This window comes from Euprymna scolopes, chromosome 6 (assembly GCF_053919585.1).
Source record: "Euprymna scolopes isolate OS-2025 chromosome 6, ASM5391958v1, whole genome shotgun sequence".
NCBI lineage: Eukaryota > Metazoa > Mollusca > Cephalopoda > Sepiida > Sepiolidae > Euprymna > Euprymna scolopes.
The window spans coordinates 151,899,841-152,044,019 of NC_136487.1; the positions used below are offsets into that span (position 1 = coordinate 151,899,841).

At 33.8% G+C, this 144,179-nt stretch overlaps 2 protein-coding genes and 1 pseudogene across 2 annotated transcripts; 2 read left to right on the forward strand and 1 right to left on the reverse strand.

The window, feature by feature from the left end:
- Positions 1–6,230: 6,230 nt before the first annotated feature.
- LOC145278053 (caspase-2-like) lies at positions 6,231–8,400 on the reverse strand. The gene has a single exon (XM_080130280.1). It carries the CDS (start codon positions 8,093–8,095, stop codon positions 6,854–6,856), a length of 1,242 nt encoding a protein of 413 aa, XP_079986406.1. The 5' UTR covers positions 8,096–8,400; the 3' UTR covers positions 6,231–6,853.
- A 7,135-nt stretch (positions 8,401–15,535) lies between these two features.
- On the forward strand, positions 15,536–103,658 carry LOC145278057 (serine/threonine-protein kinase Chk1-like). Its single transcript, XM_080130304.1, has 14 exons — positions 15,536–16,020; positions 18,530–18,598; positions 40,623–40,722; positions 51,131–51,254; positions 55,546–55,610; positions 64,216–64,285; positions 64,852–65,040; positions 71,752–71,856; positions 74,050–74,145; positions 85,806–85,905; positions 87,333–87,492; positions 92,011–92,142; positions 92,992–93,093; positions 101,902–103,658. The coding sequence occupies exons 2-14, from the start codon at positions 18,534–18,536 to the stop codon at positions 102,070–102,072; spliced, it is 1,479 nt and encodes a 492-aa protein (XP_079986430.1). The 5' UTR covers positions 15,536–16,020; positions 18,530–18,533; the 3' UTR covers positions 102,073–103,658.
- On the forward strand, positions 73,578–73,707 carry LOC145278573 (U2 spliceosomal RNA; annotated as a pseudogene).
- Positions 103,659–144,179: the final 40,521 nt, after the last annotated feature.

Below are 144,179 nucleotides of genomic sequence, written 5' to 3' on the forward strand. Positions count from 1 at the left end.
GGAGTTATATATAAGTAGAGATAAATTAATTTATTTCAACTTGACGAAGGAGTATTCTTTAAACTCGATAGTTGAACTGGCATGTGGCTGTTTGCAGCAAATTGCACTTCTAAACTTTTGGCAACTAAATTCTTCTTAAGTAAGAAGAACAAAGGTTGTCCTCTATAATCGTACATCTAAACAAATGATATAAATGCGGGATTCCCTCAGGGGTCTATCCTTGGACTTTTATGCCTAATATTCATAAATGACCTCCCTGATAAAATTGTCTCTGAGATGGGTATATTTGCTGATGAAACCATGCTCTATAGCAAGCACGAGGGGAAAACAAATGAACACTTATCTAAGGAAATGGCAGAAACACTAGAGGATGACCTCCAATCTGTAATGGAATGGGGACAAAAATGGATGGTCACATTCAATGCTGCCAAGACTAAGTTTGTTTTGTTCAATAATTACAAGAAACCTTCTCTTCCATCAATCGCAATGGCCAAGAACACAATACCCAAAAGTACTTCTTTTAAACTCCTTGGCATACCGTTCACAGAGAACATGAATTGGAACAGATACATGAGAGCATTGCCAAGACTGCTGTGAAGAAGGTGGGCTATCTCTACCATGCCAGAAAGCTACTTACCCCTGAACGTCCTCTACCTCTACAAGGCCACTATTCGCCCATGTATGGAGTACTGTTGTCACATTTGGGCTGGTGCATCTGTTACTTGTCTCTCACTCCCGGACAGGGTTCAAAAGAGAGTCGCCAACCTGATAGGTCCTGAACTGTCATCTAGGCTTCAGCCTCTGTCCCATCGATGAGATGTTGCATCCCTCTGCCTGTTCTACAAGTATTTTAATGGAGAATGCTCTGACGAACTACAAGCACTTGTACCCCCTCGATGTAAATACCCCCGACAAACAGCTAAATCCCACCCCTACACAGATCCCTGGGTGTAAGAAAGCCTTCTACTCCAATAGTTTCTTCCCCTGAACTGCTAGACTTTGGAACTCTCTTCCGGGATTCTGCTTTCCCAAGTGTACTGACATGCAGAAGTTCAAGTGTAATGTGAACAGACATCTTGCTGCTCATCTCCCTTCATAATATCCCTTCAATTTATGTCCCTGATTGTAGCCCCCTACTTCTAAGTGACGATGTGCCTTGTTTGGGGTGAAAATTAAAAAAACAAAAAAACTGACTTGTATAACCTATAGCATTCAAAGCTGGTGACGTTACCACTGTATCAATGATCCAGAGTAAAGGTCAGACCTAGAAGCTTGTTAAAACATGGACCCTCCCCAAGACGCGTCATTCATTTAAACGATGCCAAACTGGGATCAGAGCATTGCTGATGTAAAGATAGAAGCTTGGTTTTAGATGCATTAAAATTAACCAGCCACCTCTTTCCCCATTGCACCACATAATCAAGATCAGAGGAGAGAGAATCAGAGAGAACTTGGTCGCTTACGGTCTTTGAAGTGTTGCCATAGATTGTAGTGTTGTCAGCATAAATGTCTACGAGGGATGTTAGGATTTGATTTGGGGGATCATTGATGTAAATCAGGAAGAGAGTTGGGCCCAGGATGGACCCCTGAAGGACTCCAGCATTAATACTATGAGTTTCTAATTTCTGCCCATCAGTCATCTTATGAAGCTATCAGAGAGAAATGATTTAATAATTGAAAAGACATTTCCAGCTATACTGTAGTTGGAGATTTTGAACAGTACATCTTTATGCCATACTCTATCAAAGGCCTTTGACATGTCATGGGCAATTGCCTTAGAAAAGAAACCTCTGTTTAGAGATTTGATAATCCTATGAGATATAACCGTTAGCGAGCCTATCCTTGTTTTATCATTATTTCCATGGCAGGTGCTCGTCTGAACTCCAATCTCTGGTCCCCCCTCGCCAATCTTTCACAAAAAACATCCGTCTAGCTGAATCCACTGTGAAAACTTTCCCCCACTCTATATCTGTGCCTAAATCAAAACGAGGATTCCATGAACACAGCTTCTTTCTTAGAACTGCACGCCTGTGGAACTCTGTTCCGTCTGCCTGCTTCCCACCGGACTACAACTTGGATATCTTCAAGTCCAACGTTAACAAATTCCTAATGAAACCCCCCCCCTTAAGTAAACACTTCATCAAATCTCTACACTGACGTAATGTACTTGCAATAACCCTTATCCCTGAGTGGCTTCCGGGCCTTGATAAGTGGTGATCACTGTGTAAAAAAAAAAAAAAAGCACATTTGCTGTAGATCTAGCAGAATGGAAACCATATTGCATGTCACTAAGGAGGTTCATTTTACTGAGGGAGTACAGAAATCCGTCTGATAAGTATCAAAAATCGAAAAAATCCGATCTTAAAAATTTCATTTTCTCTCTTAAAGATAAAAAAAAGAAGAATTTTTACAGGGGAATATTTTACATTGCACTAGCAAGGGAGATAATAAAATTTCAGCAAACTATTTCTTCTTAAAAAAAACAGCTTTATTATAATCTGAAGATATAGCTAGAGCATTCGACTGCAGATGGAATGATACCTCACTGTTTAATTTCATTTTTTTCTCATCAATTTACAATAAAGAACAGTTACCATTTAAAATCACTGCAAATCATTTCCTCATTTGCATATTTTAAAACAAAACGTTAGTCAGAGGTGACTTTTCCAGGGCATTCATCGTCAAGCCCAAATATCAGCTGACGTGATATTGTAAATAACGACAGACGGAATTAAATGAACTACATAATTATTATTATTTATTTATTTATTTTGCGAATTAGTCCATTATTTCCTCGTAATATATAATATTCAATAGAGGATTGATTCTATATAAATAATTTAAATGTATGTATATATATATGTATATATGTATGTATATATATATATATATATATATATATATATATATATATGTATATATATATGTATGTATATATATGTATATATATATGTATGTATATATATATATATATATGTATGTATATATATATATAGATTGGTTCTATATAAATAATTTAAATGTATGTATATATATATGTATATATATATGTATGTATATATATATATATATATATGTATGTATATATATATATATGTATATACTACCAATGATAAAATTTTGGGTTCTTCTGTAGCAGATGTCTCTTTGATTTTTACTTTCGCTTTTCTCGGTTACATGTCCCTATTCCTATTTCGTAGCAGCGAGTGGACTTTTTTTTCTACCAAAGCGGTCATTACGTCCAACTGATAGAAATTATTGCACAATAAAAATAATTCAATTAAAACCCAAATCATTTATTTCGAATTATTTAATCAAATAAAGATGTCATTTTTTACTTGATTATTAAATTTAAAAAGTTATTTTAGCAAATTACCCAATAATAATTTAATAAACAACTGACGTTGGCTCGATGTTATGAATTCGGCATAGCAGCCACAGCACGGCACGTCACGTGAGGGAGAAAAGCGAAAGTAGAACTTAGGGAAACATCGGCTTCAGGTCAAGATCAAAGTGTAGTATGTGTTCTTCAGATGCATTGCTGCAATGCTGCACTTCAATTTCTTGTTCTCTGTCAGTGGAGGAGAAATCCTTCACGACTGAGACAATTTTAATTTTTGTTCCTTTTCTTCACATTAAAAAACAACCCTGGTGTCTAACTCTGCCCCGTGGGGAGACATTGTAAATAGGAACATCTGCTAATAATAGCATTTTGTTTAGTTTATTATTTATAACACCTTTTCCCAAACTTACCATGTTAAAGAGAGTGTCGGGCGCCATTTTGAATTTTCCAATACATCGGTAAACACTGCATGTTTCTCGAGCTGAATAAACATGTTACATTGAATAAAAACACAAAAAATGTATCCAGTTAGGTAGAAAAGTAACTTATCTTGCCTTTGATAACATTTATTTGTTATATATTTGTTTTTTTGACAACTTTTTCGAATCTATGTGTGTACAGTAATACAAATCCACATAAATATGTATATAAAATAATCGGAAAAGGACAAATTTCAAGCGAAATTTCCAAAAAAAAATGGGCAAACTGCTTAAAAAAGGCTAAATTCGCAAAATTTAGCCTAAAAATGTTGTGTGGTTCTAAAATGGGTGATTGATTTACTAGAATGTTGCATTAGAAACGGAACAAAATTAAAAAAAAAAAAAAAAAAAAAGATGAAAATGAAAAAAATATAGAACGGAATACCGCTCGTACACGTGAACCCTAACCCATGTTTTAAGTAAAAATAAGGGCAAATGTGTATTTCAGCGGCGTAAATTATTTGACAGACAAAAATTTATAAAACTTATTTATTTTTATACAAAACACATTATTAGACCCTAATGCTGAAATAAAACCCGAAAAAATTTAATTTTTATTATTTTTTCAATATTTTTTATTAGACAAAATGTACAACAATCGAGACCGCCATTTTGTTTTGAAATTTTGGCCTTTCTAAGGCTTACCAGATTGGCCTTTATGAGGTCAAATTTGGCCTTTTTGTGCTTTTCTTGCATGGACCATGGTTGAAAAAAAAATAATAAAAATTAAATTTTTTCGGGTTTTATTTCGACCTTCCCTTAGTAATGTGTTGGGTTTGTATTAGTATACACATAGATTCAAAAAAGTTGTCAAAAAAAAAAAACAAAAAAAATATATAGCAAATAAATGTTATCAAAGGCAAGATAAGTTACTTTTCTACCAAACTGGATAATATTTTAATGTTTTTATTTAATGTAACATGTTTATTCAGCTTGAAAAACATACAGTGTTTAACGATGCATTGGAAAATTTAAAATGGCGACTGACTCTCTCTTGAACACGGTAAGTTTGGGAAAATGAGTTAACAATAAAAAAACTATACAAAATACTGCTAGAAACTCGTTCAATCTGTTATGACATAGGCTGGCATATATTCGGTGGGGTTCTAACAGTATTTTGGATAGTTTCTTATTTTTAACTTATTTTCCCAAACTTACCGTGTTGAAGAGAGAGTCGGACGGCATTTTAAATTTTCCAATACATCGGTAAACACTGTAACATGTTACATTAAATAAAAACATTAAAATATTATCCAGTTAGGTAGAAAAGTAACTTATCTTGCCTTTGATAACATTTATTTGTTATATATGTTTTTCTTTTGACAACTTTTTCGAATATATGTGTATAGTAAATATAAACCCAATGTGTCTTATATAAAAATAAATAATTTTTATAAATTTTTGTCTGTCAAATAAATTACGCCGCTGAAATACACATTTGCCAAAATAAGAATAAAATTGAAATCCAAGTTAAGCTCCATGCTCTCCTCATTACTCACTACCAATGATAAATTTTGGGATCTTCTGTAGCAGATATCTCTTTGATTTTTACATTCGCTTTTCTCGGTTACATGTCCCTATTCCTATTTCGTAGCAGCGAGTGGACTTTTTTTTTCTACCAAAACGGTCATTATGTTTAACATATTTCCAACTGATAGAAATTATTGCACAATAAAAATAATTCAATTAAAACCCAAATCATTTATTTCGAATTATTTAATCAAATAAAGATGTCATTTTTTACTTGATTACTAAATTTAAAAAGTTATTTTAGCAAATTACCTAATAATAATTTAATAAACAACTGACGTTGGCTCGATGTTATGAATTCGGCATACGAGCACACACAGGTGTATCAGAATTTTTGTAGGAATTTTTGACACCCCTAACACGAAACTGCAAATAAAATATAAAAAAACTCGTAGTTTCTCTTTTAAAGGTGGGTTGTTTATTTTCTTTATGGATTATACTTCCAAAATAAACTATTAAAGTTGTATAAAAAGTAATAGAAATATTTTTTTAAAAATAGTAATGAAATTAATTGAATGTTACGAGTTCAGTATTTTTCAATTTTTAAACTTTAAAAATCTATCAAAATTTTTCTATTGATTCTATTTTTACGATATTTTCAGGGTCAATGTGAAATTTTATGCTCTTTCCAATAAATCGAATATAATATTTTAAACAAACGGTTTTTTTTTAATTCACGCCCCCCCCCATTTTCAAATGTTTATTAAAAAGTAAATAATTAATTTATGTACCAAAGTTTTATATATCACAAATTGAAGATAAAAGATCAATAAATAATATATTCAAATTTAAAACAAAAAAAAGTAGTGTTTTTTAGAAATTTACCTGTAAAGTCCCAAGTTTAAAACCTTTTTAAAAAAAAAAAAAAAAACACGTGGTTTGTTTTTTGTTTTGTTTTTTAATGAAACCTTGGTCCTTGCTCCTTTAATTGAAAAAAAATTTAGGGCTTGAATTACATTTTTCGAGGAGTTATAAGCTCCGAAAGATAGCGGGTGGAATTATTCAATAGTTTTCACGAAATTTCTGACTCGTGAGGGAGAAAAGCGAAAGTAGAACTTAGGGAAACATCTGCTTCCTTCAGGTCAAGATCAAAGTGTAGTATGTGTTCTTCAGATGCTGCACTTCAATTTCTTGTTCTCTGGAGGAGAAATCCTTCACGACTGAGACAATTTTTATTTTCGTTCCTTTTCTCCACATTAAAAAACGACCCTGGTGTCTAACTCTGTCCCGTGGGGAGACATTGTAAATAGGAACATCTGCTATAGGAGATCGAAATTGTGGTGTAAAAATGCTAAGGTTAAACGTTGTCGTTCTATAAAACTATTGGCATTTCTTGATCCTACTACTAACCCTAAGTCCGGGCAGAAATACAAAAAAAAAAAAAAAAAAAAAATGGAACAGGTGCGTGCGACGTGGGTGTAAAACGGGCCGTTAAAAACCAGTTTCGTCCCATTTTACTCGAAATAATTAAAGTCACTGAAATAGGAATTTACCAAATTCTTTAAGTCATTCTGTTTTGTACCGGGTTGAGGTACCATTTTTTGGTCAAAACAACCTCAGGTGCGCTGAGCTGCTGGAGATCACCGTATCTTTCCCGGAGTCTCCCATTCACCTCGATCAACATGTCCGTAACTGATGTAGTATGAGCTTTTTCTCGAAAGACTTCGATTATGTTTTGAATAAACAAACTTCCCGACGTTGTAGATCGGAAAGATTTATTCCCAATGGCCGTTGAATAAGCAAGCAACATATCGGCGTGAGGATGCGGGTTCATCGTGTTAGCCACAACAGCATCGAAGGATGAAAGATCAAATGACTCCAATCTCATCAAAGGTGGTTTTAGAGTGGAGCTGGAGCTATTATTCGTCGGAGACTCTCGTCCATCTTTCGGGAGAGTTTTGTAACTACGGCAAGCCTGTATAATAAAAAGTTTCGGTTTGTTTTTGAGGTTCGGGCAGTTATGATCACTAAAATAGACTATGAGTTCCTTTATGGGGACGCTTTGGCACCCAGACCCGTAAATGTGATCTTCCTCGCCGTGGCTCATCAATATCACAACGCAACAACTTTGACGTTTGTGCTCGTCAAGATTCGAGAAAGCTAACAGGTGTTGTTTCATTTCGTCGACTGTCAGATTGTGTTTGACATCACAGTAGAACCCGAAGTTACAAAATAGTACCCGTAGATCGTTCACATCTTTCGTGGAACCAAATCGATCTTCTAAAGTTTGGGTGAAGGTTTCGTTATTAATAATTAAAACAAAACCGCGTGGGTTAGAATTCATTTCGTAGCAGACGGGAGAAGAAGCGCTTTCCCCGGGTAGAAGCGGGCAATATTGATCCTCCTCCATGGCAACTTGTTCACACGGTTCCGAACACGCAACCGCAACGCTGACACAAGCTCCAGTTTCATTCGATGAGGTAGCGCATCCTTGTATTTCCGGGGGTCGAATCATCCCCATTTCGTTCAATTTATCCGTAATTGTTTTAGCGACGTGTCCCTGTTTGCTCTCCGTTAAACATTTTACGAATGTGGCAAAAGTTTCGTTGCTTCTTTTGGAGAGAAAGTCTATTAATTTCCGGACTTTTGCACGTCGATTATTACCAAGCGAATCAATGTCTTCGGCAATCATCTCAGGTATCACCTCGTATTGTATCAATAAGTCGCAAATGTCATCATATTCAATGTTCGCAACGAGAAAAGAATAACACTTTCGGAAAACTTCGCGGTAGATTTGGTCCATTTGTTGACGCGAACGAAATCGGTTCGTATTGCTTTAGTTGCATTAACTTGCGTTGTTGTTGGGTAGTTTACCGTAAAACAAAAACAAAACAAATAAAAGTCACTTTTGGTTATAGATTAATTAAATTTAGAATAGCTTTCTTTCACAATATATATGAGCTAACCACTAACCAGTATAAATAGGAAATAAAAGAAAACATGAAACGCTTCACGTAATGTGTATTCGTCACGTGTTCCGAAAGGTTGTCCAATCCTAGAAGTTCTTATAAAAACGAAAAATAAAAGTTTGTATTTCCCCAGTTTTTCTCCCAACCCACGCGTCCAGACAAACAGGTTTTCGTTAAAAAAAAAAAGCCGCTTACACAGAATACGGACCGTGCTATAAATTCAAATGTTTACGGTATTTTTTTTAGGTTGTTCTTCGTTATTGTAGCGAAATTCAAAAATTGAACTATTGAATTTCAAGTGAAACCGATAGCATCTTACTGAATTGTCATGTCATGTCACAGTAATGAATGAACATATCCAAAAATTACGAAAAACGATAAGGTAGAAAATTAATAATGAAAATTGTTTTCGAAGACAATTAGCGAAAATTGTGTTTTGCAAATAAATAAAAGAAACCAGACAGTTCGAATCGTAACAAAAGAGGTAAATATTTTCTGAAAACTGAAAATCTTTGGCCAATATAGCAAAACTTAACTTTGTCTAATTTGCCCCCCCCCCTTTTTTGTCTCATTTATAATTTAAATATTTGGAGTAGTGGGGATCCACTGATCCCCCCCCCCCATGGCCGTGCACTACCCAATTAAATTATAAATAAGAGCAAAAAAAAAAAAAAAAAAAAAAAAAAACGACCCCCACCTCTAATTTCCGCAAGTTACAACCCCCTTTTTTCACGTTAATCTAGTCGATTACAAACTTAACTTTCAGATGGGGGAAAAAATTAATCGTCGGGACTCAATTCTCAATTATAACGTTCGACCAAATTGAACACGTACTTTGTGACCATCAACGAGAAAAATATTGCAACTCGCTTACGCGACCCGACCGGTGATTATTTCCATTTTTTTTAAGGGGGGGGGTTAGGAAGCGAACTGACGGACTTGTACAACCTGTGCAAAAATGTAGCGAAATATAATTTTAGTTTGCACCCACTTTTAGAAAAGGAAGAGTTATCGACCCCTGTTCATTGGCTGACAAGTGACATTTGTCGGCGGTACTTGAAATATACATATTCGCCTCATGTCACTGACATGCAGAAGTGCCGCACTGGTTATCCAATCTCCAAAGGGTGTTCCAAAAGCTGTTCTTAACATGGGGGTGGGTGTTTATTCCGAAAGGCATTTTCTTATTTTCAACCTCTCCTTAATCGACTTCTTAAAGGTAAGTCTTTGGGTGGTCATCATATTAAAATTCGGAACTCTTTACTCTTTTGACTCCCAATGTTTCGTCTGCTAAAATTTTAATCACGTGATTACGGTGTAGCATCAATAAAATAAACCATTAATTCAAGTGCCGCTTATTATGAATTTAGCTGAATACGATATTAAAAATCACTTTTTTTGGTACTTATGCACTTATGTTACCGGGAAAGCGGGTGTATTGTAACTATTCTGTACTTTTACCTAACAATTTAATAAACAAAAATATATCGTAAAACTTGAAGGACTGTTTGAATACATTGATTTAAATTTAAAGAGTTGTGTAATTATTAAAAAAAAACCAGTTGCGCTTTATTTCTTCAATTGTGAATAATTTCACAATTATGAATGAATTCGCTAGCAGTGTCAGAAATTTCGTGAAAACTATTAAATAATTCCACCCGCCATCTTTCGAAGCTTATAACTCCTTGAAAAATGTCATTCAAGCCCTAATTTTTTTTCAATTAAAGGAGCAAGGACTAAGGTTTCATTAAAATAAAAAAAAAAACACAAAAACAACGTGTTTTTTTTTTTTTTTAAGGTTTTAAACTTGGGACTTTACAGGTAAATTTCTAAAACCACTACATTTTTGTTTTTAAATTTGAATATATTATTTATTGATCTTTTATCTTCAATTTGTGATATATAAAACTTTGGTATATAAATTAATTATTTACTTTTTAATAGACATTTGAAAATGGGGGGGGGCGGGGTGAATTTAAAAAAAATGTTTGTCTAAAATATTATATTCGATTTATTGGAAAGAGCATAAAAATTCACATTGACCCTGAAAATATCGTAAAAATAGAATCAATAGAAAAATTTTGATAGATTTTTAAAGTTTAAAAATACTGAACTCGTAACATTCAATTAATTTCATTACTATTTTTTAAAAAAATATTTCTATTACTTTTTATACAACTTTAATAGTTTATTTTGGAAGTATAATCCATAAAGAAAATAAACAACTCACCTTTAAAAGAGAAACTACGAGTTTTTTTTTTATATTTTATTTGCAGTTTCGTGTTAGGGGTGTCAAAAATTCCTACAAAAATTCTGATGCACCTATGAATTCGCGTGGGTGCCCGGAAAACTCGTCCCGGGAAAACTCGTCTCGGGAAAACTCGTCTCCGGAAAACTCGTCCCCTTTCGCTAGGTTGGAAAACTGGTCCCTTATTGAATAAATATCGATTGAAAACACATTTTATGATCATTCTTGAAGGAGATATTATTTTTTAAAATAGACTATAGCCCCCCCCCTAATATTTTTAAAAAATATTTTTACTTGTTTAATGTTTTTTTTTGTTTTTTTTTGTTTTTAAAATAAAATCGATTTTCTAAGTGTCCGTTTTCTACCTAACTGGCTAAGTTCTTAGTGATTTCACTTATATTAAAGCGTTTATTATGTTTATACAAAGTTAATTACAAATTTTTTTCGTTTTTATTTTAACGATGTTTTTTGGAGTCATAAAAACAATAATTAAAAACAAAACAAAAAAATTAAAAAACAGGGAGCGATTCGATTTTTCGTTACTTTTTTTTTTTTTTTTAATTATGATAGTTTTTTTGTTGCTATGTTTTTGTTTTCTCTCATACCAAATGCACTCATGCGTTATTTAAAATTATAGTTTTATCAATTATCAACATTTATTGTCGTCCTGTCAAATTTTGCAAAAATTAACTAATAAATTAAAAACGAAATATTTTTTTGGCGCGAGAGATGCCATGTGCTAACAATCTCTCGTTAACTAATTTTTAATTTTTTTTAATTTTTACTTCAAAATTCTAAAATCGGATAACCTTTACGGAGATGGTCCCAACCCCCGTCTCGTTCTGAGCTCAGGGAGAGGCCGTCTGGCGTAGGCGGTGTCGAGGCAGAAGATTACCCCTTCAATTAAGTGCCCAGTTGTTAACTTAAGGAGAAAAAAACCCGTTCCAATAATTAGAATTTTTATTTTTTATTTTTATTTTAAACAGTTCAAATAATTAGAATTAAAAAAAATAAACAGTTCAAATAATTAGAATTTTACAAAATAAAAATTTCAAATAATTAGAATTTTACAAAATAAACAGTTCAAATTTTTGATAATTCAACAGTTCAAATAATTGGAATTTTACAAAATAAACAGTTCAAATAATTAGAATTTAAAAATAAAAAAAGCAGCCCACATGATTAGAATAGTTCCACGTGGTTAGTTAACCCTGTAAAATTCTGTGATTTGTTTCACAATATTTGTAAAAGCATCTGTCTGTGACATATCGCATATTTTAGGGTTAGGGTAATTTTCTGCCTCGACACCGCCTACGTCAGACGGCCTCTCTCCAAACTCAGAACGAGGCGGACGTCGGGACCATCTCCGTAAAGGATAACCCTAAAATCAATCATTAAGAGAAAAAGTAATCACTAAATAAATTTATTAATCAATTTTCTTGAAAACCCCGCTATCGTTTATCAAGAATCTTTTTAATTTCATTTTTTGTTGGTTGCTTTTTCGGAGGGAGATATAGTTTTTACCCCCCCCCCTCTCTCTCTCTCTCTAAATTATATTTTAAAAAATATTAAAATTTATTATTTTCTTTTTAAAACCAAATCTCCCTCAGTAATTTCTTTAATTTTCTATTGTTTAGCGATTATCAAGACCCCTAAGATGTGATATACCGGACATTATTTCTCGTTCTCACGTAACACTCGACATGTTTTTGTTTGTTTTCTGCGTTTTTTTTTTCTTTACCGAATAAACGATTCTGAAAAAGTTGTCAAAAAACAAATATATAACAAATAAATGTTATCAAAGGCAAGATAAGTTACTTTTCCACGTAACTGGATATGTTTTTATTCAATGTAACATATTTATTTAGCTCGAAAAACATAGGGTTTACCGATGTATTGGAAAATTCAAAATGGCGGCCGACTCTCTCTTTAACACGGTAAGTTCGGGAAAAGGTGTTATAAATAATAAACTAGACAAAATACTATTAAAAAACCACCGAATATATGTCAAGTTATGTCACGGTAACATATATTGAGCAAATTTCTAACAGTATTTTGTCTAGTTTATTATTTATTATACCTTTTTCCGAACTTACCGTGTTAAAGAGAGAGTCGGCCGCCATTTTAAATTTTCCAATACATTGGTAAACACTGTATGCTTTTCGAGCTGAATAAACATGTTAAATTGAATAAAAACACGAAAATTATATCCAGTTTGGTAGAAAAGTAACTTATCTTGCCTTTGATAACATTTATTTGTTATATATTTGTTTTTTGACAACTTTTTCGAATCTATGTGTACAGTAATACAAACCCGTAAATTCTTTTTATATTAATATAAAAAAGCGGTCTCGTTTATGAACATAATAACCGCTTTAAAATAAGTGAAACCACTAAGAACTTAACCAGTTAGGTAGAAAACGGACACTTAGAAAATCGATTTTATTTAAAAAAACAAAAAAAACATTAAACAAGTAAAAATATTTTTTTTAAAATATTATAGGGGTTATAGTCTATTTTAAAAAACAATATCTCCTTCAAGAACGATCATAAAATGTGTTTTCAATCGACATTTATTCAATAAGGGACCAGTTTTCCTACCTAGCGAAAGGGGACGAGTTTTCCGGAGACGAGTTTTCCCGGGACGAGTTTTCCTAAATTCTTTGTATTCATTCGCGTGTACTTAAAAAAAGGTAGTCAGATTAGACACTAAGCTGAAGCGGGAAAACAAGGATCGGAAAGAGGGGGGGGGGCAAGCAAAGAATTGGTAATTCAGAATTTTGTACTTATGCACTTATGTTACCGGGCTTGCGGGTGTATTGTAACTATTCTGTACTGTCACCTAACAATTTAATAAACAAAAAGATATCGTACCGCGTACCGACGTACCATTTGGGTAAATATTCAGATACGCTACAACAAGACACCGACCGACCACTCTAATTTTTTATATAGGTAATTGAGGTCGCTGACAACGAATCTGATAGTCAAACTTGGAACAAATTTACCGTTTGCATGGTATTAACCCCTGAACCTACGAATTACTTTTCACCATTTTGCAGCTTCTGTTTACGCTACGCGCGTGCGCTGTAGCATAAACGACGGCTTCAACAAGCAAACTGCCTTCTCACATGGCGTACAAATCTTCCGCGGAAAATTTGAAATTAGATGAAAAAGAAATAAAGCAAGAAAAGAAAAGCACACCAAGTTGGCGGGGGGGGGGTAAGTTAATTTTTTTTTCAGAACATAGAATTTTCTAATTTTCAAAAATACATTATAGCACTTTTTGGGTGGAAAATTTAAAATTAGCTGAAAAAGAAATAAAACAAGAAAAGGAAAGCACTTCAAGTTGGGGAGAGGGGGGGTAATTTAATTGTTTTTTTTTTTCCTGGAACATAGAATTATCAAAAAGTAACGGACCGACATCCCCAATGTAAAAACAATGTAACCCCAATGTAAACAGTAAAATCTTCGAAAAATGTTAAATGGTGTTCTAATTGGTAAATGTCGGTGCGTTCGTTACTTACGGAAAAACGGTTAACTAAACTGCAGACGCAGACGCACCTATTAAGCCACATAAGTTCTATAATTGAATCCTCCTCCCGCAAAAAAAAAAAAAAAGAATGAAAAACATAAAAATGTTTGGCGCATTAAAAACTACGTGAGACAAAAAAAAAAAAAAGAAGCTCCCCCAATTTATTGCACTTTTCTTCAATTGCAAGTCATTAAAAAATGTCAGTCCGTAATTTTTTGATTGATACGTCATGTGAGAAGGCAGTTTGCTTGGTGAAGACAGCTGTCGTTTATGCTGCAACGCATGCACGTAGCGTAAACGGAAGCTGCAAAAGTAGTTCGTGGGTTCAGGGGTTAATACCATGCAAACGGTAAATTTGCCCAAGTTTGACTATCAGATTCGTTGTCAGCGACCTCAATTACCTTTATAAAAACAAATTAGAGTGGTCGGTGTTCTGTTTTAGCGTATCTGGATATTTACCAAAACTTGAATTTAACTTGAAAATACGGGCAAAAAAAAAAAAAAAAAAAAGGTAAATTTTTAGTTTACCGACCCCTCGGCATTTACCTTTAATTTGTCGATTTTTAAAGGTTTTCGGGTACCCTGAGAACGATACCGCACTTATTTTTTGCGCAATTATCATATTTGAAGACATTCAGTATCCAACGTAATCCTTATTTTTAATAGCGGCCATCTTATTTTCCAATAACGAAAAAACGCCAAAAAAAAAAGATAAATATGCCATATGGAACTGGAATCCCCCTCCCCACCACCGGCATTGGGGTAAAAAATAAATAAATAAATAAATAAATAAAATGTAAGGTTTATTGGAGGGGGAAGGGGTAAATTCCAAGAAATCTTGAGCGAAAGGAAAAAACGTAAAGACAAGACCACAAATAAAAAACAGTATTTAAAATAGTATTTATTAAAATAAATTAAAAAGGTAACTATTACCTTTCGCTACAACAGAAAAACGACCACTAATTTGTTGTTTAGTAATATTCGATGTTGCTGGCCACAAATCTGATGATCAAATCCGTCGCAAAATTATGGTTTGCATGGCATTAACCCCTTTTTAATTGATCTAAGAAGAAAAAAAAGTAAGTTTTCACGAGCGGTTTAAAGCACATTTTATGTTTTTCGTTTTTTTTTTGGGGGGGGGTATTCAATTATAGAACTTGTGTCGTTTAACAGGTGCTTCTGTAGCTTAAGTAACCGTTTTTCCATGGAGGGGCGGTGTGTTATAATTTTTTCAACAATTTTTATTAGACTAAATGTACAACAATCGGTGTCGCCAACTTGTTTTGAAAATTTGGCCTTTGTAACGCTTGCCAGATTGGCCTTTTTTGAGGCCAAATTTGTCCTTTTTTTTTGGACCATGATTCCATGCAAAAGCGTAAAAAAAAAAAGAAAAAAAGCCAAATTTGGCCTAAAAAAAAAAGAAAAAAAGCCAATCTGGTAAGCCTTAGAAAGGCCAAAATTTCAAAACCAGATAGCGGCCTCGATTGTTGTACATTTAGTCTAATAAAAAGATTCTTTCTGGAGAGTGGAGCGGAGCGGGAGCGGTAGAACGATCCTACCATATTCCCAGTGATTTTCTGTTCTCAGTTGGTTATAGAAAAATCCTTCTAGAATGAGGTAATATTTACCCACCCACTAAAAAAAAAAAAAAAAAATGCTCCTTTCTGGGGAGCTGGATTTCCTCCACGTTAAATATCCACCTCTTGTACTCATCGGGATGTGGACTGGATTAGTAGTGGCAACGCCTTCGCCCTTCAATACATTTTTTTCTCCTTGAGTTATTTCCCTTTATTTAGTTAGTGGCCACGTGTTTTTTCGTCCTTTTTACCCGGCGAAAACTTTCCTAATAGTTCATGATTTTTTTTTTCTTTTATAAAATAAAATAAATCCGATGCAAATCCATATCGTTTATATATATTGTCTTCACTAAATCCAGTGAGACATAAACAAGTCCAATCCAGAGATCAAGCAAAAAGGTAAGTTAATTTTTACTGAAATGTTTATATGACGATTGGCGCCAATTCGTTCTTTTATATAAACAAACACTAATTTCTAAAAAAAATGTTATTTAAGTACCGTTTTTATTTTTATTTTGGAGTTTTCGACAACTTTATGATATAATTTAAACTAAACTCCCATAATTATTTAGCTAGGAAACCTTAAAAGTTTTTGTTTATGTTAAAAAAAAAAACTTCGGTTTGTTTTGTTTTACTATACACAAAGATTTGAAAAAGTTGTCAAAAAACAAATATATAACAAATAAATGTTATCAAAGGCAAGATAAGTTACTTTTCTATGTAACTGGATAAGTTTTTAGTGTTTTTATTTGATGTAAAATGCAAAAAAAAAAAATCAATATTTAAATATTTGTAGGAGTGCTCAGTTTCTAATCCAACGTTCTAGTAAATAGATCACTCAATTTCGAACCACTGGACGTTTTTTTTTTTTATTAAATAAAAATAAAAACAAAATATGGTACATTAAACCTGTTTTTTTTTTGTTTTTTTTGTTTTTTAAATACTTTAAAGTCATTATTGACACTCCGAAGATTGCATGTTTTTGTCGCCCATATTCATTGTCGGTTTAACTTACCAACTCGACACTACTTGTTTTTTGAACAGAATGAAAGCTTTGAAATACGTTAAAACACAAAACTTATGCAGGTAGAAAAATAACTTCTCTCTCTTTTGGTAACATTTATTGGGTTTGTATTACTACACATAGATTCGAAAAAGTTGTCAAAAAACAAATATATAACAAATAAATGTTATCAAAGGCAAGATAAGTTACTTTTCCACGTAACTGGATATGTTTTTAGTGTTTTTATTCAATGTAACATATTTATTCAGCTCGAAAAACATAGTGTTTACTGATGTATTGGAAAATTTAAAATGGCGCCCGACTCTTTCTTTGACACGGTAAGTTTGGGAAAAGGAGTTATAAATAAAAAAAAAAACTAGACAAAATACTGTTAGAAACTCGCTCAATATATGTTACCGTGACATAGGCTGACATATGTTCGGTGGGTATTTTACATATTTTTTTATTTTTAACTCCTTTTCCCAAACTTACCGTGTCAAAGAGAGAGACGGATGCCATTTTAAAATTTTCAATAGATCGGTAAACACTATGTTTTTCGAGTTGAATAAACATGTTACATTAAATAAAAACACTATAAATTTATTCAGTTTGGTAGAAAAGTAACTTTCATGCCCTTGATAACATTTATTTGTTATATATTTGTTTTTTGACAACTTTTTTGGATCTGTGTACAGTAATACAAACCCGTTTTGCTGTCTTATAATGACCCCGTCTAACTTTTGATGCTTTTTTTTTTTTTTTTTTTTTTTTTTTTTTTTTAAATATTTTTTGGGGTTTGTATTACTATTCACAAAGATTCGAAAAAGTTGTGAAAAAACAAATATATAGCTATGGCAAGATAAGTTACTTTTCTACCAAACTGAATAAATTTTTAGATTTACTTGTACAGTTTAATCAAGACATTAAAAAAAAAAAAAAAAAATGAAAATATCGAAAAAAGTTTATATTGTACATAACCGTTATGGAACGAAGTTCTCCGAAAAAAAAAATTTCACTTAATTTCATCAAGTATTTTTTTTTATTTTTTTTATTTTTTTTTTTTTACAGCGAAAAAAAATTTATGATACCGAGCAAAAGGTTTGATTTTTTAGGAAGAAAAGCTAGTAAAGATGGCGAGGGAGTGTCGGCGCTTTACATTGAGTTATCTCCCCGTGGCGTGTTCAACAAGTTCCAAAATGGCTGACTTCAACGTGCTCTCATAAAAACGTGTTTTTCCTCTGTAAACAAAAAAAAAACAAAAAAAAACTACTCGATCAAATTAAGTGAAATTTTCGGAGAGCACTCAGTCCAAAACGGATACATACAATGTAACCTTTTTTCGATATTTTCATTTTTTAAGTACCAAATGACACCCGACTTTGTGTTGAACACAGTCAGTTTGGGAAAACGAGTTAAAAATAAAAAACTGTACGTTTGGTTAGCCAAATACAAGCGGATCAATAAATGTCAATATGATTGTCAACAGGCATAATTAGTGTGCATGTCAAAATGCATTTGTTTGGAGCAAAATGAGTGAAAGTGTCTTGAAATCTCACATGACTAGTACTAAGCACAAAACGAGTGAAAGATGTAAGTTTTGTTACATGTAAGAGAATCTCATGTAAATAACTGACCTTTAAAACTACTTCATGAAAGAGAAAAATGAAAATGACTTTTCCTGTTGTTATAAGTTTTTTGTTTTATTATATCATTGTTTATACATCAAATTTTGTTTTGAAAATTTGGCTTACCTCTCTAAGAAGGCTTTGGAGCTTTCCCTGTCACATGACATCACCTGGATAATGTGGAAATATATCAAATACAGAGAAGGTTTCATCTCTAGTGAGCAATCTGAGAACAATGCGTACAACTGCATTTTTAATATTGATTGACTTTCTTTTTCAGGAAGATGGCCATACCTTTTATTGAAGGCTGGGAATTGGTTCAGACACTTGGAGAAGGGGCCTATGGGGAGTAAGTAGAGCTTTCATTTACTGTTTAGAGAACTTTTTTCATGCATTTTTTCTTTTTTTTGCAGACATGATTTGATATTCATAAACTATATATATATGAAGTAAGAATTACAGTTAAGTTTACCAAAATGATCTAAGATGGCAAAACTAAAGTATATTATAAATATTGAAGAGTTAATATTTATAAAGTAATCTCAACCAGATGTAAAAGCTTGATAAAACCAAATAGGAAATAGGCCTTATAATAAGAACAAGTAGTTAATAAAACATGTTAAAAACACTTTGAAAAATAGTTAAAAACATATTTAATTTTAAAAAGGAAGCACTTAATAAGAGGGTAGTCCTTAATCCACAGAGTTTCGAAGAAATACTTTCCTTCTCATCAGAGAGTAGGATTTAGCAAAATGCAGGATCGGATTTTGCTTGCAAAAGTATTAAATGAAACTACAAGTAAGTCATACTTACTTGGTAACAAAAAATGAAGCAGAGGGAATATGGTGAAAAAAAAAAATGATTTCACATCAATTGATAGTCTGGTGAAGGGTAAAATTTCCAATAACGGTAAAATCCAAAAATTCAGAATTAAAAAAAAGTGGGTTAAATTTCCATTTTCACAAGTAAAATCCAAGGGAACCGCGTAATTGGAAGATGGTCCAAAATAATCCAAAAGGCAGAAATCCGTGGAATAATTCACAAATAGGTACAAGGAAAAGGGAATGAGTTCAAATAATATTATTAAAAGAAAGATGAGATGTGCACAGAAAAAATAAATGGAAGAAATTTAAAACTCGATTGTCAAGGCTGCGCTAATTTAAGAAAAATGAGTGAAGAAGAAAAAAAATTGAATAGTGATTGAGTTAATTTTAGAATAGAAAAGCCAATGTTAAAATGACCCAGACAAGATGACGTTGAAAAGGCGCCAAATTTAAAGAAAAAAGGGATCAACTGAAATGTACAGGTTATTATTTAAGAATTAAATTATCAGCAGGAGTTATTATGGGACACAAATGAAATGAGAATATATCACAACAAATACACCCACATGTACAAACACACACACACATATATATATATATATATATATACAGTGATGATCATATTTATTGGCACGGTAAAATAAAAGTTAAATTTTGTCTAATAAATTCTAAAAAGGGATTAAATTAAAGAAAATAACAAAGTATATTATGTATTTTTAACTGGCCTTTCCGATGCAGCAATCGGATTTTAGAAAAAATAAATAACAAAGGAACAACAAACATAATTGCAAAAAACCCTTGTTCAAAATTATTGGCACGGCTTTGTTTTTCTTTTAGTATCAGTATAATATCAATCAATTTCCGGTTTACGTGCTTTCTGAACTTTTTTATAGCCATATTATGCTTGTTTAACGCTAATTCAGTGAATAATTTTTTTCAGATAATTTTTAGATAGCGATTTATTTAAACTATTATAAGTGACTAAATTATAATTTTCAATCGCCATGGTTAAAACTAAGGAACACAGCGAAGACGTCAGGAAGCTTGTTGTAGCATGCCATACCAATGGGGAGGGCTATGATAAGATTTCAAAGAAGCTAAACCTTCCCAAATCCACTGTTAGAGCCATAATAAACAAGTTCAAATCGCAAGGCCACGTTATGAGTTTAGAGGGTAGAGGGAGAAAAAGGATTCTTTCCCCAAGAGATGAACGGAAAATTGTTTGACAAGTAAAACAAAACCCAAGGATCTCTGTTGGGGAGATTGTTGATGAACAGAGCACCTCTGGAGTGAATGTATCTCGACATACAGTTGGTAGAGTTTTGAAGAGAGCTGGTTTAAAAGCATGTCGTCCGAGAAAGACTCCCTTATTGAAGCCTATGCACCTGAAAGCAAGGCTAGCCTTTGCAAAACGTCATATTGATAAAGATGTTGCATTCTGGAAACGTGTTCTATGGACTGACGAAACGAAAATAGAGTTATTTGGCCATAATAAAGTGTCTTATATTTACAGAAAATCTGGCGAAGCTTTCCTGCCTAAGAACACCATACCCACAGTGAAGCACGGTGGAGGCAGTTTGATGGTTTGGGGATCCTTTGCTGCCTCTGGACCAGGGCGACTTGTTAAGTTCACAGGTAGCATAAAAAAGGAAGATTATGTTAAAATATTGGATGAAAACCTGAAAGACTCTGCTAAAGAGCTCTCACTTGGTCGTCGTTGGTGGTTCATGCAAGATAATGACCCAAAGCATTCGGCTAAACTGACTAAGAAATGGCTTGAGGACAATCATATTAATGTTTTGGAGTGGCCATCACAAAGCCCAGACCTTAATCCAATTGAAAATTTATGGAGAACATTAAAATTGAGGGTAATGCAAAGGAAGCCTAAGAATCTTATTCAATTGGAGGATTATTGTCAGGAAGAGTGGGCTAAAATTACTACTGAAGAGTGCAACAACTTGGTTGTAAACTATGAAAAGCGACTGAGGAAGGTAATCAAGGCCAAAGGCTATACAATTGATTATTAAATAAATCGTGCCAATAATTTTGAACAAGGGTTTTTTGCAATTATGTTTGTTGTTCCTTTGTTATTTATTTTTTCTAAAATCCGATTGCTGCATCGGAAAGGCCAGTTAAAAATACATAATATACTTTGTTATTTTCTTTAATTTAATCCCTTTTTTAGAATTTATTAGACAAAATTTAACTTTTATTTTACCGTGCCTATAAATATGATCATCACTGTACATACGTATAAGTAAATAGATGAGTAAATAAATAAAGTTAAAAAAAAATTAAGGGGAGAGGATGGCCGGTATCTACAAATTCCGAAATAGGGGAAGTAAGGAAGTATATATATATATATATATATATATATATTACTAGCAGGACCTGTGGAAATTCTACAAGGGACTTATGTGATATATTGATGTTGGTATTCTGTAGATGTTCAGCATAAATGGAGATGCTCTGATATTATTGTAGCTCTTTTGTTAAAACTGCAAAAGTATTTATCTAAGCTAGCAGGGATGCCTGGCATATGCGATCGTAAAGTACGCTTAAATATGATATTTTAATTCTTGCAGATTTCGTATATGTTGTTATAGAGTTAATGTTCTATTGATTTTTTTTTATATTATAATATATAAGTTGTGATTTAAAAAATAAAAACATATATCCATACGACTTGGGTGCATCAGCTTAACCGAAACCATATATATATATATATATATATAACTTGGATTTCTTCAGCTGCGGAAACCAGAACTTCTGAAGAATTCTTGATAAAATTATTTATAAAAAAAATAGATAACTTAAGCGCCATCAGGTATAACCGAAACCAAAACTTGTGAAGAATTCTTGGTATAATTATTTATTACAAGAATTGGAAGTCCATAACAATTAGACCACAGTCACTTGGATGTAAGTGTAATACACAAAATAAATAACACATGCTATCCTATTAATCTGTCTATATATATATAAAAGCGAAAATGTATGTATGTGTGTTTGTATGTCTCGCAAAAACTTTTGACAGAGGCAACAGATTTTCACGAGATTGGTATCATTTTGAAGCCCGACATCTTGGACGAAAACTATCGAAAAATTAGCCAAAAACATTAATTCCTTCACTCTAAACAGGGCCCTTTTCTACAAGGAGGCTGCCGAAAAAATTGTTACTTCATTTTCTCTCCTCCTGCTGCTACGACAATGACGTCATGTTTGACCTAGAAAACGTTGACGTTAGTTTCAACCACCTGCAAGTGTTTTTAAAGGTTTAATTTTATCCGTTATCAATTATATGTCTCTTTGGCGTAGTGGTAACGTGTCAGGCTTTTTTTTCCGCCTCAGCCTCGTTGCTTCGGGTTCGATCCTGTCTTCCTACCTAAACTTTATTTCCTCTTTTACACCTTTTTTTTTTTCCGTTAATGTTTGTTCGCTGTTTTGCTTTGTTTTGGTTTTTCTAATTTTTTTTTAACATCGTGTTTTTTTATAATATTAAAACAGGGTCACCCTCGCCTACATACACACCTCCAAACACCCAGGCAACGCCGGGTACCCCTGCTAGTATATGAAAGGCAAAATGTGTGTTAATGTGAGCATTTTTTGTGTATGTCTGGCAAAGACTTTTATATGTTCCCTAGATTATAATATTTACAAAACAAGCATGTATCTTTCATTTTGGTGACTTTTACACGTTATTTTCGTGTTTGTTTGGCTTATAAGTATAAAAGCGAAACTGAATCCAGAACAGGCTAAAGCTCTCTGGCCCTCGTGGCACGGACGTCCAGGAAAGCAATAAGGTTTGATCAATGAGGGGGAAACCCCTTATATCAGACAACTGCTATCCATTTGGAGACTCCTCTTTTTATGGGGAGCTGGTTCTCCCCCCAACCCAACATCTTGGGGAAACAAAACCCAAAAAAGTGCCTCGCAGCCAAACTTGACTGCGGGATTGATGTTTGACCTCATTAAATGTCCGCACATGTCAATTCACTTTTTAATCATTAAATTTCATCCATTCTTCGTTCCCCTACCTTCATAGTGTCGAGGTAAGTCATCATGCTTTTCTTTTTTTTTTCAATTTTGCCTCAAGGTTTTGGGTTCGAGCCTACCTCCTCCAAAAATTTTTTTTTTTTTTTTTTTTTCAAACACCCGGTCACCCCCCACTAAGAAGTTTTAACATCGTTCATTTTACATCACGTTTTTTTTTTTTTTTTTTTTTTTTTTCCCCATCATGTTCGCTGTTTTTTTTTTCCGATTTTTTTTAAAGAAGTTTAATCATTGTTTTTTTTGTTTTTTTTTATAATATTTAAACAGGGTTATTACTTCACTTTGTTTTGATTTACCCTCCCCCTCCACCTCTAAACACCCGGGCAACGTCGGGCACCCCCACTAGTCTATAATATAAAAGCAAAAATTTGTGTGTGTGTGTGTGAGCATTTTTTGTATATGTCCGGCAAAGGCATTTTCCGAGGGGGGGGGTCGGGCCGGTTACTGTTCCTTAGACCTTTTTATATACTGTCTAGATTATAATATCGAAGATTTACGAAACGAGCTCAAGCGTATCTTTAATTTGGGCAAGGTTTATACGCTATTTTCGCAATATTTCTTGGTCTATGCGTGTTTGTTTGGCTTTTCAGTATAAAAAAACAAAACTGAATCCGTAGCATAAAACAGTTCCCTGGCACTCGTGAGAAGGACGTTGAGAAAAGCAATGAGGTTTGATCAATGCGGGGGGGGAAAACTCCTTATATCAGACAATTGCTATTCATTTGGACACTCCCCTTTTATATGAGGAGCTAGTTTTCCCCAACATCTTGGAGGGAAATGCAGAAACTGGCTTGCAGCCAAAGTTAATTTCATTCCTTCTATGGCGTGATGTTGGACTTCATTAAATTCACGAACCTGTCATTTAACTTTTTAATCGTGAAATTAAAACGCTTTTCATTCCTCTCCCATCGTGGCCGAGCAGGTAAGATGCCAGTTTTTTTTTTTCTCGTTCTTTTCCACTTTCGCGTCAAGGCTTCGGGTTCGAGCCTACCTTCCTACCAAAACTTTTTTTCTTCTCTTACACCGACAAACACACGAGCAACGCTAGGTACCCCTGCTAGTCTATATATATATATATATATAAAAGGCAAAAGGGGCGCGCACATTTTTGTACATCCAAGAAAGGCTTTATTTGCCGGGCTTCTCGAGAGGGTTACATTTTTTTTAAATTTAAAAAAAAATTTTTTTTTAGAACTTTTTATATACTCCCTAGATTATAATAGCTATGATTTGCGAATGCACGTCGTATGTACATTTATTTACATCGACTTTAAAAAATTCCCTCTATTCCATCCTTTCGTGTGTTTGTTTGTCTTTTTCGTAGAAATAAAGCAAAATTCATCGAAGCAAAGCCGTCAGCGGCCTTTGTGTGGGACGTCTCGAAAGCAATTAGCTTTGATCAATGTGGGGAAAACCCTTCATATCACACAATTGCTATTCATTTGAGTGTATGTGTATGTATGTGTATATTTACTTTTATTAATATCGCTATATGATTGACATAATCATTTGTGTCACTATCCCTGTTGCTGCTATTATAAACATTATTATTAACATCTTTATTAGTTTTTTTTTGTTTTTATACTTATTACTAAATTTGTTACTATAATTACTAAATTAATATTATCATCACCCATGATCATTGACTATACTATTATTAGAATTATTTTGCATTTATTATTATTATTTTGTCATCTTTTTCATCATGATGACATTTTGACAGCCTTAATAAACTATGATTCTGCAACACTTAAAAAATTATAATCATCACTCCTACACTTTTGTTTTTAATAATGGCATCGAATTTCTTTATTGAAAGATCTGTTTCATTCTATCTAGACAATTTCCGGTCACAGTAATACACGCTTTCACGCCCCCCCCCCATCCCTGAAACTACTTTTTCTTTTTAAGCCGAGGATGAAGGTTCTCATTTTGGATTTCTCTCTTACTATTATGTCCCATTTGACTAGGGATAGACTTCTCTTTGGACTACTGCACTGCCCGGAAAAAAATAATTTTCATTATTTCAGCTGTTTTGTAAACTTTCCAATCGGATTATATGCATTGTCATGCTGGACTTATTTTGGAATACATTCTATCTAAAGAACTATTTTGCATTTTGGATCAACTCTAGAGGAGTTGCATTCAAGCTGAAATATTATGCGTGGTTTGTTTTTATATTAGTTTTTTTTATATATTCAGTATTTTTTCATTTTTTTATTTGGCAATTTACAGCTACAATAAATTGCTACAAATATAATTTGCTGATTCCTTTATGTCCTCTGATGAGAAGAATAAGAATAGCATTCTTTGAAACTCCACGGAATAAGGACTTTGTAAATTGTTTTTTGGAGTATTCAGTCGAACAATAAATTTTGATTGTAAAGTTCAACTTTCTCTTATATATAAACTGTAATTCAGTTTTCTATATGATGTGTATGTGTTTATACGTGTCTGTCTAATCTGCGTGTGTCCTTTATAGCGCCCTGTCAGCAGGGGGGGGGGGTTGTAGAATATGCTGCAATGGGGCATCTGCTGCTTGTAGGTGGAAACCCATGATGTCTTAAAACAGAATTCTGGTGGTTGAAAGACTTAAAGCTCAAGGTTAAGCACCTCTACTTCCCTAACATATCACTTTGGTCCTTCCAATATTTTCCCCAAAAATATTTTACTCCTTTGCTGCGCATTGATCGGCGTCTTATGTCAGATTACAGTCAAACCCGAGCGCATGACATCATGTTCCGAGCAAAGGTGAGCGAACGGTTAGTTACGTCTGGTTCAAATTCTGCACAAGTACTAAAAGGAGTTATAAGGAATCGAGAGCGATCACAAAGGAAAAAAAAGAACTGAAATATCAAGGTGTAACTAACGTAAAACGAATTCCAATAAAAGAAATACTAAGAAACAGTCTACACAAACACATATATTCTAACATTCAACTCTCTTCTCCTACCAAGAACTATTAGCATAGGATATGAAAAAACCAAAGGTAGAGCAATGTATACCAAACCCATTACAATGTTACAAATGTCAACAGTTTGGTCACCATAAAAACCAATGCCAAAAAGAACAAATATATATTAATTATAGACAAAAAAACAGATCATCAAGATGGAAACTGCTCATATAATAGCAAATGCTTAAACTGTCAGAAAAGTCCTCACTCGTGCTCCAAAATTTGTCCAACATACAAACAAGGAAAAGAAATCATAATCGTGAAATACCAAAAAAATATAACCTTTTGAAGAAGCCTGAAAACAGGTGACAAATTATAAAAAAGATACATATGCAACAGTTACTCAAAAAAAATTAATAAAATAGATATCAATAATTCCACAGACCATCTTCCATAAATATCAAACGTGATTAGGGAATTAAAAGATATACTTGAATTAAAATCTCTCATTTCTGATCTCAGATCAAATCTAAATACTCAAAATAGAAATGATCAACTGAACACAAATGGATTTAAAAAAAAAACAAACAAAGAAATGAAAATCTACAAAAAAATAAACTGATTTAACCACAAATCAAACACCAAAAACTACAAGATCCAATTCCTACCAAGACTAAAAGCAAACAAGGATGAAAGCAAAACCATATCAAACAAAAACTAAAAAACTCCAAATCAAAATATAAAGACTAACCGAAAAGTACAAGAATCAAATAATAAACTCAAGAACCTAAAGATCAATATAAAATCAAAAGACAAAGAAAGACCGGAAAACATGAACTTTGAAAATTCCAATACAGAACATAAATGCAGAGGAAAATAAAGATTCAAAATTCCAATACAGAACAGGACATCGCAGAGGAAAATCAACATCACAATTCAACTTAAGACCAAACCGACAAACCCGAATGAAACATTACAAAGATAATTTAAGGGAGATATTTGACAAAGTCAACCTAAGAAAAATTTTAGAATTTCTGAAGGAAATAAAAGTATATAGCAAATTATAACCAAAAGATTAAACAGAAACAACAATAACCAATTAACACCTAGCACATTACACTTAATGTTTTGGCATTAAATGACCCAAAAGTGATTGATATGCCGCAAAACAAATCCAATCGAATCTTTTTGTTTTATTTTACTTCAGTCAAAGTTTTCAGAAATCAAGGAGCCCACAACCTGAGGCTAACACTTGAAGTCTATATGAGATATATAGATATTCAAATGTTCCATTAAAGTTCCTTATCTCTCAAACATTGAATTGGTAAAGAAATTGAGAACATAATTTTCCTCTCCCCAATTAACCATTTTCATACGTTGTAGTATATCTTTCGTTTTGATCTCTTGGTCTTACTGGATTCCAGGACAAGAATTTATCTAGTCTGGTGGAGTATCTAGCTTCATGCTATTACTTGAGGTAATATCACTTGGAGAAGGTGCTCCATTCCTCGTAAAAGCTAATGTAAGTTAGCCATAGTGAGGAGATCTTATTTGGGCAGCGAATACGATGTGATTTTGAATATTTGGTCAGGGTTTACTTCTATGGAAAAAGTATCCTCATGCCAGGTTGTTCTGATAAACCCCTGTACAGAGAGACCTTAGACACTCGAGGATAGTGTCTAGTAGGCATTCAAGTTCTATGATAATTCCAACGATTAATTAAAAAATAAATAAAAATTAAAATTAGTTATGATTAAATAGGGTGGGCCATTGATTGGATGTGATACAATCCATTTGTAGGTGAACAAAAAAAAATTAAAAAAATAGGATAAGATAAAATAATTGAAAAAACATGACCCTTGAAATCTAAAAAAAATGAAAAACTTTAATTCAACAATTACCTCCCCTTAACTGGTTTTACACAATTTAAGGTCCCATAGATAAACAATTGAAAATGAAAGATACATTATAAATGTAATTAATATAAGAATTCACCCATAATAATCATAATAACTCGTTTTGAAATAATTTTTGAGTAATAACCAAATATCAAGAAACTATAATTTTTAGATAAATACTGACGTAACACTGTAAGTTAATTAAATATGAATATGTAGACACCGCCGAATTATTCAAAATCAATCGAAATATAAAAACATTTGCGCTAATTAATTATTTAAAGTCGAGTTAAATTTGAATTTTTTTTTTTAATCTCATATTCTTCATCATTCAACTGACAATACATTGATCTCATTAACCCTTATCCTTGAGTGCTTTAGGTCTTGATAAGTGGTTACTCCTTAGTAAATAAAATAAAAACTGAAGAATGTTAAGAATTTTCTTAATATTCCTAAACTCATGTAAATTGATCATGTAATTTTATTTTTGAAAAGAAAATCATTTTTAAGCAATTAATGGAAGTTCGTAGGCATTGCATCATAAATCTAGTAAGTATGAAAATTAAAGTTATCGCGCTTGTTTCTTAACTTTTTCAAAATGTCGTCTAAGATGGTCACTCCTTGAATACTCATAAAATTTGATTTTCTTATTTACAAACACACAATCCTTTATATTATCTATATAAATAAAACAGATACAAGTGTATGTATGTTTGTATGAAAATATTTAACCAATAAACTCTTATACAAGAAATAGTAAATATACACCAAGGATGGTTTATAACAAGTAAAATCTTTGTCTGTATGGATGAATAATCCGTACAGAAGTATGTTGGCAAGTTGAAATGTGAATTGTTCATTTCAACTTGTCGACATTTTTATTACTTTTGTCATGTGCAAATTCAGTCATTAGCTTGAAGTAGTTTAATTTAAAATTTTTCTTATCTGTCAATAGCTCAAATGGTAGGGAATGTAGCTGGAGTGCTAAACATTTTAATTTCAATTCTTGCTTAGGGTTTTACGTTACGAGTGAAACAGTTGCATTTGTGAGTGATTTTTTTTTTTTTTTTTTTTTTTTTTTTTTGTCACTGACAATGTTCCAAAGTTCATTACTGAGTGAAAACCTTTATTTAAAAAAAAAACCCCAGCAAAGTCAAATTATTTAAACAATAAAAGGTTTTATAGAACAGTATACTCTTCTTTTTTTTAATAAAGGCGGTTTAAAAAAAAATCTGAAGAAATCTCAGCATAAAATTTGGTGTAGATTTAGAATTACATTTAATAAAAAAGAAAAGTGCAAAAAACCTTTGATTTTGTACTCATCACAGAACGAAGTACCATATTCCAAAAACCAAGTGGGTTTCGCTAGTAAATGAAAATATTTATTTGTCAAAGGTCAACTAAAAGGACATTCCATGTCACGTGTGTTACAGTTTGGAAGCTTGTTTAGTCTTTCGTAATGGTCTTATTTCTAGCGTTACATGCATTACATTCAGACGGGAAGGATATTTTAAACATTGTTAAACTCTGTGAATTGTGCCTTGATTTTTTTTTTTTTTTTTTTTTTTTTTTTTATAAAAATTTGTTTTTCTAAATTTTTATGGAGTCTTCTAATTACTACAATAGTCTTTCAGTAAATTTTTATTCCTTGAACCCCTGAGAATTAGGGTATTTGTTGTCATGTCTGTTACCCTTGTGAAATCTCGTTGATTTCCAAAGTTCTGTGACGTGGGAAAATACTCAAATTTGGCAACCAATCAGAATAAAGTATTTTCTTAATCTTAGTTTTTGTCCTAAGCGAATTGGTCATTTTGTTTGAACCGTACCATCCCTTACAGTTCAGGCTTTATAGCATAAACAATTTTCATTTTATTTTTTTCATGTATGTATCATAAAAATATATCAAGTAGCTTTTTGAAAACTGTTTGAACGACCACATATATATAAGAATTTTGGAGTAGAAATCTTTCGGAAAGCGTTATTTCAATCACCAATAATCCATGTTGGTGACTTAGTGTAAAAAATCGACAAGGCCAGCTTAGTTCTCCATACGGTTGATAAAGAAATTTATTTTCTCAACATTTGAATATTTTAACTTGTGATGAAAAGAAAAATTAAGTATTTTAATTATTATTTGCTACCATCATGTAAATTCATAACAAAATGTCTGTTTACAGCAATGAATTACATTTTTTAATTATTTAGAAAACATTACAAATGTGTGATTATAAAAAGAAAATGTATATTGGCTATTGTATACCTTTTGAACGAAGTTTCTGTCTGGATTTTATTCAACTTTATGATGTTCTCACATTTGAATGAAAAGTCATGTGCTTTGTTCAAATTTCATGGTTTTCTATATATATATATATATATATATATATATATATATATATATATATATATACACAGGGTGACCCAAAAAAACGGGCCCCCAACTCTAATTAGGTCCCGTTTCTTAGTGTTTTGTCCGAATGAAATGAAACTTTGGTCATAACTAGTTTATTATATTCAAAACATCATATCAAAACACTAGGGTCTTTGGCCTTTTTTTCTCCGTTCTATAGCATATGTTTTAGATGGCCTCCATTTAGCTTTAGTTTTTTTTTTGGGTCACCCTGTATTAGTAAATTTAGAAAATATATATGGCAATTATATATATATATATATATGTGTGTGTGTGTTCAGTAATATCCTATTTTAGCGTGGAATTTTTTTTTTTTTTTTTTAAATGTTCAATTAGAACAAAAAAAATTGAATAGAAAGTTTATTTCCTAGTGAAGTTTAATAAATTATAGTTTCTGATCTAGAAGTATCAGTAATGAAGTATAACAAAAAAGGCCAATGGTACTAGGCAAAAAAAGCTGATATAATTGCATACTGGCCCGAGAATGTGATCGGAAAACCAAGTCCGCCAACGGTAGATATTGGAGGAAATCAGGATGTTCTTATTTTCAACCTAAAATTTTTCAATAAATAAATCTCTTATAGCATTGTATGAGTATGTTGTTTATTATGCTTGAATCCATTGATTATTGAAGATTTTGAAGTGATATTTTGGCATGTAACCCATGTGACGTCACGTGTGTTACACAAATTCAAAGTGTTCTTTCAAGAATAAAAAATAGCTAGATTTTTTTTTTTTTATTATTTAGTTTGCAGCAATATATACTAGCTTATAACCAGAAAGGATTTTTTTCCTTGGGGTTTTTATTGAAGAATGAGGAAAAAAAAAAAGTTGATTAAGCGTCATGTGTGTTACATGGGCATAGGGCTAAATTTAATGTAAAAATGATGAACAACAGAAACTCAGGGCCTCAATTATTTTGAAATCTATATATGCCTCAATCATGAAAAATATAATTCAACATAATTCTATGTTATTAGTAAAAATGAATGCCTGAAAAATAGGCAATTCTTTCATTTTCTGACTTCAATAAATAGCCGATGTTTATAGCCTCAGCACAGACAACACAAAAGACCAGAATTGAATTTTTTTATTTTTTTGTAGTTTAGGGTGTTGTCTTTCAGAAAAAAAACATAACAATGCTAGAAAATATTGGATTTAAAATTCTCTGATTTTGGACCACTTTCCATGGAATGAGCCTAAAGTTAACTTTGTCCATGTTGCTGATGGCATCCAAGTCCCTTTTTTTTTTTTTTTTTTTTTAAATCTTGAAATCGGTACTATATATTAGGTACAACATAATATTTAATAGAGAATTGGCTCTGTATTAATAAATACAAAATCTGTATGAATTAAAATATATTTAAGCATATTTTACAATTGGACAAGGCCGGGTACACCCTGCTAGTAGATGAATATTAGTGCAAACCAAAGAGAAGCATAATGTTTTTTGGATCATTTGTCACAGTGGTTAAGTTAATACTCCTTTGAAATGTTTCATCTGAAAGTACCCAATAAATTAAATAAAATGATATATAAACAAAAAGCTAATAGGTGAATTGTCAAAATAATATGAATGATACAAGCATTTATTTAATTTTTACACAAGAGTAACAATTTATCAAGGTCCAAAGGCCACTCAAGGATGGAGGTTAATGGGTGTACAATGGTCACCAAGACAACAACATGGTAATTATTAATGGTGGAAATTGAATACAATTTGATTATTTAAGCTAAACAAGAACTTGATTACATTGGACTTGAAGATGACAATGTTGTAGTTAGCTGGAAAGCAAGTCAGCAGTACAGAGTTCTACTGATGGGCAGTTCTAGGAAAGAAACTTTGTTAATGGAATTTGCGTGTAGATTTAGGCACAGATAGAAAGTGGGGCAAACTGTTGATAATGGTTGTAACCAGACGAGTGCTTTTTGTGAAATTTGGCGGAGGGGGAAACATGGAGAAAAACATAGCACATGGAGAAAATCATAGCTTCACAAACGCAGACATCACATAAATTCAATATCCATTATCTTTTGTTGGTTTTGCACATGTTCACTTTTAGCTTTTATCAAACAATCTTATATTAATGATTTCCAACCATTTGAGAGAGTGGAAAGACAAAAAAAAATTGATAAATGGGGGGTCTCACGAATTGAACGACAACCAAAAGAAACGTTAAGAAGTATCATCTTCCCTTCTTTTATACAAGAAAAACCCGTTTCTTGACCAGGTTGTGACTTGCGATGAAAAGTGGGTTAGACTAGCTCAGTGGGTAGACACCAACGAAGCTCCATGACACTTCCCGAAGCCAGAGTTGCACCAAAAGAAGTTCATGCTGACTGCTTAGTGGTCTGTGACCAGTCTCATCCATTAGTTTTTTTTTTTTAATGCCAGTGAAACTATTACGGCAGTGAAGTATTATCAACAAACGGATGAAATGTATCAGAAACTTCGACAACACCCAGCATTAGTCAACAGAAAAGGCCCAATTCTCCTCCATGACAATGCTTCATCACTAAACCAACCCTGCAGAAGCTGAGTGAATTGGGCTACAAAACTCTGCTTCATCCGCCATACTCTCCAAACTTCTCACCTCACTTTTTCAAGCATTTTAAAAGCTTTCTAAGTGAGAAATGCTTCAAATACCTCAGTGATATCAAAAACGCTTTCAGAGACTTCATTGCCATCAGAACGCAAAGTTTTTACGTTACTAACATAAATACACTTGTTTTACGTTGGCAAAAGTGTGTTGATTCTGATGGTGCTTATTTTGATCAATAAATTTTTTTGTTTGACCCAAGATATGTTCATCTGAATTAAAGTAAAAAAACTGCAAGAACTTGTCAACCTGATAGCACATTTTCACTCGCTAATTGTTTTCTTTTCTTCCTTCTCCAATCATAACCGGGAACTCCTCAACATTAGGAACATCTTCTAACAAGAACACTGTTCGTGTTTATTTTTCATTATCATACATTCCACATTCCTTTTCCCAACAACGCTTCAATTAAAGATCCCTCCCTGAGATGGTTTCTTACTGGCTGCCAGCATACGCTTTCTCAGAATTAGCAAATAATGGAATCAACTTCTGTTTCTGAATTTTTGAGTTGAGAATTGGTTATTCGTATTATTTGGATTCTTCAGACTACAGTTTTTCAGGTGTATCTTGTCAAACTTTAGAATCTGGACAGAATTGTGACCTTTTCCTGAAGGTTAAAGGTTCAATTCTCAGTATGGGTGACCAAAAAATACAATTGCAAATTACTCAGGACCTCTATCCAGTTATGGCTGACGAAACCAGAGCATGCTACTCCCATGAAGTAAATAAAGAATTCCGTTCGAAATTCCATCCTGATTCATGAGTTTGACACCTGAAGGTCAGAGGTTACCGAAATTTTGTGAAAATGACACTCAAGATGAGAACAGTAGTCCGAAGAATATAAATAATACGAATAATGGAATAAACAATTTCCGAACTTGCAACAACAATCTTAAATTAGTGTGTACCTAACAGTGCTGTAGTTCTCTGGAAAATCTACATTTCGTGTAGGTTTTGCTTCTTTCATAGACAGTCATCCGACAATTCTATCTTCTAACCGTTAGCAATCCCAAAATACACTATAGACCATGACAGAAATACAAAAGCCTCGTTGTTTCTTCAGACTCTGCTTAGCCAAACAACTACTTACCGCATTCCGTATCGTAAATTCTCTGATTTTCACTTCTCTTTCATCTGGTTCCACATACAAACACACATTTCTTTATTAGATTTATTTACTCACTGGAGAAACAGTTGTTCTCACTTACAGGTTTACTAAACACGTGCTTCCACAATTTTGCGTCTTCATTATTACGGAAACCCAAAAAGGTTACTACTTTCAATGCTAATCTGCGCTTATCTATAAGTTTTATGTTTTCGTAAATACGTGCAACACGTTTTTCTGTTGGTCATATTACGTCTAAGATTTTTTATTTCTTATAGCATTTATACTTACTTTACAGATGCATTCATTTATTCTTACCAAAATATTGGATGCTATTACACAAACCACGTAACATGTCTGCTTTAGTTTATGTAACAAATATTCTTACAATTAATTTTTTTTCTTTTTTTTTTTCAAATGTTACACCATCGTTACATTGTATGCAGTTGTTACAACAACAAATTTTTTGTCTGGTTTACAATTATTCACATTTTCTGTTTACTGGCCTCTTATACCTACTTAGTTTCAATATTTTTTCTTCTTATAAGCAGGGATTCAGTTCCTGATCTAGATACCATTTCATAACAAACAAAAGAATTACCTCAGTCTAGAAAGATTTCACCTTTTTTGAATAACACCAGAAACAATGCCTTGAGGTTTGCCTAGCATGCTTTTCAGTATTTCTTTGTATTGAGGAAGGGGGTCTCTTATAGCAAACTTAAAAAAACAAGACATGAAATACTTCAGTCTAGAAAGATTTCTTCGTCGAAACACACCAGATTAATTAACGCAAGTTTAAATATTTCTTGGAGGGGAGGGGGCTTCAATTCTTAATTTAACAACTTAATCACAATAACTCTGTTTAGAAAGATTTTTTTTTCTTCAATACCACTTCATAAACGCAAAACAAATAGTATCTCAATCTGGAAGGATTTCTCCGCCAGTGAAAGACATCAGAACCAATCGTTTGAGGGCTTGTCATGCACAGTTTTTTGTAAAACTTTACCATAACTTCGTTTTTAACTTTTTTTTTTCTACTTTACACTGCCTGGCAACCCGGCTGTGCGAATTTCCATTGCAGGTCTTTACCAATTGGTTCAGAGAAACAAAACAAAATTACCTGAGTCTATAAAGATTTCCCCTTCATTGCAAAAACACCAGAACCAATGATTTCAGCATAGGTTAAAATGTCTATGTAAATAGTCTTTATTCATTATTTTTTTTTTTGGGGGGGGGGGGTCATGCAAACTTTTTTTACAAAGTTAATGAACATGCTTTTTTCTCTCTATTAATTCAAGCAAGTTTATGCACAGAAAGACATGTGCAGGAACCATTTTAATCATATTACTTTTGGACATCAAAGAGTAAACTATGACAGTGTTGATGATTTATTGGAATCAGAAAAATTCCGATTGTTGATCCCAAGGTGAAAACTGAAATCCCAAGCACTGGGATCCTAATCCAAACAATTAATACCAACCCAAAACTGCTTAAAATGGATGTTTATAACATAAAATGTTTTGTTCATATTTTTATAGTTCTTGTAAAAGGAAAGGGACTTCATTAGGTGAAATATTGAAGAAGCCTGAATTGATAATTTAATGGTCGTGAATGTCAGAACTGTAACAAATTTTCACTTAATTTTGTGTTTTTATCAAAATATAAATGTGTTACAATGGAGAGCGCCCCTTTTGGGAGAGATGGGGGCCTCTACATTAATAAACCTTGTGCCTAACTTGGTCTGCACTTGTGGAGACAAACACATACATTTCAGTGAAGACACATTTTTTAAAGGTTAAAACTGTCGGCACACGAAGATTGACAGGTGTTTATGAATTCAGTGAACAATGAAAGTTAAGCTATGTTGACATAATTTGAAAAATAAAATATACCTCTCTCTCTCAATTTCTTTTTCATTCCTTTTCTCTCTCTCTCTTTCAATGAAAGAAAGAGAATTAAATATTATTCTATTGTTTTAAAACTGTTTCCGCTCTTAATTTTGTGTTTTTGATCAAAATATAACCTCTTTATTGAAATTTAAAAAAAAAAAAAAAAAAAAAAATAGCAATGAAATCAAGATGAGAAAATATATCCAACTGTGAATCCACATCATCATTATCACCTGATCAGTTTGTACAATTTTTTTTTTTTTTTTTAAAGCTTTCTATTAAAACTAACTAGCAGTGTTATCATTGTCAATCAAAATGGCATGTATACACATTTTGTGGAAATTAAATCTGTCCAGTGAGGGTTGAGAACATAAGTTGTATGGGGAGAAATGATATAAGAATGAAACAGTGGGCATGTATTGTGAGTCTTGAAAATATGCTTAAATCTAGTGACCTTTGAGAAAGATTAAATTTAGGCAGCGCAGGAAGATGTGTGCTAATCAAGTGACTTTAATGATATGGCCATCTTGAAAAAAAATGGGTGAGTTTTGGACTAGTCGACAAGGCTCTCTAGACAAATTTATCTTTATTTTTTGTTTACTAGGAAACTAGAAAAGTTACTAGCCAAACTCCTGTGATTTTTGGAATATCACCTCTTTTTTCTTTGAGTATGTACATATTTTTCTGTATTTTAAAAAATTATTTTTGAAATTTTATTTTATTATTTTTTTTATTTTGTTAAATAAGTGTCATTCTAAATATGCACAGAATTTTATGTTGAGAATTGAAAGTATGAACATTCAAATTTCTTCAGATGTTTTTTTTTTGGACAGCTTTTGTTAAAAAATAAGAGTATATTGTTCTATTAAAGTTTAATTGTTTAAAATAATTTGACTTTGTCCGTTTTATTAAAAAAAAAAAAAAAAAAAAAAGAACTTGAAAAGACATTTTTTCACTCCGTAATGCACTTTGGAAGATTGTCAATGAAAAAAAAACAAAAACATAATCAACAAAAGATAAGCATTTTATTCTTTCTAGCACTTGGAAAAAATCGCTCCCAGATACAACTGGTCCACTCGCAATGTAAAATCCTGGCAGATTTAGATCACAGGAGAAAGCCAAGTAAAACATAGCAGGAAGTGATACAAATCAACGCATCATTTGTATCACTGGTGAGATCTTTATCATTTCTCTCATCCAGATGAGAGGAAAGGATAAATAAAAACCGGGTCAGAAATAGGCTAGTGTGATGGTCAATTTATTAAAACTGTCAGCAAATGTCAGCATTTATTTAAATGGATGATGATGATGATGACCAGTATGCAAAATCACCCTATGTTCCCGATTGTTTTGATTTATAAAGTTCTTTCTCAAAAGATCAAGATATTACAGTCATTATTTAGATAACCTACGAAATTTGAACTTTTCCATTTGTATTGCTACTTGATTCAAAGCTCACTTGGTTTGTGTTTCTGAATTTTTGAGATGAGGACTGATTATTTGTATTATTCTGACTACTGTTCTCATCTTGAATGTTATTTAAAAAAAAAACGTTTAGGTCGATGTAACCTCTGATCTTCTTCAGGTGTACCTTGTCGAACTTTGGAATCTGCACGGAATTAATCCATGGTTACTGGTAAGTTGAGAGAGGATAACCAGTTTGTGTGCAAAAAGTATAATTTAATGCAGATGGATGAGAATTCAGATGTGGATAGAGTCTATCTGGATGGCAAAGCTGTTGAGGTTGTCAAAAAGTTTTGTTACCTTGGTGATGACATTGGAGCATAAGGTGGCATAGGTGCTAGTGTGACTACAAGAATTGGAGTGGATGGAGCAAGTTCAGTAACTACTGCCATTATTAACCAGCATAGCATTACCACTGCCAACCAAGAGAAGAGTCTATCAGGTATGTGTACGCAGTGCAATGGTATATAGAAGTGAGTGTTGAGGACATGTGTTGCATGGAGAGAAATGACATGAGAATGGTATGATGTATTTGTAATGTGAATCTTAAAAATAGTCTTAAAACTGTTTATCTCAGAGGAAGTTTTAATCTAGATAGTTTAGGGAGATGCATGCGAAGCAGGAGACTTGTGTAACAAAGCTACTGACACTTATACAAATGACCAAGCTGTGGCACAGGGGGATCAGAGGAAGAGGAATTATGTAAAAAGAGAAAGAAACCATGTGACAGACTTTGAAGTCTGCGTCAACATAGCAGGTTTTTTTGGTTTTTTTAACCACGTGGTAGCACAACAGAAATTTTTAAACAAGTTTTTTTTTTTTTTTTTTTTTTTTTGACACGGTCACCACTTATCAAGGCCCGGAAGCCACTCAGGGATAAGGGTTATTGCAAGTACAGTACGTTAGTGTGGAGATTTAATGAAGTGTTTACTTAAGAGGGCGGTTCATTAGGAATTTGTTAACGTTGGACGTTGCAAGACTTATTTATCCTCCAAACTTTTAACAAGATTTTAGAACCACTGTATACAGTGGAACGAATTACAGGCATAACAGCTGGTTATAGCTGCAGACTAAGAAATTGTTAATTGACCCTGAGGGTAAAAGCAGGAATGCGACCATATTGTTCCTATTTACAATGCCTCCCCATGAGACAGAGTTAGACACCAGGCTCGTTTTTTTAATGTGGAACAAAGGAACAAAACATAAAAATTGTCTCGGTCGTGAAGGATTTCTCCTCCACTAACAGAGAACAAGAAATTTAAGTGTAGCATCTGAAGAACAAATGCTACACTTTGATCTTGACCCAAAGCTGGCTTAGAAAATACATGTCAGACAGCTTGGTTTGTAAATGACCGGTGATAAACACATTTTCTTTAAACTGAATAAAAACTTGTGTCAAATTTTTTTCCTTTGTTTCTTTGTGAGACTTTCATGCACAACGTCGGGTTTGTGTTAAAATGTAATGGCAATGTTATGTTTGCTGGTATGGGCATAGTAAAAGAATAAGTGAGAATTCTTGTGGAAGTGGAGAACGGTTAAGATAGCAAGAGAAGGTCAATAAAAACATGGCAGCAATAAAGATGGCTGTCATATTAGCATCGTTACTTTATATAAAATCTTAGCAATTTTTTATTCTATTTCAGCATATTCAGATGCTAGATGAATAAAGCCTTATTAACTGGTTTTCATTCGTCTTCCGTGTTCCGGATCATTGCAATGGCTTTAGGAAAAGAGGGGTAAATAAAAAGGTCAGACCAGGGATAATTCAGATTATTCGGATTTTTATTTTCATCTTAGGTGTTAGTTTCACTTCACTTTATCAGGCGAACACAAAGGATTTCAAAATGAATAGGGCTTATCCGAGATAGAATCTAAATCAGCCAGTTAAAAAGAAAACACCAATTACAGACCGGAATCTGAAATGCCCCCCCCCCTCCTTCCTGGAAAATATATCAATTGACTGATGACAAAATCTGCATCCAAGAATACCTAGTAACGGGGCTCTACAAATATATCTTTAGTTGACTTTTAACAACAAAATATTTTCGTTTAATAGAAAAGTTACTAGCCCAGCCTGTGATTTTTGGAATATGACATCTTCATTCCGTGAACTAGTACGTACATTATTGAATATATGCTAATTTTTGTCATAGATTTTTTAAGAATATAATTGATAATCATGGTATTTGGTAGATAAAAAGTATTATTCAAAAGACCCATTGCGTTATTCTTTTTTTATCAAAAAGTTTTCTAAAATCTTAAAATAGCATAACTTTCTCCATTTATCACGTGTGTTTTTCTTTTAAATTCCGTATAAGGCATTTGGACATAAGGGGGTTACTATTTGTGATCATGGCTAATAGGAGACTGTGTGGAGTTGAGCAGCAAGATGACTTCACAGTACATTTAAATTTCTGCAGGTCAGTACAATCAAGGAAGCAAGTAACCGGTAGGGACCAAAGTCTAACAGTCCAAGGGAAGAAACTGTTAGCATAAAGAGCTTTCTGGCATCTAGGGAACCTCAACCGTGAAGGGGTGAGGTTTTGTTGCTATTCTGTTAACGTTTATTTATCAATGGAAAGCCATCCTTATTAAATTAAACTTATCAGAGAAAAATTTATAAATGAGAACAATCTATGCCCGTTGATTAAATAATAGCTTCAGTTTGAAAGTACTTAATCAGGATTTGTACATTTAAAAAAAAAATTGAATTTTCTTTGAAAATATGGAAAATGTTGTCGAGTAGGGCAATACATGGTGTAACAACTTTGCTATCGTTCAAACCTGACACAGAAGAAAAAAAAAAGTTAGTTACATAAAAATGAAATTACTGCTTAATGGAAAAGTGGGAGATGGGTTAGCAAACGTGTTAAACAAGTGATGTGGTGAGCAGATAGTTAGAAGGTAGAAAACTAGAAATGGTCTCTTGGGCTTTTAGTTTGCGAAGGAAGCAGGTGTCTTTTAGAAACATTTTATCCCTCCTTGTACAGCGGGCTGGTGGAGAAGATTAGTATGTACTGCTTTAGAAGAACTTGCTGTGTAATACTGAATACTGTAAGGAAGCTTGCACTACAGTTAAAACCACAAAATGATTGTTTTTTAATGCCTATTACAACTGCTCAGAGAAAGAGAGCGTGTCAAGCAATCTCTACAAATGGGCAAACGCAAAGAATTTTGAATGAAGTGTATATAATGATTGCTTGTTCATTCATTTGTTGTTGTTTTTTTGTTTTACAGAGTAAAGTTGGCCGCAAATGTAGAAACGCAGGAAGAAGTTGCTGTGAAATTTATTAACTTGGATAAAGAGGCGACTGTGAGGGACGATGTCAGAAAAGAAGTATGTATTTTAATTTTTTAGATTAAAGCAATGAGTATTCATATTATTTGGATTCTTTGGACAACTATTCTTATCTTGAGTTTTTTTGAGGTTTAGGTCAATGAAACTTTTGACCATTTCTTTTCTTTTTTTTTTTTTGTCGAACTCTGGTATCTGCCTGACAAACTCTGGAATCTACACTGAACTTTGAACCTAACCCTTTATTTAATTCATAGGAGTAGTATGTTCTCGTTGTGTCAGCCATGACTGGGTAGAAGTCCTAAGTAATTCGCAATTGTATTTTTGAGTGTCGCCTGCACGGAGGATTGAAAATAGTGTAATATACAACTGAATTTTATCCAGTACACTCTACTGGGGAGTGGAAGTTCAATCTGCAATGTGGGAGACACTCAAAATACAATTGCAAATTACTTAAAACTTCTACCTAGTCATGGCTGACAAAATCGAAAGCATGCTAACCCCATGAATTAATTCTGTGTGGAATACAGAGTTCGACAAAATATACCTGAAGAAGGTTGGAGGTTACATCAGCCTAAACGCTTTTTCAAGATAACATTGCAGATGAGAACAGTAGTCGGAATAATACAGGGTGTCCCAAAAGAAGCTGACGGATTTGAAATTTAACTTCAACTGAAAGTACCACTCTATGATAAATATCAACTCATTGATGGTGTAACGACTCCTGATGACTTAAGTAGCGTTAATCTAGATGCTCTGAAATCTATTTTCGCTAGTTTGATGCTTCTATTGTTCTATCTTATATTTGATCAATTCAGCTTCTTTTGGGACACCCTATACAAATAATCAATCCTCATCTCAAAAATTCAGAAACGCAAATCAAGTGAGCTTTGAATCAAGTAGCAATACAAATGGAAAAGTTAAAATTTCGTAGATTATCTAAGTAATTACTGTGTAGTAATATCTTGATCTAATCTTTTTTTTTTCATTCCTCTTCCTCTGATCCTGCTGTGACGTTTCCTTAAACTATCTAAAATAAAACTTCCTCTGAGGTCACCAGATTTAAGCGATTTTAAGATTCGCATTACACATCCATCATATCATTCTCATATCTCTGGTCCCCCAGATGTGCCTAAATCAAAACGCGGATTCCATGAACAAAGCTTCTTTCTTAGAACTGCACGCCTGTGGAACTCTGTTCCGTCTGCCTGCTTCCCACCGAACTACAACTTGGATGTCTTCAAGTCCAACGTTAACAAATTCCTAATGAACTGCCCTCTTAAGTAAACACTTCATTAAATCTCCACACCAACGTACTGTACTTGCAATAACCCTTATCCCTGAATGGCTTCCGGGCCTTGATAAGTTGTGACCACCGTGTAAAAAAAAAAAAAAAAAAAATCATTTCTCTTCATACAACACGTCCTCAGGTCTCACTTCTATATACCATCGAACTACATACACATTCCTGATAGACTCTTCCCTTGGTTGGCAGTGGTAATGCTATGCTGGTTAGTAATGGCAGAAATTACTGAACTTACTTTATCCATTCTTACAATCACACTAGCACCTATGCCACCTTGCGATCCAATGTCATCACCAAGGTAACAAAACTTTTTAACAACCTCAACAGCTTTGCCATCCAGATATACTCTATCCGCATTTGAGTTTGCACTGAATTATATTTTTTGCACACAAACTGGTTATCCTCTCAACTTACCAGTAATTCCACTGCATTTCTTGTATATTCAATACTTATGCCACAAAAAAAAAATTGTCATACGAACTGATCAGATGATAATGGTGAGGATTCACAGTTGGATATATTTTGTCATCTTGATTTCATTGCTATTTATTACACTCTTTGGTGCTTCTATAATATCAGCACAAAATTTTGTAGTCGATAAATGGAGTTTTCAGATAAAAAAAAACAATGGTTTCTCCCTGATTGTTTTTGTAAATTCTAATAAATTACAATAGTAGCTTCCAAATTATGCTGTCAAAATTACCTGAATATTACTGAATTATTAAACAACTTTAATTGTGTTAACAGGTGAAAAATTTCCGCCATCTTGTTTAAATCGAAACGGAAAATTACCTCCCTTTTGAACTCTCCTGTGTCTTACGATCATTTTCATCAAATTCTATTTTTTATTTTTTTTAATAAATAATTTTCTACCAATTTTGTGTAATTTTTGGATATAATCATCTTAAAAATATGAGGAATACGTAGATACCATTGGTTTCATGTGAAATTCAGTTTTACGATTTCCGAAAATTCCATCCTAATAGTATAGAAGCGCCCTCTATTTGAATTTCAATAAAAAGGTTATATGATCCTCCCGGAGAGAGTTACTTGGTTGGGGAACGTCCTGGGAACGCAACCAGCTCCCCTGGTGTTAGACACAATATCAAATGATAGGCATATAGAAACATCAACACAACAGGTCGATATGTCGTTGTCTATAACTGGCTGGCATGGATCGCTTCTTGTGTCTTCATTGCAGCGTTAAAGGCAACATTTCCATCGTCAGCATTACAGGCTGGGACCTCATGCTGAAATCGAACACTTGTACAAAAATAGCGAACAAATGCATTTTTATAAAAAAATATATAATTTATTAAACATTTAACAAGTAGGAAGCATATTTTTATAAAGACCAGTTGAAACCAGATGCATGCAGCTAAAACTGCTATGTCGCATCTGTCGACCCCAGAATGCAAGCTTCAACTGTTTTAAAACAATAGAATTATATTTAATTCTCTTTTTTTCATTGAAATAGAGAGAGAGGTATATTTTATTTTTCAAATTATGTCAACATTGCTTAACTTTCATTGTTCACTGGATTCATAAACACCTGTCAATCTTCGTGCACCGACAGTTTTAACCTTTAAAAAATGTGTCCTCACTGAAATGTGTGTGTTTGTCTCCACACAACTGCAGACCAAGTTAGGCACAAGGTTTATTAATGTAGAAACCCCCAGCTCCCCCAAAAGGGGTGCTCTCCATTGTACCACATTTATATTTTGATAAAAACACAAAATTAAGTGAAAATTTTATCAATTCAGGCTTCTTCGATATTTCACCTAATGAAGTCCCTTTCCTTTTACAAGAACTATAAAAATATGAACAAAACATTTTATGTTATAAACATCCATTTTAAGCATTTTTGGGTTGGTATTAATTGTTTAGATTAGGATCCCAGTGCTTGGGATTTCAGTTTTCACCTTGGGATCAACAATCGGAATTTTTCTGATTCCAATAAATCATCAACACTGTCATAGTTTACTCTTTGATGTCCGAAACTAATATGATTAAAATGGTTCCTGCACATGTCTTTCTGTGCATAAACTTGCTTAAATTAATAGAGAGAAAAAAGCATGTCAATTAACTTTCTAAAAGTTTGCAAGCCCCCCCCCCCCCCCCCCAAAAAAAAAAATAATGAATAAAGACTATTTACATAGACATTTTAACCTATGCTGAAACCATTGGTTCTGGTGTTTTTGCAACGAACTATAAAAATATGAACAAAACATCTTATGTTATAAACATCCATTTTAAGCATTTTTGAGTTGGTAGTAGTTGTTTAGATTAGGGACCCCAGTGCTTGGGATTTCAGTTTTCACCTTGGGATCAACAATAGGAATTTTGGGTATTTGAGTCAAATTGTTTTATAAGTTAATACAAATTACGGTTGGGAAGATAAAGATGGTTTGAATATCGTTTGTTTCTTTTAAAAACAGTTTTTTGCTTATGTGTTCCACATGAATGCTGCTTAACTGGTTGTATTTGATGTTTCTGTAATGACTCACCGTCAACTGCTGTATGTAATTCTCAAAACTAAACAAGTAACAACACGTATGGTTGGGAAGATAAAGATGGTTTGAATATCGTTTGTTTCTTTTAAAAACAGTTTTTTGCTTATGTGTTCCACATGAATGCTGCTTAACTGGTTGAATTTGATGTTTCTGTAATGACTCACCGTCAACTGCTGTATGTAATTCTCAAAACTAAACAAATAACAACACGTATGCTTCTCGTTATGTTTCTGTCAGTGATATCCAGTTATATAGTTCTGTTGTGCTTTGGATGTGATTGTGCCGCTGTACTGTGTGATCAATGTTCTTTTCACTGCTTTGCATTTGTGTTGAATTTTCGTGTCAATTTAATGTTTTATTTTAGTACTAGCGGGGGAGGGGGGTACCCGGCGTGGTCCGGGTGTTTGTAGGTGTGTGTTGTGGGGTGTGTGTGTGTGTGTGTGATCAAAACAACCCTGTTAAAAAAAAAAAAAAACAACGTTGGCCGGGTGTTTGGAGGTGTAAAAGAAAAAAAAAAAGTTTTAGTAGGAAAGTAGGCTTGAACCCCGAACCTTTGATGTGGAGATGGAAACGAAATGGAAAAAAACCTGGGACCTAGCCATCTCGGCCACGAGAGAAGAGGAATGAAAAACCTCTTAATTTAACGTTTATAAAATGAAATTAACAGGTGCGAGAACCTTAAGTCGCGTGATGTTTGACCTTTAAACATGACGCGGCTGCAAGCCAGTTTTCGCTTGTTTTATACTGAAAAGCAAAAGATACACGGGACGCTCTAAAAATCTGGAAAAAATAGCGCGTGAAAGTCAGGCAAATTAAATAGACAGGCGAGTCCCGTTCGTAACTCTTAGATATTATCATTTAGACATGATATAAAAAGTTTTAAGAAGGAATGAGCCGACCAAAAAGTCCAGCGAAAAAAGCTTTTACAGACATACACAAAAAGCGAACATACATACATAGACACATTTTCGCTTTTATATATATATAGATGCATGCATGCATCGATATAGATACTAGCATTTCAGCCCAGAGGTGTGTGTTCAGTGAAAAAAAAAAAAAAAAAAAAGTGGTGGTAGGAAGGCAGGCTCGAACCCGTACCGTTAAGGAGGAAAAGAATGGGGAAAAAATGTGACGTCTTTGCTGTTAGGACCACTGTCAAACCGAAAGTGACATAGATTTAAATTAAGGCTAGACAATCGAAAAGAGGGGATGACTTTCGAAAATGTCGGTGAAAAAAGCGACCCCTTCCTGTAGAAAAGTGCCCAGTTGAGGGTGAAGAAATTAATGTTTTTAGCCAATTTTTCGGTATTTGTTGAGCTTCAAAACGATACTGATCTTGTGAAAATCCGTTGCCTCTGTCGAAAGTTTTAGGCAGACATGCAACATACATACATACATACATTTATATATTGGGAGCTCAAATTTTTGACCCAAACAGATTAAAACGCTTGCCCTATCTCTGAATAGCCTTCATGTAAAATTTCAAATGTTTAGACCAGAAATTGTCTGAGTAATTTGGGAGAGACTGCAGAGGTCAAATTTTTTTTTTAATTTTGACCCCTATTATGTCCCCTTAACATTTATTGTTTTGGGCTCTAATTAAGTTATTAAGTTAGATCTATGTCCAAGGAAACCGGAGGAGTTTGGTAGAGTTCTCAAAGGTCAAATCGTTGAACTTTGACTCCTTAACAGCCAAATTTCTGGCCGAAAACAGTTACAAAGATTTTCCCAAATCTCCATACCCTGTATATCAAATTTCGAGTCTGTAGACTGAAAATTGACAGAGGGAAATGTACACACACACACAGTAATTGAACATGGCTCTTACCATTTTATATCTTTACTTAGATAAAACCAGTTTTGTAATGAGTACTTTTTTTAAACAGTTTCAGAAACGGCCATTAAAAAAATAAAATTTCTTTCAACGCTCATTACTACCTAAAAAATATATTTTTAACCTTCATTTTTTTATTTTTCAATAAAACGAGCGAAGATGAAAGGTTTTTAAAAAATAAAGTTTTGACGGAAAAATACGGTTTAATTTTTTTTTAAATGAAGCCTAATTAAATTTAGTATCTCGTATGCATGTAAATTAATTTAGTATTTTGGTTATTTTTTTAATTTATTTATTAATCTTCTGAAATTTTCTACTTTCTTGGGATTTTTCATGGTCAGTTCTTGGAAAATCCCAAAAAATGTCATTGGGATCCCAGGTTTAGATTATTGCAGTGGAAATTACTTGAAATGACTTGGAAGATTCTAAATGTAAGGGAGGTAATTGCTATTTTAGCTGAAACATAAAATTATGAGTTATTTCACTTACATTTGGAGCTTTTTTTTTTTAGTCCTTGTGCAGATTAGTGATGTTTTAATCCAACGCATTTCAGGTGAAAACATTATTACGTGCGTACACGATACTATCACATTGATCTCTGTACACACAATAACCTTTATCCCCGAGTGGCTTCCAGGCCTTGATAAGTGGTGACCCCACCATGTAAAAAAAATTAGTATAAATTACAAAAAATGATTCAGTGGAAAATTAATTACAAGCAAAAACAAATAAATCGATATTTTTATCATGTTTTAATGTTGAGTTCTTAAGATCCAGGGGAGATAACTGCAATTAATATTTTGATTATGTAATTGTAATTCTGCCATTTTTTTATTTTTAAACACGAAATGTCAGTGCAGTTTGTTAACAAATACATCTTGCACATCCACTGGATCATTTTTTTGTAACTTTTGGAAATTATACTAATTTCAACATGACTTGTAGTACATAATTTTTTCACCTGAAATGTGATGGTTTAAGACGTCACTAATTGGCACGAACACCTTTTATTTATTTATTTTTTTTGTTTCATTTCTTTGAAACTTAAAGTGTTAGTAAAAAGAAAACTAAACATGGCATTAATAAATCTGGCTATGGTAGATAGGTACAGCTACTATATATATATATAGTATGTGTGTTGACATACCGGTTCTTGTCAGTTACTGAAGTTAAGCAACAGTGAGTCTAGCTAGTACCAGATGGGTAACTATTTTGGAATTCTGGGCACTGTATGTACTCTCTGCTTATCTCGGCATTGTTTCCAGTCGTCCTGAACCTCCACTTGCCACTGGTATTTAAAAAAAAAAAAAAATTAAAAAATTAGAAAATTGATATTAAAATGAAATAAAATATACAGAGATAGGGATAAGCTATAGTTAAATAAAAATGAACATCATTAAAAACAATAAATGCGATCCTGCTTTTCCTCAAACAGAAACAACATGGCTGATGAGAGCCTAACATTATTTCCGATTACTATTAACTGGTCGCACTTATGTTTGGCTTGAAACCGACGGTACCAATGTTTTTCTAACCTTCTGTACATTTACATAAATAAATATTTAGCTCTTATATCGATAAAAGTTTTTTTTTCTTTGTAATCGAGCACTTCGTTGGAATTCTTTCCCAAAAAACGGTAAACAAATACATATATATATACACACACGCTACTAGGCTGTCCCACATTGCCTGGTCATAAAATACGCATAAATATTATATTTAAATTCATACAGAAACTGAGATATGTGCATGCACGTATTATGTTCTTTCTAAATACTTCATTATTGTAAAAAAAAAAAATTACTCGAGTTAAGATCGAAACCAAAACCTAAAGACAATGAGTCAAGGACGATTAGGTTCTTTAAAAAGTGTTTTCAAACCTACTTATTCTTAACATCAGGAATCTGTCATGTGAACGATTAACGCATGCACAATCGTTAAACAGTTAGCAAACAGATAAAAATCCGATGAGCCCCACGTACTAATATTTTAATGTTTACATCTTAGCAGCCCTTTCTTCCAAATGAAAACCGATTTAAAATTTTCCACTTGTCTGAATACCCTATTTACCAAATTTCAAGTCTGTACATCAAAAATTCGTTGAGTATATAAGTTGAGAAATGTCCTCACTTTTATCGATATTCCTATAAATTTGAGGGGGTTTATTGATATTTATATTAAAAACTTTTTCCTATTTATTAAAAAGAAAATACAACTTTGTTTTATACGAGTCGTGGAATTGCATTCATCTGAAAAAGATCTAACTAATTTGCATATTCTTTTAAATATTCATTTTAATTAATTCCTCATTAGTTTTTTCGGTTTTCTCATGAGATGATCATCTTTAGTTAACTATTACGTGTAATTATATTAATGCAGATATTCTACATGATTTATACTTGCGTAATATTTGCGTAACAAGGTTATAGTAAACACTTTCTAAACAGTCCACTTCTTGTAAGTAAAAACAAAAGAATTTGAGCTGAGAACGAAACCAAAACCCAAAAACAGTGAGTCAAGTACAATAACCATTAGGCCAGCTTAACACAATCTTAAAAATGTGTTTTCAAATCTACTTATTCTTAACATAAGGAATCTGTCATGCGAACCATTCACGCATGCACATTCGTGAAACAGTTGACAAACAGATAAAAATCCGATGACCCCCCCCCCCACATTCCAGTCTTCCAATTTTAACCCCTTAGTAGCTCTTTTTTTTCTGGATGAAAACCGATTAAAAAGTTTTCTACGTGTCTGAATACCCTATACACCAAATTTCAAGTCTGTAAATCAAAAATTTATTGAGTATATAGGTTGAGAAGTGTCCTCACAAAAACCATCGTTCTCACTTTTATAAATCTGTACACACACACAGGGAGAGGGTGCACCACTGTCCTTGGTATAAAATAAATGTTCTTTTCTGGAGTCATAAGATATTGCATGTATGCATCAATTACTATAAGTGTCAAATCTAATTCAAAGTTCATTTTTTAGTTATGATTTGCTTTTAAAAAGTTTTAATTTTCAGATATGCCCTTTATTAATGAACAAGTTAAACTAGTCGCCATGTCTGGTGCTGATGGTGCCACTAATAAATCTGTTATCTGTCGTCAAGTTTGTGAAGAAGTAAAATGAGATCTCGGTTTACGGCATAAGGGTGCCTGGATGAAGCAGCTGATATGTATCATAGGATATACTACCTTACACCCAAAAGGAAATGCCAGGGAGATCAGAGAGAGATTCTGATCCAAATAAAATAATTATGGAGTCAGTTGGTAAAGGGCTAACTGAATAAGTTTATTATTTGTTGTTTTTTTTTTTGTTTTTATGGTGTCTGATCTTTCTTAGCCAAGTGGTTGTACAGATGTAGAGAAAAAATGTACTAGAATTTAAAAAGGCGTACATTTTTTGAAAGATAGGAAGGATAAGGATGTTACATAGAAAAAGACTGTCCCCTTTCGATGTAAATAAGAAGAATATTAGATAAGTAAAAATGAGATTAGGATAAACCTAGAATCGAACCCTGTAGGCAAATTAAGAAATGGAATGTGAGAAATGTAGTCTATTGTTAAATTCTATTAGAATAGTTAAATATTGTTTATATCAGAAAAAAAAAGAGTTGATTGTCCATTCTTTTAGAAATCTGAATATTAAATATAGCAGTAAAAGAATGAACAATGCAAATTAAATTATATTGTTTAAAATAGGTTAGATTAGAATTGAGGATTCTTTTGTTATCAAAAAATGTTTGGACAAACATGTAGAGCCACGTGAAATTGGACACGTTTGAAAAATACACTTCTGACGTCATAGACAAAGGACATTTCTCCATATTATGGGTTCGGATTTTAGTTAGTCAGAGGAAGTCAGTCAGCAAGAGAGCCAGAGAGTTAGTCAGTTAATCCCTCGGAAGCGAAGGAAGAACATTTAGACTGTGTAGATCCAAATTTGAATTCCTGACGTCATTGACCGGTCGATCAGATGAATAAAAAAGTCATCATTATGTTGTAACTGTTGTCTTGTGTCATCCTTCATCACGAACGAAAGGTAATTGTGTTTGTCATCTTAATAATGAACATTGTGTGACCCTTCCAAAGTTATGTGCCCCACAATCACCATAAGTGAAGTATCTCCCTTTCCTCTGTGTTAAAAGAACTGTAATATATATAAATGTCTTTTCTCCCTCACCGTCACTATTGTTATGTCTCGTATTACATGAACCCGTTATATATGTGCTCCAATATGAGTTCCCGTTAATGTACTACACAACAATAATATTGGTGATGTTACTTTCATGGGCCATAAATGAATAATATATATATATGTGTATGTGTGTGTGTACTAATTAATATATTATATATATGTGTGTGTGTGTGTGTATACTAATGTGTGTGTGTGTGTGTGTATACTAACTAATATGTGTGTGTGTGTATACTAATATGTGTGTGCATGTATACTAACTAATATATATGTGTGTGTGGCTGTGTGTATACTAACTAATATAGATGTGTGTGTGTATACTAACTAATATATATATATGTGTGTGTGTGTATACTAACTAATATATATGTGTGTATACTAACTAATATATATATATATATAATATACGTGTGTGTGTATACTAATGTGTGTGTGTATATACTAATATGTGTGTGTGTGTGCGTGTATACTAATGTGTGTGTGTGTGTATACTAATATATATGTGTGTGTGCGTGTATACTAATGTGTGTGTGTGTGTGTATACTAACTAATATACAGCAGATTATTTTATTTCAATTTATTTCTTGTTCTTTTTAGATTACAATCCATAAAATGCTGAAACATTCCAATATAATTCGATTTTATGGCAGCCGAACCGTAAAAAATGTACAGTACATTTTCTTGGAGTATGCATGCGGAGGAGAACTCTTTGACAGAATTGGTAAGCCAATATCATAATACAGATCTATTAATAATGATAATTTGTACAGGGACCGTTTGTGAATTAATATTCCCATGAAACTTTCTCGATTGCGAGAAGCCAGTACAATCCACGTAGGGTGAATTCCACTCGCATACTACTACTACGATTCTTCTTTACAACAGTAGCACCATGAAAAAATTGCTTTATTATTTTTTTTAATAGGCACATTTTTACTATGGCACATCCTTTGGCAATAAACTGTTTTACATTGCTGGAAGCGTTGTTGATCCCCTTTGTTCATTTCCCTTGCTATGACTTCCAGGTTCATTCTGACTCTGTCCCTATCTTCGAACACTCTTGACAAGATCTTTGCCATCAATATATATATATTCCTTCTGTAAATCTGGAGATTTATTTATCTATAAGATGGTTCAATCCTTTATTAACCTTTGCCCAGGAGAAGCATTCTGTAATCCGTGCCATAATATATTTTCACTCTTTCATATACTAAGCCTCCGGGTGAGGTGTTATGTTTTCTGTGAAATCCAGACGTCCACCATGTCTCAAATCTAGTTGGGAAGTGAAAGAATATTAGAGCTTTCATTTCTAGATCTTACATTGAAGCCTTTTTGAGTTGGATTAGAGAAAGTATTTTTATTTATTCCTCCACTATGGCCATGTAGAAGATCAGAAAAACATTGGTACCATCGGTTTCAAGTCTTAACAAACATAAGCAGTCTGCTAAAGGACACCAATTATGTTCCCATTGTAAAGATTTGAAACCAATGGTACTGATATATATATATATATATATTTTTTTTTTAAGGATTGTTTGATGGACGTTTTTGACAATAACCAGTTTTATATTTTCATAAACAAAGTTCTTTATATATACGGGAAATTTATATGTGGGTCTTTTATCATAATTTCTTTTTATGCAGAAAAAAATACAGAGAGAGACATTCCAAGAATTTTCTTAAAGGTTTTATATGGGAGAGAATTGACTTAGGAGAGAGAGACAGAGAAAGATTAATATTCTCTTACTTAATTGTTTTGTTAACTTTACTGAAATGGTGATATACAGATAGACATATCAAGGTAACATTTCACACTTAGCATTTATCAAAGTTTTCTACATTATTAGCCAACTACCTTGCGCAACCCATTATTGGCTCTCTTTGTCATATGACATCCATAGAAAGATGGATTTGTAAACCTTTGTTTTCACTCTGCTAAAAACATGTTATTCATGATCTTGATCCATACATGTTTAGCTTTAACCTTACATGTAATTCGTCCTTGATTCAACCCTGGGAATGATTCTGTTTTCCAGATTTGGGTTACTATCATGCACTCAGTGTGACCCTTATCAAAATCCACACTAACAATTGTTATTGATGTAGAGCTCCTCATACACTAGCTCTGCTGCATCTTGCATTGCCAGCAAGTTGACTGTTCTAACTGCTGTTCTCTACAAACACCTTAATCTAAAGTTTCTATGATCTGTCCTGTGGCAGCAACATCTTTGATAGTTTGTGAATGCTGCTCCATTGCCCAAAGGAAGAGCTAATTTGTTATGTAATCTGCCCTACTTCTCTATCTGGATGGTGTAAGCCTGTCATCAGGTACACGCCATTCATTTGGTGTCAGGTTGTGCTAGTGGTCACTTGCCAGTTCTGATCTCTTAATTTCTTTTTCAAGACTAAAATTGCAGTCAATTTGGTCATGCTATATATTAACGCTCCCGGGCATCGTCGAGTCGCCTAAGCGGGAAAATTATTATTGTATATGCTATGAAATAGGAAACATTCAGAGAAAATGTTATTGATAAAGGGGAATGTTGGAAACTAAAACGATTAATACAAGTCATAATGGAATTTGGTATCATGGTGGATGGTAGGCCAAGCAAAACTTGATTTAGAATAACGATAAGATCGACCTCTGATGTCAGAAAGTTGTAAAAAAAAAAATATGCAATTCTGAATTTTTGAGATGAGATGCGAATGATTGTGTTATGTTGATTAATCAAACTATTAGTCTCATCTTGATTGTTATTAGCACAACGTTTCAGTTACTGCAATCTGCGATCTTCTTCGGGTGTTGAAAACATGCTTCTTTTTCTCAACTAAGGAAAAGAAGGCTGGCTCTGCATTACAAGAATTCGAACCGTGGGGTGTGGATCCGTAGATCATAGAGAAGGCTCAATCTTCAGGGGCCACTAAGATAATTTTAAAAGGCTTTCCTATGACTCAGTGTTTTTGGATATCTATACTAAATTGCTGATATTAGTGAAAAAATGTTTTACGAAACAGGATCGATACCCATGCATATTTTTTTTTTTTCCTTTTTATGAACACATTGAGGGGGGGGGCAACTCCAAGGAAAAAAAAGTTTTTCGTTTTTGTAAAGTTACCTCTCTTGGGCTGGGCATATGTCATGTTTTCTGCATTTATGAAATTCCATGTAAATGTGGGGAAACTTTAAAAAGGTGAAACCTGCCGCCCCCTCAAAGTAAGACTAGAAGAACACGGAAAAGCTGTCACACATGGAGAAATCAAAAAATCAGCCGTAGCTGAAGATGTGTGGAAGATAGGGAGTAACCATTCCCCAATGTGGGATAATGTCAAAATACTGGATACAGCAGCACATATGATAACCATTCCCCAATGTGGGATAATGTCAAAATACTGGATACAGCAGCACATATGATAACCATTCCTCAATGTTGGATAATGTCAAAATACTGGATACAGCAGCACATATGATAACCATTCCCCAATGTGGGATAATGTCAAAATACTGGATACAGCAGCACATATGATAACCATTCCCCAATGTGGGATAATGTCAAAATACTGGATACAGCAGCACATATGATAACCATTCCTCAATGTTGGATAATGTCAAAATACTGGATACAGCAGCACATATGATAACCATTCCCCAATGTGGGATAATGTCAAAATACTGGATACAGCAGCACATATGATAACCATTCCTCAATGTTGGATAATGTCAAAATACTGGATACAGCAGCACATATGATAACCATTCCCCAATATGGGATAATGTCAAAATACTGGATACAGCAGCACATATGATAACCATTCCCCAATATGGGATAATGTCAAAATACTGGATACAGCAGCACATATGATAACCATTCCACAATGTGGGATAATGTCAAAATACTGGATACAGCAGCACATATGATAACCATTCCACAATGTGGGATAATGTCAAAATACTGGATACAGCAGCACATATGATAACCATTCCCCAATGTGGGATAATGTCAAAATACTGGATACAGCAGCACATATGATAACCATTCCACAATGTGGGATAATGTCAAAATACTGGATACAGCAGCACATATGATAACCATTCCACAATGTGGGATAATGTCAAAATACTGGATACAGCAGCACATATGATAACCATTCCACAATATGGGATAATGTCAAAATACTGGATACAGCAGCACATATGATAGAAAATAATAACATCATTAGTCATCCAAGCATAATACTATACTGCATTTGAATGCTTAATCTACTGAAAAAAATTATTTGAGTAAAAGAAAATAATTTTTATTTTGAAAATTGGATCTAACACCTGTGTTTTGGCAGTAGAATGTTTAATTTTATTTTTTTATGTTTTAAAGAAATATTTTTGGAAGTACAATGAGTAAAATAGACAGACTTATATGTCCATTAAGAACTTGTCATATAAACTATTAAGCTGAATTAATGCTTGATTTTATGGAATTAACTTCATTTACCGACTCACAATTTCTACCCAGTTACTCAGGTGTACCCGGCAGATTACGGGGATAATCTGAAACGACTGGGCACTCTTTCCTTAACTGTTAAACGGCAACAAGCAAATAATAATGATAAACAGAAAAACATGGAAATATAATAAATAAATAAATAAATAAATGAAAATATAATGTGAACCTGTGGTAAGTCTGAAGAAATATTTAATTTTTTGCTTGTTGGAAATTTTTTTTGTTGGATAAATTTTATCCAACAAATTTCGATGTTTTTATTTTTTTTAATTTTAACCAAAAGATTTGAATAAAACTTTAGGAAGAAAGTTTGTGTTTTTTTCTTTCTTTTTTTTTTTTTTTTTTTTTTCCTACTGTTTGGCTAATCAGAAAGAAATTTTGCTTTATCAAATTCTAGCAAGCTTAAAAATTCCAACTAAGTTTATTTTGGTACATTAGATGTTGAAGATGTTGATAAAGTAATAAAATTAACCAATTTTCACAGGTGCTGCTTGTAATTTTTAACTCTTTTCGTAGAACCGGATGTGGGCATGTCACCTGCCTTGGCACAGTTTTACTTCCAGCAGCTTATTGATGGAGTCGTAAGTTCTGGCTTTGTTTTATTTTGCTTTTTATTGCTGTTCCTTTTTTTCTTTTTTTTTTCTATTTTTTAATTAAAAAAAAAAATTTCCGTTGTTTTTGTTTTCTCCCCCCTTTTTCCATTTTATTGCTTATTTTTTCTTTGTTTTTTTTTGCTTTTCCCTTTGTGTTTTTTTTTTTTTTTGGTCCTTTTCTTTTTTTTTTTTTTTGGGGTCCTTTTCTTTTTTTTTTTTCTTGCTTTTCCCTTTGTGTTTCTTTACATGTCCTTTTTTTTGTTTTTATTATTTTTAAAAATTATTTTTTATTGCTTTTCATTCCTTTGTTTCTTATATGCCAGAGCTACTATAATACAGGGTTTTAGGTTGTAAGTGAAACAGTTGCATTTGCAAGTGATTTTTTTGTTTTCTTTTTCAAAAGTGGCGACAAGAAATAATGAAACGCTTGCTTTCTTTTCACCAACAATCATCCAAAACTCATCACTGAGTGAAAATATCTCAAGTTGTTATAATTTTCCTGAAAGTTGATCATATTTTGGATTTTTGGAAGCAGAAAATAACCATCTTCATCTATGAAATTCAAACAGGGAAATAAAATCTCATAGTTTAAAAGGAAATAACTCATAGGTTGAATCAAAACTTTTTTAAAATGTAGTTGGTGTTGGTTATAATAATAATAATAATGATGATGATAATAATTAAAAATAAAGTAAATTAAATGTAAATTCAATAAATAAACTTTATATAATATTTCTAAATAGAATACTTAAAACAATTCTACTACTAATTTCTATTAAACAATTTAGGCCTAATTGCTAAAACAGATTTTCTTTAATGCAATATGCAAATGAGATAACCTCTTGAATGCTGATTTGTTTTGAATAAATAGTATGTATAGAAATCATGCAGGAATAAAAAATTTTTTCATGCATATACTTATTAGAAAACAAAGTTTTTGCTTAGAAAGAAAATGCATGAGAATATGTTAGAAAGAAAAATACGTAGAAGACCCAGCAACGCATGTTTGTTTAGGTAGCCATCTTTGTTTAATAGGAAAGCAATTCAGTCTTCTTAGAAATATTTTAATAAGGTCTTAGTTTACAAAGAAATTATTTATGTGATGATAGTATTTTATTCCAACTAATATTTATTGTCTAAAATCAATTAACAAGGGTTTTATCTAAAATAGGTTTAGTTAGGTTGTGAATACGAAACTAACTCTTTACTTTTAAACAGCATTTTGTATTTTATGGTCATTCAATTATATTTCTGTATTATATATTATTCTAAAGGTTAAATAGTTAGGTATTTCTCTATTTATAGTGTGTGTGTGTGTATGTATGTCTATATATATATATATATATATATATATATATATATATATATATATGAGAAAAAAAATTAAAACTGTAAGTTGAACTTTGCAAACAAAATTTATTGTTCAACTGAATACTCCAAAAAACAAAAAAACAATTTACAAAGTCCTTATTCCACGGACTTTCAAAGGATGCTATTCTTCTCATCAGAGGACAGAAAGAAATCACCAAATTATATTTGTAGCAATGCTAGAATTTGTTAGTTATGGCATTAAGTGAAACTGCAATTTATTGTAGTCATAAATTGCCAAGAAAAACAAGTGAAAAAATGTTGGTGATTTCTTTCTGTCCTCTATTGAGAAGAATAGCAAGAATAGCATTCTTTCGAAATAAAGACTTTGTAAATTGTTTTTGGGGGTATTCAGTCGAACAATAAATTTTGTTTGTAAAGTTCAATTTACTTTCTTTTATAATAAGCTCTACTCTCTATTGTGTATTGAGCTTTTTTTTTTATTCGGTTGGGATTAAATTATCTATATATAAATACTTCTATTTATATTAATTTGAAGTTTACCATTGCGTATATCAGGTAAACACTACATCTTTTTGATTTCATTACTATATATATATATATATATATATATACTTTTTATTTGTTTTTATATAAGCAGTAATATGTTGCTACACAGTCATGTTTTGGTCAGCTAGTAACTAGAGACCTCTTCTGGCGATACAGCTTATATGAACGCAAAGTTCGCAATGAGAATATCAAGTCTTCTTCGTCATAGGGAGTTAATATCAGGAGGTTCCATCAAATGTGAAAAATAAGATTCAGTTGTTTGTAAATAAGACCCAATAAGGGTGCCGATTTGAGTCTGTATTGAGATATAGGAATGAATGGGAGAGGATAAGGGGTTAAAGATTGAGATATAGGTAATGAAAATATAGAAAGAATAGTATTCGTGTGCATGTTTGATGGCCGCCTTAAATCTTAAACATACTAGTGTGTATGGGTTTAAATCAGTAGGGGAATATGAATTTGACACATCTATACTAAAAGGGTTATTCATTTATAAAAATGCTTTTAATTTGACTAGAATTTTTTTGTGGTCAGAAAATGTACAACTTACATTGCCCTCTTGTATATTCCTGTTCCCCACCACTATCATCCCTACATGCATTGGTGAAGAGGTTAAGAGATATGGAAGAAAAAGAAAAGAAGAAAGAAGGGGAAAAGGAAGAATGAAAAGGGGAAACCATAAATAATTTATTGGTGGTGATTCTAAAGCATGTCTTTTTTTTCTTCCTACTCCTCCCCCCATTCCCACCCACTCCCACACTCTCGTTTCTCGTCATTAGCTTTTTTACTTATTCACTACGTGAAGCTTTGAAAGTTGTATAGCGATAATAATGATAATAAAATCTTAATGTATGTAATTATATATCCTATATAGATATAGAAGTTGATACAATTGGCTTATCTAGGGACTAGCGGGAATGCCTGGTGTTGCCTGGGTGTGTGTAGGTGGTTTAGTAAGGACTCCCACCCTCAAAAAAGTGGTAGTAGTGGTGGGGGGGGGAACAACAGTAGGCAGTCCCAGTGAAAAGAGGTGTTTGAGAGAGAGAGAAAAAAAAATTGATAGTAGGCAGGCAGGCTTGAGGAAAAAAGATTTAAAAAAAAAAAAAAAGAAATGTGACGTCTTAGCCAGTGTCTCTATGGCGCGACTGGAAGTTCCGAGCGTTGAAATTAAGCGTAGTCAATCGAACCGAGATGTAACACAAAGGAGGTGCCCAGGTGTGGAGAGGTAGCATAGTAAGAAACCACGGGGTTGGGAGGGTGTTACAAAAAAGAAATGGTAGTAGCAGGGTTGCTTGGGTGTGTGTAGGTGGTATAGTAAGGAACTGGGGAGGGGTTAAAAAGTGGTAGTAGCAGGGTGGGGGGATCAAAACAACAGTGGGCCGCCTAGGTGGAAAGAGGTTTAAAGAAAAAAAGTGGTGGCAGGCAGGCTCGAACCTGTAACATGAAGAAAAAAAAAGGTTAAAAAGAAAACATGACGTCTTGGCCAGTGTCTCTATGATGCGACCAGAAGATCCGAGCGTTGAAAGTGAACCAAGACGATGACTTTGCGAAATTGTTGATGCAAAAACTGACCCTTCCTTGTAAAAAAAATTACCCAGTTGAAGGTGAAAGAATTAATGTTTTTGGTTAATTTTTCAATATTTGTCGTCCGAAAGATTGAGGTTTAAAACGATGCCTGTTTTGTCACGTTCCATTTGTGAGACATACAAATGCACACACACACTTTGCTCTTTATATATATATACTAGCGGGGGTACCCGGCGTTGCCCGGGTGTTTAGAGGTGTGCTTTTGGGTAAATCAAAACAAAAGACGTTGCCCGGGCCGGGCTGTGTTGGGGGGGGGGGGTTAAAAAAAGTTTTGGTAGGCAAATAGGAAGGATTGAACCCAAAGCCTTAAGGCGAAGTTGGAAAATAAAGTGTGAAGAAAACGTGCGACGTTAACCGCTGGGCCAGCAAGAAGTAGTAACGGAAAGATAATTGGCAGGTGCCCGTACTTGATGGCTTCCATTGCGGGGCAATATTTTATTTACTGTGGGGCAGTTTTCTTTTTTTGTTTTTTTTTGTTTTATGATACGAAAAAGCTGATCCACACACGGCGATCGAAAAATGTGGAATATTTAGCTTTTCAGAGTCGGGCAAATTAAATAGGCAGGCGACCCCCCCCCTCCCCCTGGTAAAGTCGTAGATATTATCATTTAGACGTGATATAAAAAGTTTTAAGAAGGAGCGACCCAACCGAGAAGGCTGACGAAAAAACCCTTTTGTAGACATACATGAAAACGCACACAAACACACATTTTTGCTTTTATATTATAGACTAGCGGGGGGTACCCGACGTTGCCCGGATGTTTGGAGGTGTGTGTGTTAAAAAAAGAAAAAAACGTTGGCCGGGTGTTTGGAGGTGTAAAAGAAAAAAAGTTTTAGTAGGAAGGTAGGATTTAACCCCAAAGCCTTGACGTGGGGGGAAAAAAACGGGCAGACACCTAATCATTTCGACCACGAGGGGAGAGGAATAGATAAGCATGTTAAGGTTTATAAAATGAAATATACAGGTGTGAGGAAGTGGCGTGATGTTTGACCTAGTTTTGCCCTGCAAGCCAGTTACTGTTTCTCCTACTTTTCGGAGACGCGGTGAGCTGGTAAAAGTCGGGCAAATTAAATACACGCGCGACCCACGTTCTTAAATCGTAGATATTACGGTTTAGACGTGATATAAAAGGTTTTAAGAAGGAGCAAGCCAACCGAGAAGACCAACGAAAAAAGCCTTTTGCAGACATACACAAAAAGCGAACATACATACATACATACACACACATTTTCGCTTTTATATATATAAATATATATATAAGATGATGGCATTAGTTTTCTCAATATTTTTTCTAATCAGAATTCTTTCTAGAAAGACATTGGGTACTTATGGGAGGGACTGCAAGAAGTTTGTCAACATCCTAAGTGAAAGTCATTTTTGTGGAACGAACTAGATTCGAACTTGGAACACTCGGGTCGTCAGTCCGTGTTGTTAACCATGAGACTACCATCACTTTTCACTGTATCTCAGTAAAATGTTGTCACTTCCCACATTTCCTTCTGATTATGGAAGTGTGGATATATTCTTTTCAAACATAACAAAATAATGAATAGCCTCCTTATTTTACACCAATGGATTTGATTATATGTGGGGATGGAGATATATATTATCCAAATCAACGTATGTCCACTTTAAGATTAAAAATTTTGTAGCTCAAGTCTAACTACACACAATCCATGAGGTAAGAGCCATACTGTTGTATGGTGGGAGAGCTTTATATATGTAAACTAGCGGGGATACCCGGCGTTGCCCGGGTGTTCCGAGGTGTGCTTTTGGGTAAATCAAAACAGAAGACGTTGCCCGGGTCTTTGTGTCAGCGGGGTGGTGGTGGTGGGGTAAAAATGTTTTGGTAGGTAAGTAGGAAGGATTGAACCCAAAGCCTTGAGGCGAAGTTGGAAAATAGTGAAAAAGACGTGCGACGCTAACCACTGGGTCAGCAAGAAGTAGTAATGGTAAGATGTTTGAATTTATTTAAGTATTAAGAATTGGCAGGTGCCCGTACTTGATGACTTAATGAGGTTAACTTTCACTGCAGGGCAGTATCTTATTTTGTTTTGGTTTTATTATACGAAAAAGCTGAATCCATTGAAAAATGTGGAATATTTAGCTTTTCAAAGTCGGGCAGATTAAATACACATGCGACACCATTTGTAACTTAGACGTGATATAAAAAGTTTTAAGAAGGAGCGACCCCCACGAGAAGGCCGAGGAAAAAACCCTTTTGCAGACATACAATAAAACCCACAAACAAACATTTTCGCTTTTATATATATAGATGTTACACATGAGCTCCACACATTGTAGAGGAGTACGTCACAAGGAACAGAAGACAAGTAATCACTTTTTTTTTTTTTTCTTTTGTAACAATGGCGTTTATTTTCGGTACTTTCCTGAATAAAGCATGTTGGTCTTCTCTTACGTGATCATCCTCTCTTTCGTGATCATACTCCTTCTCTCCAACCTCTGTCCTCTTGAACGTCATCCACATCTCTAACATGATCTCAAATGTGTTTCTGTGTCTGTTTCACACATTCTTTTTCATAATCTTTTTATCTTTACAGTGACGTCATATTGCATTTTGTATGCACTTGCATAAGTGTGTACACACTCTATTATATATAAACAAGTGTGTATAACAGTTTACTTGTATATATAAACATTCATGTGTTTGTGTGTCTATTGAATGTATTTAACACATATTTATGAGTTGGTTTATTATTGTCTAATGTTATATCAAAATAAATGGGACAATGTGGACAATTACTTTCATTTAAAAAATATGTAATATTTATTTTTCATAATTGTTAATTTTCTTTTAATGTGAAACATTCTTAAAAGTAAAGTTGTTTTTTTTTTTACAGAAAAGTATCATTTTTACACCAAACCATTTATAATACTACAAATACTACTACTAATAAGAAGAAGAAGGAGAAGACTAATAATTTGTCTAAAAATGTGATAAATTTTTTCAGTTAAAATATCTGTTGGAAAATGTTTCATCGGGGACGCCAAATCATCGATCACCATCTAGAAAACAGGGGAGATAATGCAACAATGAAATGTCTTGAGAAATATGCTGGAATACCGAATGGCCTAAAAATGATCATTTTGTATTAAATTTATTTATATACAAAACTGATCTCTTAGTCTAAATTAAGATTTTTTTTTTTCTTTGATTTTTTCCTTTTTTTTTTCTTCCAAGTTTTTCAGTGTTTGCATGTTATCACTTAAAAAGTAAAAGGGTGATTTAGATGAGGATGTTCAGTTTTCCATTATTATTAGTAGTAGTAGTGGTAGTGGTAGTATTATCTGTATCTTTTATTTTAACAATAAAACAAACCACTCTACGTATCTCTTATATTGACAGTAGCAATAACCGATCAAACCATAATTAGAATAAAATTGTGATCATTCTTTGATAAAGGAAAGGTATAGTATAATTAAATCCTCCCCCTCACCCCATGTTAAGAATGATTTTCTAAATATTACTATTTAGAAACTCGTTCTTAACATGGGGATGGGAATTTATTAACTATTCCATTCTTACACCGTCTTATTTCACGTACCAATCACTATTCTCAAAAAAAAAAAAAAAAAAAAAAAAAATCAAATATTATTTTGTTAGCCAACAATGAACTAATGCAAATTGGTTTTGTTTTAAGAGAAATAAATCTTTAGTTGTCTCATGATTTTCAATCAATTACAAGGAAAACATTTGAGAAAAAATATTTAGAAAAGTCTATTAGTATAAAATACCCCAGCCGCTAATATATTTTCTATGTTTCCGAAAATATATGTAAACATTAAATGGATTGTTTTTTTTTTTACAGTAATTTGAAAAATTTAAGATTTAAAAAAAAAAAAAAGACAACAAACTTTTAGAAATTTAACAAAATCAGAATGAGTAATTGTATTGGAATCAGGAATTTAAAACAAAAACGGTATTGTATGGAAAAAATTTTAATCATCCTATCATTAATATATTTATATAACATCGAACACTTCATTAAAAAAAATTTTTCTTTTTTATTATTTGGGAGTCACCACTTATACAGGGCCCAAAGGCCACTTGAGGATAAGTTTAATGAATGTAGAATTTGATTATTTATGAGGACAGCTCAACAAGAACTTGTTATATTGGACTTGAAGGCTACTATGTTGTATCCAACTGGGAAGCAGGCCAGCAAAACAGCATTCCACAGGTAGGCAGTTCTGGGAAAGAAACTTTGTTCATGGAATCTGCGTTTAGATAGATCAGATAGAGAGTGGGAGAAATCATATTTAATGGATAGAGTTTTTTCCGAAAGTTTGGCAAGGGTGGACCATAGATTAGAGTTCAGTTGAGCACTTGCCATCAAAATAGGGATAGGCTCGCAGCGTCTCATCTGTGCGAAAGAGGTTGCAAGGAAGAGAAAAGGGCATGATCTACTAGGTTTCAAAGCCGTTTTTGCTAGATAGGGCACACCAAGCAGCTCCTACCCAGATGTGGCAACGGTAGTCCATTTTATGGCGTGCCTGGCTCTTATACAGACAGAGGATTGCATTCAGCAATGAGATACATATTGGAGCAGTAGAGTGATCCAACTATTTTCCCAGCGATATTGGCAACAAATTTGATTTATGTGTTCCATTTCAGATTAGGAGTGAAAGTCAATGCTAGTAGCTTGTCAAGACATGGAGCTTCCTCAAACACGAGAGCCGTTCATTTCAATTGGGATGTGATGGGGGTCAGTGATTATGGCGAAAGTTTTTTTTTTTTTTTTTTTTTTTTTTTTCATTTTTGATTGATTTAGGTATATGCATAATTATTGATGGTGGATGATATATTTTGGGTTAGCATTTTTCTTTCTATAAATAAATTCCTGTTTTAGATACACTTCAGTAGAACTTGGAATAATATGCTGCATCCTCTTGGTTTGTCCCTTTGTCAGTGCTAGCATCTCCATCCACTTCATTGTGACCACTTCGTCATCAAAATATATCTGAAAACCAAACTTCACTAGAAAAGGTTATTGATGTATACAGAAATACACACATGTACAAATATATTTTATTTCATACATTATTGTTAAAGAAATATTACTTATTAGCCAATTCATGTTTATCAATCCTTTTCTTTTCAACCAGGACTATTTGCATTCCAGGGGCGTTGCTCACAGAGATTTAAAACCAGAAAATTTATTATTGGACGAGGCAGGTAAGAATAAAAATATATCCATGTTTTTATACTTTAAAAGAGCTGTAAATTGAGAAACTCTTACAAGTTTAAATATAATAATATAATACATATAATGATAATTATATATAATATATATATAATAATAATTATATATATAATAATTATATATAATATATATATAATATAATAATAATACAAGTTTAAATATAATAATAATAATAATAGATGACTAAGCATTTAAAAAAAATATTTATAGACTTCTTTAATGGATTTTCATCTATGATGTAAGCTTGGCCTTATGTCAGACTTATGGAGCTGGAAGCTTGGCCTTGTGCCAGACTTATGGAGCTGGGAGCTTGGCCTTGTGCCAGTCTTATGGAGCTGGAAGCTTGGCCTTGTGCCAGTCTTATGGAGCTGGAAGCTTGGCCTTGTGCCAGACTTTTGAAACTGAAAGCTTGGCTTTGTACCAGACATATAATAAAAAAGAAAACTTAAAAAAAAAATTTGCTAACTTTTTTTTTTTTCTTGAAAAAAAAAACGAGACCTTCTAATATAAAGTATTTTGGTTTTCCTTTCAATCGCAGACAACCTTAAAATCTCCGATTTCGGTTTGGCAACTGTTTTCCGCTATCAGGGACATGAACGCGTAATGGAGAAATGTTGTGGAACGCTTCCATATATTGCTCCAGAGGTTGTAAAGCGTCGTCCATACCCTGCACAACCAGCAGATATCTGGTCTTGTGGAATCATTTTAGTCGCCATGCTGGCAGGAGGTAAGTCGCTTTTTAAATCAAATTATTAAAAAAGTGAATTAAACGTTTTGATTCTTGTTTTGAGTTATGCAATTAAACGTTTTGATTCTTAACATAAAGTGTTTGTAATGATATTTGGTTTACTACTAGGCTCATCTTGGTGGTTATCTTTGCAATGCTTTGACTGATTTTTTTGACACAAGAGTCACTATTTATCATGGCCCAAAGGACACTCGAGGATAAGGGTTAATGTGTGTAAATACCCCCGACAAGCAGCAAAGTCTCACCCCTACACAGAGATCCCTAGATGTAAGAACAGCTTTCTACTCTAATAGTTTCTTCCCTAGAACTGCTAGACTTTGGAATTCCCTTCCGAGTTCCTGCTTCCTCAAGTTCAAGTGTAATGTGAACACACATCTTGCTGCTCAACTCTCGACATGGTATCCCTGCAACTTATGTCCCTGATATAGCCCCTTACATCAAAGTGGCACTGTGCCTTGTTTGGAGTGAAAATGTAATAAAAATTAAAAAAGGAAAAAAGAATTTAAAAAAGCTGCAGCAAAAAACTATATAAAAAAAAGAAAAAAAAAACTGGAACCCAATACTCAATTATATAAATATGACATTAAAAAAATGATCCAGAACTCCAGCTAATCAGTTTTACTGAACTGTCTAACCCTGTGGTTCAGTTCATATTTTTGTTTTGAATAATTTTAGGGTGTGTGTTCTTAGGAATTATCTGATTTATTCCCTGCTTCCTTTGTTCCAGTTCGTTTGACTCTGATCTAGTGGTCTTCATCAATTTTCTATTTTGATACTTGCATTCCTCCTACTTATAGCTTTAGTCTTTTCAAGACTAAGGCCAATAGGCATCGCTTGTCTTTGCAATAATCAGCTTTCGTTCCTGTTAGCTTCTAACATCAAATGGCTTCATGCCTAGTCTGGAGTGATAGTCTTAATTTTATATACTAGTCTTTTTTTTTTTTTCCTTTTCACACTATTTTTCTTCTCGAGACACTCACGTTTTTCTTTAATTTTTTTTTAACACATCATTGATTGTCTTAGCATCATTTATTTAAAATCTGTCTATATAGTAGTGATTTCAAAGGTTTTAAAAAAATGACTTGGGTGCCATCAGCTAGAATCGAAACCTAAACATATAACTCTCCAGCCTTATTCGTTACCCTTTGAGCCATGTTCATACACATATAAGAAGTTAAAAAATAAACGCTGTTTAAATCACTACCTGGTGTCCTTTCATAATGTACTAGCGAGGGGTACCCGGCGTTGCCCGGGTGTTTGGAGGTGTGTGTGGTGGAAACTCCGGGAAGGGGGGGGGGTTAAAAAAAAAAAAGTAAGTATGAGGATCGAACCCGAACCGTTGAGGCAAAGTTGTAAATTAAAGTGTGAAAAAAAAAAGTGCGACGTTAACCATTGCCCCACCGTGAGATGCTAACGGAAACACGTTTGAATTTATTTAATTACTTAGATTTAGAAGGTGCCCATTTTAATGAGTTAATGAGGTCAAGTTTGACTGCGGGATTTCATTTACTGCTGAACGCTTTTTTTTTCCCCCCAAGATGTTATAGGAAAAAGACTAACCCACATGCGGCGATAATTCATGTGCATGCGAGTAATATATTTTTTCTAAATAGTTCACCTCTTGTTAGTAAAAAAAAATTATTTGAGCCGAGATTGAATCCAAAAGCTAAAGACGGTGAGTCAAGTACAGTAACCATTAGACCAGCTTGACATGATCTTTAAAAAGTTTTTTCAAACTTTGTGAAACAGTTGACAAACAGATAAAACATTCAATGACCCCTAAGTACCAATTTTTCCATTTCGACCCCTTAGCAGCCCTTTTTTCTACATGAAAACTGATTAAAAAGTTTTCCACATGGCTGAATACTCTATATACCAAATTTCAAGTATGTAGATAAAAAATTTGTTGAGTATATAGGTTGAGAAGTGTCCTCATATGCAGACACACACACATTCTCACTTTTATAGATTATTTTATTATTTTATAGATTAGCAGGGCAACCATTGACCAGGGCATAAAAACTAAATATGAGATGTCAAATAGTGTCAAGTTTCTCACTCCACTCCCCTAGAAGTAAAATTTCTTTTATAGGAGGCCTTCAGAGTGCTACTGAAAGCAGCAATAAAATTAAAGACGTTTCCAGAATACTATTTAAACTATATTTCTCCCCTTTCCCTTTCTTTGGCACGTTAAAAAGCAAGGAATTAAATTTGAAGTTAAAATCTTTCAATTTGAAAGAATGCTGACTCATTTCCTGACCTGTATTAATAAAACTAAAACAATTAGGTTTAATTTTTTGGTAACATTAAAAGATATAAATGATCATTTGACCCCCAAAGAATAAATCTTCATATATTTTTGGGCGGGGGGGGGGGGGGTACACTAATTAAAAGAAAACATCAATTTGTAATTTTTGCGTATTTTATAAATTTTAACTGAACACAACAAACACAGAAACTTTTATAGGATAGAAAACTAGTAGAGCAACCGGCATTGTCTGGGGCCATAAATACTAAATAGAAGATGGTAAATAATGTAACATTTGTCCAGGGCCGTTTGTGCAGTTTATATACCGGTTGTATAGCTGGATCCCCTCTTTGTAGGCTGCGTGTATAAACCGGTTGCTGGAATAGGCTGTGTGTTCCATAAGCTGGTTAGTTGGAGGTCGTCGTACTAGGACAGCGTAATAAAGAAAACAATCAACAATAATGGCACGTGTTATGAGTACATCTAACGCATTGAAATGAAGCACGCTGAAACAGGATCATATATTTACATATGTACAAGGGATATTTATTTACACAGAAAGGTTACGAACGTCACAGAGTGTTTGTGTGTTTATAACGTTCGTTGCATATGCGTGCGTGAATGTATGCGAGAGTTTGTCGAACCATACGTTGGAAGTTCATTGTGTGTGTAAGAGTTTGTTTATACGAGTTTCATTCTTATCTTGAGAAAGACAAACGCCCTGTCGAGGGGTGGACATGATTCGCGTGCCACTCACATTGGAGGTTTGAATTGAAGGAAAAAACATGTCAGCTCGATGTCTCGAGTGGGAAGAGAAAGAAGAGAGAAAATGGAGAGCGCCACCTGTTGGACAAAGTGGAGGTTACCACAAGGGCGACAACTGATGCGTTGCTTAAAAGGTGTATGCATGGATGTGTGCGGTTTGTTTAAATGCATGTTACATTAAAAAAGCATGTTTCTATATATTTTTAATTTAAAATGTCTATCTCTCTCTCATTGTCTCTTTATCTTTGTCCGTTTCCTTCTCCCCCATTTTTCAGTTCTTCTCTCAAACCTTCTCTCTGTTGTATTGTTGGGAGTTGCTATATAAACTAATGTGCTATACAGTCATCTATATAACAACTGTATAATCGTTTACTTGTGTCGTCTAACGTTAATATGTTTATATGTAAAACATTTATGAGTATTTCTATGATCGTCTAGTGTTCTGGAGTTTGTACGTGTCAATATATTAACAGATACAGTTTAATGACGGACATATAACATTTACAACAGAAAGGTACGGATAACAGTTCTCTGGGGTTTAACATCTGGCCAGTCCAGAAAACATACCTGGTCCATCGTTGGTCTTGTTTTAATGGAAAGCTAAAAAGAAGATTCATCTGAAGGAACCAATAAATCTCTGGTTGTATTTCAGTAGCTTTATTATAGATGTTTCCCCATTAGAAAGTTGTATGCTGGTCCTACATTCCTTACATTTGATAGATGTTGGACCCCTAGCTTCCCCGGGAGTTCCAAGCCATTATGATTGGTCAGCTCCTGTGTTTCTCTCCAATGACGGCCAAACTCTAATTAAAACTGTATAAGCCTCAAAATCTATCTTGCTTTCATGACATCATTAGTACTCGTAGCATTGAAGATCACCTGATGTTTTTACATGTTTTTACATGATCTATGTTTATTTAGAACTTCCTAAATTTGAGAACATTCCAAAGTTATCGTAAATAAACACTTTATTTAAAAGCACTTATTTTAGCTGACATTCTATTTAAAATTACGAAATATCATAAGAGTCGATTAGTTTACTCTCCGGCATTGCCCCAGAACTAACAACATTTTTCATCTCCACCCAATCAAATCGTCTCTATTTTTAATGTAAAAAAAATTAAAAAAACAATCTAATGCATTTATTATAGCCTTCCCTTTTAAATGTAAATATTATTTTCTAGATTTTAGATATTATACGTCCAAGGAAACACTGATCTAGAAAATATAACCTTTGTGGATCTTTGATTAGTAGTTCTGGACTTTTAATTGACCATACAAACACACTGACTACTACCCCTTATATAATAGACAAGCAGGACTACTCTGCTTTGCCCAGGGCAAAAATGAAACATTCCTATGAAAATTCCTTTCTCTCTTTCCTTCTCTATCGCTTTCCCCTGCCCCTCTCTTTCTTCTTCATTAAGACCATTTTTCGCTCTGGATATACACACGGGGAAACTTGATTTAAAAATTATTTCAAGGAATAAGTCGGCATAAGAGAATTGGCTCCTTGTAAAAAAAATCAGAAGTACTTCCCTTTAGTTAGGACATAAGTTGACTGGACCCCCCCCCCTATCCCCTTTTGAAATCTGCACTAGTGTAGAGTCCAAAAATGAATGATTTTTATTTATTTATTTTCTTTGGTACTTGTGCAAATTTTGAACTGGATGTATCTAATCGTTTTCTCAGCTGGAATATGGCGTCAACTGTTGAATTATGCTAAGTGTCGCCAATGATCAAATCTTTACAGCCGTATGAAAAAGACAAATAGTGAAATAAATGGAAATCATAAAAGAAACGAACACGACAACCTGTAATTTTTTTTTTTATTATTCATTTAATGACAAACATATTTTTTATGCCCGGGGGGGGGGGGGGATACTATAACCGTTGTTTTGTATTTTTTTTTTTTTTTATTTTTGATAATGTTTAGCAAACATTTTTTTTTTTTTTAACAAATTGTTTTTTTTTTTTTTTGTCTTTGAAAGATTTTTAAAAAGGTAATAAAATAAAAGAAGTAATAACATTTTTATTTATTTTTTTCCAAAATGTTTTTTGTCAAGAAAATTTGCAGAAAAAGTAAATGCACCTGCAGCCACATCTGTCGCTTATAAAGACTCTTTGTAATGAATCACCTAACGCCACATGTAATGCAATTCTTTTGGGATCCAATTAATTACTTATTTTGACACAAAAAAAACAACTACTTCTTCGAGCATCTGCAGTTTGTCTGACATCAATAAATTCATAATGTTGTTAGTCTTTGTTTTTCATGTAACATCTAGTTTTGTTTTGTTTTTCTTTCTCTTCCAATATTTACCTGAAAGTCGCCTGCTTATTGCCACACATTATGTTTGGCTGATCAACGTTTTCTGTCAGATTACAGGCAAACGAGCGGGGGACGTTATGTCCCAGGCAAAGCCAAACAGACACTTAGATACGTCCGATTTAAAATCTGCACAAATACCATTTTTCTATTTTTCTTCTTAATTTGTGAAATCAAGAAAATATCAACTTTGTTAGTATTTGTTTTGTTTTTGACTTTTAGTTGAACATACATAGTCATGGACAACTGACCTTTACATAATAGATGATGTTTATGCTCATATTGTTATTGCTAACCAAGTATTACTAGATTGTATGAAAGTTCAGGAAAGACAAGTCTTATTGATCATCTATAAGGATAAAAGCCTAATTTTCCTAACTAAATGTTTGTGTTATATTTTGGGTTTCATTAAGAGTCTTATTATAAGTGATGCTTAGAAGGAGTCTTATTAGAGTATTTGTCGTTGAGAGAGAGTCTTATTATAAGTGATGTTGTATCTTAGAGAGAGAGAGAGAGATGTTGAAAGAGTTCTAGAGAGGGATGTTGTGAGAGAGATTGTTCGTTCCGTGTTCGTGTTATGACGATTCATATATATTAAAAATATGTTCATTCTTAGGTTAATAGATGTGTTGCTATGTGAAGCTCGTAGAGTGAGGAGATAGTGTTCAGACAGTCTTAGTGTAGATATGAGATGTAGATTCACATTGTGGATATGAGATGTGTATGTCACGACATTTTATAACACAGACATATAATAACAATTCACTTTACCTTTTTGTAAGAAACACAAAGACGAGCTTTATCAAAACACATGATGGGTTTATTTCTTCACGACCGGCCGTGGTTTTCTCACCAAGAATTCAAAGCTTCACATTTTAGTTTAAAAGTGATCGTCTCGCTTCTAGACGTTCGAATTTCAAACTCCAGACTCTCTCTGAGTTTCTCACTGACTATGTCCGGCCACGTGAGCAAAATTCACGTGTTTCAACATGCGCGACTTTGCACGTTTCCGACATTATGATTTCCCAATAACCTATTTTTTCTTTGATGTTTTTACAAAGGAATTCAACCTACATATCTAATTTATTTAACCCATATTTTATTATCCATATTCTTTCTAACAATTGAATAGTTTATTATTTATTTCATCAGAATTAACAATTTACTGGACATTCCATTTAAACCTATTGTTCTTTAAAACTTATATGCAAGGTTCGATTTCTGCTTTCTCTCATTTTATTTTCATTTTAAGTAATCTCTATTTTTATACTTACATGAAAAGGGGATAGCCCTTATCATGTAACATTTGTATGATTGGCAGATTGGAGTAATTATTTTTATTTTGTAGAATTGCCCTGGGATGAACCGACAGCAAATTGTCTGGAGTATATTGACTGGAAACTAAGCAATCTCATCAGATCTCCTTGGAACAAAATTGAAAATATTGCCTTAGGTAAATATAGCTTTTTTTTTTTTTTTTTTTTTTTTTCCCCCCTCCCAATTTGAATTATTTCGTTGCTTTTAATTTTTTTTTCTTAATTTTACGAAATGCTTTCAATAAGTTTCCAGACTTTTTCATATAGGCACTTTTATCGATAGTATACACATGAAACTCTAATCTCCTTCGAAGTAATCTCCTCCAGCTCCAATGCACTTTTTGTAAAATTCCAACAACATTTGGAAGTCTTCTTGTTTGACTGTGTCAATGACCCTCTTTCATCTTCTCATTTATCTCCTAACAACAGCCTCTAAGGTTTTCCTTTAGCTTGGGGAATAACCAAAAGTTACAGGGAGCAAGATTTGGACTGTAAATAGGGTGAAAAATTATCTTGATGTCCATCTTGGTCAAGGATGGAGTTGTGAACTGCACTCTTGGAACAAACTTTGCACAAATTTTCAGCATCCTCAGTTCCTCGGTATGAATTGTGTGTACAGTTCCCACACTGACATCAAACTTTGCACTTATTGTCTCTATAGACACATCCATGAAATTCTTTATTTGACCAATCAACTCTGGTTTTCTGACTTTCTTATTTCTCCCACAACTCATCATCCCTCAGACTCCCTGCCTTCTTGAATCTCTTATGCCACTCAAAAACTGATGATCAATTCATGCAAGATGGTTCAAAAGCAGTCTGAAACATTCCATACATTTCCAAGTTTAAAACAGAATTTTATTGCATATCGTTCTTCAGATGTGTCCTCACATCCTGGTTACATTTTTGAAATTCATCAGCTGTGAGAATCAGGCTTTAGTAGGATGTATTCCAATTCCTGCTGTAGCTATTCATTTGAACCTGAAATCATAAAAATTGGTCAGTCATCTCATAAGATGTATAGCAATAACAAACTGAATTTTCAAGAGTCTATGACAATTTTAAGTGCTTGTACAAAAAAGTTTGGAAACTTCTTGAAAGCACCCTCTATCTAATTTCAAATTTTGTTGTTGAATTATTTACTCTGTTTAACTTTTGCATATATTTAATAGGTTCTTGTGTAAAATTCCTCCAATATTAAAAAAAAAATAAAAAAATAAAAATCTGTACAATGTACATACACGTGACAAAACGAAAATATTATATTCCAAAATCACGTAAATTGATCAAGTAGGTTTATTTTTAAATAAGAAAATCAAATCTTATCGATAACAGAAGAGTGGCTGCCTTGTCCGCCATTTTGAAAACAGTCTAAAACAAAAAAAGGGAAATAACTCAATAATTGAAATTTGTGAGATTTATATCGTAATGGTTACGAATTCACAGTAATCACTTAAAAATGATTTTTATTATAAAAATAAAGCTACTTTGATCAATTTAAGTGATATTTAGAATATGACGCTTCTGTTTCGTCATATACAGATTTTTTTATTTTTGTTTTTAATATACGAGGAATTCTAGACAAAAACCATTTACGGTCTACTTTTAAAACACATCTTGTCCGTTTCTATTCAGCCTATAGTTTTCTACCGCTATATTCCTTTTTCTGTAATTTTTACTAACTCTGTCCCTCTAACAAATTATTTCTGTTGCTGACTTGTTGGTTCTAACTCTCTCCAAATGTTTGAAGATATGAAGAATTTGAAGCATAAAATTTTTTACAAAAATGACTGAATTCAGCATTAAGCAAAGCCAAAATGGGTTGATATGCCATAAAAACAAATAACAAAACCAAAAGAATTTTTCTTGGCCTTTTGGCCAAGATCAAAGTGTAGCATCTGTTCAGATACGGCATTTCCATTTCTCGTTCTCTTTCAGTGGAGGAGAAATCCTTCACGACTGAGACAATTTTTATTTTTGTACCTTTTCTCCACGTTATAAAATGACCTGGTGTCTAACTCTGTCCCGTGGGTAGGCATTGTAGATAGGAACAACTAACAAAACCAACTAACTATCCTTCTCTCTGTCTCTTTGGTCGAATAGCCATCCCTTTGTTAGCTTCCTTAGATGCCTAGCCATTAATCTTTTTCCCCTCTTCTTTCTCTTTCTTTATACTTTTCTCTCTCCTTATTCACTCTCTCTCTCTCTCTCTCCTTTAATCCCATTTTTTTCTCTCTTTCTCTAATCCTATTCTCTTTCTTTGTACTTCCATTGTCTCATTTCCTCTCTTTTAACAATGTTTCCTCTTTCTCATTATTTTTCTTTTTCAGCTTTACTCAGAAAAATTTTACAAGAGAATTATACAAAACGATACACGATCCCTAACATCCGGAAAAACAAATGGTTCACACAGAATCTCAAAAAAGGTATTCGTATTTTCATCTATAAACTAACAAAGAAACCTGGTGTTGCCTGGGAAAAATAACATTAAATTTGAATGTTTGGAGTCAATTAGTTTTCGTACATTTCTTAGTTCCATTAGCTTTTTACTCACGTTCCCATTAGTAAATTAGACGAAGGAGGGATTGGACTTAGTAATTCATACCTGTTCATTTGTTCGCACTTTTCTCAATAACCATGTCATGGATTTTTTTGAAATTTTGTACAAACATGGTGAAAGTAAATTTTTACCAGAACGGATTTATTCACTCGTGGAGGGGTGGGCGCATGCTTGGCTTGTTTATAAATTAAATTATTTTCTAAATAAAAATTGGCAGCACTGCTTTTCACTGACGATGTAATTCACACCAACTCTTAACTTCCATGTGTCGCACCTCAACCTAGCATAATTCACCTTCCTCAAAATGAACTCCCTCGTTCTTCAAACGGCCAGCTTCTATGAAGCCCAAGATCATCTATTTTGCCTATGAATGTTGAGAATTTGTGCGACTATTGAGGATAAAATTAACAGTCTCCATTTTTTATTTTTTTATTTTTATTTTTTTTTGGTTATTCAGCAACTGGATTCGACACAAGACACATGGTGCAGTATAAGTTTCATACAAGAAAATGTGCACTCTCTAGACAGTATAACCCGTTCCTTACTGTGATTGTTACTAGTCCATCACCTCACAAAAACTAATCTTTTTGTTCTGTTCCCATTTAACAGTTTAGATAAAATAAAATGATAATTGTGACTTAAGAGTTAAAGCCCCTTACATCTTGCTTGGTAGAAAAGAAAAACGACTCGGAGTAATCTCCAGACTTATCTCCCTTTGATCCTTTCTCCTAGAAAGGGAATATTTTAGTTAGACAAGGAAACGGTAGCCCCTTTGGTGACCGCGTGGAATCAAGGTACTCAAATGTGAAATAATCCTGTTGCATCGGCAGACACAGACGGTATGTTAAACTTATATTGAAACATTTAGGACTATTTCGTATTAAAAACATTTATCTGGCCCTATTTTCAAATTTTGTTGACATTTTATCATTGTTGGAATTGTGACATTATTTTCTTCTTCTACGCGTTTCCTAATCGTTTATTTTTCTCTCTCTTCTTCCTTTTCAGTTTTTACTTTCTTCTTAAATAAATATACCTGTTGATACTAAAATGACTATATCTTCAGAGTTCCTTTGTTTTTGAAGTCAGTTAGCTTGCTGTAACGAATTTTCGGCCCTCTTGCACTTTAAGTAAATGGAAATTAGTAAGATCAAAAAGGAACAGCAGTCGTCTTTGACGCTGTTTGAAATAATGCAATTTGATTGGATAGAGAAATATTGACGTCATTACTATGAAATATTGATAAAATTTAAAAATTGAAATTGTTGAAAAAGAATTGGAAAAGAATTTAATAACTAAGTATTATAATAATTAATAGTATTTTTAGAATTTAAAAAATTTTTTAAGTCAAGATAGAATTTAAGAATTGAAAATATTGTAAAAGAATTTAATAAGTATTTAATAATAGTATAAAAAGAATTAATGCAGAAGCATTTTTAAAAGAGTTAAAATCATTTCAGTAACAATTCGATCGCTAATTTATAGTGAACTACAGGGTGTTTCAAAAGTCTTGGGAACATTACAACATATTTAAAATCGTTATGTACCCAAGACTTTTGAAACACCCTGTATTTTGCTTTTATTTTAAATTAAAAAAACGTTAATTAGCTCTCCAGTTAAAAGAATTTTTTTAAGTTAAGATAGAATTTAAGAATTGAAAGTATTGTAAAAGAATATTTCCGCGTATAATAATATGCATCAGAGAACAATATACGTTCTAATTATCTTTGTTTGGTTGGTAAAAAAAATCTGTTTTATACTAAATAAAAAAATAAGTACTTCACAGGATACGTGGACCCTGCATAAACAGTTTTCTTTTAATGGTTGCTCCCTGAAATGCGCAAAAAAGCTTTTTCACTTTCTTCGTATTTATCTCATAGACCCTTTTTTTTTTATCATGCATGTATTTATTTATTTCTAAAGCAATCATTTATTTAAAAAAAATTTTGTTTTCTAATATTGTCAATTTCAAGATCGTTTCTTTTTATCATTTCTAATTAATTAAAATTACGCTTAAAAAATTGTTTTAAAAAAATCCTGCATCAATAAAAATCATCTATTAAAAACTGTTTTCTAATATTGTCAATCCATTTTATTTATAAAATGACATCATAATTTCTCTATCCAATCAATGGCATTCTTTCAATCGTTGTCAAACGACTGCTCTTCCTTTTTTATCTTCCTAATTTCCATTTACTTAAAGTGCAAGAGGGCCAAGTTTTCTACATGTCGTTCCAGTACTTTTCTTTGAATGACAGTATGGATTTAGCCAATGTTGTTCTACTGCAGATATTTTAACGGCCATCTTTGAACGCATATACTATGCACTGGATAAGACAGCCCTTGATATATCTAAAGGCTTTGACAAAGTGTGGTATGCAGGACTCTTAGTGAAAATAAAATCCTACGGTATAACTAGACGAATACCAAATATAATTAGATCCTTCTTAGATAAGAGAACCCTCTAGGTTGTCCTTGATGGATGTATATCCAAACAGCATAATATTAATGTGAGAGTGCCTCGGGGGTTCATCATTGGACCACTATTATTCCTGATATTCATTAATGATCTCCCTGATAACACTATTCGAGATAGGTATATTTGTCGATGATACAATGGTCTATAACGGACACAAGAGAAGAACAGATGTACATAAATCCAAGTCCATGGCAGAATCCTTAGAAAATCACCTCCAGACTGGAGTGGAATGGGGCTGTAAATGGATGGTAATATTTAACGCTACTAAAAGTAAACTGCTCTCCTTTAACCATTATAAAAAAAAAACTTCCCGACCACTGATGGCCATGACAAATAACACCCTACCTGAGATTTCTTCCTTCAAATTTCTCAGCTTCACATTCACAGGCAATGTGAGCTGGAGCAAATACATTGAGGAGGCTCTTATAAAGAAGGTGGGCTCCTTCTATCGTGCTAGAAGATAACTCACAACTGATAGTATTCTGTACTTCTACAAGACCACCATTCGCCCAAGCATGGAGTATTGTTGCCACGTTTGGGCTGGTGCATCTACTCTTAGTCACTCCCTCTTGGATAGGGTCTAAAGAAGTCTCTCATCTAATAGGTCACGTACTGTCAACTAAGCTTCAACCCCTGTCTCATCATCACAATATTGCATCCTTGTGTCTGTTTTACAAGTACTTTAATGGAATGTGTTCTGATGAACTCATCGCACTTGTGCCCCCCTCCTCCATGTACATACCTTCGACGAACCCACTTAGCAACAAAATCACACCATTTTACTATTGAGGTCCCCAAATGCTGGAAAGCCCTCTACTCTAATAGTTTCTTCCCGTGAATAGCTAGACTTTGGAATTTCCTACCTGCTTACCTGATTCTACAAAAAGACAGAAGTTTAAATGTAAGGTAAAACAAGATCTGGCTCATCTTCCCGCAACATAGTCCCAAATAGTAGCCAAGTGAAGAGTGTACTTTGTTTGGGGGTGAATGTGATAAAAAAAATAAATAAATAAAAAAAGGAAGGACAGAATAAAAGATAGAAATAAATAAAAGGAATGTCTCTACATTAATTGGAGAGAGAAAGAGCAGAAAGAAACTAATTCTGGGATTTTCTATTTTTATTTAATTCTTATATATTATAAAAAGTATTTAATTAGTTTTGCAAACTCAGTTTTTCCTGATTTAAGAGATCACATTTTATCTAGTATGTGTGTGTGTGTATGTGTATATATATATATATATATATATATATATATATATATTAGTCATCGACATACAGTACTGTTTTGTTGTATCACAACTCATCAGTGCGGCTAGACTAGCACCTTTCCCCAGCTGTAGATCGAACCTACAACCATCGTGTGTACAGTTGGCATCTCTAATCACTGAACTAAGAATCGGTAATCGTAAATGATTCATCAAATGTCTATTAGATAAACATCTGCCCAACGCTTAACAATGCTCTAGCTGATTGTTTGTTTGTTTGTAAACAAACGGACAGCAGGTTTCGCTTAATCGCTAAACTAAGCAGTGGGTGAAATACATTTACAATGGTGCTTGACCTAAAGGAGGTGGGCTTTGATATAGTCATCCACATACAGTACTGCTTCGTTGTATCATCTTTCCCCAGCTGTAGATCGAACATACAACCATCGCGTTGACAGTCGGCAGCTCTGACCACTGGAATAAGATATATTATTCAATTTAGGTAAACAAAAATTACTATAAGTCGCTACAATAAATTTACTGTTTCAGTTTTTAATAAGATTGTCAGGTAACAGTAAACTCTGATTTTACTTGAGGCCAATCATTAATTGATGATGTTATTTAAGACTGAAACAGTAAATTTATTGTAGCGACTAATAGTAATTTTGTTTACCTAAATAGAATTAAATAAAAATCCTGCTTTTTTAATTGAGCACTATCAACAAACTCACGGAAATTCAATGCATTTTACTTTTGGGTATTTTTAACCCGGAATATATATGATGTGTTCCGCAGCGCTCTCCGGTTAAAACAGACGCAAAGAACTTGTAGAAAAATAAAATGTCTTTATTTCTTTTTCACAATGCTAAATTCAATCGTTGCGTGTAATCGGTGAGAGCTGGTGAGATGTAGGACAGAGGGGGAGGGTGACGGTTCAGTGGACAAGCAAGCGGCTCACAAGTCAGATGCGTGTATCTGCCGTGTCCGTTCTTCTGCTCTGATTGTCGACAAGCTAACTGTCTTGTTTATATAAATCCGTCTGGTTCTCGATGCACCTGGGTGTCAACAATTTTAACCTGTGACCCCATCGAGTACATCCGCCTCTGTTGCGGCTGACAGTTCACGCCTCCGTTTCCTGCACTCTGCACTCTCCTCCCCCACAAATTCAAAAAGAAATTATATATATATACATATCCTCTCGCTACCGTTTCTGTCTGTCTCTCTCTCTCTCTCTCTCTCTCTCTCTTCTATTGTACAACATTTCAGAACAATTTTATACATCGAAAATTTCCGAATAAAAAATTAAAAAAAAACAAAACAACGCTTTTACATGTATTTTCACATCCAAAAACAACAATGAACAATTAATTGTCTTACACATAAGAGAAGGAAAAAAAAGAAAAAAAAAATGATTCCTCTTTTTTTTCTTTTTTTTTTTTCACCCAGTTATTTTTTCTTTAGATGATGCATCCCACATCCGCATACAAAATAGTCAATATACACTTTTTCTTTTTTGTTTGTTTTTCTATCCGTTTATTATTATATTGTCCTATCAAAACACCCGATGCTTGGTGAAGACCATTTGACAGTAATCGCATCGTAATTAAAAAAAAAAAAACGATTGGTGATACTCTATGATCCCATGCGTGATAAAAAAAAGGGAAAAAAATATGCATATCCTTACATTTATATTTATATTTTTATTTAATTATATTTTCTCTTCATCGTATGTAACTCGATTGTACGTCTCGCATACTATGTTGAGACTATAGCTGCAGTCATATTTCCAAGTGACACCCATGGAACAAACCCCAAGAGGAATATCTCATCTTACCAGCAGAATATCGACCTAACCCATCCCAAACAATTCTCTCTCGCTGATTCTTCCTCGCTACTCCCAAATTCCGATCCTACTCTAGGCTTTCCAAGAAAATCTTGCTTCTCTCCCCGACTCCACAAGTGATGCAAATAGAGGATAGCTTGCGTCTAAGCTGTTTGCCATTTTTGACGTCATGCTACGCGTCATGACTCTATCCTCCATCAACGGTACACTTGACTTCTCGACCGGCCTCTCTCGTCAAGGTCGACTCCTCCGTCTTGGTATAGTAGCTTCTTCTGTGGCTGACTCACTATCCGTCTCATCGGAGTCTCTTGGAGCCACCAATGCCCTTCTTCTTGATGGTTTCTCCGCTTTGGGAATTTCCCATTCCTCAGTTGCGCTGAGATGCTCTACGTGTGCCTTCATCACGGAGCCCGTCAACTGGTCCTTAATCTTGTAAGAGACGGGACCCGTTTTTTTCTATCACTACATAATAGGGTTTCCAAAGCGTATCTAGCTTACTCCATCTCTGGTGATTCGTATAATAAACTAAATCTCCGACTTTAAAATCCACGGCTTCCGTCTTTTTATCAGAGATTTCTATCATCTTTCTCCTAGATTTCCTAACGTTATCCCTACCTAATGTAAAGGACCGATGCATCTCTTGTAGCGTGATCTCATATTGTTCATCGCCATAGTATTTTCTACGAGGCATTAATATGTTGTCCCGGGGCAGAATTACATCCCTGTTGTAGTGTATATAGAATGGCGAGAATTCCGTAGTCTCGCTCACGTGGAACCTAACAGCCGCCAACATTTGGTTTATGTACGCATCCTACGGCTGTTCATCGTCCCCGATTTTCTTTGATAAAACGTCATGCATCGTCCTATGCAGCCTGTCAATTTTTCTGTTACTTTGGGGGTGGTAACAAGATGTGGTCACATGATGTATGTTGAGATCCTCTAATGCTTTTTCATCATTTTGTTTTCGGGACCATTGTCCGGTAACAGCTGATCTAGGGAAAATCTCATCCAACAACAGATGCACCACGTTCTCCACCTTCTTATCAGGGACCGTAAAAACCTCCAGCCAGCCACTATACATGTCAATAAATGTAACTATGTACTCGTTACCCGAACGTGTCTTTGGGTAGGGCCCAGAAATATCCAACGCTAATTTTGCGAAAGGGAAAGGAGGAAGATCGCCCTCCTGCATTTGAGGCTGTTGCTTCTTTAAATTCCTGGTTTGGCAGGGAATACATTTACCCACATGTTCATTTACTTCTTTAAATAAACACGGCCAGAAATATTTGTTTTTAATGGCGTGGAACGTCTTCTCCATACCCATGTGACCATTATCGTCATGGTACTGAAGTAACACTGTCTTTTTAAGATGCGATGGCACGTACAACCTTATCAACAGTTCATCGTAGAATTGCGATAGGTAATACACTATCTCATCCATTAGTATGAACTTTTTCTGTTCCACCTTGGACGATTTCGCTTCTTCATCCGCATCTTTAAATCTCTAATTTCCTTATCTACTTCTTGTTCCCTAACTACATCTAAACCCGATAACGTAGAACGTTCGTGTGATTCCGCTGAGCCCTCTGCCTTTTTATATGACGCAAACTTTTTAGGCTCAAAGCGATTCGAGTTTATTGCACCTATCGTATAATTTTTACAATCTATTTCTACCGGGGGATCGTTATCTCTGCTTGAATTTACCACACGTGACAAGAGATCGGCGCACACACACATTAGCCTTCCCTTTGAGGTACCGTATGGTGCAGTTATAGCCGGCCATACTCAAAGCCCACGTTTGTATTTTTCTATTTTGTATAGGTGAGTTTAATAGGTATTTCAGGGGTTTATGAGCGGTAAAGATGATGAACTCCGCACTATGCAAATAATGATTCAGTTTATGAAGAGCATAGTGTATTGCGTATGCCTCTTTTTCTATAGTCGACCATCTCGTCTGCGTATCGCTAAGTTTATGGGATAAGAAGTAAATTGGTTTTTCAACCTCTTTACCCTCGCTCTGATCGTAGATCATTTGCGACAGACATGCCCCAATCGCGTAATCGGAGGCATCCGTGTACAGCCGGTAGCTCTTCTCGGGATCGGGTAGGCCAGTATAACCATGTCTGCGAGCTTTGTTTTCAGACTATCAAAGGCGGACTGACATGCGTGGTCCCACTGGAACTTCGCATGTTTCCTCGTTAAACGAACCAGTGGCTCGGCAATCTTGGAAAAATTCCTTATAAATCACCGATAATACGACGTCATACCAATGAAGGCCCTCACTTGTCTCACAGTGGTTGGGGTCGAAATCGATTTGATCAATTTCACCTTGTCCAGGTCTGGCTGTATACCCCGTTCACCTACTTTGAACCCCAGATACTGTACTTCCCTCCTGAAAAACTCTCACTTCGTGGCTTTCAACCTGAGATTGTGCCTACGTAAACTAGCTAGTATCTTATCTATGTGATCTAAATGGCTTTTCATCATATCCGAGAATATTAGGATATCATCCAGATACGGTAATGCATAGTCTTCCTGTCCCTGTAGAACTATGGACATCAATTCTTGGAAGACCCTGGGGGGCATTCGCAAGTCCGAATAGTATCACGTTAAAGTGAAATAAACCCTGGTGGCAGGCAAGCGCAGTTTTCTCTCTATCGTTCCTATTCAGTTTAACCTGCCAGTAGCCCGACTTTAGGTCCAATTTCGAGAAGTATTTCGCCGATACGAGCGAGGCTAATATATCGTCGATGACCGGTAACACTCTGGCATACTTTATCGTGACTTTATTTAAAGCCCTAAAATTTACACAAAATCTTTTTGTACCATCTTTCTTTTCTACTAACACTATCGGGAAGCTCCACGGGCTATTCGACCTTTCAAATACTCCAGCCCGCATCATCTCATCTCATGCCGTATCTACTACTTTCCTTTGCTTTAGCGGTGTTCAGTATGGACATTACGTATGGGCTCCTGTGTACCGCTCTCAATACGCATCTCCACGGTATCGGTTCTGCCCAAGTCTTTATCGTCCGTAACGAATAAATCTTTATTCCGCTTCAGCACTCTATCGACTTCTGACTTAAACTCTTCAGGTACTTTTATTCCATTTAGATTATTTTCCGAAGCTGTGCTTCCATTTTTCTTTCGCATGGTAATTTCTGTAATGCTAGCAGCCGCACTACACGTAGCTATTTTGCAGCCTCTTTGTAGGGTGACAGTCTGGTTCATGTTGTTCATTATCAATAACGGGAAACTACCAGACCTTTCTACTTTCACTACCGCTAAGGTTGCTAACAAAACCACTATTTATTTGTTCTACCTCATATTCTAAAACCTTTCCCGTGTTTAAAACCTGCATGAGCCATGCACGTATGCTGAGGTTTTAATGTAACCTTACGCGTTAACCTAACTATCGATGAAATAATGGCATCATCCTCCAATACTCGTCACCTATTCTTATCGCTCTCAAATCAACGTACATTCTAACCCTATTTTTCTGAAGCCAGTCGCATCCTAGTATTATGCTTCTGTTCAGATTTTCTGCGACAATGAATTCCTTGTGGTTAGACTGACTCCCTATCCTTACTATTAATCGAGCGATCCCTTCTACAATTAATAGGGACCCATTTGCTGTTCTAAGACTAACCCTTTTATCGCGTAGTTCGGGTCCCTGCTTAAGTGCCTTAACACCGCTGTGTATAACTGATACTTCTGCTCTCGCATCTACTAGGGCTCGATAGTTTTTTCCTTCTATTTTAATTAAAACGGAATTTGATGCGCCCATATTACCGACTATGTGTGTCAGTATGTTCTTGTTCCACTCGTCGGGCATTGCATGAACGGAGCGCCTCTGTTTCCCTGAATGCACCTGCTGCAAAACCTTGCTATGTGACCAACTTCGCCACAGCAGCAGCACCTAATGATCTGCCTGCCTTCCTCTTTCTTCCTAGTTTTATATATTGGACCCCTACTCTTTACTTGGTCTCCTCTGTTACATTGGTTTCCATATCTTAGGGAACTGGCTGGACTCATAGCGTCAGCTGGAATCCGCCGTCTCGTGTGACAAATCTCCATGAGCTCGTTCTCATACTCCTGGCTTGTGTTGAGCCGGATCTTCCATTTTACTTCAGCTAAGGCTTTTTGATAAGCCGCTTGAAGATCCTGTGGTTTGTCTCTCATCACAGCCATTTTTACTTTTCTATCCCTGAGACCCTCTAAAAAAGAATCCAAGTACCTGCTTTCTAACTAGTTCACTACCTTGGTCAATCCCACTATACGCCCCTTCTGCTAATCCGACTATCCTTTGCATATAATCCTGTATCCCTTCTAGCCTACCCTGCCTTACGTTTGCTAATTCGACTATATGCCTGTTAGGGTTTGGGACGATCCCGTAATAGTCCCCTAGGGACCTTTTCAACTCCGCCCATGCTAGGTTTTCATTATTCAGCATGAGTCGGTTAACAAATCGTCCGACCGGGCCCTTTGTGGTCGAGAGAGCTATCCGACATTTTTCCTTGTCGCTGCCCCGGTCACCCTAAAATACCGCTCTATGTCCTCCACCCACTTTCTATAGCCACCATCGCCTCTGTTTTCCAACGACACTATTCTTCTCAAAAGTGCCTCCCCACTTATGGAACTAGTAACGGGCCCAACCGCCCGTTTTAATTCCGAGGTCAGTCCCTGAACGAAACTTGAAATCAACTGCAACTCCATTTTTGTTAACTTCCATACGAATGAACAAAATAATATAAACTCAAAATCACAATTACTTTTGTTATCATTACGAAACACAAAAGAAAGAGAAAAAAATATAAGCGAAACAAAAGAAGAAAAAATTCTGAGCAAATATATCTGTGTTTTGTCCTTGAGTAGAACATGAACGGAACTAAATGCCACCTACCTTATTGCTTTATCGGTGTATTCTTCTTCTGCCATGCATGGGATGCTTGTTTTCAAATTTCTACCTTTTTTTTTGTTGTTCAGTCTGAGTCTCTTGTATTTTTTTTTTTTTTTTTGTTTTTGTTTTTTCTTGTTTTTTTTTTTTTTTTTCGTTCGTCCAGTTCTGAACTCTTGTTCTTTGGTTTTTCTTGTTTTTTTTTTTTTTCCGTTAGGACCCCTCTTATAGTTGTGATCCGTTCGCCCACATTCTCTTATTCTTTGATAGAATAGCTGGTCAAAACGACGGCACCAATTTGATGCGTTCCACAGCGCTCTCCGGTTAAAACAGATGCAAAGAACTTGTAGAAAAATAAAATGTCTTTATTTCTTTTTTCACAATGCTAAATTCAATTGTTGCGTGTAATCGGTGAGAGCTGGTGTGGGGATGGGGCAGTCCGGTGGACAAGCGAGCGGATCATAAGTCGGGCGCGTGTATTTGCCGTCTCCGTTCTTCTGCTCTGACTGTCGACAATCTAAGTGTCTTGTTTATATAAATTCGTCTGGCTCTCGATGCACTTGGGTGTCAACGATTTTAACCTGTGACCCAATCAAGTACAGCTGCCTCTGTTGCCGCTGATAGTTCATACCGTTTCTCGCACAATGAACTCTGCGACATATATATATATATATATATATATATATAAAATTACAATTATCCACTTATCAAGTGTTTCCTTTTCAGATAAAATATGTTGTTAACTATTTTTCAGAGTGTTTTTTAACATGTTTTATTAACTGTTTGCTCTTATATATACACACACAGTGGGGTAGAAATAACCAGTGTTTTTAAAAATAGCATGAAATATAAGATTTCATTGAAAGTGAAATGTTTTTGTCAGTTTATTCAAAAACGTTTTGCCATTTTATAAAGTTAAGTGTTGAATATAATGTATTTTTAATAACAACATAGGGAATATATATATATATATATATATATATATATATATATATATATATATATATATATATATATATATATATAATAAATTTGACATCCAACGAACACCAAGTTGTATGTATGTCATTATTTATTTATTTATTTTTTTTTTTTTTTCAGTTTTATCATCTCGGTCTGATTCCCTATCTCCGTCTGATTCTGGTAGTATGAAACGTATTTGTTCTGGATTGGACCAAGCTTCTCCACTACCAGCCGAAAGGTTAGTATACATTAAGGATATTGCCAAAGTGGGCTCCCTCTATCCTGCTAGAAAATTACTCAACAGAGAGCATCGTATATCTTTATGAAACCACAATTTGCCCATGCATGGAGTAGTGTTGTCACATCTGGGTTGGTGCATCCACCACTAGTCTTTCTCTCTCTCTTGGAGTCGCCCTTAAAAAAGTGTAAAATCTAACAGGTCACACACTCTCAGCTAGGTTCCAACTCCTGTCCTGTCATCACAATGTTGCATCCCTGTGCCTATTTTAAAAATACTTTAATGGAATGTTCTCTGATAAACACATGTCACTCGTGTCCCCTTGACGTGCAGATTTCCGACTAACCTGACAAGCAGCAAAATCCCACCTCTTCTGTTTAAGTCCCTAGATACCGAAAAACCTTCTACTCCAATAGTTTCTTTCCCTTGGACGGCTACACTTTGGAATTCCTTCCCTGTTTCCTGCTCCCATGACTGTAATAACATGCAAAAGTTTAAATGTTATGAGAACAGACATCTTGCTGCTCGACTTCCCTCGGTTAAAACGATTGTTGCGTTATTTCTGATTTTCATAAGTACATACTTATTAGAACCATGTAAAATCAAGTAAATGGTTAAAACTTTAACAATTTTTGCCCCCCCCCCCCTCCCGACAAAAGGGGACGGGGGGGCTGTAAATTCACCCTCGTCCGTTCATCTGTTTGCACTTTTCTCAATAACTATGCCTTGGAATTTTTTGAAATTTTGCACAAACATTAAGTAAACATATGAGTAAAAAAAGTAATGGCACGGATTTTCCAGGAAAACTCTGGTGCCCCCTAAAGGTGCCTTTCGGGTTAAAATGGCTAAAATTGATATTTTTGTGCTTATTAAAAAAAAATTGATGCCTTGGATTTTTATAAAACTTTCTGAAAAGTTATAACTGATTTCTATACAATTTTATTTGTCTATACTTCGCGATAACTCATGGGTGTGCCCGAGGGGCTCTTTTAGGGATAATAAAAATACTCCATTTTTCGAACTATTTTACCATATTTGTTCAGAATTTTCTGTGCATGTCTATTTATTAGCAGTTTTGCATGGTGCTGAACTCAAATATGAATATGTTAAGGCCTTAGGGACTTTTTTGGGGCTAAATGGAGGGGAGGGGCGCAAATGATGTCATTCTTTTTTGCATGGTGCAGAACTCAAATTTACATATGTTAAGGCCTAAAACTGCACCGTTTGTTCATTTTCATCAGGGTTTGTTCATTTTCACCCCTGGGAACTTTAGGGGCTAAATTGTGTGTGGGGGGGGGCAAATGCTGAACTTAGTCGTTTTTTTTCTTTATGCTTCATAGTCTTTCACCGTGCACTCACAGGAGACCATGCCTGCTTCACTTGTCATTATTATAAAATGTTTAAAGTGTTTTCTGTTGTCTTTGCAGAGTCGACCAACCGTTTTCTCTGTCTCAGCCCGATGCTCACACTCGCTTTACAGAGAGTCCGCACTCGTCTCTTGAATCTCTAAAAGCAATAAGTTATTCTCAACCTGCCAGACCTGATCACATGATGTTGTGCAGCCAGAACCAAACCCAGGAATCTCAGGTATTTTAATGCAACCCTTATTTAGATTTTGTTCGACAAATAATTGTTTGAATCATTGATGCTTTATGACACAAACCAGCACTAAAAAAATTTTGTTATAACTAGGTCTATGACAACAGAATATTCTTATTGTTTTGACTCTTGAGTATATATCCGACACAGTTAATCAACCGAGAATCACATCACTATATAAAAGTAAATATCAATGGATAGACACTCTAGAGTCAAAACAATGAAAAGAATATGCTGTTGTCCTAGCCCTAGTTATAACTAGCTGGGAGGGAGACCCAACGTTGTCCGGTAATGAATGAGGATCAACGAATGGTTCACCCTCCCATATTATATTGTCATCGAAATCAGTAAAATCACTCATTTTTCAATCCTTCCCACATTGACTTAGTCCACAATGCATTGTAGTCTACATTGCACTGTAGAGAACCTACTGTTGATTTTATAAAATTATTTTTATATAATGGTTTTAATTAACGTTCAAAATGCAAATATCAAATATCATGGTTCAATTGTGCCCTAAACAGAAACATTCATTTCAAACGCACCCGTCATATCAAAAAGCCTACGGTTGATTTTTTTTTGTGCCAGGCCTTTCTGCTTGTGCGGTAATAAAACTTTTCAAATGCACATGTGATGTTAGGCTATATAAGGTGTTAACTTTAATCAAAATTGCCTGTTCCTTATTTCGTCAAATTTTTTACATTATCGATACCTATCTAAAAACACTGCCTGGCACATAAAAGTACATTTGTGTGAAATTTACAAAAAAAAATAAATAAAATAAAAATATGCCCAGGCGTTTAGGAATCCATAGGGAATGAACTTGCACACATGATATATACACAGTTCCTCTTAGCCTTTGGGCCGGGATCAAAGTGTAGTATCTGTTCTGCAGTTTCTGCACTTAAGATAATTTGTACCAGTCAATGGAGGGGAAACCCTCTATACGGGGACAATTATTATTTTTGGTAACCAGAGTGCCCCCTTTTTGCCTACTTTTAGGGGAGCTGGTTTTTACCCCACATTAAAAACGGCCTTGTGCCTAATTTGCTTTCGTGGGGAAGCAAATAAATACAATAATATTGCGCTCATGTAGTGAATGGTATTGATCCAAGGGAAATAACTCTTGTTAACCAAGATATTTTTTTTTTTCTTTTCTGTTTTTAGAAAGAGAATTTTGAATTGTACTTTTTCCAATTTACTTGCCTCCCCACAAGGGCCGAGTTAGACACAAGGTTGGTTTTTAATGTGGGGGAAATACAGCTCCTCAAAAAGAGCACTCTGGATAGTAATAAAAATAAAAATTGTCTCAGTAGTGAAGGATTTTTTTCCACTGACAGAAGACAGAAAAGGTGAAGTGTAGCATCAGAACAGATACTACACTGTGATCATGTATATGTAGTTTATTGCATGAAAAATTGCAATTTGAGTTGTGAAACAAAACTGTGATCTTCGCCTGAAGAACAAGTGTACTTTTTATTAAAACAAGAACCCAAGTTTGCCCAGCTGAGCAAACTTGGGTTCTTGTACCGGAAAAATATCCAGTAAATAAAACGTTTAGTAAATTGTTATTTTTTTATTTTTTATTTTTTTTTGCATTTCCATACACCAAACATGGATAGAAATATCACTAAAACATCCGCTGGGTCATAAGCTTCATTTCGGTACCAAACTTGCCTGGGTGGGTTGCCTGTAGGCTGAGTTAAACCGTGTCTCTCTCACACACACACACACACACAGTACGAAAATTTATAATAAGATATAGAAAATGTGAAGATAGTTGCAGAGGAATTGGAACTGTTATTCAAATGAAATTGCAACAAATTTTTTTTATGTAACAGTTCATGACATTAAAAAATATTTATCGTTGTTTTCTGTACACTATCATCACATTTTCAACTTTTTAATAAGTACAATTCCTCCAAGTTACATTGGTTTTTAGCATCCCAAATTAACGGATACTGGTGTTGTGCGTAACACTCAGTTTTCAGTGACAAACTTTTGAAGGTTTGGTGCTCATTTAGTATGTGGCTATGATGCACAGGAAATAACTCGCGGACTAAAAGATTTACCTTATTTTTTATTTTTTTTCAGAAGAATTTTTGAAATGCTAACGCCAATGCAACTTAAAGGAATTGTACTTTTTATTAAAATGTTGAAAATGTGAAGTTTGCAGAGGAATTGTAAATGTTAATAAAGAAAACTGCAACAATTTTTTTTTAATGTAAAAATGTTCATAACATTAATAGCAGAAAGTTGTTGAAGTTTTCTGTAATAATGTTCTCTGCAACTATTGGCGCATTTTCTTTCGTTTTTGTTATATTAAAGACCATAACATTATTATTCTATGATCCGTTATTGTATTGTATCCAAATCTGATTGCAAGAAAGATTTATAGAATGCAGGATCTGTCCTTTTTATCTCCAGGTACAAGATGTCATCTACATATTTCTGTACTATGGCATTCTTTATGTTTGCAGCTATGTTATTAGCTAGCAGTTCAGTCCAGCTTTGCTCAGACCTTAAAATGGTTTCAAAATTCATAGTTGTGCAGTTTTCTGACTTTGTAGATATTTGCATTAGATGCATGTAATTAAGATTGTTGTAGATTATTAATCATTTTGTTGAGGTTTAACAAGTCAGTCAGATGTCAGCACTTCAGTGGACCCAAGTTCTGAGAAACAAGGCATTCAGAATATGACGGATGTCTGATGGAAGATACTTGCTTGGTTGCATGTCTCTAAATAGTTTTCAGACAGACAATGTTTTGAGCAAAATAGAAATTTCAAATTGATAATGCATATTCTAAGTGTGATAGCTATATACAGTTTTAAATAAATGATGAGGAGAATGGCTAACAATGGTCTAAATGATTCCAACACACTTGCATCCATAAGAAGACTTGTTGATATTGTTGTGGAGAGATTGTGGATTGTAAGAAAAACTTATAGAATACAAGATCTGTCCTTTTTATCTCCAGGTACAAGATGTCATCTACATATTTCTGTACTGTGGCATTCTTTATGTTTGCAGCTATGTTATTAATATATGCCATAAATAGAAGAGAACCAAGAACAGGTTCCTGTGAAACGGCAGATGACATTTCAAAGAAGAATGTTGTCCTAAAACCATGACTACTTTTCAACTGTGATATACCAAATGATATTTATTTTTTTACTTGGTGGTTCACCACTTATCAAAGCCCGGAGGCCACTCAAGGATAAGGGTTAGGGTTAGATAGATGGTGAGTTAAGATTAGTAATGGAACTTCAGTATAGCTAACTCATCTAAATGGACAGTTCAATAGGAATTTATTTACATAAGGTTTATAGTCAGCTGGATGCTGACAAATGGTATTGCGTTCCACAGATGGACAGTTCTAGGAAAAACTCTGCTCATGGAATTTTAGTTTAGTTTTGGGCACAGATAGAGAGTGAGGAAAATTGTTGGCAGTTGTTTCAGCTAGGTGAGTATTTGTTGTGAATGTTTTACGTGGCGGAATCATAGATTGGAGCTCAGTCGAACGCCTACCATACAAGTATCAATAGAGTAGAGACAGACATACAATGCTTCTTCTGTGAGAAAGAGGGAGTAGGGAGGTGAAAAGGTTATCGCCTACTAAATTCCTAAGATAGTTTTGTGTCTTGTAAAGGTAGAAAAGGGTCTTTCCGGGGTTAATTCTTTTCCAGTAATGGTCCAGAGAGACAGAAAAAAGCGACCATGGTTACCATGTGCTTACTGTAAGGTAGCATGCGAACCTTGTTCCATTTGAGTATGAGGCGAAAGTGATTATGCAAACTTAGGTACTGTTGGCAGTCCAAGATGGCTGAATAAAAGGGGGATTTTTTGCTCTGGAGTCAGTTTTGTTTGGGATGTCATGTCGTTCAAGTGTGTTTTGGACTGTTGTTGTTTGTTGCTTCCCCCGACAAAAGGAGGGATCGAACCTAGTAATTCATTCTTGTTTGTCCATTTGTTTGCACTTTTCTCAATAACCACACCTTGGATTAGTTGAAATTTTGCACAAACATTAGTCATGGTGAAAGTAAATTTTTGCCAGAACTCATTTTTAGGGATAACTCTGGTTGCGTACCCCTCCTCCCCCTAGGGGCCATTATAGGTGTAAAATTGCCCTAAAATCCTTCGGCTGTTGATTTGTTCAGACTTTTCTCAATAACCGCGCTTTGGATTAGTTATGGTGAAAGTAAATTTTTCACTTGTGAAGAGAGACTCCCACATGCTGAGCTTGTTGTTGGTGAAAAGAAGAAAGATGTACTGCTGCTGCTGCTAATACTAAAAGCAAATGTTTCTGTTGTGAGTGGAAAGATAAAAATAATCTGATACGAGTGTGTGTTCTTTCAACAAAATAATTTATGTGATTGAAATAGTAATGAACTATCTAAATAAACTTTTATTCTGTCTTTTTTGTCGAGAAATAATGTAATAATTTCTGTTTTCCTGTGTTTATACTTTTAACATCTTTTTGTATTCATTTTATTGTTTTTCCAGAGTTCTGGTCCACGTTTAGTTCGTCGGTTGACTCGATTCTTTGTAAAAACCAACCATGAAAGAACAGTGTGTGAACTGACAAGAGTGTTCGATTGTTTAGGCTTTTCATGGAAGAAAAATTCCTTGGGATTGGTAAGTATTGATGTACTTATAATTTCTAAGTGACTTTATTTTGGGTCACATGAAAAAAGTTTTTTAAAAAAATCTGTTGATAAAATTGTTGTAATCACTTTTTGTGTTCGTGTTTCTTGCCTTTAACTTACACAATTTTTTATTTGCTATTAATTATTTAGTGAAATATGAAAACTAAAATATTAAAAATACTATTTAATAGATAATTCAATTAAAAACTTAAATCTGCCATCATGCATTTCAAATCGGCTATTTTAATATTTTTTAATATTTAACTGAAACAATAAATTAGTATAATCATTTGAAATTTGGTAGGAGTTTGGAAGTATTTAAACTATTGAATAGAAAGTTTGGTTTTAAAATTCTTGGTAATTAGTAAAAAATAACATGATATATTATTTTTTTAATTTTTTTTTTTTTTTTTTGTAATTTAAAACCAGCTGAAAATGTTTTAATTTCTGTAAGCATTGCAGTCACTGGAAACCTTACACCAGGTATTACGGGGGGGGGGGAGATTTTTAGCAGTTTGTTACGTAAGAATATTAAAATGTTTTTCTGAAGTTGTAACTTCCGACATCTAAGTTCTATTTTTCAGTTGTAAAATGTTTTTGAATGTTTTGAAATTTTTTTTTTTTTTTTGTTAGTTTTTTTTTAATTTTTCGAAAAAAAAGTTTTTTTTAATTTCTTTAAATATTTGGAAATATTTGGGGATTTCTTTAATTTCTTTGAATTTTTGGAAATATTTGATTTTAATTTCTTTTAATTCTTTGAAACTTTTATTCTGTTATTTTCTTTGAATTTTTAAAAATATATATATATATTTTAATTTCTTTGAATTCTTCTTTTCAGTTTACATTGCGCACTTTGGATCGTCGGAAAATGCCTTTGGTGTTTAAAGCTGGATTAGTTTTAATGGGCGAAAATATGCTTGTTGATTTTCGTTTGTCCAAGGTAGGGTAGCCATTATTTTATTTTTGTTCACTTTTGTTTATGCAGCATGTTCAGAAATGTTTCCTCAATATATGTAATGTAAATTGCTTAATTTAGAAAAGTTTAGAAAAAAGTTAATTTACATTCAACATGCTAATAAGCTTCTAATCTGTTAAATAAGTAAAGTTAATGTTTATTAAAAGGTTATCAAAGAAGTATATAAGAATGGAGACTTTTCGATATAATAAAAAAACTCAACGTGCAGATGGAGCTTGGATACAAAAGGAAAAGATGTTGATTATATAAAAATATATACTGATGCATATTGATCAATTTGAAACAAAGGAATATTATACAGTGTGTAGGGGTTATGAAAGCTCTTTATGCCAGGCCTATTGCTAGACATTACATACATATCTTATTACCCAGCACATCCCCTCCTCCTCTGATAAGAAGCATAAGGCTTCGAAATGCCTGGCATAAAGAGCTTTCATAATTCCTACATACTGGATTGTATTCTTGTGTTTCAAATTGATCAATAAATTTATGTGCATCAGTCTTTATTTTTCTATTATCAATATCTTTTCCTCTTGTGTGTGTATAATAATAATATAAAAAAAATATATATATATATATATACAATTATTCAAAATTCAAGGTAATTGCAGCTTCTCTTCCAATTTTCGGATTTTGACCATGTCAGATCACATTTCAATTCCTTTTGACAGATTGATTGTTGCTATTTCTTATGAGTTAAGGGCATAATAGATTCACTAATTGATATAATAATTAAGTGATTGATTTTGCACTACGAAACAGATACTGTCAAGAATTGTATAAATTGACTCATTTAAAGGAATAAATTATAAGATGATCAACATCATGAATTTCGGAATATGAATTTTTGTCATTTATTATATATATATATATATATATATATATATATATATTTAATTAGCCTGATGAATCCTCTTGAGGATAAAATGCGCAAAATTCTGTATAGCTTAATTACCATATATATTTTAAAACCTTATTAATATATATATATATATAAAAATTATGATGTTTAAACAGTTAGGATTCAAATAAAATTGTACATGTGATATATATTAAGATTGACATTAAGAACGTTTTTAAGTTGAAATCAAGTTAGTATTACGGAGTAATAGGGAAAAACCCAGAAGTTTTTTTTTTTTTTTTTTTTTTTTTTTTTTTTAATTTTGAGCGATATAAAAAACATGGCAGCAATCAGTAAGACTTCAATTTGTAAAAATCGCATAATAGATTATGAGTGAAACGGTTTCTTCAAAAATTCAAATAAAATTAGTGTATAGATGATAACATAAGATGTTTTTGCCGCTTCTTCGGTATTAGAATAAAAAAAAAATTGAATTTTCAATGTTATCTTTTTTGTAAATTTTAACTAAAAGCAATGTCATTTATTTAATTGTTATGTTGCAATTAGTTAATATTGTTTTACATAAAACATTTTTTTATGATACAAGGGTCAGCCATGTTTGTTTTCGACGTGTATCATAAACACAAGGGAGGTAATTCATAGTTTGGAATGTTAATAACACAGAATTTATTAAAATAAAAATGTAATAAATAACAAAATTAACATATATACATAGTTTGAGGTATTTTTTATATATATAAAAATAACTGTTTGAATAAATATTACATTGGCCTAAAAGTTTTCAGAAATTGGAATAAGACAAACCTCAGTTACCTCCCCTGCTACTATGTAAATTCTTGTTTATTCTTTAAGTAAACTTGCAATTTTTTTTCAAAAACTATTTTCATTAATAATTAATTTTCTACCTTACCGTTTTTCGTATTTTTGGATATTCTAATAATTTGGGCACGACAAGTAGATACCATATGGTTAAATTGAAATTTAATATGTCGATTTTAGTTCTTTATTCTGAAAAAGCGCCAAATATTCTTATGGCAGATAAAAAAAAGCTTTACAGAAATTGCTTTTTTGTTAGGCCAATTGCAAACTTTGAAATTTTTACTATGTGTAACTCACTTATCATGAGAACCGCTTGTATAGAAGATACCTCCGAGAATTTAATGGAGATTCTTGAGTTTTGAGGGAAGACAAATCCTGGATTTGGTAAAGATATGCAGATGATACGAATTTTAATTATTTGTACATTTTAGATTTTTTATTTTTTTTATTTAGGACAATTTTTTTTTCATTTTTTGAAGAGTTCCATTTGGAATGGGGAAACAAATGACTATTTATAAATTTTTAAATATTTTTTATTTTAAGATTATGAAATGAACGTTTTGGAGTTAAAATTAATTCAGTATTACATAGTAAAACAGGAAGGGATGGCTTTTTAATACTTTATTTTAAGTAGTAATACACATGGATGAAAAAAACTTTGGATAATCACAGATTTCAAGGTAGTTCTACTAAAATAGTCATATTTTCAAACCAAAGCACTTCAAGACTTCAAAATACTACTGTTTTGGTCGGAAATGAATATACTTTCAAATGAATTAATAAATATGAATGTACATTATATATTTTAAGAGTTTTAAGCAAATAAAGTGATAAAAATGTAAACGTCATAAAATGGCGTTTTCGGTAAGGTTTTGTAATGACCCTCCCGGTTTTCTAAAGGCCCATACCAAGATTGTATGAAGAATTTCGTCATGAAATTTAGGAAACAATCAGAAGAGGCGTTAATCTTAATACTGTCAAGTGTCCGAAATATTTTTGACCATTTCTTTTTTTGTTGTGTTAAAAATAAGATTTTAATATGACGAGTATCGAACATTTTGAAAAAAATTTCATCGGATACCCACTAGTAAGTAAATCATTCTTTTTACTATCTTTATCAATTAAAAGTATTATTTTATGTTGAGTAGGACCGCAGTAATTGATAATAATTTAAAAGGACCTACCCGAAAAAAATGTTTATTTTTCAAGTTTGGTCAAATTAATTTAGTATTAGTAGCAGCAGGAACAGCAGTTGTAGTATTAGTCATAGCACAGTATAAACAAAACGCGTTCTTTAATTTTTATTCACGAACGAATTAAGAAAAGCATGAAAATATGAATATAAATGTTCTGATATGCTTAATTAAAGCTATTTTGTTATTAGAATAACATTAGTTTAGAACTATTTGGTTTTCAAAATGTATAACAACAACAATCTCAACCAATTCGGCATTATGAATCCATTATAATTTTTCACATTTCTGGTCAAATTTAAAAACATGGTTAAAAAAAAAAAAAAAACTTTTGTAGATATATAGCTTGCATGCACTTTTATTCATTGCATTAGTTTTGAACAGCGAACTAAAACAATGTTTTACTGCGAACAACCACAAATGTTTTTTCCAAATCAAAAGATGTATGAAAATCTTGTTTGTATTACTATACACCTAGATTTGAAGAAATTGTCAAAAAACAAATATATAACAAATAAATGTTATCAAAGGCAAGATAAGTTACTTTTCTACCTAACTGGATATGTTTTTAGTGTTTATATTTAATGTAACATGTTTATTCAGCTCGAAAAACGGTGTTTACCGATGTATTCGAAAATTTAAAATGGCGGCCGACTCTCTCTTCGAAGTGATAAGTTTGGGAAAATGAATTATAAATAAAAAAACCAGACAAAATACTGTTAGAAACTTGCTCAATATATGTTACCGTGACATAGGCGGATATATATTCGGTGGGTTATTAACAGTATTTTGACAAGTTTTTTATTTTTAACTCATTTTCCCAAACTTACCGTGTGAAAGAGATAGTCGGACGCCATTTTTAACTTTCCAATACATCGGTAAGCACTGTATGTTTTTCGAGCTAAATAAACATATTACATTAAATAAAAACACTAAAAACATATCCAGTTAGGTAGAAAAGTAACTTATGTTGCCTTTGATAACATTTATTTGTTAAGTATTTGCTTTTTGATAATTTTTTCAAATCTATGTGTACAGTAATACAAACTCCGTTATTTTTTTTCTACTTATTAAACGAAAGGTATTTTTACAACCTGCTCCAGCGCAGTATAAACAGCCTATGGAATAAACACCTTCAACCTCAAAAATAGAAATCAACAAATTTATGGCATTTTCTTTTCTATTAAATTAAAACTAAATATAACATTTGCTGACTTATTTACCTGTTGAATACACACACACACAAACACACACACACACACACACACACATATATATATATATATATATATATATATATATATATATATAACTTTCTGTAAGATATTTATTTGAAATTAAATTTTTGTGAAACTACCCCCCCCCCCCCGATAATGTTTTTGTTGTTTTTGTTTCTGTCAAGTCTTCAGTATGTTCACACATAATTTTCCTTAGCCCCTACAATTAATTCAAAGTCCGAATGGCAACCCTCCCCATATTCTCATTGCATAGAAACCCTCTTAAAACCACACATAATCGTCTTAAAAAAAATAAAACAAAAAGCATACAGGATTTATCTCCCATGTAAAAAAAAACAGTTAACTGCCCTAAAATGCTAAAATGACCTGTAATGAGGAATTATTTTACATTAAATTCTAAAAGAATTTGTTTATCTTTCATTAAAGTTTTTCATAGCATTTCATACATAATTGCCTAAAAAGGTAGAATCACATTTTGGAGGGGTGGTCAGAAGGGGTTGGGTGGGGTTAAACAGAAGGTATTAATCTACAATAATACCAAAGAAATATTGCAATATATTCATTTTTAAATGGTCCTATGTTTAGATTTAAGTTTTTTGTACATAAAGCACATTACAATTCAACTTTGAGTTCTCCAACTTCTTTTCTGTTTATGGATACATGGCATTTTTAAGGAATTGCAGCATATTTATGCACATTTACTGCAGATTAGAGGGAAACCATGAACTTTTGGAGATCTTCAGTCGCATATTCTGATTCCTTGTACAAAAATACACTTATATGGTAAATTTAATTTCTTAGTCTTGTGTTTTAACAAAGATATGACATTTTTACTGAAAAAGTAGTGTAAAAAATGGGACAAAACGCATATGGTCTTAAAGAGGGAAAAATATCCAAACATGTGAGGCACAAAAATAGTCATAACTTCCTTAATTTTAATCAGATTTTAAAAATTTAAAAAAAGATTCTTTCTTAGCTCATCAAGCTCTTTCTATATATACCAATATTGAATATTTTAAGCTATTTCAATTTTTTCATGTGTATTGCTATTTTAAGTGATACAAAAACCTGGATATGCATTAATTTCCAAGGCTCTATGGACAAATTTATATTTAGTTAACCTTTGACAACTAAATATTTTCATTAACTAGCCAAATAGAAAAGTTACTAGCCAAACTCATGATTTTTGGAACATGACATCTTCGTTCTGTGACAAGTATGTACATCATAAAGATTTTTTTTTAATAAGTGTAATTCTAAATATACAACAAATTTCATGTTGATACTTGAAAGTATAAACATTCTAATTTCTTCAGATGTTTTTTTTAAACAGCCTTCGTTAAAAATAAGAGAATATTGTTCTATTAAACTTTTATTGTTTAAATAATTTAACTTTGTTTGCTTTGTTTAAAAAAATGTTGAAAGGATATTTTTCACTGACTAGTGAGATTTGGAAGATTGTCAGTGAAAGAAATGCAATCGCCAAAAGATAAGCGTTTCATTATTTCTTGAAAAATCACTTGCAAATGCGACTGTTTCAGTCGCAATGTAGAGCCCTGATTTCTTTTGACAACTGTCATCTTCATAGTTGTTGTTATTTTGCCATGTTTTTGCCAACTAATCCTGTGGCCTGCTTGAATGCACAAATTATGAAGCCTCATCTCAAAGGATACCCTAAATAAATAAATAAAAACCTGCATCGTAAACAATGGGTAATGAAACTAATTAAAATCTTGTAGCGAATTATAAAAATAATTTATTTAAAAACTTATTTACAAAAATATGTATTCATAAGATTTTTTTATAGGTAATTTCTAAACTTGTGTTATCTCGATAAAAAAACAGTTGAAGAATAAGGAAATTATTAAAAATTGCTGTATAGAATAATTAAAGGGCTTGTATTATTTTAGTATAACTCTTATTTCCTTTTAACACATTACACAACTTTTAATAAGCAGGACTTTACCTTGTGAATGAAACAGTCGTATTTGCTAGTGATTTTTTTTTTTTTTTTTTTTTTTTTTTTTTTTTTCAAGTGTTAACTAGAAATAATAAAACACTTAACTTTTGTTCTTTTTTTTTTTTTTTTTTTCAAGTGTTAACTAGAAATAAAACGCTTAACTTTTGGTCATTTTTTTTTTTTCATCAACAATCTTTGTGTTTTTAATCTTATTTTTTTTTAATAAAATGCACAAAGTCAAAATATTTAACTGATACCTACTCCCACCCCCTTTCTACATACACCCTTACATAATAATAATAATAATAAGAGTAGTAGTGGTAGTACATAATTTGTTTATCATGTTTATTATTGTGTAACGTGTATTTTGTTATAACAAATACGAATAGTGACATAGAAAATATAAAGGATTCTACGTCAATGTAAAATATTGAAACTTTATCAATATTGACTGTTTAAAGCGTAAATCTTGTTTGCATCTATGAACTGTATGTACCAAAAACAAAATTATTAAAAGTTGTAGATCAAATTTCAAAATATAAATAAACTTTACAACTATATTTTTGCAAAGTAAACAAAAAGATAATTTCGTCAGCAATTTGTAAATAAATCCTATTATACTGTAATGTTATTCAAGACGAATTTACTATTATCAGCGTACACTCCTTGTACAGAAATCGTAATAGGATAATAGATCGTCATGCTTGTCAGGATCCAGGACTCATTCGATAGATGAGAAAGACTTGTTGAAAATGTGAATCAGAAATCAGTTAGATTCAGGAAACACTTAACAAGCTTTGTGTGATTTTTTTTTTAATTTTTCAAATTAAAAATGTGATGCAATCAACTTTGAATCCCAAAGAAAATGGGCTGGGAAATACTTCGTAATGTTACTAGATGCTCTTTCACCACCTAAAGGATCTTGGGGGGAGACTCCCTATAGGATAAATTTGTCTATCGTCCACCTGAAGTGTAACCCCTACAGGGCCGGCATAGAAGCACAGGCTTAAAAGAAAGGCAATTGGCGCTAATCCCTGTGGCAACACCTTTGTCTTCGTCTAGTGATAGGTTTTGGTCCTCGTCACCATGGTCTGCTCACTTGTTTCCGACTTTGATCTGGCTTCCAAACTGTCAACAGGGTTGGTCTGAAAATAGATTGCAATAAATAACAGTGTTTTCAAAACAAAGAAAAGAAGTCAAGGATTAACTTGTTTTTCATAACGTAAAATAATTATTGCCTTCAACTTTACAAATAGTATATACACAACTGCGTTAATCACTCATACAGTTTTTAGGGGTTGGCATTCACTAACAAAGTTCTTTGTTATCATTAGTTTACACTTGGGAAAAAAGTTTGACTAAGAAAAAAAACAAACAGAAGCGCATTTCAACCAGGGTGGCATTTAGGGGGGGGGGTCGCTGAAGATACATGGCAGTGTCTTTTAGATGTCTTCGCTTAATGTTATATTAGAATCGGTCAACTGTAACTCCGCCCCTTTTCAAATGGCCGTCCACCAATCAGCAGCTATCCTTTTTCTGGGTCCTGTAACGTTCCGCTTCCCGGGGCGGGGGGGGGGGGGGGGGGGGTCCAAGTATTTTCCACCGACGTGCCCTGGAGCAGAAGAAAAAAAAGAAATTCAAAAAACAAAATGGCCTCTAAAATTATCGAAGGGAAAGAAAGGTTTTCCCTCCTTAATTGAATTTGTCAGTGGTTCTGCACAACAAATATCCATGTCCTGTGGATTGGTGACTTTTATAGTCTTCCTATCAGCTGCCATATCCTTAAGTTAGTGTTTTATGACCACCAGTCTGTTCTGCTATAACCAATGTTCTTGCCACTGTCATTCAAATGATCTCCAGGGGCAATTTCCATTTACTCTAGTTACTTGACAGCATTTTCCTTTGGTGGCCAGTCAATTAACATAAGTGTCCACCTGTCCTGCTTGGGAATTATTTTTATGACTTCTATTTCAGGCACAGATACCCTTCACTATCCATTTTTGTGGGTTGGGGTGGGGGTCATTTTGATTATCTGTTAAAAGCACCCTCTTTCTTTCCATCATCATCACCATTAAATTCAACCATGTGAAATTTCCTGAATTCATGTTAAAGGCTGTCTCTCAATCCACTAACAAGGTCCTCCCAGCTTGTCCCGGGTCCCATTGGGTCACAGAAGTCTTGTACCCCCCCTCCCCCTGGACGGTAAGGACTCTGTTAGATAGATCATCAAGCTCTTCATTTGCCAAAAAGAAATTGTTTCACCAATGTTCTCACTAAAACTCATACTTATGTCAGTAATTTAATTTTTCATATAAATTATCATTTCTGATGACCTAAAGAAAAAAATAAATAAACACCTAATGTGGAGGATTTCTTTCCGAATTCATTTCAGACAATGATCTGACTTGCTATTTTTCTTCTTGCCCCCACCCTCACATCATGCACTTGAAATGATTTCATCCAGAGGCACTTTATTTACTCACAAACTTTTGTGTGGCAGGATACTTTTATTATATTTATTTACAAGTAAATACACATTGGTTCTCATTTTAGAATAGCGGATGTTATGTATTTTTCTTAAAAACTCATGTAGGATTAATTGTAAATTTTATTTGTTTTTTATTTATTAGTTTTCTAATTTATTGATTAAACATTTGATTCATGCTATGTCTTATTTATACGCCATTTTTTTTTTTTCAGGGTGATGGCATCCAATTTAAGAGGAATTTTGTGAAGATACGCAAGTCTTTGCAGCCCATAATTTGTTTGACACCTGTAGCTACAGTTTGGACCAGCATCCCATCAAATATAAATGATGATGCTGCAGAGAGCATCCAATGCAATCCTGAACAGACGGAAAACAATGTTTAGTGGAAACGAGAACAAACGAAAATTACGTTTTTTTTATTTTTTTTTTTTATTCTTTTATTTTTTTAAAATTTTATTTGTATCGATTTTCTTTTTTTATCTATTTTTTTTTGTTTTTTTTTAATCCTGTTTGTATCGACTTGTGTTGAGTTTACTTGTCACCTTTTATGCCCCTTCTAGAGATGCTTAAAAATATTCTTTCACTCTCTCTTTCTCTACGTTTCTTCTGCCTATTTCCTTTGTCCCTTCCTTCTCTCATCCATTCTTTATATCTTTCTCATCCCTCTATACCTCTTTCTTTATCCCTCTCTTTCAACCCTCCTTCTCTCTTTCTATACCCTCTCTTTATAACCCTCTCTCTCTATTTATCTTTCATCCTCTTTCTCTCTCTCTCGTTCATCCTCTTTCTTTTTCTCTTTCGTTCATCCTCTTTCTTTTTCTCTTTCGTTCATCCTCTTTCTTTCTCTCTTTCGTTCATCCTCTTTCTTTCTTTCTCTCTCTCTTTCGTTCATCCTCTTTCTTTCTCTCTCTCGTTCATCCTCTTTTTTTCTCTCTCTCGTTCATCCTCTTTCTTTCTCTCTCTCGTTCATCCTCTTTCTTTCTCTCTCTCGTTCATCCTCTTTCTTTCTCTCTCTCGTTCATCCTCTTTCTTTCTCTCTCTCTCTCGTTCATCCTTTCTCTCTCTCTCTCGTTCATCCTTTCTCTCTCTCTCTCGTTCATCCTTTCTCTCTCTCTCTCGTTCATCCTCTCTCTCTCTCTCTCGTTCATCCTCTCTCTCTCTCGTTCATCCTCTCTCTCTCTCTCGTTCATCCTCTCTCTCTCTCTCTCGTTCATCCTCTCTCTCTCTCTCTCGTTCATCCTCTCTCTCTCTCTCTCGTTCATCCTCTCTCTCTCTCTCTCGTTCATCCTCTCTCTCTCTCTCTCGTTCATCCTCTCTCTCTCTCTCGTTCATCCTCTCTCTCGTTCATCCTCTCTCTCTCTCGTTCATCCTCTTTCTCTCTCTCTCTCTCGTTCATCCTCTCTCTCTCTCTCTCGTTCATCCTCTCTCTCTCTCTCTCGTTCATCCTCTCTCTCTCTCTCTCTCGTTCATCCTCTCTCTCTCTCTCGTTCATCCTCTCTCTCTCTCTCTCTCTCGTTCATCCTCTCTCTCTCTCTCTCTCTCTCTCTCTCTGAGGGGGGACGGAGAGAGAGAGAGGATGAACGAGAGAGAGAAAGAAAGAGGATGAACGATTGAGGGGGGGGGGGCGGAGAGAATCTCCCTCTCTCTCTCCGTCCCCCCTCAATCTCCCTCCCCCTGCCTCCTCAATCTCCCTCTCTCTCTCTCTCTCTCTGCCCCTCTGTCTTTCTCTCTTCACCCCTCTGTCTCTCTCTCTCTTTCCGACTCCTTTCACTCTCTCTTCACCTCTTTCTTTCCTCCTCTGTCTCTCCCTTCTTGCTCTCTCTCCACTCCTCTTGTCACCAGCCTTCTCCCTCTTTTGCTCACACACACACCTCTGATAATGTTTTTTTTACTTTCCCCTCCTCCCCAAGCCACACAATATTCAATGTATTTATTTTAAAAGAAAATAAATAAAAGTTTGTGACATGAATTAATGTTTATTTTAAATTTTTGTGCAAATCATTGAACATTGTTAGGATTTCATTTCTACATCTTTCATAGTTGCCGCTATTATTCATGTCAATGTTGACCTGTAAAGGTCATACTTGTCAGAGGCATATCTACAAGTTCAGTAGAATATTTTTGTATTATGACGTAAAACTGCATGTTGATGTCCGAACAATTTTCACATCAAAGCAAATTATAACCAAACTACGAGGGGTGTGCAATAAGTAATGCCCCTGACCCACTTCCAGTTGTCTGATCTAGCTGAAATTTTGCATGTGCAATGATTTATATCTCTATGGGTATTTGGCAAATTACAGCTCTGAACTAATTGTGGTTTCTGTTTTACAGGTGTTTGAACTGAGTAAGGTGTGAAATGGAGCCTGTTGAATGTCGAGCAGTGATCCGGTTTTTGTATTTGAAAGGACGCACACCACAAGAGACTTTTGATGAAATGAAAAAAACTTATGGTGATAATGCCCCATCATATGACCTTGTAAAACGCTGGTATCGTGAATTCAAACATGGCCGGAAGTCTGACCTGGTCGCCCCCCTTCTGTCATTGATGAGGCATCTGTCCATCAAGTTGAGGCTGCCATTTTGGAAGATCGGCGCATTACTATTCGCCAAATAGCTCAAGATGTCAAGATTAGTACAGGGTCTGTGGAAACTATCATTCATGACCATTTGCATATGCATAAGGTGTCTGCCAGATGGATTCCCAGGTTGCTCACACCATTCCAGAAGCGAGAACGCGTCGAGTGCTCGAGGATGAATTTGGAGATGTGCCAAGAAGATGTCAAAGTTTTTCAAAAGACTTACACAGGATGAAACCTGGGTCCATCACTATGATCCAGAGACCAAATCCCAGTCAATGCAGTGGAAGCACTTGGACTCACCACCTCCAAAGAAGGCAAGGGTGCAGCCCTCCGCTGGCAAGGTCATGCTCACAGTCTTCTGGAACCAGGACGGATTAGTGATGACAGATTTTCTGGCAATGGGTACCACAATTACAGGAGCCTATTATGCTTCACTTTTGAGGAAATTAAGGGAAGCTATCAAAATCAAGAGGCGGGGCAAGATCAGCAAAGGTACCCTCCTCCTGCAGGACACCGCTCCGATCCACAACTCGCATGTCACCAGATCAGAATCACGGGCGTGTGGTTATGAAATCCTTCCCCATCCTCCCTACTCTCCTGACCTTGCACCCTCTGACTCTCACTTTTTCCCAGCTATGAAGTTGTTTTTGAAAGGAAAGCATTTCCCAGATGATGCAGCCTTGATTTCTGAAGTCACATTGTGGTTGGAGGACCAACCTGGGGTGTTTTACACAAACGGTCTCCAGAGCTGCATCAAACGATGGAAGAAATGCATAACTCTGGATGGTTCCTATGTAGAGAAAGACTAATAACTGTGCCATGTTTCGTTTCTCTACTGCTATCAGAAGTGGGTCAGGGGCATTACTTATTGCACACCTCTCGTATATTGTTTTATTTTTATTTTTTATGGAAATCACTCCAGACAAGGCATAAAGCCACTTGATGTAAGGAGCTAACAAGAATGAAAGATGATTATCGCAAAGACAAGAGATGTTTATTGACTTTAGTTTTGAAAAAAGATCAAGATTATAAGTAGGAGGAAAACAGTCAGAAGAAAGAATTTCACAAGCCTCTAGTTCTTTGAAAGAAGCTACTGGAATAAGAAGCTGTCTCATGAGGCATCAAAGCTGTAAATTAATGAAGACTAACGAGTTCAACGAGCTGAAACAAAAGGAGCAGAGAAGAGATCAGACAATTCTGAAGAAGATCTCCCATGCTAGAAAAGACTGAGACTAGCATCATCATGTTTGTGAGAAAGAGGTTGTAAAGAAGAAAGGGTTGGGATCAATCAAATTACAGATGTATTTATAGTCTTAATCTTCGTCCAGGCACACTTTAAACCTGGATACGATAGTCATCGTCACAACCTACTCTGGTAGGTTGTTTTACGGAGCACAGACAAAGAAAGAGATTGCCGTCTTCTTTCTTTCATTTGATACATCTTTTGCAAATGTCTGTGGAGACGATGATTTGAAAATTTGATTGAAAGGTAGATTGAAATTCCTATTGATGATCTTGAATGCCAGAATCATGTCTCCTCGCATCCTTCCCAGCTCAATTGAGAACAGATTTAGTTTTTGGAGCCACTCTGTAGGTAAGCATGGGAAGTCTAGTCACCATCCTATTTGCCAACTATTTAGCCGCTTTAAACCTGAATATCATTGTTTTTTTTTTTTTTGTTTTTTTATAGTATTTTCAAATTTTACGGTATCTTTTGTTTACTAAATTGTTAGGTTAAAGTACAGAATAGTTACAAAACACCCTTCCCTCCCCATGTTAAGAATAGGTTTCTAAATAATATTAGTTCAGCATGGTACCGTCTGTGTATAAATACTGAAGGTTTTTTTTTTATTTTTACTTATTTTTAAGGAGCAGGGTAAAAACAGTTTTATCAATAAGTTTCCTTGATAGATAATAATTTGTAAATTACTTTGAAACATTCATTGAAAAAATTATTAAAAAACTAGCGGGGGTACCCGGTGTTGCCTGAGTGTTTGTTTCCGGGAAAAAATGAGTTCATTTTATTTATATAGAGATAATTTAATTTAGTCATTATTTGACAGTTTTTTTTGTTTTTTTTTCTTTGTTCTTTTTTTACTTTTTTGTGAGAGGAGGAGTGTTGCTTAAACGAGCCACTTGTCAAAAGTTGATCCAGGAAACAAAAACACAGGAAACGCTGCTTTTCTTCTACTGAGCAAAAAACATCTTTTGCAGACGATTATTGAAAAAGACTAATTATGTTATTTTTATCCATATCAATTTTTATTGTGTATTTTTCAATAATGTCCCCTTTTCTTATATTTTATTTCAATAAATCGCTTCACAATAGAAATACTGAAAAACAATAAAAGTAAAGAAACTAATTTGCCTTGTCACCGCTTCCGGACAAACTCGGTCCCCCAAAGGGTCTAATCCCTCGTCATAGCTGTTCTGCAGGAAAACAAACAGGTTTAGCCCATTATGGATTTTTAGGAGCTAAATGAGTATGTGGATGTTTGCTTGTAAAAATTAAGGGAATGGCAACACAAAGACCAAACAGTGTAGTGCTAGACCTGCGTTGAGCCTATTTGCACGTACATCTCTGCAAATCTCTTTGATCTCCACTGTTTGGAACGGCCAAAGGACCACAATAATATTGTCTTACCCACCCAGGACTTCAATGTCGCCTCTTTAATAATGTGAACCATTGTTAATGCTGTCCTAAGTCAGGATGAAATCATAAACGCGGTGATGTGAATATAAGATTGACAACATTTTTGCGAATGAGAGTATGTGTTCTGTGACCTGTGTCAAAGAACATTTGGAGAAGTTTGGTCTAGCAAGCAAGACCCCAGAAAAGCTGAGACTGGGTTCATGCAAGTTTGGATTGCATATCCAGGAGGAGCAATGAAAACTGCTATGGCAGCGTGAGGAAGTATGTGGCAGAAAAGCAAGATTGATTGTGTGTTTTTGCCGTCAAATTGAAGAGAGTTTTTTTTTTTTTTTGAGGTCCATCACTCCTACGGAGATGAATCAGAAAATTCGACAAAGTGGAATAAGTCCTAACTTGAAGTCAGTAGAAAACGGTGTTAAGCCAAAGTAGGTGCTGGATATAAAATACCCTGCAGTATTCCCGGTTTGGGTGAAAAAAAAAAAAAAAAAAAAAAAGTTCACATTAAAATACAAAAAAAAACTATTTAAACAGTTTCTATAATTTTTATTTCAGAAGAAATGATATTTTAAATATTTTCTTTTTCTAAACAATAAAAAAATTTCTTTTTCATTATAAAAATATTTCAAAATATTTAATGAAATTATTTTGGAAATATATTTTATTTGTTTTTTTTTAAACAATTCTTCTTTTACAAAAATTATTACTCACGATGTGGTTTGATATTATTTAAAAAATATAAACTTTTTTTTTTTTTCAAATAATAAAAACATCTAATAAAATTATGAATTATAAAATTACTTAAAAAAATATCAACAAAATTTTTATTGCATATAAAGTTTGATTATGTTTCGAAATTATAAGATTTTTCAAGCTATTTTTTTTTTTTAATAATTACCCATCAAGGTGTTTATTATTATTTAGAAAATATCATGAAAAGGTTTCTTTTTTTTATAAATTATTATAATATTTAAATATTTATATTTAAATTTGTATACATTAATTATATATATATATATATATATATATATATATATATATATATTTGTTAGCGCTGTTTTTGGCACTTTTCAAAGATGTACTATCACTAAAATACTCTACCCATAGCACCACAAATTAAAGCAAATATTTATTATTAATTAGTCACATTTTATCTTCGCTATTAGATTTATACTTACTTGGTGGAACGATAAATTTGTCGCTCTAAAGAAAACAACACTACAGCTTTATTTTAAAACTTTTATTGAAAAAAATCAATTTAGGTAACTTAATTATGTAATAGAGCTGACATTTATTCAATGTAGCCGCCTTCAGCCTCAATCATCACCTCGATATGGGAGTATGCCTTTTCCACATGTGCCGGTGGGAGCTCAGTTAATACTCAGCGGATGGCAGCGATCAGGCTGGCTTTGGTGTTGTGGGAGGTCATGTTGGTGATGTTCTTGATGTATTAATAAACAAAGTAGTCTTTCTGAAGCCAAGCCAGAATCTCTTTGGATTTGTGGGCTGGCGCTGAGTCCTGCTCCCACACTCAGGTTCTGTCAGCTGCCACCTGATTGCACCAAGAGATCACCACACCCTTCAGCATCTCCAGATACATTTTGGTGTTGACTTTCAAGCCGACTTTGAAAATGTGAGGTGGCATGATGTGGCCCTCACTTGAAACCACACCAAAGATCATAACCGTGGGTGGAAACATTGTTGAGCTGTGCCCTTAAGCATCAAACCATCCAAATTAGCATTTTCAGGGTGCTGGCAATGGTCCTGTTGTCATAACTTGGATCGGTAGAGAGCATGAGTTGTACAGCGGCGCATCTCTAATCTCACTCGTTGAACGTCTGTTTTGTTTGAATGGCTTAGCCATTCAACATTGTGAACATTGAAATTTCCACAGACGTGAATATTGGGTATGATCAATTTGCTTAGCAATGCTCTCATCATTGTGGGGTCAGTAGGGGTTAGGGTTGTGGGGTCAGTCGGGGACAAATGTAACTGCTGTGCTATAAGTAAACGCTTCTCTTTTAAAAAGTCAAGTCCAATTTCTTTGTTTCTTTGCACGACTTTTGTGCTCAACATGTGAGTTCGAGTGTCAACATATGACTACAACATTACAAGAGAACTAAATCCACACTTAATCAATTCTGTGCAGTTCTAAGAGGTCCACCTTCCTAGGTTTTGCCTTCTTTTTTTGAGAACGGGATAGTTTATTGCTAATTGCCTGAGGCGCCCTGCTGGGGAATGCTGACAGGGTTGCGCAGGCATCTTTTTCAGGATCAGAGTACTCCTTCTCTGGAGTGCTGATTTCTTCAATCCTATTTTCCAACCCGAGTGTCAAAGTTCCTGCGATGCGAGAGAAGTAAATACCTACTTAGTTGATCGCTTGACATGACTAGAGGTGGCCTGACCTAGTTATTATTTATAGCTTTTTAATAGGATCTAACAGAATTAAAAAATATATAAGCTTGCATTAATTGACAAAGTATAAGGATTTATACGTGAAATGTTATTGATCTTCCTTTCTCAACAAGATTGCTCTAAATATGAGAAGCAAGAGTTACTAGGCTGCCCAAAACTACTTGCATAATCTACAGAAACTGTGCATCTAGAAATCGTTACTGTTATGGTGGATGGTCGACTGAGCTCCAATCTGTAAAACGTTCATAACAAATACTCGTCTAGCTACAACTGTTAACAACTTTCGTCAATCTCCATCTGTGCCTAAAACTAAACGAAAATTCTATTGTAACAGAGTGCATATGAGGGTGTTGGGAAAATATTAGAAGCTGTAAGATAGCTGGTGTGCAAAGATATTAGCAGCAGTAGTTGAAAAAAAAACACATATGCAAATGAGGAAGTGTGTGAAAAGAAAAAGAAAAAAAGAAACCATGTAGTTGAGAGAAGAAATGTGCGTGCTGAGGAAAAAGATGGATGTTTTCAGTCAGAAGACGAGAAATGGTTGGCCACAGCCAGTGTGAGGTCGAGACATAAAGAAAGAAAAATGTGTTAAAAAAAGAAAGAAAAGTCGAGTCGGATTTATTTTGTTTTATTTGTTTGTTCCTACGACGTTGCACTATGAGCAGAGTTTTTTTGTTTTTTTTTTCTAGAACTGTCCGTCTGTGGAACACAATATCGCGTGACTGCTTTCCAACTGACTATAGCATGGTCATCTTAAAAGCTAATGTGAATAAGTTCCTGTAGAGCCGTCCTCTTTAAAGGATATGACTCTACCCAAGTTTCATTGTTGCTGATCATCTTGTCTCATGATCTATCTAACACTTAGCCCTTATGTTAGAGTGGTTTCTGGGCCTTGATAGGTGGTAACCCCCCCCCCCCCCCCGAAACATTTTTTCCTTTTTTTTTTTTCCTTTTTTTTTTTTTTAATATATTTTTCTTCTTTATGCAAATCGTGTTAATATCGATGGTGAAGTATTGTTATTTCACACATATGGTTGGAAACTGCGTTGAAATGCACTTTGTTTATGCATTTGGGAGTGTTACATTGATGAAATAATTTGTTCTTACCATTCAGGACTGTGTTCCATGTTATTATGAGAGAGTAGCGGTCCTAATGTCCTTTTGAAAAGCTATATAGGACTCACGGCAGAGTCACTAGATATAGGACTGTGGCTTGTGAGTTAGCATCCACATAAATTTAAAAGGTGTGAATAACTTCGGAAAAATAACGAAATTCAAATAAGAACTCTAGATTGCTGTACTGAGATAAAATAATATTTCTTAACCTGTTTAAGAAAAAGTAATTAAAATTATTTCAACGTCAGGTTTTTTGCAACAAGTGTTCATTAGACAGTCTTTGTTAATGAGTGTCTCGTAAAAAAAAGTAAAAGGTTTAAGATCATAAATTTTCACGTAGTAGGAGTACACACGTGGTTATTTTCTGGAGGGAAAATAAAATCATTACTTTTTTTTTTTTTTTTTTTTTTTTTCTTTTTTTTTACAAGGAGGTTACCACTTATCAAGGCCCGGAAGCCGGATAAGGGTTATTGCAGGTACAGTACATTGTACGTTAGTGTTGAGATTTGATAAAGTGTCTACTTAAGGGGGCAGTTCATCAGGAATTTGTTTACGCTGGATTTGAAGACATCCAAGTTGTAGTCAGGTGGGAAACAGGCAGACGGAACAGAGTTCCACAGGCGTGCTGTTCTAAGAAAGATGTGTTCATGGAATCTACGTTTTGATTTAGGCACAGATAGAGAGTGGGGAAAATTTTTGACAGTGGCTTCAGCTAGACGGGTGTTTTTTGTAAAAGATTGGCGAGGGGGGACCAGAGATTGGAGTTCAGACGAGCACCTGCCATGGAAATAACGATAAAACAAAGACAGGCTCGCAACGTCTCTTCTGTGGGAGAGAGGTTGCAGGGAAGATAAAAGGACATCCCCCACTAAGCCACGAAGTCTATTTTGTACTCTGTCAAGGCAGGATAGGCTGTTTTTAGCAGCTCCTGTCCAGATATGGCAGCAGTATTCCATCCTTGGACGTACTTGGCTTTTATATAGATAGAGAATTGCATCAGTAGTTAGATATCTTCTGAAGTGGTAGAAGGAACCCACCATCTTTCCAGCGACCTTGGCAACAGACTTGATGTACGTGTTCCATTTCATATCAGGAGTAAAGGTTAAGCCCAGAAGCTTATCAAAACATTGAGCTTCTCCTAGGCGAGAGCCATCCATTACAATTGATGCCAGATGGGGATCAGAGCATTGATAGTGTAAAGATAGGAGCTTGGTTTTAGATACATTAAAGGTAACCAACCACGTCTTCCCCTACTGAACTACACGCTCGAGATCAGAGGAGAGAGAATCAGAGGGAACTTTGTCATTTACAGCCTTAGATGTGTTGCCGTAGATGGTCGTGTCATCAGTATAGATGTCAACGAATGATTTAAGTATGTGTTTAGGGAGATCATTAATGTAGATCAGGAAGAGAGTTGGGCCCAGGATGGACTCTTGAGGGATTCCAGCATTAATACTGCAGGCCTCTGATTTTTGTCCATCGACCACTACTCTTATGAGCCTATTAGAGAGAAATGATTTAATGATTGAGCCAGTTATACTGTAGCTGAAAATCTTGTGAAGTAGGCCTTTATGCCATACCTTGTCGAAGGCCTTTGATATGTCGAGCAATTGCCCAAGAAAGGTAGCCTTTGTCAAGAGATTCACTAATCCTATGAGATATAACCGTTAGCACATCTGCGGTAGATCTTGCAGAACGGAAACCATATTGCGTGTCACTAAGGAGGTTATTTCTGCTGAGGTGGTTGACTATTTCTCTATTTAGTATGGATTCCAGCAACTTACTCATGACACACAGGAGATTGTTTTGTGATATGTGCGCATGTGTGTGTTAGGCAAACAGCAGTGCAAAATAATTTGTGGAAAAGAGTTAATTTTCATTTTATATGGTACTTTCTATGCGGAGAATTTAGATGTATGACGCAAGCAAAACCCTGTTGATGGTTTAACATGACAGACACACAAGGATGGCATCGGCAGCAATGTTGTTATTCGTAGAACTGTATCCTAAACTGGACTGGACTGATTTGATTTACGTGCGCAAAAGCTTATATAGGAGAGTTCTAGAACATTCTGGACTATTTTTTGTATTACTGCACCCAAAGTGTAACATAGTCCTTTATCGCAAATGGGCAAATTGTAACATTGTCTTTATGGCCACTTCATACGCGTGCGTGTTGAAAACGGTGATTGCTATTAGAATGTCTCTGCCAAAGATTTGTTCCGGCCGTATATAATGGTCACTACAGGTATAAAGAAAGAGATAAACATTGGAGTAAGATTATTAGTATATTTTATTAAGGGAAAGCCATTTACTGGAAGACCTTGAGTAAACCGGAAGTCCCAAATCGAAAATCAGCAGTAAAATGTCTTTCGTATATGTAACCAGATGTGCATAAGTACATATGAACTAAGGTCACAGTCATGTGATTCTTTTCTGATTAGATATTTGGTAAATAACTGATTGCAGCTAATCATAAGGGCTTATGTACTGACTAGGATTTTGGGAGATGTGGTTGTATAAGGTTGACGTATTCATTGTGACCTCCACTCCCCCCCTCAAAAAAAAAAGAAGAAATTTTCGTAAGATGTGTTCGATCAATCTCAGATTTAAAAAAGAAAAATACTATTGTAAACTTAAGGAAGACAGCGGCAAAAACAATATTTTCCCATGTAAGCAAGACAAGCCAACAAAAATGCTATTTTAAATGTAAGGGAGACAGGGCAACGAAAATGTTATTGAAAAATATTTTTAATACAATTTGATTTTCTTATTTAAAAATAAACTACTTGATCAATTTATGTGATCTTTTGGAATATGATATTTTCGCTTCATCACGGGTAATACAGATTTTTCAGACGAAGTAGGGAATACTGACTCTAATCGACTTCAACGCAAATAGAATGTGTGCAAAATAGGTTTGACCTTGACCTTTGCACACACATTACCTCTGAACAACGGGAGTGTGCTCTTTTTCATAAATTTACACAACTTTAACTTAGTTTTATTAAAAATAATGATAAAAAGAAAGCTAAGGAAAACATGAGAGAAAGTGATAACAATGAACTTGAAAGAAAGAGGGATAAATAAAGACCTGGACAGAGATAGGTTAGTTTGGTAGTTGTTATAAAGTAAGCTGATATGTACCTATTTCTGGAATGATAGACTTGCCCAAAGACTATAAAAATATAGTTTCATCTAAACATCAATGTAGCGATTTGTGGTAGTTATGATCCCAGAATCATGACGTGTACTTGTGTAACATATTTTTGCTAATGCACTTTTTGTGCTAACTGTGTTTGTCTTGATATTTGTAGTAAGGCTACAACACAATCGCTATTTGTCTATCCTAACTTAGGGCCATTTTGAACATTTTTAAGACAGCCGCTTTTTGTTTACATGCCGAATGATGCATTATGGTCATGCAGGAATTTTTGTTTAATTGTCAAAAAATAAAATTACCAATTTTTGGAAGAACTAAAAGTTTCTAGAATAAGAACCTATTTTGCACACATTCTATTTTTCCACAATAAAACAAGTTATTCCAATTCCGGCTGTAGCTGTCCATTTGGAGCTGAAATTATAAAAATTGCTTAGTCATCTTATTAGGTGTATAGCAATAACATAATGAATTTTCAAGAGTCTACGGCAATTTTAAATGCCTGTACAAAAATCTGGAAACTTATTTAAAGCACCTTGTATTTTGCACACATCTATTTTTCCATAATAAAAAAGTTATGAAAAGGAATTACTAACCAGAAATGTCATCTTTTTTAAGATGCAAATAATTGTCATCTGGAGTCCCTTTTTCTTTGCATATGTTTGAAGTTGTTTATTTTATTGGACTTAAGATTTTCCTTTTCTTTAGAGGTTGTCCAGCAAACTGTTTGGTTTTCTTCTCTTAGTGTCAGATTAAAATTTCTTTTTAGGTTGTTTTTTGCTCTCTTTTGATTGGCTACTTTCATTTTGACTAGAATTATTACCAGAAAAATTCTCAACATTTTGACAAGTTCGTTTTTTTTGCTAGAGACAGCTTCAAATTTTGGTCATTCTTTGCAGGAACCGATTAGGAAATCTTTGCTGTCTCATCATCCAGAATCAAAACTTTATCTTTAGTATTATATTCTTCTCTATCTTCCAATTCCAACATTATCTGGCTATTCCATGATTGTGTATTTTCATCGGAATTTGGTTCTTTGGTTGCAAGAGGCAATTCTGAAGAATTTTCAGTGAAATCGTTTTCTTTATAGCAGAAAAATCACGGTAGCGATTTATGGCAGTTATGAACCCAGAATCATGATGTGTACTTATATAATATACATTTTGTTGTGGTTCCGGTAATTAGTAGAAACAAATTATATTGAACAGTGCGCCTGACTTGTGAATAACCTCTAAGAGACATATTCCCCTTGTCTTTATAGTAAGTGGAAGAGTTTGTAGGAAATAGATTCACAAAATTCTGGTATCAACAGAAGTTCACACACACAGACACACTCCATTAGCAACTTCCAGTTTAATAATAACCATATGATGAGTTGTCACTCTTAGTTAGTTACATAGTTCCTATAACTGCCGATATTACTTATCTGGCACAACTAACTTCTCTTTGCCCAACATTAAAAAAATAACACAAAAAAAAACCCTCGAACTTGATTTCTTTGCAAGAAGGCTCTTCTGATCGATGCCTTGGACATCTTGCTACTATTGTAGCTAAATGCCTTCTTTAAGGTCAATGGGTCATAATTGTACAAGCTGAGAGAATTAACAATCAAATCAGGTGTGACATTCGAACATTTACAAAGAGTGCACTTTATTCATAAGTAAAATATATTGTTGCCATAATTGTGCTGTTTTCGCTATCTACATAAATAAAATATGTGAAAAAGTAGTGATCGTTGCTTCTAAATCTCATATTTTCTTCTTGTATCACTACAAGACTTACCAATCCAACAAATTTTAAAAGATGCCCAGAGACCTCCAGACTTAAGTCCCGAAAGCCCTTCTACAGCTCAGAATTTAAAAAATTTCGGCCTAGTTGAGGCATGGAAAGAAGATTGGAGAAACAATATTCCCAAAAGAGAAGACATTATTGAAGACCCAACTTTGCACCTTCCAGGTTTTGCTACAAATAGTAGGAAGCAGTTGGTTGGTTGTTTTTGTTTTACGGCATATCAACCCTTTTCAAGTTATTTAATGCCGAATCCAGTGATTTTGAAGAACAATTTTTTAATAGAATATATTTGTTTTTTTTAAGTCTGTTTCTATTTAACCCACAGTTGGGACCCTAACAGGTACTACCAGTCTGGGTCAGAGTGGACCTGGGAGCAATGGCAATTAAAGGGTGGCTCCACACTTCCCAAAGCCTGCAAGCTGGGGTCTCACCATTGGATATAGTTTAAGGTCATATCCAGGACCACAAATAGTAGGAAGCACTTGGTCGCCACAAAGCGGATCAGCACAAGAAACTGCAGGACTACAGTAAACAAATACAGGTGGAAACAAATACACTCCCCAACCTGCCCAGAGTGCAAGGAAGCCCCCCTCCCTCAGGATACAGAGATCATCTGATCCTATACTGTCTTCCCAACTGGAAGGAGGCTATACGACAGCCCATCTATCTGAAGACTATTTCTCAGACTAGCTAAAAAATAGGGATATAGAGGTCTAACCCATATGATACTACTACTACTATAAGTTCAAATGGTGTCAGTAAGGTGATAACACTTTTGCTAATACACTTTTTTTTGTTGTAATTATAGCGCTGTTTTTCTTGATTATTACAAGGCTACAACAAGTCAATTTCTAACAGCCATTCAACACGTGCCAACATGTGAAACGGACGTTAAACCCACGGTGGTGGTGGTGCTAGTGGTAATGATGATGATGATGATTATGAGAAGGAAGAAGGCTGGAACACATTATCTATGCTTAGCGGAGCCAAACATTTAAAGGTGCCAAGAAATAATGAATGGACTAATAATAGAATGTTTACTTTTCTGCTAATCGACAAATTAGGTGAAGCTAGAATATTTTGCAACGCAGCCTTTAGGCAAAGAAACAATAACAAACAAACGAACAAACTAACAAACAAACAAATAAACAACAACACCAAACTCGTTTGGGGAAATAGGAATTATTATTCACTTGTTTCCTATCACTGTAAAGTATGGCACAAGGCCGAAAGGTGGGTAAAAATCTGTTATGCTGTAGTGGCACTCAGTGGTCAGGTACAAAAAATAGCTGCTAACATTTCTCTGTAGACAAGCGGCAATAAACCAACTCCTCTTACACTGGAGGAGGTAATGTCTGGGAGGATACACCTTCTAGGACTAAGCCAAACCCTATGTTATTCAGTCAAAGAAGATTCTGATAGTTCAAGTCTATCTTTCGGTTGCTAGAATGATCCCATGGCAAACTTTCTTTGTTTTTGTTTATTAGTATTGAGTCACCATTCATTAAGGCTAAGAGGCACTCGAGGATAAGTGTTAAGGAGATGTAGAGTCTTTTAGTCGAAAGATGAGGAATACCAATGGGATGAACTAAGCTTGATTACTTAAGAGGCGTTTTTTTTGTTTGCTTGTTTTTTTACTAAAGTTTCACCACTTTTCAAAGCCAAAAGCCACTCGAGGATAAGAGCTAAATGAGTGTCAGGTGCACGGTGAGATAAAACTGTGATAATTGGTAATGATGGTGTTGATTGGGGAGAATTCGATTATTAAAGAAGGCAGCTCAACAAAAATTTGTTTACATTGGGCTTGAAAACAACTATATTATAGTCAGCTGAGAAACAGCCCAACATAATCACGTTGACACACCGGTTCCCGTCACATCACCAAAATTAAGCAACATTAAGCCTGGTTATTACTAAAATAGGTGACCAATTTGGGAATTCCAGGCGCTGTATGTAGGAAGACGTTGACACCTCCCTGCAAGAGTTGCAAAAACCTAACGTCGTTTTCTCCCCTAACGGGGATATACATGTTACTGGGGATCGCTTGTGAATTTCATACTTCCATGGAACTTCCTCTTTTGGAGGAAGCCGATTAAACCCAAAATAAGGTTAGTGCTGTTTCACATAAAACAACCCATGGTATTGTGGATTGCAGTTCTGGGAAATAAACTTTGTTTATTGAAGTTTCTTTAGTTTTTGATAGAAAGAGAGGGAGAAAGAGGGGGGTAGAGATAGCACTGTGATGATTGGCAGCATAACGATGGTCGTGATTGGGCAAAATTTATTATTTAAGAAGGATTTATTTACATTGGACTTGAAAATGACCAAGTTATAGTCAGTTGGAAAGCAGTCCTGCAGTATTGTGCTTCAAAGACAACCAGCTCCAGGAAAGAAACTTTGCTCATGGATATTTCATTTAATTTTAGATAGGTAGGTGGGTAGATATGGAGAGAGAAAGTGAGAGAGGGAAAATGTTGACAATGGTTCAGGCTAAAGAAACTTTTGTTGTGAATATCTTACAGAAGGGGAGGGCGGACAATAGATTGAAGCTCAACCAAGCACCTGCCATGAAATAACGATATAATAGAGAAAAACTAGCACCGCCTCTGCTGTAAGGAAAAGGTAGTAAGGAAGAGAAAAGACCATCGCCCACTAGATTTCGAAGTCAATTTTGTACTTTGTCAAAGCAGGAAAGCACCTCCACAGATATAGCAACAGTGCACCATCTTAGGATGTATTTATTTCCTTTTGACAAGTATTTGTTGACATTAGAATTGAAGACGACTATTTTGTAATCTGCATGGAAGCAATCCCATGCTAATGTGTTCCATAGTCGGGAAGCCTTTGCAAAAATACTCATTTCATGAAAATTCCACCTGATGCAAAGCACATGAAGGAAGAAAAGAAAGTCTTTTTTCAATTGTGGTAGGAAGATTCTGTTAATGTCTTACAAGAAGGAACCATAGATTGGAGCTCAGTCGAGAAACTTCCATAGAAATAATCATAGAGTAGAGAAAGGGAGAGAATAAGAGAAGGGGGTAGCAACATCTCTTTTTCCATTCTGGTAGGAAGATGAGGTCTTGCTGTGAATGTCTTACAAGGAGGAACCAAAGATTGGAGCTCAGTCGAGCAGCTTCCATTAAATAATGGTAAAAGAGAGAGAGAGAGAGAGATAGGTAGCAACATCTCTTTTTCCATTGTGGTAGGACGATAAGGTCTTGTTGTGAATCTCTTACAAGGAGGAACCAGAGATTGAATCTCAGCCGAGCACTTTCTGTGGAAATAATAATAGAATAAAGACAGTCTTCTGCAAGAAAGCGATTACAGATGATAGAAAAGATCTAGTATGACATCTGGTAAACTACTTCATTGGAATATGAGTTAATCATTTGAAGACATAAACGAGAATAATGATTGATGAAGATTAATGAGGATTTCATATGATTCATGTAATGTTCACAGTACGTCTATTTGATGTTGTAACTGCTAACGTGGGTTGCAAAATTGTCAAGCAGAGTTCAAATCCAATCAAATCATTTTATTTATTTTTATTTTAAGGAAATCGCTCGAGACAAGGCATGAAGCTGCTTGATTTAAGGTGCTAAAAAAGAAAATACTTCAAGGTCAAATACTAGCCGGTGATGAGTGTCAGGTGCATAGATTCCAATCACGACCAGAAAGCAGCAATTCTTCCCCTTTTGTCAGAAATATCTCTCATGGAATGCAAGGACTAAATAACGAAATAAAGGAAATGATAGCTACGAGGCAGCCAGGAGTAAACTCATAATTCACTTTTTAATTTCCTTCTGTAAGAACTGACCTTTGTCATCCGTACTATTAGGTATTGGAAAATGAATCAGTTTTGGGTATTCAAGGTAAAAAATTAGAAAACATTAATATATAAATATATATATATATATATATATATATATATATATATATATATATATATATAGTCATCCACATACAATACTGTTTCGCTGTATCACAGCTCTTCAGTACGACTAGACTAACACACACCCATCCCTAGCAGGTATTAAACCTACAACCATCTAGTTGATAGTCTGCAGTTCTAACCTCCAGCCCATGTGCTCGTAAATAACCTACTGTAAAAATTACTGGAATCAGTGTTAAATAGAGAAGTAGTCAACCACCTCAGCAAAATAACCTTCTTAGTGACATACAATATGGTTTCCGTTCTGCTAGATCTACAGCAGATGTGCTTACGGTTATATTTCATAGGATTAGTGAATCTCTCGATGGAGGCTTCCTTTCTCGGGCAATTTCTCTGTAGATATCAAAGGCCATTGATAGGGTATGGCATAAAGGTCTACTTCACAAGATCACTAGCTACGGTATAGCTGGAAATGTCTTTTCAATTATCAAATCATTTCTCTCTGATAGGTTCATAAGAGTAGTGGTTGATGGGCAGGAATCTAAAGCTCATAGTATTAATGCTGGAGTCTGATCTTAAGCATGTAGTGCAATGGGGAAGGGGTGGCTGGTTACTTTTAATGTATCTAAAACCATCAGCAACACTCTGATCCCCATCTGGCATCAATTGAAATGAATGGCTCTCATCTTGGGGAGGCTCCATGTTTTGACAAGCTCCTGGGCTCAAGCCTGATATGAAATGGAACACGTACATCAAATCTGTTGCCAGGGTCGCTGGGAAAATCATGGGATCCTTCTATCGATCCAGTAGATATCTCACTGCTGATGCAATTCTCTACCTATATAAGAACCAGGTACGTCCAAGGATGGAGTACTGTTGCCACATTTGGGCAGGAGCTGCTAGAAAGACCTTGTCCTGCCTTGACAGAGTTCAAAATAGACTTCATAGCCTAGTGTGGGGGGGGGCCCTTTTCTCTTCCTTGCAACCGCTCTCCCACAGAAGAGATGTTGCAAGCCTGTCTCTGCTTTATCGTTATTTTCATGGCAAGTGCTCGTCTGAGCTCCAGTCTATGGCCCCCCCCTCTCACAAACTTTCATGAAAAACATTCGTCTAGCTGAAAACACTATCAATAATTTCCCCTACTCTTTATCTGTGCCTAAACCTAAATGTAGATTCCATGAACAAAGCTTCTTCCTTAGAAGTGTACGCCTGTGGAACTGTCTTCCGTTTACCTGCTTTCCATCTGACTACAATATGGTTGTCTTCAAGTCCAATGTAAACAAGTTCTTAATGAGTCATTCCTCTTAAGTAATTCAATTTACCAAATTTACACTACTAACGATTACTATGATATTGTCGCATTGACTACTGTACACTTTTTGACCCTTATCCTCGAGTGGCCTCTGAGCCTTGATAAAAAATGACCTCATCAAATGCCCATTTATATAGACACCTTTCTGGGCTTGACCATTACTCCTGATCTTAAATGGAACACGTACATCAAATCTGTTGCCAAGGCTGCTGGAAAAATGGTGGGATCTTTCTATCGATCCGGTAAATATCTCACTGCTGATGTTATTCTCTATCTATATAAGAGCCAGGTACGTCCAAGGATGGAATACTGTTGCCACATCTGGGCAGGAGCTGCTAGAAAGGACTTGTCCTGCCTTGAAAGAGTTCAAAATAGACTTCGTAGCCTCGTAGGAGATGTCCTTTTCTCCTGCTTGCAACCTCTATCTCACAGAAGAGATGTTGCGAGTTTGTCTCTGATGTATCGTTATTTTCATGGAAAGTGTTTGACTGAGGTTCAATCTATGGTCCCCCCTCGCCAAACTTTCACAAGAAACACTCGTCTAGCTGTAAACACTATCAATAATTCCCCCCACTCTTTATCTGTGCCTAAACGTAATCGTAGATTCCATGAACAAAGCTTCTTTCTTAGAACTGCACGCCTGTGGAATTGCCTTCCGTTTTCCTGCTTTCCGACTGACTACAATATGGTTGTGTTCAAGTCTAAAGTAAATACGTTCTTGATGAGCCGTTCCATATAAGTTATCAAATTTACCAAATTTTCATTACTAATGATTACTACATTGTCCAATTTCTACTGTACACTCTTTAACCCTTATCCTTGAGTGGCCTCTGGGCCTTGATAATGTGGTGATGCCTATGTAAAAAAAAAAAAAAAAAAAAAAAAAAAATTAATGCTGGAGTCTGATCTTAAGCATGTGGTGCAATGGGGAAGGGGTGGCTGGTTACTTTTAATGTATCTAAAACCATCAGCAACACTCTGATCCCCATCTGGCATCAATTGAAATGAATGGCTCTCATCTTGGGGAGGCTCCATGTTTTGACAAGCTCCTGGGCTCAAGCCTGATATGAAATGGAACACGTACATCAAATCTGTTGCCAAGGTCGCTGGGAAAATCATGGGATCCTTCTATCGATCCAGTAGATATCTCACTGCTGATGCAATTCTCTACCTATATAAGAACCAGGTACGTCCAAGGATGGAGTACTGTTGCCACATCTGGGCAGGAGCTGCTATAAAGGACTTATCCTGCCTTGACAGAGTTCAAAATAGACTTCATAGCCTAGTGGGGGGGTGCCCTTTTCTCTTCCTTGCAACCTCTCTCCCACAGAAGAGATGTTGCGAGCCTGTCTCTGCTTTATCGTTATTTTCATGGCAAGTGCTCGTCTGAGCTCCAGTCTATACCCCCCCCTCTCACAAACTTTCACGAAAAACATTCGTCTAGCTGAAAACACTATCAACAATTTCCCCTACTCTTTATCTGTGCCTAAACCTAAATGTAGATTCCATGAACAAAGCTTCTTCCTTAGAAGTGTACGCCTGTGGAACTGTCTTCCGTTTACCTGCTTTCCATCTGACTACAATATGGTCGTCTTCAAGTCCAATGTAAACAAGTTCTGTATGTGCCGTTCCTCTTAAGTAATTCAATTTACCCAATTTACACTACTAACGATTACTATGATATTGTCGCATTGACTACTGTACACTTTTTGACCCTTATCCTCGAGTGGCCTCTGAGCCTTGATAAAAAAATGACCTCATCAAATGCCCATTTATATAGACACCTGCCCACCGCTTTTACAGTGCTCGACATGCTTGTTTATTTATGAACAACCAAACAGAGAGCTTTTTTGCATTTTTTTTTTTTTTTTTACATGGTGGTCACCACTTATCAAGGCCCGGAAGCCACTCATGGATAAGGGTTATTGCAAGTACAGTACGTTAGTGTGGAGATTTGATGAAGTGCTTACTTAAGGGGGCGGTTCATTAGGAATTTGTTAACGTTGGACTTGAAGACATCCAAGTTGTAGTCAGATGGGAAGCAGGCAGACGGAATAGAGTTCCACAGGCATGCAGTTCTAAGAAAGAAGCTTTGTTCATGGAATCCGCGTTTTGCATTAACAACAATAGCAACAAAAACAGTAGCAGCAAACGAAAAAGATTCCCACGCCACTAAGTCAGCGGGGAACAAAACGAAAATCTAAAAACTCCTTGGACGAGGAGGAAGGTGTGAATGAGAAAGAAAAGGGACACAAACTTGCACCCCTTAGTAAACATTCCAAATTCCAAGATGTTATTCATCTTACCATTTATTTATTTCAACATGTCAAAATGTCCACTCTTTACAGTATCTGTTTCGTAGTGCAGAAACAATCATATAATTATTATCTCCCACACTGATTCTTCAGAAAAGAAACTTTTTAACTTTGGATTTTGCTTGGATTCATGTGATCATGGTCATTTATTTTTATTTTCTTTTTAAAGTTAAAAAGTTCCTACTCTTCTTGAAGAGTCAGTGTGGAAAATAATAATTATATGATTGTTTTTGCACTACGAAACAGATACTGTCAAAAGTGGACGTTTTGACATGTTAAAATAAATAAATGGTAAGATGAATAACATTTTGCAGTTTAGAATATAGCTGTTTTGTCATCTATTTGTATTTTCTCTATAGTTACATTTAATATACATCAAGCTTCATAAATAAAAGGATTGGTACAAATGAAGGTGAAATACTATTGAAAAGGCATATTTTCCTCATAAACATATAAACCTATATATATATACAGTGATGATCATATTTATTGGCACGGTAAAATAAAAGTTAAATTTTGTCTAATAAATTCTAAAAAAGGGATTAAATTAAAGAAAATAACAAAGTATATTATGTATTTTTAACTGGCCTTTCCGATGCAGCAATCGGATTTTAGAAAAAATAAATAACAAAGGAACAACAAACATAATTGCAAAAAACCCTTGTTCAAAATTATTGGCATGATTTATTTAATAATCAATTGTATAGCCTTTGGCCTTGATTACCTTCCTCAGTCGCTTTTCATAGTTTACAACCAAGTTGTTGCACTCTTCAGTAGTAATTTTAGCCCACTCTTCCTGACAATAATCCTCCAATTGAATAAGATTCTTAGGCTTCCTTTGCATTACCCTCAATTTTAATGTTCTATATGGCGATTAAGCTACACTGAATATTCCGCGTTTCATCCACTCTAGGATTCTTCAGGCTTATGAAGAGTCCTAGAGTGGATGAAACGCGGAATATTCAGTGTAGCTTAATCGCCATATACATTTTTTTAACTTACTAACTAGCTCTACCTACGTATTGACCACTTTTGAAGTAAATACTTAAAGTTTATGCATAAATCTATACTTTCATATATTAATTTTATGTGAGTAAATTAAGTAATTATATATATATATATATATATATATATATATATATATATATATATATATATACACTTCCTCCAACAAAGGTTGAGCCTTTATATCCCTCCTAAATATGTTTGACAAAGAATACTTACAGACTTACAGAAGTTATAATAATATTTCAAATGTATTCTTTGTCTTACATAGAATAATAAAAATCTTTTGATTTGAAATTCAAACATTTCACGTCATAAATTTTTAAATTCATTGAATGACTAAAATTTATATATATATATATATATATAATAAGAATTACAGTTAAGTTTACCAAAATGATCCAAGATGGCAAAAATAAAGTAAATTATAAATATTAAAGAATTAATATTTATAAAGTAATCTCAACCAGATGCAAAAGCTCGATAAAACCAAATAGGATATAGAGCTTATAATAAGAACAAGTAGTTAATAAAAAAAAACACTTTGGAAAAGAGTTAAAAACATATTTAATTTTAAGATAGAAACACTAAATAAATGGATAGTCCTTAAACCGCAGAGTTTCAAAGAAATACTTTCCTTCTCATCAGAAGGTAAGATTTAGCAAAATACGGGATCGGATTTTGCTTGCAGAAGTATTAAATGAAACTACAAGTAAGTCATAGATCTTACTTGATAATAAAAAGTGAAGTAGAGGGAATAGGGTGAATAAAAAGGTGATTTCACGTGAATGGATAGTCTGGTGAAGGGTAAAATTTCATATAACGGTAAAATCCAAAGATGCAGAATCCAAGAAATTTAGTTAAAATTCCATTCGCACAAGTAAAATCCAAGGGAACCGCGTAATTGGAAGATGATCCAAAGTAATCCAAAAGGTAGAAATCCGTGGAATAATTCCCAAATAGGTACAAGGAAATGGGAAAGAATTCCAATTATTAAAAGAAAGATAAAATATGAGTAAAAAAGAAATGGAACAAATATACAGCTCAACTTGTTGAGGCAAGATTGAATTAAAGAAGACAAGATAACGTTAAAGGCGCCAAATATTTTAAGCAAAAAACTTAAATTTACAAGTTATTATTTAAGAATTGAATTATCAGCAAGAGATTTTGAAGGACAACTGAATGAAATAAGAAGTATTAAATAAATATGTACACATGTAAATACATACATACATATATATGAACACATACAATTGCACACACACATACATATATATATGTGTGTATATATATATATATATATATATATATATATATATATATATATATACACACACACAGCAAACACACCCCCATACACACATACAACATATATATAAGTAAATAGATGAATAAATAAAAAATTAAAAAGTTAAAAAAAAAATTAAAGGGGAGAGAGAGGCTGGTATCTGCAAATTCCGGATAAAGTATGTAAGTAAATAAGTAAGTATGTAAGTAAATAAGTAAGTAAATGCATATAGTAAAGTATAAGTAAACATACATGCAAAATATAAAAGTGTAGGTAGATTAATATATCGATAGATAGGAATATTTGAACGCTAAAAACGGAAATTACAGATGAAAAACCGGCCAAACAAGGAAGAAAAAAGAATTACAATAAAAAAAATTTTTTTAAGTTGTAAAATATTAAGAAAGTATGTACAGAAAACGATAATGTTATAGAAAAGAATATATATATATCTGAAAGGTTAAATTGATGGCTATGTAATTTCAAATTTACAATAATTGAATTTGGACTTATGTTTCAGAAAGAGATCATTTCGTTTTTAGAGTTTATTATATTGCTACTTTGAGGGGAAGTAATTATAGTTATAGCATCGGTTGTGTAGAGGCGACATGACTTAGAGCCTGGAGTATAAGACTTAACCTTTTTTAGGATGGCCCATTTGATTGAGAAAGGGGTATTATTAGAATTAAGTTTTTTAATTAACGTGGTTAGAGAAGTTCCTTGGTTATTATTAGAATTTTGCTTGTTAAAAGAAGAAATGTGGTTTGATATTCTTTTCTTAATTAATGTTGAAGTAGCGCCGATATATGTATGTACTTTATTAAAAGCTCGAGGTATGAAATTAATATTAATTTGCTGATTTGTATTAGTTAAATAGTTTGGATTTTGTTCATTGTGTTGAACAAAGGGTGGGACAATGATTGTACGAGGATTGTTTTGGACAGAATAATGGGTGTTGTTAGTGTTAGGCTGGCTGTTAGGAGAAATATTATTATTCTCGTTACTATTATTATTATTATTATTGTTATTGCTGGTTGTATGATTATAGATGGAGGGGCTGTTCGTGTGATTAGTAACTATATCAGATGGAGGATGGGAAGGGGGATAATAAGAAGACAAAATATTTGTGTCTGTTATGGGAGGATTGCGTGGGAGCTCTGTAATTGTGCATGAATATATAACATCTTTATGGACGCAATCATTATTGAGTGTGCAAAGAATTTTGTTGTTACAATTATAGTTAGTTTTGGGTTTAATTGGGAAAGGGATTTTTGGGGCTGATTTAATTTTTTTGTTATTAGATGTTAAGATTCTTTGTGCTAAATTAGGCATTGTTGAATAAGAAATCCTGATTGAATTTTTATTAAAAATAGAACTATATCTGTGTGGGTATCTGAAAGAGTTATGTACAATGTTGAAGAATTCCTTAGGTATATTGGTTTTGACATTTACGCTAAATGGAGGATTAAACCAAATATTTTTCTTTCTCCTGGTGCGAACGGGTAGGTTCGCATATAAATACATACATACATATGTATGTAAATACATACATACATACATACATACACATGTAAATATATACATACATATATATGATTATATCTTTATGATTACGATTAGTATTTTGGTTTGAATTATATATGTAGACTGGTTCATTGCAATTGATAGCGGCAGATCTTGTATTTTGAACTGTTTTTTTGCGAGTCATATTGTGTGTGATTACAGATTTAAGGCGGCCAGCAGGAGGAGCATAATGGTTGTATTTAATCTTTTAATTGCGTCCTGAGTTCGTTACGGCATTATTGAAGAAAGTAGTATTTTGATTAAAAGTTTTTTTATCGGCAGAAAGAGTAGAAATTCTAGAGACAGATCGTACTATAGATTTTATAATTGAGTTGGGTAAGAAGATTTATTGACGTATAAAAGCATGTAACCCCACGTGTGACCGGGAAAACCTTGTGCACACACACCCGAACCTGTCTGGTCTCTCGCCATTTTTTTTTTTTTCAATAAGAAGGACAATCTTATACATTTTATTTAAATAACACTTGCAAAATTATTTTAAAAAACAAGTAACATTTTAACAAAACAAATTTGCTTCTCTACTGTTTCTGTTTTCGACAACACTAAAACAATATAATTCAACACAATAAAACCTACAACCTGAAAAAAATAGCATTTAACAATTATAAGTCTCTTTTTTTTTCAAATTTTTCTCATTTCTTGTACTAATCGATTAAGAAGTCCCTGTGCAATTTTACAAGCAAGAAACATATGTTATCTTCATCGTTAGAAATACATAAAAATTCACGCAAGCAGTTATTTTTTTTCGCATGACCAAAATATTTTTCCTTAAAATCAAGATAAGTCTTTTTTTTTCTCCTGTTCTTTTTAACAACAATTAAAATATAAAGTTCGTATGCATGTGTGCAGAAAAATTTGTTTAAACAGTTTATATTTTTTTCTATAAACGACAACTTTAATAAAAAGAAATTTTCATTGTGACTGTCTATTTTTTTATTTTATTTTCCTTATTTATTTTTTTTTTAAAGGAAGGGCCTTCTCTCTTCCACTCTGCACAGATCATCGGCCTATGTCTCCTAATTTATCCCCCCCCCCCGTGAATCGTGAACAGTGATAAAAAATAACATTAAAATTCTTGACTGACCTCACCCTAATCACTCATCGTGTCAACCTTGATCTTTACCAGTAATTTATTCTCCAAACATTAAACTTTCATTTATCCACGTTTTCAACGTATATTAACTACATCCACTCTCTAAATACAATTTCTCAATGATTTTTCATCTACCACCGACGTACACCCATGTGCCAGTGTGCCATATCCCTAACTATCCGAATTTCTGGATGCTTCTTTTCCTGCATCCCACAAAAACTCATGTTCCGTTTTCCGCCAACAATCTGGCCAAGTCGAATCACCATGACTTAATTTTTTTTTTTTAACTATCGCCCTTACCCCCATCACCTAGCACGCGACATAAGACAAATCCCCATTCCCACAACAGACGAAGTTCCCAGGAGATGTCTTAAATTGATGAACATCTCTCTCATAAAACGTATTATGTTGCTAGAAGTTCTTGTAAACCGTGAGTGAAAAGATGGAAGAACGCCACATTGCCACAAATATAGAAGACCTCTATATGGACAAAAATTGAAATGTTTAGCAATTCCTATCCTAGGCTCTTACATTTCCACAAAGTAACAAAATGACACATCGCCATGCTTTCCGATGCCACTTTAACACTGAGTGAACGCAATACGTGCATCAGGAGTTGATGCATGTGGTAAACTCCTTCAATACAAATCACTATCTAATATCAAACTTTCCTGAAATAATTATCATCTCTGAGGCTCCCCTTTCTCATGGGAGATCTCCACACTAGCATGTTGCACCCTGTCCCTACTCTTATCTCCACCTGGAGCGACCTTCCAACAGAGAGAGAAAAAAAATCTAGAAAAAAAATCAATCCTAACAACAAAAGGAAAAAAATGATCAGCAAAAAAAAAAATGTATACAAAAAAGAACGACATTGTTTCTGCCTTTCTTAAAAAAAACAATACAGTTTCCTCTATCTCTTTGAGTATAAATGTAAAAAATATAGAAAAACTGTGATGAATCCCACTATATTAAAAAAAATCAAATTTCTGTTCACACAAATGTGCGCGACCCCCAGGCTCACCTTACATCTTTTTTTCGACTACCCTCTTTCCATCGACCAAACTTCTCCATCCAGCACTTTTCTTTGTAGTCGCCAATCTCCTGACACCCCTCTCTCTTTTCTTCTATCTCAGCTGACTTCCCCCACCCCATCATTCCCCTTTTTTTCATTGTCCGGTAACTCCTTCCTGATTTCCACACTGTCTTCTTCAAATGCATCGCTGCTACGATGCCCCTCTCTCTTTCTCTTTCTCTCTCTCTCTCTCTCTCTCTCCCAATGAATCACACATGGAAAAACTTGTATTCGCACATTTTTCTATGAGGCAAGGTCTACACATGCTAACAAAACTAAACCAAAAAAGCTAGAAAAATATTTAATCAAAATGGAAAAATTAATAGGCCTAAAATTGCCGAATTTTTTTCTGTGCAGAGCCAAAAAACAAGAGAAAGCCACTCACCGCGTATCTATTTTGTCATCTCGAATTTTCCTTGTTGCTCGATTTTCCTTTTTTTTTTTTTTAATTTTTTCTTCTTTATCCTTGGATGCTTTGCGTATTTTTGGTTTTCTTCACTTTTTGTATCCCGGAGTTGTTTTTTTTTTTTTTAATTCGGCCATTTCAGTTTTTTCTGGATCTCTCTCTCTCTCTCTCTCTCTCTCTCTCTCTCTCTCTCTCTCTCTCTCTCTCTCACGCTTGTAACGAGAGCATGCTCATGTTTTTTTTTACTTTCTTCTTTTTTCGTGACCATGTTTTTTTTGTTGTTTGTTTAGTTTCTTCTTTTTCGAAATGAATTAAGCCATTTCGATTTTTTTTCTCCTGCGTGTTCCTTTTCGTCATGAAATCCCCGAAAGGTCGAATATCCTGGTCACGGCAAGAGTTATTAAAAGACACACATCTATATCCTGCATGTATATTTACTTATATTTTACTATATGCATTTACTTACATACTTACTTGCTTTATCCTGAATTTGCAGATGCCGGCCATCCTCTCTCCTTAAAAGTTTTTTAGTATTTTTATTTTTATATTTTATTTTTTTATTTATTTATTTATTATTTATTATTTATTTATTTATTAATTTATTATTTTTTTTCCATTTAGTGTCTTTTAACAATTCTTGCTGACATTTTCTTAAGTAATAACCTGTACATTTCAGTTGACTTATTTTTTTGCCCTATATTTTTTTCGTGCCTTTTAACATCCTTTTTGTCTGGGTCATTTTGACACATGCTTTTCTATCTGATATTTAATTCTATCACCATTTAAATTTTTTTCCTCTTCTTCCTCCCTGATCTTTCTTATTATGTCTCGGCAGTCGTGTGAAAAGCATATCTTATTTTCCTTTTATTAATATTATTGGAATTTTCCCCTTTTCTTTTCTTTGTACATATTTGTGAATTATTCCATGGATTTCGGCCTTTTGAACTATTTTGAACCATCTTCCAATTACGTGATTTCCTTGGATTTTACTTGTGCAAATGGAAACTCAATTAACTTTCTTGTAGTTATATTTTTGGATTTTACCGTCATTGGATTATTTACCTTTCACCAGACTATCCATTCACGTGTAATCACCCTTTTCTTCACCATATTCCCTCTGTTTCACTTTTTGTTATCAAGTAAGATCTTTGACTTACTTGTAATTTCATCAAATACTTTTGTATGCAAAATCCGATCCCGCATTTTGCTAATTCCTACCCTCTGATGAGAAGGAAAGTATTTCTTTGAAACTCTGCGGATTAAGGACTATCCACTTATTAAGTGTTTCCTTTTCAGATTAAATATACGTTTAACTCTTTTTCAAACTGTTTTTTAATATGTTTTATTAACTATTTGCTCTTTAATATATATATATATATATATTAGAGCTGCATCATTTTAATATATATGTTTTTATGGAAATCATTCCAGACAAGGCATGAAGCCATTTGATATGAGGAGATAAAAAAATAATACTTCAAGGTAAAAAACTAGCCAACGATGTATGTTAGGTGGATAGAGTTCTGGCCACGACTGGAAAACAGTAATTTTTCCTCCTTTGTCAGAAACATCGCTCATGGAATCTAAGGACTAGAAGACAAAATAAAAGAAGTTAGAGTTACTGCTGTGGTCCACTTTCTACTTTCTTTTTCAGGTTTTTCACTGCAAAAATGCAATATTCATTGCAGGGCATTTCTCTGTCTTGTCCAGCATATCCAGCCATTTTGGTTTATTTAATGGCACAACAATTTGAACCAATTCTGTTTGTTTTTTTTAAACTCCATATCAACCAAGTTCTGTACAGCTTTTATAGAAAGATCTTTATTTTACTTTCCTCTGTTGCAGGCGGTCGAATGGTGAGGTGCCAATCGATCATACAACTAAGAACGTAGACACAAAGCAAAGAGGTAACGGCAATAACAAAGAGATGACAAACGCGGTTAAAGATGATAAATTTCATGTTTTATTTACCAAGAGAAAACGGTAAATCGTGAAGCAGGATCGTTTGGAGTGAGAATGGGCGTCTCGCATGGTTGAAGTTCATACTGCCCTGAGGTAGATTGACCTACTTCAGGTTGATCCGGGTTGTGTAGATGGGACCTGATGTTGGAAACTGGTAGCCGGAGCTTGATGGGCACTGAAACTAGCAATCGGACGTCAGTGGGTAATGGGCTGCTGGATGCCAGTGGAGCAGGTAGCTTGACGTCAGTGGGCACTGGAATCAGTAGCTGGACTTCAACGGGCACTGGAGCTGATAGCAGGATGTTAGTGGGCATTGGAACATGTAGTTAGAAATGCTGGAGTCGGTGGCTGGAACTGTTGGAGCTGCAAGAATGAACTGGAGTCACTGGAAATTGCAAGGTCACTGGCTGTAAAGAGAAGTCAGAGGGCAGGCAGTAGCAAACAGTGAAACGTGTATGACATTCAGGTAGTTTGTGAGTTGTCCTTAATAGGACAGTTTGAATTGCATTAATAGTTTAGTAGTTAACACTGAAAAGGGATGTTTGAACTACTGTTGTTACTGCTGCTGAGTCCTTCAGCTGCTGGGTTTGACGACTTGACGAAGGTTGTGTCAAAGTCATGATTTGGAAGTCTCTTTTCTTTGAAGCCATTTTCAAGATTTTGCCATCAAGCTGCTAGTTTCATAAACATTGGCTTGTTAATCAAATGACTGTAATTAATTTTATATCAGATTTCTTGCAGTAAAAAATGTGCTGAATGTTTATTGCCTGTACATATATTAATTTCGGTCCAAATGTCGGTTGTTTTTGTTTAGTTTGCAAAAAATGAGGTTTTTGTTTTTGGCTTTGCTGTTGAAAAAAATCGTTGCTATTTTTTGCATGCATAGTTGTGACATGTCTATCTTTGCCGGCAGGCATATTCCTAGTTATTTACAAATATGGGACTGGTAACTTGACATTGTGACACCTTTTTTGTTTTCTTTTTGTTTTTCTTTTTAATTCTTTTTGATTTAATTCTTTTTTAATTTATCTTTTTACCTTATCTTTTTAACCTTATCTTTTTTACCTCATCTTTTTAACCTTATCTTTTTAACCTTATCTTTTTTACCTTATCTTTTTAACCTTATCTTTTTTACCTTATTTTTTTACCACATCTTTTTAACCTCATCTTTTTTACCTCATCTTTTTTACTTTATCTTTTTTACCTTATCTTTTTACCTTATCTTTTTAACCTCATCTTTTTTACTTTATCTTTTTAACCTCATCTTTTTTACCTCATCTTTTTTACCTCATCTTTTTTACCTTATCTTTTTAACCTCATCTTTTTTACTTTATCTTTTTAACCTCATCTTTTTTACCTCATCTTTTTTACCTCATCTTTTTTACCTCATCTTTTTTATCTCATCTTTTTTATCTTATCTTTTTTACCTCATCTTTTTTACCTCATCTTTTTTACTTTATCTTTTTTACCTTATCTTTTTAACCTCATCTTTTTTACCTTATCTTTTTAACCTCATTTTTTTTACGTCATCTTTTTTACTTTATCTTTTTTACTTTATCTTTTTTACTTTATCTTTTTAACCTTATCTTTTTTACCTTATCTTTTTAACCTCATCTTTTTTACCTCATCTTTTTTACCTCATCTTTTTTACCTAATCTTTTTTACCTCATCTTTTTTACTTTATCTTTTTTACTTTATCTTTTTTACTTTATCTTTTTAACCTCATCTTTTTTACTTTATCTTTTAAACCTCATCTTTTTTACCTCATCTTTTTTACCTCATCTTTTTTACCTCATCTTTTTTACCCTATCTTTTTTACTTTATCTTTTTAACCTTATCTTTTTTACTTTATCTTTTTAACCTCATCTTTTTTACTTTATCTTTTTACCACATCTTTTTAACCTCATCTTTTTTACCTCATCTTTTTTACCTCATCTTTTTTACTTTATCTTTTTTACCTTATCTTTTTAACCTCATCTTTTTTACTTTATCTTTTTAACCTCATCTTTTTTACTTTATCTTTTTTACCTCATCTTTTTTACCTCATCTTTTTTACTTTATCTTTTTTACTTTATCTTTTTAACCTCATCTTTTTTACTTTATCTTTTTAACCTCATCTTTTTTACTTTATCTTTTTAACCTTATCTTTTTTACCTCATCTTTTTTACCTTATCTTTTTAACCTTATCTTTTTTACCTCATCTTTTTAACCTCATCTTTTTTACTTTATCTTTTTTACCTTATCTTTTTTACCTCATCTTTTTTACCTTATCTTTTTAACCTTATCTTTTTTACCTCATCTTTTTTACCTCATCTTTTTTACTTTATCTTTTTTACCTTATCTTTTTAACCTCATCTTTTTTACCTTATCTTTTTAACCTCATCCTTTTACCTTATCTTTTTAACCTCATCTTTTTTACCTTATCTTTTTAACCTCATCTTTTTAACCTCATCTTTTTTACTTTATCTTTTTAACCTTATCTTTTTTACCTCATCTTTTTTACCTCATCTTTTTTACTTTATCTTTTTTACCTTATCTTTTTAACCTCATCTTTTTTACCTTATCTTTTTAACCTCATCTTTTTTACCTTATCTTTTTAACCTCATCTTTTTTACTTTATCTTTTTAACCTCATCTTTTTAACCTCATCTTTTTAACCTTATCTTTTTTACCTCATCTTTTTTACCTCATCTTTTTTACTTTATCTTTTTTACCTTATCTTTTTAACCTTTTCTTTTTTACCTTATCTTTTTAACCTCATCTTTTTTACCTTATCTTTTTAACCTCATCTTTTTTACTTTATCTTTTTAACCTCATCTTTTTAACCTCATCTTTTTTACTTTATCTTTTTAACCTCATCTTTTTTACCTCATCTTTTTTACTTTATCTTTTTTACCTCATCTTTTTTACCTCATCTTTTTAACCTCATCTTTTTTACTTTATCTTTTTAACCTTATCTTTTTTACCTCATCTTTTTTACCTTATCTTTTTAACCTTATCTTTTTTACCTCATCTTTTTTACCTCATCTTTTTTACTTTATCTTTTTTACCTTATCTTTTTAACCTCATCTTTTTTACCTTATCTTTTTAACCTCATCTTTTTTACTTTATCTTTTTAACCTCATCTTTTTTACTTTATCTTTTTAACCTCATCTTTTTAACCTCATCTTTTTTACTTTATCTTTTTAACCTTATCTTTTTTACCTCATCTTTTTTACCTCATCTTTTTTACTTTATCTTTTTTACCTTATCTTTTTAACCTCATCTTTTTTACCTTATCTTTTTAACCACATCTTTTTTACCTTATCTTTTTAACCTCATCTTTTTTACTTTATCTTTTTAACCTCATCTTTTTAACCTCATCTTTTTTACTTTATCTTTTTTACCTCATCTTTTTTACCTCATCTTTTTAACATCATCTTTTTTACTTTATCTTTTTTACCTTATCTTTTTTACCTCATCTTTTTTACCTTATCTTTTTAACCTTATCTTTTTAACCTTATCTTTTTTACCTCATCTTTTTAACCTCATCTTTTTTACCTTATCTTTTTAACCTCATCTTTTTTACTTTATCTTTTTTACCTATTCTTTTTAACCTTATCTTTTTAACCTTATCTTTTTTACCTCATCTTTTTAACATCATCTTTTTTACTTTATCTTTTTAACCTTATCTTTTTTACCTCATCTTTTTTACCTTATCTTTTTAACCTTATCTTTTTTACCTCATCTTTTTTACCTCATCTTTTTTACTTTATATTTTTTACCTTATCTTTTTAACCTCATCTTTTTTACTTTATCTTTTTTACCTCATCTTTTTTACCTCATCTTTTTTACTTTATCTTTTTTACCTCATCTTTTTTACCTCATCTTTTTAACCTCATCTTTTTTACTTTATCTTTTTAACCTTATCTTTTTTACCTCATCTTTTTTACCTTATCTTTTTAACCTTATCTTTTTTACCTCATCTTTTTTACCTCATCTTTTTTACCTTATCTTTTTAACCTCATCTTTTTTACCTTATCTTTTTAACCTCATCTTTTTTACCTTATCTTTTTAACCTCATCTTTTTTACTTTATCTTTTTAACCTCATCTTTTTAACCTCATCTTTTTTACTTTATCTTTTTAACCTTATCTTTTTTACCTCATCTTTTTTCCCTCATCTTTTTTACCTCATCTTTTTTACTTTATCTTTTTTACCTTATCTTTTTAACCTCATCTTTTTTACCTTATCTTTTTAACCACATCTTTTTTACCTTATCTTTTTAACCTCATCTTTTTTACTTTATCTTTTTAACCTCATCTTTTTAACCTCATCTTTTTTACTTTATCTTTTTTACCTCATCTTTTTTACCTCATCTTTTTAACATCATCTTTTTTACTTTATCTTTTTTACCTTATCTTTTTTACCTCATCTTTTTTACTTTATCTTTTTAACCTTATCTTTTTAACCTTATCTTTTTTACCTCATCTTTTTTACCTTATCTTTTTAACCTTATCTTTTTTACCTCATCTTTTTTACCTCATCTTTTTTACTTTATCTTTTTTACCTTATCTTTTTAACCTCATCTTTTTTACCTTATCTTTTTAACCTCATCTTTTTTACCTTATCTTTTTAACCTCATCTTTTTTACTTTATCTTTTTAACCTCATCTTTTTAACCTTATCTTTTTTACTTTATCTTTTTAACCTTATCTTTTTTACCTCATCTTTTTTACCTCATCTTTTTTACTTTATCTTTTTTACCTTATCTTTTTAACCTCATCTTTTTTACCTTATCTTTTTAACCACATCTTTTTTACCTTATCTTTTTAACCTCATCTTTTTTACTTTATCTTTTTAACCTCATCTTTTTAACCTCATCTTTTTTCCTTTATCTTTTTTACCTCATGTTTTTTACCTCATCTTTTTAACATCATCTTTTTTACTTTATCTTTTTTACCTTATCTTTTTTACCTCATCTTTTTTACCTTATCTTTTTAACCTTATCTTTTTTACCTCATCTTTTTTACCTCATCTTTTTAACCTTATCTTTTTTACCTTATCTTTTTTACCTCATCTTTTTTACCTTATCTTTTTAACCTCATCTTTTTTACCTTATCTTTTTAACCTCATCTTTTTTACTTTATCTTTTTAACCTCATCTTTTTAACCTCATCTTTTTTACTTTATCTTTTTAACCTTATCTTTTTTACCTCATCTTTTTTACCTCATCTTTTTTACTTTATCTTTTTTACCTTATCTTTTTAACCTCATCTTTTTTACCTTATCTTTTTAACCACATCTTTTTTACCTTATCTTTTTAACCTCATCTTTTTTACTTTATCTTTTTAACCTCATCTTTTTAACCTCATCTTTTTTACTTTATCTTTTTAACCTTACCTTTTTTACCTCATCTTTTTTACCTCATCTTTTTTACTTTATCTTTTTTACCTTATTTTTTTAACCTCATCTTTTTTACCTTATCTTTTTAACCTCATCTTTTTTACCTTATCTTTTTAACCTCATCTTTTTTACTTTATCTTTTTAACCTCATCTTTTTAACCTCATCTTTTTTACTTTATCTTTTTAACCTTATCTTTTTTACCTCATCTTTTTTACCTTATCTTTTTTACCTCATCTTTTTAACATCATCTTTTTTACTTTATCTTTTTAACCTTATCTTTTTTACCTCATCTTTTTTACCTTATCTTTTTAACCTTATCTTTTTTACCTCATCTTTTTTACCTCATCGTTTTTACCTTATCTTTTTAACCTTATCTTTTTTACCTCATCTTTTTTACTTTATCTTTTTAACCTTATCTTTTTTACCTTATCTTTTTAACCTCATCTTTTTTACCTCATCTTTTTTACTTTATCTTTTTTACCTTATCTTTTTAACCTCATCTTTTTTACCTTATCTTTTTAACCTCATCTTTTTTACCTCATCTTTTTTACTTTATCTTTTTAACCTCATCTTTTTTACCTCATCTTTTTTACTTTATCTTTTTTACCTCATCTTTTTTACCTCACTTTTTTATCTCATCTTTTTTACCTCATCTTTTTTACCTCATCTTTTTTACCTCATCTTTTTTATCTTATCTTTTTTATCTCATCTTTTTTACTTTATCTTTTTTACCTTATCTTTTTAACCTCATCTTTTTTACCTTATCTTTTTAACCTCATCTTTTTTACCTCATCTTTTTTACTTTATCTTTTTAACCTCATCTTTTTAACCTCATCTTTTTTACTTTATCTTTTTAACCTCATCTTTTTTACCTCATCTTTTTTACTTTATCTTTTTAACCTAATCTTTTTTACCTCATCTTTTTTACTTTATCTTTTTTACCTCATCTTTTTTACCTCACTTTTTTATCTCATCTTTTTTATCTCATCTTTTTTACCTCATCTTTTTTACCTCATCTTTTTTACCTCATCTTTTTTATCTTATCTTTTTTACCTCATCTTTTTTACCTCATCTTTTTTACCTTATCTTTTTAACCTCATCTTTTTTACCTTATCTTTTTAACCTCATCTTTTTTACCTCATCTTTTTTACTTTATCTTTTTAACCTCATCTTTTTTACCTCATCTTTTTTACTTTATCTTTTTTACCTCATCTTTTTTACCTCACTTTTTTATCTCATCTTTTTTATCTCATCTTTTTTTCCTCATCTTTTTTACCTCATCTTTTTTACCTCATCTTTTTTATCTTATCTTTTTTATCTCATCTTTTTTACCTCATCTTTTTTACTTTATCTTTTTTACCTTATCTTTTTAACCTCATCTTTTTTACCTTATCTTTTTAACCTCATCTTTTTTACCTCATCTTTTTTACTTTATCTTTTTAACCTCATCTTTTTTACCTCATCTTTTTTACTTTATCTTTTTTACCTCATCTTTTTTACCTCACTTTTTTATCTCATCTTTTTTACCTCATCTTTTTTACTTTATCTTTTTTATCTCATCTTTTTTATCTTATCATTTTTATCTCATCTTTTTTACCTTTCAAAATTCTTGAGATGAGGATTGATTATTTGTATTATTCCGACTACTGTTCTCATCTCTATTGTTATTTCCACAACAGTGATATAACCTCCGACCTTCTTCAGATGTATCTTGTCGAACTCTGGAATCTGCACAGATTTTCAAACAGAACCGTTTATTTAATTCATGGATGTAGTATTTTCTTGTTCTGTCAGCCATGACTGAATAAAAGTAAAAGTACAGGGTGGAATGGTAAATTTGTTGCCCTAACGAAAACAACGTTACAGCTTTATTTTAAAACTTATTGAAAAAATCAATTCAGGTAGCTTGATTATGTAGGAGAGCTGACATCTATTTAATGTAGCCACCTTCAGCCTCAATCACTGTCTCAATATGGGCCGGGAACTGGGAGCATGCCTTTTTCACAAGTGCCGGTGGGAATTTGGTGAATACTCGGTAGATGGCGGCGATCAGGTTGGCTTTTGTGTTGTGGGAAGTCATGTTGGTGATGTCGACGTATGACCCAAAGAAGTTCTGCTGCCACACCCAAGGTCTGCCAGTGGCCACATGGTTGCATTAGGGGATCATCACACTCTCCAGCATATCCAGATACACTTTGATGTTGAATTTCAAGCTGACTTCGAAGATGTGAGGTGGCATGATGTGGCCCTCACTTGAAATCACACCAGAAACCATAACCATGACTGGAAACTTTGGTTTCATCATCCTGGACATGTCCCTGTAATTCGTGGCAATCCAGTGATGCATTTTGAGGTTGCCGGTAAGGGTCCTGTTGTCATAACTTGGATTGGTAGAGAGCATGAGTTGTATAGCGGTGTATCTCTGATCTCGCTCGGTGAGCATTGTGTCACTTTCAGACATGATAGAAGGTTTCTATCATTCTTGGGATTTGTAACCAACTGGCTAACTAGTAGATGCTATGCAACAAAAAAAAGAAAATCGGTTTTCATCAAATGGAAATGGAATCATGCCGTCTTTTCTAGGACGACAATTTTATCGTTCCACCTTGTAATTTGCAATTGTATTTAAGTGTCACCCATACTGGAGATTGAACCTGTAACCTCCAGAAGGACCAATGATAAAATTCAGTTGTAAAGTTACACTCTTTTCTTTCTTAATTTTTCTTTCTTTCTTACCCTTTCCTCTTTATCTTTTTTTACTTCTTTCTTTCTTTTTTCTTCCTTTCCCTTCTTTTCCTTCTCCTTCTTTATCAACTTTTACTCTATTTTTTCTTCTTTCTTTTTCCTTTTTATCATTCACCCAAAAATAAAATTTATCAAACTTCCATGCCAAATTATTTTTAGCTAAAATTTCTGCTTTTCTAAAGAATTCCAATTTTTTTTTTTTCGCAATGGCTGCCTCAACACAAAACGTTGGCTGCTACACAAAACCATTCTTCATTTTTCAAAGATGATTATTGTGCTTTGTTCACAGCCAACTAGGATATATCTTTCAATTTATTCTCAATTATCTCATAATAAAGTAACATATTACTTAGCAGTACTATGCTGCTTGATACTCATTTAGCCTTTATCCTTGAGTAGCTGCTGGGTCTTGATAAGTGGCACAATCTTAGTAAAATAATAAAAAATTTCGCCTTTGAAATTTCTTACCTACAATTTTAAGTCTTAAGCTCAAAGTATCAATGCTGGCATGCCTCAGGGATCCATCCTGGCCCCAACACTATTCCTTATTTTCATCGATGACCCCCTAAATCACATTGTAAATTTATTCATCAACATATATGCAGATGACACTATGATCTATGGCAACACTTCAAAGGCCAACAGCAACCAAGATCTCTCTCAGCCTCTCTCCTCTGACCTTGAGCACATGGTGCACTGGGCAAAAAAGTGGCTGGTTAATTTTAACGCATCCAAAACCAAACTTTTATTTTTCACAATAAATGCTCTGATATCCACTTGACTTCAATTGATATGAATGACTCTCACCTAAAAGAGACGGTTTTACAAACTTCTGGATCTGATCGTTACTCCTAACTTGAAATTGAAGACTTGCATCAAATCTGTTGCCAATGTTGGCAGAAAAATGGTTGCATTATTTTACCACTTCAGAAGATATGTAACTCATGACACAATCCTCTACCTGTAGCCAGATACATTCTAAAATGGAGTACTGTTGCCATATCTGGGCAAGAGCTGCTCAGAGTACCCTATTCTGCCCTGACAAATTTCAAAACCGGCTTCAAAATCTAGTAGGTGAAGCCCCTTTTTCTTTTCTGCAGCCCAGATTAGATGTTGCAAGTCTGTCTCTGCTCTATCATTATTTTCATGGAAAATGCTCATCTGAGATTCAATCTACGGTTCTCTGTTGACACTCATCTAGCTACAACCACTTTCAACAATTTCCCTTACTCCCTATTTCTGCATCAATCTAAACTTTTCTAGCCACGATGACTATCTTCTCCAACTTTCTATCAGTACCTAAATCTAAATGCAAATTCCATGCACAAAGTTTCTTTCCTAGAACTGCCTGCCTGTGGAACTTTGTTCTGCTGGACTGCTTTTTAGCTGACTACAATATGGTTGTCTTCAAGTCCAATGTAAACAAGTTCTTGTTGAGCCGACCCCCCCTTCTTAAATAATCCATTTCTATTCCATTTCCATCATTAACTATTAATAGGCTGTTATCCTGGTGACCGTCGTACACTCATTAACACTTATCAAGGCCTGAAGGCCATTTAAGGATAAGTGGTGACTCCCATGTAAAAATAAAAATAAAATAAACTTGTGGTTTTTGATTGGCGAAAGAATTCCTTTGTTGCAATGCTGCCTGGATCGAACAACAATCTTGGATCGGCACAACAAATGGGACGATCACAGCATGTGTAGTGAATATACAAGTACATGTTTATACATTATACAACAGCAGCAGCCATATGCAAATGACCAAGCCATGTGCGATCTGACGTCACAGCAGGGATAAAAACGACACACGTGCTTGGAGTAGTAGTATTCCGAATAGTGGTATTTGAGGTGTGGTTGGTTTTCAGAGAAGCACGTATTCCGGACATGTTTGAGACGTAGAGGATATTACATGTTTGAGACACAAGTGCTGAGAAGAATGAAACTCAAGACATGACGAGAAAAGCAAGTGTTCGAGACGCGTGGGTGACATCACAGCAGGGACAAAAAGTCACATGTGACCAGAGAAGGAGAAATGAACTGTTTAAATATTTGTTAAAAAAAGTGTTGTTGGAAATACCAGATATAAAAGCCTTTGTTAAAAAAAGAGAAAGTGAGTTGAGTTTTTTTCCTTTCTTCTGTTCATTGCGATGGCGTCTACAACATGTTGGGTCCGTTAAAATGTAATGACACCATTCAAAAAAAATGTACAAATGATTAAGCTCAATACAAATGAAATCATTTACAGCTCCAGAAGATATCTAACTCCTGAGGCAATCCTCTACCTCTCGTTCGACACACTGTTTCCTTGATTTTCTACTCATTAGCCATCTCTGACAATTGCCAACGAGGTGCACTGGTTCACAACTATGAAAATAAAATAATGCTAGAGTAACAAAAGAAGACATAAACTCCAACATATAGCGATTGGGCTCAAGGTGTGTGTATGACACCATCATGGGAAGCAACCCTCTAAGCACTAAAGTCCACAGCTACTGGCAAGGCTGTGTTCATCAGTTGCTGTCAGTTCATTTCGATCTTCTCCAAGCCACAACCTGCCTTCAAAACTGTGCCAAACTGCAAACTGTCTTCAACAATCGCAAACTCAAGACTGCCCGTAAATTGTCTCTGTCGTAAACTGTGCCAAAACTCATTGCCACTCCTAAAACTGTCAGCAAACTATACATATTGACCTCGATTGTCCAACCCTTTGTCCCCATCACTGCTACACCTCAACTAACAACCATATTTCAGCTTTCTTTTGTGTCCCTCTGTGAACAACTTCTTTCCCATTGCCCTTGTACAATTGGCTGCATCAGTCAACAAGGGGGGGGTATTAATCCACATGAGAAAATGATTGTTATGGTGACTGCTACACATCCTGTTTACATGTTAAATCTTCCCATGAATCTTATTCAACCAAAAAGGTAACTAACTGACCACCAATCATCAAAACAATCAAACTACTGTTAAGCTGATTTGGTTGGCGATTTATCATTTACTAACCTTAACTACAGTAAACGAATATTAATTGATGACAGCTAGGTGACAGATAGGGCTAAATTAGCCACTGTATTGACTTTTATTTGGGAAAATTCAGTTATTTTCCTTTCGATAACTAACCTAATCACATGGAGATGTTACTCATTATTGGATAAAGTATCAGTAATCATTTTCGATTCTTCATCCAATTTTGTTTTTGAACAGATCATCAGGGCACAATGTGTCCTCTAAAACAATCTAGCTCTATCCAAGTTTCACCATTACTGATTTTATCTCACCATCTACTTAACATTTATTTCTTATCCTAGAGTAGCCTTTGGGCCTTGATGAGCATTGCCCCTCCCTTCTACAAGTAAAAAAAAAAAAATAAAAATAAGAGAAGGATATTGTAGTTTGTTTGAAGCATTGTGCGTAATGTGAAAAGGGGCGTGTTTGAAGGCTATATCAATGTGGCTCAAAGGAAACACCATGGGCATGAGTTAGCATTTAAAAGAATAATGACAATATTAGAAGGAATTTTCAATAATTTTCAATCATATTACGTTTATTTATGTATTGGGACAATTAATCCGAATCGGAATCGGGAATCAGATAAATCGGAAAATTTGGGAGTATCAGAATCGGTATCGGAATCGGAAAAATTGATGCCTATTTTCCGATGCCAAAACAATTCCTTTAATTGTCTTTTTTTTTTATTTGATTTTGTTTAAACCCAAATCATCCATTGTTGGTAATAATGATAACATAATAAATATTTATTAATTTTAAATTACCAGTAAAGCTAAAATCGATAGATCCTCCTCCACAAAGTGTATTTAGACGTTTGGGAAAATATCTGCATATTTAACATGTGTTTTTATGAAAATCGAGGGAAATAACACTCTTATAGTTAAATAATTAGAGATTTATAAAGAATCGGAATCGGTAATTGTATCGGAATCGGGAATTTAGCTCGGAATCAGTAATTGTATTGAAATTGGGAAAAATATTGGAGTCCTCTCATTACTAGTTTATTTATCAACATAGTGTGCCTTACAAGATGGTAGGTGTTAATGTTCCTAATTTTTTAGAGTAGCATCTCTTCTGCAGGGTAGAAAAGAAGAAGAAAAAAAAACGCATATAACTATTTGGTGAGACTTTCCTTTGTCTTTTTTTATCTTATTCTTGTTTTATTTCTTTATTTCCGGAAGTCAGTTTTGCAGTCTGGCTGTCAAATCAATTTCCAGGATACAAGTTGTGATGGATATTAAGTATTGTTGGGAATTATTGTAGATTTAAAAAAATTTTTTTGAATTTCTTTTTTATTTTATTTGTGTGTGTGTGTGTGTGTGTGTGTGTGTGTGTGTGTGTGTGTGTTTAACATATATAAATAAAAATTAAAAAAAATAACTGCTGACAGACTTTCAACAACCTAAAGAACTTTCTGCCTTTTGCTTCTTCATTCGGACACTGTCCAATTTTCTTCAACCCACACCAAGTTATGTCGATAATTGAATAAACCCATTTCGTTAACGGTATAAAAATGGTTAGTACTACTTTATTTTAAATCTGTGAGCCTCCCTCACTCGGCAAAGCTCGGCGGACGATGCAAACCGCCCTGGAAATTGCCGCGTGAGCTTATCCAAAGAAAACCCGAGTCATTAAAAGAAACCCACGCGAGCAGACGACTCCGAATTAGAAAAAAAAAAACAACAAAAAAAAAAAAACGAAA

Excerpts from the sequence above, each read along its gene's own strand:
- LOC145278053 (XM_080130280.1), bottom strand. The coding sequence starts at position 8,095 with ATGGACCAAATCTACCGCGAAGTTTTCCGAAAGTGTTATTCTTTTCTC.
- LOC145278057 (XM_080130304.1), top strand. The coding sequence starts at position 18,534 with ATGGCCATACCTTTTATTGAAGGCTGGGAATTGGTTCAGACACTTGGA. Across the intron at positions 85,906-87,332 it reads TCTCCACTACCAGCCGAAAG|AGTCGACCAACCGTTTTCTC; the intron begins GTTAGTATACAT and ends TTGTCTTTGCAG. Across the intron at positions 93,094-101,901 it reads TTGATTTTCGTTTGTCCAAG|GGTGATGGCATCCAATTTAA; the intron begins GTAGGGTAGCCA and ends TTTTTTTTTCAG.